This window comes from Hydra vulgaris, chromosome 08, assembly GCF_038396675.1.
Source record: "Hydra vulgaris chromosome 08, alternate assembly HydraT2T_AEP".
Classification (NCBI taxonomy): Eukaryota; Metazoa; Cnidaria; class Hydrozoa; order Anthoathecata; family Hydridae; genus Hydra; species Hydra vulgaris.
In genome coordinates, this window is record NC_088927.1 from 67,205,128 (window position 1) to 67,349,306 (window position 144,179).

The 144,179-nt window shown below is 28.0% G+C and overlaps 4 protein-coding genes, 1 long non-coding RNA gene and 2 other non-coding genes across 7 annotated transcripts in view; 3 read left to right on the plus strand and 4 right to left on the minus strand.

Moving 5' to 3' along the window:
• Positions 1 to 1,254, plus strand: part of LOC100202298 (thymidine kinase, cytosolic) — a 19,636-nt gene extending 18,382 nt beyond the window's left edge. Inside the window, exon 7 of the mRNA XM_065804209.1 lies at positions 884 to 1,254. Within this exon, the coding sequence (XP_065660281.1) occupies positions 884 to 1,078 (195 nt within the window). The 3' untranslated portion in view covers positions 1,079 to 1,254. The remainder of the gene's footprint in view (positions 1 to 883) is intronic.
• A 12,258-nt stretch (positions 1,255 to 13,512) lies between these two features.
• On the minus strand, positions 13,513 to 13,619 carry LOC124818018 (U6 spliceosomal RNA). Its single transcript, XR_010640567.1, has one exon. It is a non-coding gene; the product is annotated as a U6 spliceosomal RNA (small nuclear RNA).
• Positions 13,620 to 18,404: 4,785 nt separating this feature from the next.
• On the plus strand, positions 18,405 to 18,511 carry LOC124818019 (U6 spliceosomal RNA). The gene has a single exon (XR_010640568.1). It is a non-coding gene; the product is annotated as a U6 spliceosomal RNA (small nuclear RNA).
• A 10,072-nt stretch (positions 18,512 to 28,583) lies between these two features.
• Positions 28,584 to 31,429, minus strand: LOC136084079 (uncharacterized). The gene is made up of 2 exons (XR_010640317.1): positions 31,198 to 31,429; positions 28,584 to 28,782 (listed from the first exon to the last, which is right to left on the minus strand). It is a non-coding gene; the product is annotated as an uncharacterized LOC136084079 (long non-coding RNA).
• Positions 31,430 to 42,013: 10,584 nt separating this feature from the next.
• On the minus strand, positions 42,014 to 62,139 carry LOC124817445 (uncharacterized). Its single transcript, XM_065804417.1, has 3 exons — positions 62,011 to 62,139; positions 61,077 to 61,199; positions 42,014 to 42,415 (listed from the first exon to the last, which is right to left on the minus strand). The coding sequence occupies exons 1-3, from the start codon at positions 62,075 to 62,077 to the stop codon at positions 42,030 to 42,032; spliced, it is 576 nt and encodes a 191-aa protein (XP_065660489.1). The 5' UTR covers positions 62,078 to 62,139; the 3' UTR covers positions 42,014 to 42,029.
• A 4,052-nt stretch (positions 62,140 to 66,191) lies between these two features.
• On the minus strand, positions 66,192 to 79,940 carry LOC105848598 (mediator of RNA polymerase II transcription subunit 7). The gene is made up of 7 exons (XM_065804210.1): positions 79,394 to 79,940; positions 74,175 to 74,247; positions 71,969 to 72,063; positions 70,102 to 70,179; positions 69,890 to 69,963; positions 66,739 to 66,826; positions 66,192 to 66,598 (listed from the first exon to the last, which is right to left on the minus strand). The coding sequence occupies exons 1-7, from the start codon at positions 79,553 to 79,555 to the stop codon at positions 66,503 to 66,505; spliced, it is 666 nt and encodes a 221-aa protein (XP_065660282.1). The 5' UTR covers positions 79,556 to 79,940; the 3' UTR covers positions 66,192 to 66,502.
• Positions 79,941 to 89,352: 9,412 nt separating this feature from the next.
• LOC100211225 (26S proteasome non-ATPase regulatory subunit 12) lies at positions 89,353 to 127,406 on the plus strand. Its single transcript, XM_065804211.1, has 11 exons — positions 89,353 to 89,512; positions 105,668 to 105,727; positions 105,877 to 106,005; positions 111,751 to 111,858; positions 111,971 to 112,046; positions 112,160 to 112,338; positions 120,665 to 120,799; positions 121,699 to 121,811; positions 122,360 to 122,537; positions 124,545 to 124,622; positions 127,059 to 127,406. The coding sequence occupies exons 1-11, from the start codon at positions 89,405 to 89,407 to the stop codon at positions 127,269 to 127,271; spliced, it is 1,377 nt and encodes a 458-aa protein (XP_065660283.1). The 5' UTR covers positions 89,353 to 89,404; the 3' UTR covers positions 127,272 to 127,406.
• The last annotated feature ends 16,773 nt before the right edge of the window (positions 127,407 to 144,179 follow it).

The following is a 144,179-nucleotide window of genomic DNA, read 5'->3' on the forward strand; positions in this document are numbered from 1 at the left end:
TAAAAAGTTTTTTGAGTAATTTCAATGATCAAGAACCTCTTTTTATCATTTTTATCAAAATTTTTATCATCATTAAAACTTTTTATTTTAGTTTTAATAACATACAAAGATAATTCTATTTTGATTTATAAAAGAAATTTGAATATGCATTTATTCAAGTATTCTATTATATCTTCTTCACAACAAGTTTGCAATATATGTTCAGCTTCTCCAAAACAAATGAATTCTATTGCATGCGGCTCAATACTAATTTCAACTTCTAATATAAAACTAATAATATTGAACTAGGTCTTTCTCTATTGCATGCTTGAATAAGGTGTTTTGAATGTTTGTTGCACATTTTTTACAGACTTGAAATAAAAAAAAAAGAATACTTAGCTGATAACGTTATCTAAATTGCGTTATTCAAAAAACTGTATTTTGGACAAATTTTAAGTGTTTCTAAATCATTGTCTCATGGTTTGTTGATATTTTATGTTTAAGTATTTTTGTTGATTAAAATTTCTAAATGAATCTGTTTAGTTTTTTTTTATATATATATTTTTTTTTTTTTTTTGATTTTTAAAAAAATCGTTCTAATTTTATGTATTCGTTTTTTGTAGCTTAGCATTGAATATATTTTCGTTATAGAAAAGATATTCGAATATAGTTTCGTTACTGGAAAATGTTATTAAATGTTTCTATAAGCTCTTTCCGATTAGAAATCGTCTAGTCCATTTTCTGCCAGGTTATGAGTCCTACAGTAGTTGTAAAGTTGACAACTACAATCGTTCAAAAGTTTTGTTTGTAAAAATTTTCTTGCAAAAGAATAGTAAAAGTTGGGGTAATTTAATTGGTTCGTTTGCAAGTGGAGACTTTTAGAAATTTAAATTTAAATCTTTAGGTTGAAATTATTGGTGGCGCTGATAAATATATGGCAGCTTGTAGAGGTTGTCACAAAAAACAAATTGATGTCGTTGATTATATAAATCTAAGTAAAGAAGAAAATCGTCAGCCATTAGCAAGTATTGATAATCGTCAATTGACAAGGGGTATTTTTCGAACAAAAGAGTCTGTTGCAATAAATTCTACTATGTAGTTTTTTTTTGTTTGTTTTTTTCTACTTTTTTCTTTGTATATAAACCAAATAATAAAAATTTTAAATTGTTAATTATGCTAAACTATGTAATAAGTAGTTAATATAAATAGAATGTTGTAAATTGTTAGTTAACGATGTAAAATATCGATGACATTATCATAACGACATTACGTAAATTATTGGTGATGTAAATGTTACGATGTTAAATGACTTATCTACTGAAAAATGTATATATCGTATTCAGAGATTAAGTTATTTTAAAATTTTTGTTATTTATCGTCCTAGTATTTTGCAATTTATAATTTGCGTAGCGATGACCTTAAACGATAAAGTTAATAGAAAAATGGGAATAATAACTAATAAAAAAAATTAGGTATTTGGCATTTTCAATATTTTAGATGTATATTTCCTAAAAGAATCATCGCATTTTTTACCATTACAATTGTTGTTTAGCGTTCTGATATTCTAAAGTTAAAAGTAATGAAGTATTTCTGAAATTATTGTCAAATTTTAAGGCTCTAATTTTTTGATGTCAAATTTTTATGACATCAAATTCTTTTTCTTTAATGAAATCAACGTAGGGTAGGTAATGAAATCAACGTAGGGTACGTAAAGAAATCAACGTAGGGTAGGGTAATTCAAAAAATAACATTTACAAAAATATCTGCTGTGTTATGTTTCATAAAACAACACTGGATATAATGACGAGCTAACTTCCAGGCATGGAGAAAATTCCAAACATTTGTATGTTTATCAAATAAAAATTCTATTGAGATAGTATGATTAAAGGCTAGGAACGATAAAGCCCTTCGACTTCATCCCCCCACCCCAAACATGAGGGGCAACAAGTTGGGAAGAGCTTTTTTCGTACTATTCTCAACTAGACATATTCATCGATAAATTTTGAGTTTCATAGTAGACCAGCGTTCAAAACTTGTGACCATAAAAAGTTTAAGCCCCACTCAATTTGAGGGTAACAAATTTTATATGGTCTTAGTTTTTGAACGTTGCGAGATAATTCTTTGAAGCTTTGAATTTATCGATGAATATAAGTCTAGTTGAGAATAGAACAAAATATATTTTATGAACTTGTTGTCCCTCGCATTTGGGGGGGTGATAAAGTCACAGGGATTTTCCGCTCCCTGCCTCCAATTTTTTGCAAAGCCTCATTATTTGATATAAGTGTAAAAATACAAATGTTTGGAGTTGTCCATGTCTGTAAAATAGCTCAAAATTCCTAAATCCGTCACTAACTGGTTATAAAGAATTTGTTTAATTTTCGGTAGCAAGGGGTTGCTACCGAAAAATACCGCGTCCCATTTCTCTCCACTTTCCCCTACAAATAGCTGTCTTGTGCGCAATAATACGCACAATTAAAATATTTTAGTATGCCAATCATTTTAATTATTGTTTCAGAGCCAAGATGACAGATAGTGCAAGTATTCTAGTTATGACAGTATTACAACCATAAATCCATAAGCACAAACTCTTTTTTAAAGATGTGAGTAGTTTCAGTTTTCTTCTATTAAGACGGTTCTATGTTTTGAATTAAGTGTAATATATATTGTAAATGTAAATTGTGTATAAATGTATGTATGTATGTATGTATGTATATATGTATCTATGTATGTATGTATCTATGTATGTATGTGTGTATGTATGTACGGTTCAACAAAACAAATCATTTGGTAAAAATTGATACTATGATAAAAATGCGGATTTCAAAAATGAAAGTATTAAAGTAACCTATCTATATCTAATATAGGATATGGTCTGTACACAATGTTTAGTAAAATTGATATGTCATCGCAAAACATTAGTTATGACATTTCTTTTGATCAGAGCAAAAAAATTACTGATGACAGCACCACATTCGGCCAAGATATAGGATCGTGCGATTATTCTTATGCTAAGCAGCTAGTATTAGGCCGCAGTCTTTTTGGATTACCTTTGTTCAAGCAAAAAGAATCAAACATTAAGAGCTGTGAATCTGAGACTCCACAATTCGATATATTTTCGGAGCAAACATTAACCTGTTTTATATGCTTTTATTTGTTACCGGCACTTTAATTTGTTATTTCATATATTTCATCATTTTATTAGTTCATGGTTCATATTTAAGTTAATAATTTACTAGATAGATTTTTTTTAAAACTAAAATCAAAGATGCAACATGTAAATTTGTAGTTAGAATAGTCAAATAATAAAAAAGGTAATGAGTGATAGCTTGAAGGTTCAAAGCAATCTTCATAAAATATAAAAAAAGGTAATGAGTGACAGCTTGAAGGTTCAAAGCAATCTTCATAAAATATAAAAAAAGGTAATGAGTGACAGCTTGAAGGTTCAAAGCAATCTTCATAAAATTTAAAAATATGTAAAATTTTAAATATGTAAAATGTATAACAGTCATTTTGCTTTATCCGCAATTTCAACTCTCCGGCTTGAATCTCAGCATCCCACCAGCTCAGTAAGCTTCTACCAGCTCAGTAAGCTCTTATAAGCATGAATCACAACCTATTGAAACCCCGCTCAGTAAGCTCCGTTGACATGCTAATAACTGGTAGCTTTAGTTTCCCATATGAAACTGCTCAGATAAATTAAAATGTGCCATTTTTATCATCTTTTTCTTTACCTGATTCATCACCTAAGATACATTCTTAGTCATCTTATAGGCAAGCATTTACCAAACACCTTAGGAATGAATTATTATTGATATTAATAATATTTTAAGAAACTCTAAAATATACCCCCCCTCCAACTAAAAAGTACCTCATCCCCCCACTAAAAAATACCCTTAAATACAAAATAAATACTACTAAAAAATGCACCCCTCCCCACCTACCCCCCTAAATTAAAAAAAAAAAATTGATTGTTAATATAATTTAACTATTAATGGAAGGCTCCAGACTGATAAAAATGAAATAGTGGTATATCTCCTAATAATTAAATAACAACTAGTTCACATAGCTTCTTGTGTTAAATATCTCTGTGGTCAATGGCCTCTTGAGAAATTTCAAGGCCTCCCTTTTAATGTTGTTTTAAAATAATCCAACCATTTACCCATTCTAATGTTCCGAGGACCAGCCTGGTCAACTCTCTTGGAGCGTTCAATTTAGATTATTCTAAGATTAATGTCATTGTGTCGTCAATATTTTGTTCTTCACATTTTTAAAAGAGAAGTTACATATATGTTTCACTCTTGCAGGTAAGAAATTTGTAAGGAAACTTTTGAGAACAAGCTTCGACAGACTTAGTAGCTTTAAACCGTAAAGAATTTTAAAATAGTCATCAGTATTTATTTATAAAATTGCATATCTGACGTTTTCCAATGCTGAAAAGCTGGTTTAAATATTCTATCAATCAGCTGCCCATGACAGCTAGTTGCTTGAAGACTTTACAGGAAACAGTAGTTTTATGGTATTAGTGTATGTCTTCCTCTTTTTTCCTTCATTTGCGTTTATTCTAACAGGACAACCAATGTTAGCCGCAAAACTGAATTTTTTAATTGACAAAGATGACTTAAATTGGCATGTGACATGTTTTTTTACAAGAGAATTATACGTTTATAAACATATAAGGCTCAGGTTATGTTTAAAAATTAGGCGTATGATAAGCATTTTATTGTGTGTTACTTTAAATCATGTTTATTAGCAGAATACTGAAATTTTCGTTGGTGCATGAAAACCATTTAATGAAGTTATTACGTTGCAAAACAAAAATATTTATATATAAGTATAGATTATTTTTTTCTTGACCACAAGACTTACGAGAATGCACACCGTTTTTTAAACTTAAGTAAGCTATTATATAATTATGAGCCTCTTAAAATATTTTTACCCAACCTGTTGCGCAAATTCGATATTCATATAAAATAAAAGCACGCATTACACTAATAATAATGTTATTCACCTTACTATTCATGACTGCTTAAAAAAACAAAATCACTTTTTGACTACTGATTTTGTTTTTTTGGTTATTAAAAGCCTCCGTGGACTTCAGAGAATGGCAAAAAGTTGAGAAATTTCCTCAAAAAGAAAAAATAACTATTTTTGGTACATCCTATTGCTGAGCTCTAATCTAAATTACGCATGTTTTTGAGCACAAATCTATTAATACCGGAATTCTTAAAAGTGTTCATTTGGTGCATAAAAAACATTTGAGGGGTATTGTTTTTTATTAGTGCAAAATAAAAATATTTATGTATCAAATTCAAAGAAAGTTTATTTATTTATTTTTACAAGACTTACGAGAAAGCGCGCATTTTTGTAATCATACTTCCGAGCCTCTAGATACTTTTTGCCTAAATAAGGATCAGTCTAAAAAAATAAAGTGTTTATATCAAAATAATTGTTTAAAATATGAACTCTTAAGATTTGGCAACAATTATTCTAGCAGGACATTAATTGTTTTAAAATGTGTACCAGAAATATAAATAGTTTAGCTAATTTGAAATTTACAAACTTCAGATTTACAGAACTGAGCGGTCATATTTATTTTCAAATTTGTTGAATTTGATTAAAACGGCAGCGTATAAATTTTTTGTTTTAAATATATATTTGATGTTATTATATGTTTACAATATATTGCTTACCTTTAGCGGTCAGCATCATTAGGTGTTTACACCTGATGATGCTGACCGCTAAAGGTCAGCGAAATATTGTAAACATATAATAACATCAAACATACAGTATCGGACAAAACGAGTGCAACCAAATAATGCTAATTTAGTTTCTTTATATAAAAATGCTGCATTTTTTCAATTTAGAGAAATAACTATGTAACTGTTTAGAGACAAAGTTCTTCAAATTTTATTCGTCACAAAGTTCATTATTTGTACACGAAAGTTGATAAATTAATCAGAAGTATTAAAAAAAGTTGATTTCCTTCTGGACAAAACTAGTGCAACTCGACAAAATGTTGACCAAGCTGTATTTCGTTATCAATATTTCGTGGCGAATCCTTTGTTGTCGATCACAGCCTTGCATCTTCGAGACATAGATTCGATCAGGTGATCAATGAAACTTTGTGGAATCGCTGCCCAGGCCTTGTAGATTTGTTCAAACAGTTGATCCTTATTACGAACACCTTCACGATTAATTCTGCGGTTGACGATCTCACACAGGTTCTCGATAGGGTTGAGATCCGGAGATTGAGGCGGCCAATCCATCACCGATAGGTGGTTGTCTTAAAACCACTGCTTGACTACTTTTGCAGTGTGTTTCGGATCGCTGTCTTGCTGAAAAACCCATTTTATTGGCATATTCCATTCAGCATGAGGTAACATAACATCTTTCAGGATATTTTTATACATAAAACGGTCCATTATTCCATCGTTTCGAAAAAGAAAATGAAACAAACCAAAAAAGTTGCACTTGTTTTGTCCGCTGCAAAATGGCACTTGTCAACGAAATTCTGCCTGTGTGCTGTCACCTGTCAGCTGATTGCTCATGTCATGGCATGCTATGACTCCAGACTCCTGAACTGTTTGCTGTGTTAGTATAGTTCGTTTCGTTTTTAAGACATGTAAAATTAGGAACACTTTTTAGCATTGTTTGATGTTGGTTGCAAATGTTTTGTCCAATACTGTATATTTAAAACAAAAAGTTTATACGCTGCCGTTTTAATCAAATTTAACAAATATGAAAATATCGTATAACAAGAATATGATTTTAAAAGATATATATATATATATATATATATATATATATATATATATATATATATATATATATATATATATATATATATATATATACATATATATATATATATATATATATATATATATATATATATATATATATATATATATATATATATATATATATATATATATATATATATATATATATATATTGTTTAGGTTCTCCAAGAAGTTCAAACGGTTTTTTCACGGAGCACCATTGAGTAGCATTTAACCAGAAAGTTCACGCCTTCTTCCTAACCAATGATCCATATATGGCTAGAGCCGGCGTCAAACCTTATAAGCTTTAAAAATAAATTTAAAAATATAACCGTAGCAGTCACTCTGCTGTCTTGCAAGAACAACCTTATTTTGCGGGTTGTGTTTCAAATTTTTTTTCATCTGATCTAAACTTGTTCCTCAGCATGGAACTAGTTGAGCATGCGTCCTAACCTTATCGCGACGTTATTGCTAACCTTATAGCAAATCGCGACGTTATTGCTAACCTTATAGCAAATCGCGACGTTATTGCTAACCTTATAGCAAATCGCGACGTTAGAATTATCTTGTTTTACCTCTTTTGAGTTTTGACATAAAACAATTTAAAAAAATAAAAACTTTAGCAGACGACATCTTTTTATAACTTATTTTATACGGCAAGATAATTCTAGCGTAACGAAATCACAAATAGTGAGTGGAAGTATAAAAATAATTACTGATAGACTGGACAAAATTGAAAATGAACTAAATGTAAACAAAGTAAATATGAAAAATATTGAAATAGACTTAAACGATGTGAAAGAAAGTCTCAACTTTCAAGAAGAAAAAATAAAAGAAGAATTAAAACAGATAAGGAAAAAATATGACCTTGAAATTAAAAATATAAACAAGAAAAATACTGACTTAGAAAACCGCTCTCGTCGAAACAACGTTAGAGTCGATGGTCTGAAAGATTCACCAGGAGAAAGTTGGAGTGATTACGAGAAATCTGTGAAAAAAATATTTACAAACAACCTTAAAATTTCAACTGAAATTATTGTGGAACGAGCACATCGAGTTGGGTCGTACAAAGAAGATAAAACACCAAGAACTATCGTAGTAAAACTTTTAAACTACCAAGATAAAATTAAAATTTTAAGTTCACTTAAAAACCTTAAAGGAAGTGGAATATATATAAATGAAGACTTTGCTAAAGAGACGATGGAAGAGAGGAAAAAACTTTGGCAAGAAGTTAAAAATCTTCGCAACCAAGGTAAATACGCAACAATTAAATTTAATAAGGTTTTTTGTCGTGAATTTAGAAAATAAGAAAATTTTTTGCGTATAATTAAGATAAAGTTTTACGAAAGTTTAAGCGATCGCAACTAAGTTGATTCTTTTAAACAAACAATAGATTAAACAAACAATAGATTACGAAACGCATCACTTTAATGTTTTCAAATCGACTAATAACTTTTTACTTATTAACTCTTACGATCCAGATTTGCATTTTTTTAATGAAAATAATTTTAACTCGCGGTTTTTTGAATTAGGAACTTTTAAAAATGAATTAAAATCATTAAACAGTAACTTTACGGTGATACACATAAATATAAGAAGTATAATTAACAATATTGACAAACTAAAACATTTTCTTACAGAATGTAACTATTTGTTCAGTATGATTTGCTTAACAGAAACTTGGTGTTCCGATGAATCAACCAGAATAAATTCAAACCTAATAATTCCGAACTACAAACTAATATCTTATGAGCGAAAAGCTCAAAAACGAGGAGGTGGAATTATTACATATATTCATAATGATCTGACTACTAAAATTAGAGACGACCTTTCGGTTTCTGATGCCAATGGTGAGGTCTTTACAATTGAAATAATAAACAAAAAATTAAAAAATATACTGGTGCCCACCTGTTACAGACCACCTGAAGGTGATATAAAAGACTTTTCAAATCACCTAAAACAAATATTTCTTAAAAATAACAAAGAGCACAAAATATTATTCTGTATTGGAGATATAAATATAAACTGTCTAAAGTACGAATGAGATGCCGTTGCCAAAACTTTTTTTGACGATATGTTTCAACACTACATCTTTCCTATAATAAACAAACCAACCCGGGTAACATTTAATTCAATCACTGCAATAGACAACATATTGACCAATTCATTATATGATCCTTCATTAAAAGCAGGTTTAATCAAAACGGATATATCCGATTTACTTTTCCTTTTTTCAAGATACAAAAAATAATAACTCTAAAATCAAAGTCTATAAACGAAAAATTAATAATTTAACTATTCAACAGTTTAAAGACTCACTATCGGCAGTAAGGTGGGATAGGATTTACCAAGAATGTAACCTTGGGCATTCGAACTCCGCTTATAATGAATTTATAGAAATATTCTTAAAGCACTATGATAATCACTTTCCAATTATAGAACAAGAATTAAATATAAAATACTTACAATGTCCATGGATTACCAGAGGTATAAAAAAATCTTCAAAAAAAAAAAAAAAACTCTACATCAAATATTTAAAAAATAGAAATGAAAAAAATCTAAATACTTACAAACAATACAAAAATCTATTTGAAAAAATATAAAAAAAGCTCGAAGAAAAATTACTACTCGAACCAAATAAAAAATGCAACTGGTGACATTAAAAAAACATTGAATACTATAAAAGAAATAATTGGAAACAAAAAAGTAAAATCAAATAGTTTACCTGCTCAAATAATCATAGATAATATAGAGTACAGTGACAAAAATACGATTGCTGAAAAAATCAACGAATTTTTTGTTAACATTGGCCCTAATCTTGCCTCAAAAATTAAGTCTCCTAACATCTCATTTAAATCATGCCTAAGTGATACCCAGAGCGAAATAAAATACAAAGATCTAAACTACTAAGAACTTAATGTTGCTCTAAATTCCTTAAAATTAAATAAAACTCCAGGTATCGATGATATCTGTAGTAGAGTAGTGGCAAATGTCTTTACAACGATAAATAAACCAATATTTGAAATTTTTAAGTCTTCGATTAAAACAGGAGTTGTACCAGACAAGCTTAAAGTAGCTAAAGTAGTACCAATATTTAAAACAGGTGAAATATACTTAGTTAATAATTATAGACCAATCTCAGTACTCCCTACCTTTTCTAAGCTTCTCGAAAGAGTAATCTATAACAGATTGTATGAATATTTAATCCAAAATAAAATTCTAAATAAAAAGCAATTCGGTTTCCAAAAACAATATTCAACTGAACGCGCAATTCTAGATCTAGTTAACAATATATGTGATTCTTTTAATAAAAAACAGTTTGTTCTAGGCATCTTTATAGACTGTGGAGTGAACTTTAGTTTTTTTTACAATTCGTTTAGCCTGGGTGTGCAAAAGTTGTCTATTCATTTCAGAAATACTCTGGAAAAATATCAATGGTCTAGGAAATTATCTCGAGGTTCCTCAAGACCTTTAAAATTTTAATGGGTCCCTAATATTATGTAAAAAAATGTTTTTCAAAAGTATGTCATGTTGGGTCTCAAAAGAAGCAAAATTTTATAAAAATTTCAAAAATAACAATTATTTTATTAAAAAATTGTTATTTTATAGTTTATTGCAGAAAAAATTTTAAACCTTTTAAACTAAAAATGAAAAAAGTTTATTTTTTTTAATCATAATTTCAAAAAAATCTTACATAATAATTTTTTTATAAAATAATTGTTATTTTTGAAATTTTTATAAAATTTTGCAAAAAAGTAAAATCAAATAGTTTACCTGCTCAAATAATCATAGATAATATAGAGTACAGTGACAAAAATACGATTGCTGAAAAAATCAACGAATTTTTTGTTAACATTGGCCCTAATCTTGCCTCAAAAATTAAGTCTCCTAACATCTCATTTAAATCATACCTAAGTGATACCCAGAGCAAAATAAAATACAAAGATCTAAACTACCAAGAACTTAATGTTGCTCTAAACTCCTTAAAATTAAATAAAACTCCAGGTATCGATGACCTTACAAATGTCTCGGATAAACTTGATGTCATTATGCTTGTTGATGACACAAACTTATTTTATTCCTCGAACTCAATCAAAGATCTTTATGAATGTATGAACAAAGAGCTTAAAAGATTAAGTATATGGTTGAAACTAAATAAATTATCACTAAATACAGAAAAATCAAAATACATACTGTTTCATTCCAAAAAACAAAAAATTAATATACCAACTATCCTTCCCTCGCTAAAAATAGATAAGGTAAACGTTGAAAGAACAGAAACAACTAAATTTTTTGGGATCCTTATTGACGAAAATTTATCTTGGAAAGCCCATATAAGTACAATAAACACCAAAATTTCAAAAAATATTGGGATACTCTACAAAGTTAAGCCTATGTTGTCCCAACATAATCTTAAATCCTTTTATTTTTCTTACATCCAAAGTTATCTTACGTACGCTAATATTACATGGGCAAGTACACAAATCCAAATTGAGTACTATTTATATAAGTCAAAAACACGCATCAAGATTAGTTTATAATAAAGATAAACTCACCCATGCTGAGCCCTTATTAAAAACCTTGAATGCTCTAAATGTTTACCAAATGAACATCTACCAAAATGTACTATTCATGCTTAAATACAAACTTGGACTAGTCCCATCGTATTTTTTAGATAATTTCTTTCAAGTTAACTCTAATAGATATATAACAAGAGCAACAGGCAACTTCATACTGCCTAAAAGAACAACAAATTTCTCACGGTTTTCTATTTCCTACCGGGGTCCGTACCTATATAACAAAATAATATCAAAAAATATAGAACTTAAAGTATTAAATAATCCTGCCAACTTGAAAAATAAATTAAAACACCTCATACTTAATATCAACAATTATATTGACATGTATTAAACTTAGCAACAAAATTTATACTAAATACTTACGTGTATCACTGACTGTATACTGTTTAACCACTTCTGATTATATATAAATATAAAATAGACTTTATTTAACAACTTAAAGAGGTACTCGATGATAAGTCTTCTCAGACTTCTTCGAGTTTTCCTTTACAACAACATGTTTTTATGATAAGAAACACTATTAGTTTATGTTATACTTAGTTATATTTGTTAAGCCACTTTTTATTATGATACGTGGTAATATTATGTTATATATAATTTTATTTTTTACGTTGCATTATATTATATTATGTAATTGTAACGTAACGATATGAAAATATATTGAAGTTGTATAAAAAAAAAAAAAAAAAATGTCGGCTAGCGAGGACTCTTTTTTATTTGTTTATTTTACGTAAGTGGGTCGGCAAAAAAAATTATTTTGGCTTTAGTCGGCAAAAAGCAGACACGTCGACTCCTCCCCCCTCCCCCATCCCATTAAAATCTCTTCAGGACGGCCATGAGCTAAATAACATCTAAAAATAAAATGGCTGTAAAAGTGTTAATTTTGTCATCACCATTATTATCTTTAGAAGAAAATTTAGACAAAAAAAAATGCAAAAAGCAACAAAATAGTTTCAAAATTGTTGTTATTTCTTGCTTCTTGGTATAATAACATTGGCTAATAAAAAATAAAAATAAAATTTCATTATCAGAACTGGAAAAAGCCGCTAAAAACACGCCTAAGATTTGTAATCTTAGTCATTCCTGATATTTTTTATAAGGATGGCTTTGTAATTGGACTTTATGACTATCATTTTAAACAAAAAGTTCAACTTAAGGAGAATTGTCGTTAGAATTTAAATTTTGGATTCTTCGGAAAATCTTCTTGGCGCTCTTTTTTGCACAATACTGCAAAGCGCAAACTGCCAACCCCTTCCCTCGTTATACAAATAGGATAAGCATGCTGACTTAAAAAAAATAAATCATTCGGCTCTTACTTTTTATAGCATTGCATATACTATTATCAACTACTTAGGTAATTAGTTCAACACCGATCACTGATCAAAGTCATTGGTTAAACAGAATTCAAATACTTATACAAATGCTGTTTAAAGCACAGAAGGACTACAAAACTTAAAGCAGTCTAAAGAAAAAGACAATTAGTTCCTATAAAAAGAATCTATAAGAGGTAGTTAAATTGAAGAGCTAGAACTTGGACTAAAAAAACTTTGTTCATGAGATTTTTATATAACTTTAACTTAAAAAAGCTCTATTTTGATGCATCACACGCGTCCGTATAATTGCTCTGTATAAGTTTTGTTAACTAGTGACATATTCTTGCCGATTGTTAAATGGTTTAAATATTCTTTTAAAAAGTTATTTAAAAAAATGATTGCAGTTCTTCCAGTGTTCTAAATAGAGACGCCCAAAGAAAATGGTTTGAAATAAAGCTTTAGAGATTTTAGAGTTTTTACTTGTGAGACTAAAAAAGGTGAACTTGTACACGACGCAACTCAAACTCGGTTATATTCGTTTTTTTATAAAAGTGCTGCTAAGTCACCCTAATGCATTAAATGACCATCTAGGGAAAGGCGCTGCAGCGTGTACATACATCGACTATCTAATCTAGTGATTGGTGCAGGGAGTATACTTTCATCGACTGAGGTTTTTGGTTCGGACAATCGTTTTCAACTCCTTTTTAAAGACTATTTTGTGTTAAAAAAAGTCTTATATTAAAAGTTGTATATTAAATTAAGTTTTTATTTAATAAAGTTTTATATTAAAAACGAGTCTTACCCCGAGTTCGTAAAAACCCTAAAAACCAGTTAAAATAATTTCCTCCGAAGTTAAATAAAAATTTGGAACGCTTCACGAATTTGCGTGTCATCCTTGCGCAGGGGCCATGCTAATCTTCTCTGTATCGTTCCAATTTTAATATATGTGTTGCCGAAGCAAACACGTTTCTAACTCATTGTCGATTACGTAACAAATCAAAAACTTCATTATCGTGTTATGCTTGTGGGTTTTTAATAAAAAAAAACTATTTTTACTAATTAGGACGTGACGTCACGCAGCATAGCGAATGTTTGTAAACGAATGTTTGTTTACACGGATTTTATTTCGCCATTTGGCATTTTCACAGTATTTTTCAGTTATGACACAACTGCATCAGTTAAAGAAAAATGTTTTGATATTTAATCTCATTGATGTTATTTTCATAATAAAAAAAAAAAATCAATCAAATGATAAAAAGTTCGAAGTAAAAAAATTTACAAATATTACTTATTACATTTGTCAAAAAAAGTTGCTTAAAAAGTTGTAAAAATAAGTTGCGTATAAATGTGGCAAAACGGAGTTTTGCATATTATTATTATTATTTTATTAACCACCCTCTGTAAATTTGTTCACAAGGTAAAAATATCAAAGCTAAATATGAAGTCATTTACATAAAAAAAAAGAAAAAGAAAAAAATAAATGTTAAATATAAAGTGTGATTGTGAAATTATAGTATTAAATAAATTGTTTTCAACCGATTATAGATTATTTTTATTTTCAACTGATTTATGACGTTTTCGTTTTCGATTGATTTATTTTTCGACCTATTTTATAGATTTTCATTTTCAACCGCTTTGAGATAAATTAATTTTCAACTGATTATCTGGTCTGATTATCTTATTAACAATCAGTGATTATCTTATTAATAATCAATAAGTTTTCTAAGCATTCAACGAACCTTATACCTCCCAATTCTGAAGACAGCGCTTCAACCACTGCGCCAAGACTGATCAAATTCGGCTCGTATTCAAATCAGCAACAAAATGTGCAAAATACATACCGGAAAAGCATTGTTGTAAAATTGAAAATGCAGTAGGTTGAATATTCGGTAGGTTGAAAATTCAGTAGGTCAACGATTTAGTAGGTTGGAAAACTAGTAGTACATGTTTTAAATATAAAATGGTGTTTAAATATAAGGAAAGCATAATATATCTGATTATCCTAGTCGACACTCGGTAGACCCTTGTGACAACGATAAGCTAAAAAAATATGTTAACTTTTCTGCTAAATACGCTTGTCCTAAAGCCCTTTCACTACTAGATATTCAAAGAGAAACCAAAGCCGATCCTATTCTACGAATACTTACAGAGTTAGTCGCCACTAATACCTTGTATAAACTAACATATCTGAATTGTCCTCCAGAAATAAGAAAGTTTCAGAAAGAGTTACTTGCTTACCGTAAGATTAGCCAAGAACTTTCACTAAATCAAATATCAGACATTATCCTAAAAGCAAATCGAATTATCATTCCACGATCACTATAGATTACGGTTATACAACTGGCGCATAATAGTCACATGGGACTCGAAAAACCAAAGTACTACTTAGACAGAAAGTTCATTTTCCTGGCCTAGACACTAAAGTAGAACAATATATAAAACAATGTGCATTTTGTCAAGCAATCGGTAAACTAAATCCACCAGCCGAACTATTAATCACATCAACACCATTGGAAGTTTAGGACACACTTAACATAGATTACCTTGGTCCTTTACCTAACGGATTTTAGTTGGTAGTTCTCATAGAACAAACATCAAAATTTCCGATTGTCGATATTATAAATAATACATCCGCTGACCTTCTTATTCATTTTTTACAGAAAACGGTTGCAGTATATGGAATACCGAAAAAAATTATCAGCGATAATGGACCACCTTTTACTTCATTCAAAATAAAGATGTTTTTTAACAAACTGAATATTGAACATAAACGAATCACGCCGCTTCGGCCGCAAGTTAACTCACAAGCCGAATCATTCATGAAACCACTGACGAAAACAATACGAGCAGCACACATTGAACGAAGAGACCGGAAAAACCAGTTATACAACTTCCTGTTCCACTACCACTCCCCATTGCACAACTCGGATACCACCATCTACACTCATGTTCAATCGCCTTACAGGTTTCACAATACCCTCATTTCAGACAAGGGTTGATACAAATATTCATGATCAAGCCAAGAAGAGACAAGAAAATGCTAAGTTATATAGAAAGAAATATAATGATTCTAAATACCACGCAAAAAATCCAAATTTAAATATTGAAGATACAGTACTGATAAACAAAAAAGATATAACAAAACTACGGCACCTTTTGAGTTTAAACCTTACACAATTACGGCAAAGAACGGTACAACGATTACTGCCAAATCTCCCGTTGATAACTCGCAAAAAACTCGGAATGCTTCACACATGAAGAAAATACCAATGGATATACAATTCAATCCGACACCAATAAAATAAGAGGGAGACAAGGAACACTCTCAGAACGAATCAGTTTCATCAGAAAAGGAAATAACAACTACTATGCCGATGCAACAATGCCATTATCAAGAACCGAATCCGAAAACATATTCAAACAGAGAAAAACGTCCTAAAGAATTATAGAGGAAATATTAAAACATTCCCGAACTTGAATAGTAAAACATTTCATTTAAATAAGAAGGGAAGATGTAGGAATGTGCTCCGCATTGGAGATCTAAAGAAAACTATATTTATGTCAATGTAATATTGTAAAAGATTATTATAAAGAAGTAAGCGATAATAAAGGTTGTTTTACTTCATCAAACCGGTCATTTAAAAAAGACATAGCAGAGAAAACCTCTACGCCTATTAGGACTAAAAAGTTTCAGTATGTGTGTTTTGCCGTGTTATCAGTTTTTTTAGTGTTATTATTATTATTAACTTTTTCAAGGCACGGAACTAACCTTGATAAAATTAGCTAATAACTTTTAACTATTTAACTTTTGTGTGGTGTACATACACTACCCGTCCATAACTATTCTTATGGTCATATAAGATAACAAAGTTTTGCTTACTATTGGTAGAAAAAACTGAAAACAAAATCTTCTAATCCACTACTAATTTTATGTTATTTTCCTATTTATTAGGTTCACAAAAGCATTTATATAAAGTCCAATCAGAACTATTTATAACTTGCTTGCCTTTTAATCATCCTTAGCGACAATAACCGCAATACGTATACTTGGCTTTCAACTTAACGACTTCATACAATTTGTTAATTTTATGCCATATTATAACTAATAAGTTTTCACACAACTTATGCATAATTAGGCATTAGTTTTTGACTTACTTTTAATTTATACCTTAAAAAACCGAGAGGAGAGAGATCTTGTGATTGGGTAGGGCAAAACATTTTTTTCAATATTATTGAACTCAGTCAAATAGTTTATACAAAGTTTTGAACAAATTGTTTTGGGTTTATGCTTTAAGTAATTTTCTACTAAAAAAATAAATGAGTTCTCATTAACTCAACTTTGCAAAGATATATCATGATCTTTTAAGTGTCCAAATAAACTACTTTTGTAGTTATTCCCTCTGTTTTTACAATGTCACCTGTAGCATTTCAACCACCCCCTACAGCACCTACAACGTGTAACTAATAGTTACTTTAAATCTGATTGAAAAACAGTCATTAGCGTTGTGCCACAATAATCGGTTTTGAACCAACTCCTTTTCCTTATCTACATTAACGATTCGCCAGACCAATGTTATGAAAAATTTATGTAGTTTTTTACAAATTGCAGCAACTCAATAAAGTTGTGGTTGTTTAGACTGATCGCTTAAAAAGTATAGACTATGTATTTTCCTTAATACGGTGGCCTATAACTCAACCTAATTTTGAAATTTTGATTTTCAACCGACAATTTTTGATTTTATATTTAAACACCATTTTATATTTAAAACATGTACTACTAGTTTTCCAACCTACTAAATCGTTGACCTACTGAATTTTCAACCTACCGAATATTCAACCTACTGCATTTTCAATTTTACAACAATGCTTTTCCGGTATGTATTTTGCACATTTTGTTGCTGATTTGAATACGAGCCGAATTTGATCAGTCTTGGCGCAGTGGTTGAAGCGCTGTCTTCAGAATTGGGAGGTATAAGGTTCGTTGAATGCTTAGAAAACTTATTGATTATTAATAAGATAATCACTGATTGTTAATAAGATAATCAGACCAGATAATCAGTTGAAAATTAATTTATCTCAAAGCGGTTGAAAATGAAAATCTATAAAATAGGTCGAAAAATAAATCAATCGAAAACGAAAACGTCATAAATCAGTTGAAAATAAAAATAATCTATAATCGGTTGAAAACAATTTATTTAATACTATAATTTCACAATCACACTTTATATTTAACATTTATTTTTTTCTTTTTCTTTTTTTTTATGTAAATGACTTCATATTTAGCTTTGATATTTTTACCTTGTGAACAAATTTACAGAGGGTGGTTAATAAAATAATAATAATAATATGCAAAACTCCGTTTTGCCACATTTATACGCAACTTATTTTTACAACTTTTTAAGCAACTTTTTTTGACAAATGTAATAAGTAATATTTGTAAATTTTTTTACTTCGAACTTTTTATCATTTGATTGATTTTTTTTTTTTATTATGAAAATAACATCAATGAGATTAAATATCAAAACATTTTTCTTTAACTGATGCAGTTGTGTCATAACTGAAAAATACTGTGAAAATGCCAAATGGCGAAATAAAATCCGTGTAAACAAACATTCGTTTACAAACATTCGCTATGCTGCGTGACGTCACGTCCTAATTAGTAAAAATAGTTTTTTTTTATTAAAAACCCACAAGCATAACACGATAATGAAGTTTTTGATTTGTTACGTAATCGACAATGAGTTAGAAACGTGTTTGCTTCGGCAACACATATATTAAAATTGGAACGATACAGAGAAGATTAGCATGGCCCCTGCGCAAGGATGACACGCAAATTCGTGAAGCGTTCCAAATTTTTATTTAACTTCGGAGGAAATTATTTTAACTGGTTTTTAGGGTTTTTACGAACTCGGGGTAAGACTCGTTTTTAATATAAAACTTTATTAAATAAAAACTTAATTTAATATACAACTTTTAATATAAGACTTTTTTTAACACAAAATAGTCTTTAAAAAGGAGTTGAAAACGATTGTCCGAACCAAAAACCTCAGTCGATGAAAGTATACTCCCTGCACCAATCACTAGATTAGATAGTCGATGTATGTACACGCTGCAGCGCCTTTCCCTAGATGGTCATTTAATGCATTAGGGTGACTTAGCAGCACTTTTATAAAAAAACGAATATAACCGAGTTTGAGTTGCGCCGTGTACAAGTTCACCTTTTTTAGTCTCACAAGTAAAAACTCTAAAATCTCTAAAGCTTTATTTCAAACCATTTTCTTTGGGCGTCTCTATTTAGAACACTGGAAGAACTGCAATCATTTTTTTAAATAACTTTTTAAAAGAATATTTAAACCATTTAACAATCGGCAAGAATATGTCACTAGTTAACAAAACTTATACAGAGCAATTATACGGACGCGTGTGATGCATCAAAATAGAGCTTTTTTAAGTTAAAGTTATATAAAAATCTCATGAACAAAGTTTTTTCAGTCCAAGTTCTAGCTCTTCAATTTAACTACCTCTTATAGATTCTTTTTATATAGGAACTAATTGTCTTTTTCTTTAGACTGCTTTAAGTTTTGTAGTCCTTCTGTGCTTTAAACAGCATTTGTATAAGTATTTGAATTCTGTTTAACCAATGACTTTGATCAGTGATCGGTGTTGAACTAATTACCTAAGTAGTTGATAATAGTATATGCAATGCTATAAAAAGTAAGAGCCGAATGATTTATTTTTTTTAAGTCAGCATGCTTATCCTATTTGTATAACGAGGGAAGGGGTTGGCAGTTTGCGCTTTGCAGTATTGTGCAAAAAAGAGCGCCAAGAAGATTTTCCGAAGAATCCAAAATTTAAATTCTAACGACAATTCTCCTTAAGTTGAACTTTTTGTTTAAAATGATAGTCATAAAGTCCAATTACAAAGCCATCCTTATAAAAAATATCAGGAATGACTTTGTAATCTTAGGCGTGTTTTTAGCGGCTTTTTCCAGTTCTGATAATGAAATTTTATTTTTATTTTTTATTAGCCAATGTTATTATACCAAGAAGCAAGAAATAACAACAATTTTGAAACTATTTTGTTGCTTTTTGCATTTTTTTTGTCTAAATTTTCTTCTAAAGATAATAATGGTGATGACAAAATTAACACTTTTACAGCCATTTTATTTTTAGATGTTATTTAGCTCATGGCCGTCCTGAAGAGATTTTAATGGGATGGGGGAGGGGGGAGGAGTCGACGTGTCTGCTTTTTGTCGACTAAAGCCAAAATAATTTTTTTTGCCGACCCACTTACGTAAAATAAACAAATAAAAAAGAGTCCTCGCTAGCCGACATTTTTTTTTTTTTTTTTTATACAACTTCAATATATTTTCATATCGTTACGTTACAATTACATAATATAATGCAACGTAAAAAATAAAATTATATATAACATAATATTACCACGTATCATAATAAAAAGTGGCTTAACAAATATAACTAAGTATAACATAAACTAATAGTGTTTCTTATCATAAAAACATGTTGTTGTAAAGGAAAACTCGAAGAAGTCTGAGAAGACTTATCATCGAGTACCTCTTTAAGTTGTTAAATAAAGTCTATTTTATATTTATATATAATCAGAAGTGGTTAAACAGTATACAGTCAGTGATACACGTAAATATTTAGTATAAATTTTGTTGCTAAGTTTAATACATGTCAATATAATTGTTGATATTAAGTATGAGGTGTTTTAATTTATTTTTCAAGTTGGCAGGATTATTTAATACTTTAAGTTCTATATTTTTTGATATTATTTTGTTATATAGGTACGGACCCCGGTAGGAAATAGAAAACCGTGAGAAATTTGTTGTTCTTTTAGGCAGTATGAAGTTGCCTGTTGCTCTTGTTATATATCTATTAGAGTTAACTTGAAAGAAATTATCTAAAAAATACGATGGGACTAGTCCAAGTTTGTATTTAAGCATGAATAGTACATTTTGGTAGATGTTCATTTGGTAAACATTTACCGACTGTCAACTGCAGATCCAGTTTTACCGACTCTATTGTCCCATTTGCCGACTAAAAAAATTCGTAGGGGGGGCTAGACAACCTCTACACCCTACCCCCCTACCTTGGGACGGCCCTGATTTCGTTACGCTAGAATTATCTTGCCGTATAAAATTAGTTTTAAAAATATGTCGTCTGCTAAAGTTTTTATTTTTTAAATTGTTTTATGTCAAAACTCAAAAGAGGTAAGACAAGATAATTCTAACGTCGCGATTTGCTATAAGGTTAGGACGCATGCTCAACCCAATCCATGCTGAGAAACAAGTTTAGATCAGGTAAAAAAAAATTTGATACACAACCCGCAAAATAAGGTTGTTCTTGCAAGACAGCAGAGTGACTGCTACGGTTATATTTTTAAATTTATTTTTAAAGCTTATAAGGTTCGACGCCGGCTCAAGCCATATATGCATCATTGGTTAGGTAGAAGACGTGAACTTTCTGGTTAAATGCTACTTAATGGTGCTCCGTGACAAACCGTTTGAACTTCTTGGTGCACCTAAACAATATATATATATATATATATATATATATATATATATATATATATATATATATATATATATATATATATATATATATATATATATATATATATATATATATGTATATATATATGTATATATATATGTATATATATATATATATATATATATATATATATATATATATATATTTATTTATTTATATATATGTATATGTATATATATATTATATATATATATATATATATATATATATATATATATATATATATATATATATATATATACAAAAATATAAACAGCAAAAACAGCGAAAGTTCCTGTACAAGTCGATAAACAGATTACAGAGAAAACAAAATTATACTAAAAACACAGTATATATTAAAAGAAAACACCATACAGATAATTTTTGTTAAATTATTTTATTTTGCGGACACTTTTTCCGCACCCTGAATATATATATATATATATATATATATATATATATATATATATATATATATATATATATATATATATATATATATATATATATATATATATATATGTATATATATATATATATATATATATATATATATATATATATATATATATATATATATATATATATATATATATATATATATATATATATATATATCTTTAAACAACTTTAATAAGTATTCTACACAATAGAGTGCTAAATGTTCTTAAAAGATCAGAGCAATTATATATAAGTAGAAAATCACTTAACAAAAGCTTTGAAAAAAAAAAAAAAAAAATTTTGTTAAGTGATTTTCTATTTATACATATATATATATATATATATATATATATATATATATATATATATATATATATATATATATATATATATATATATATATAGATATATATATGTGTATATATATATATATATATACATATATATATATATATATACATATATATATATATATATATATATACATATATATATATATATATATATATATATATATATATATATATATATATATATATATATATATATATATATATATATATATATATATATATATATATATATATATATATATATATATATATATATATATATATATACTTTATTTAATTGAATGAATAAAAGCAACTAAATAGTGGGACTTAAAGTTTTATGCCCGAAGGCAATCAACAGCCGTAAATACAAACAAAAAACGTCAAAAAACCGTTTAAAAAACTTAAAAATAAATATCGTAGAACGGTGTTGCGTTAAATAAGTAGCCCGTTAAATAAGTAGACAAACAGTTCTGCGCATGCTTTTTCGCATGCGCAGATATGCTGTTAAGTGTCCGTTAGGTAAGTTACATTTATCGTTAAGTAACCTCGTTCCGTTAGGTAAAGATTTAAGATTACTTGGATTTCATTTTTGGCCATACTTAACAATTTAATTTATTTAAAATTTATTATAAAATGTCAGCTCATAGTTATTCTGTTGAAGATGTAAAGCTTTATCTTTCTGAAAGAGCAATAAATTGCTCTAAATCACAGCGTAAATCATTTTTAAAATATGCAAAAAAATTCAAACTATGGCATAGTTTGAATTTTTTTGCATATTTTACGCTGTTACATAGTACAACTTACCTGTACCTGTTACAACCTGTACCTGTACAACTTACCTGTACCTGTTACATAGTACAACTTACCTGTTACATAGTACAACTTACTTTGCATATTTGACGCTGTTACATAGTACAACTTACCATTTGAAGTATATAATAAGTTAGTGATTATTCAATAAAAATAATTAATGTTTATTAAAAATAACTATTTCTTATTCAACAATTTATTATATAACGATTACATACCGCATAGTCTATGCGGTATGTAATCGTTATATAATAAATTGTTGAATAAGAAATAGTTATTTTTAATAAACATTAATTATTTTTATTGAATAATCACTAACTTATTATATACTTCAAATGGTAAGTTGTACTATGTAACAGCGTCAAAAAACCTGCAAGTACTTTTTAATGACTATGAAAAAACGTTAGCCTTTAAAGATGTCCATGATTCTAATCATGGGGCTCATGTTGGCCTTAACAACACAAGAGCAAAATTAAAAGGTTCTTTCTACTGGCTAGGTAATATTAATGTGTTTTTATAATAGTACTTTTTTAATTTCTATAAGGTTTTTAAGTTCTTTTAAGTGTTGTGCATTTCTTGAACTAAAATGCTGGGCAAATTAAATTTTTTTGTGAGTTATTGGTTAATATCATCATAATAATATATAGTAGCACAACTCTAGTGTTTTAATTTAGTTATATTTTGGTTCATGTCAAACTTTTGTTTTTGTTGAATAATAAGGAATGGTTAATGACATTACCAAATGGGTTAAAGAATGTGACAAGTGTCATAGAATGGAGAAAATAAGAACTGTCGCTCCTGAATTAAAACCTATCAAGGTTAATGGACTGTGGGATTTTTTAGGCATAAGTCTAATTGGACCTCTTCAATATGCAAAGCATGAAAAGAAATATATTTTACCAACAAGTGATTTTTGGAACAAATATATTGAAGTTTTTGCTGTTCCTAAAAAATTAGTATTTTATGTTTCTAAGTGCCTTACTACTTTGTTCTATCGGTCCTCCGAAGAAAACTTTTTCAGACCAAGGCAGGGAGTTTGTAAATAGTTTTTATTCTCCTGAATTCAAATCAAACACGTGATTACCTTACCTGCCTTCCACCCACAAACCAACGGACGAGATTATTAACCTAATAAGACAATTAAGAAATCTCTCTTTAAATTATCTTATGATACCCAGAGCAATTGGGATGAGTTGTTAGAAGCTGTTTTATTTGGTCTGCGCACATGTGTGCAAAAGTCAACTAAATTTACACCATTTTTTTAAATGTTTGGCAGAGAAGCAAACTTGTTCTCCACTTTATCACTGAATAATATTGATTCTGGTACTAATGACAATAACATATTTGAAAATAATGCATTGGATGAGCAAATTCAAGAAAAATTGGGTTCATATAATAAAGTTATTACAGAAGTAAATAACAATATTTGTCGTGCTCAAACAAAAATGAAAAAGTATTATGCCTCAAAACAACTTAAAGGATGGAAATCATTTACATTTTTAGTTAGAAATTACAGAAAAATTGGTCGTAAAGGAAGTCGGATGGAACATGATTGGTTGGGACCTGGAATTATTTCAGAGTTAAAACAAACTGGTGCTACTTTAACTTTCAATGGTAAAGTTTGGAAAAAAACTGTTTCTTTATCTAACATGAAGCCTTATATAGTTGATAAGCAAGTATTGTCAGCAGAATTGCTTTTAAAAGAACATGATTATTGTTTGAAAATGACAAACCAATCATATAAAAAAGAAGATTTAAAAAAAAGGAGTTCTAAAAAGAGGCACATTTCAGAATTGAAATGTTATGACAAAGATAAAAATTATAAATTTATTAAAATGGAAATCTCTACATCATCTCTATCTGACGATAAAAGCATTTTAAAACATAGAAGATTGATTTATCCTGCAATTTCGCTAGATAACAATTTTTATTCAACATTATCAGCACAGTCGATCAAACAATGCATAGATATTTTAAATAATCCATTAGGTTGGCTAGATGATACTTTAATTGATATTGCACAAAGTTTTCTTTCGCATCAGTTTCCTAAAGTAGGTGGGTTTCAAAGTTCTTGTATTTTTAATTCAAATAACTTTGGTGGTTTTGTTTCTGGAAAGTTTGTTCAGATATTTAATGTGAGAAATTCACATTGGGTATTAATAAGTAATGTAACATCTGATAATGGTTCAAATTCTGTTCAATATTATGATTCCCTTTTTACTGATTTTAATAAAAATACTGTTCCATTACTAGTACACAGAGTCGCACGATCAATATTGATAAATGAGGGTATTGAATTCATAAATTTAGAAGTCATGAGATGCCAGAATCAAGACAACGGAAATGATTGTGGGCTTCATGCTATTGCTAATGCTACAGCTTTATGTCATGGAATTGATCCAAGTGTAATTCTTTGGGAAAGAAAAAGTATGAGATCTCATTTTTTGAAGTGTGTTGATAATAGGAAACTGGAGATGTTTCCTTCCATTTTATCTAATGGTACAAAAACCTGCTCAATATCATTTCAATGTGATGATCTCTGCCCTTGTGCATTGAAATAGTGTTTCTGTTTTGTGTCTTCACATCAAGAAAATGTTTAAATTATGAGCTAGTACAATATATTTAAATGTTTATTTACAATATGTAATGACAGCATGTGATGAAACATCAAGTTTTCAGTTATTTTTTATGTTTAAAGAACTTATTTCAGAAACCCTGTATAAAAATAATTAAAAAAAAAATGTTAATAAAAAATTATTGGTTTTAAATTTTTTTGTGGATCATTAATTTCTAAAGTTTGTGGTTTGTGAGGATATTTACTGTATCAAAATATTTTAATTCAATCTAAAAAATCAGTTTCCTTTACTATAAAAAAAAGGCTAATATTTTAAGTCTAGTATTAGTTGAGTCAGTACTTTGGCTTGTTATTAATTTAGTTTTAGATTAGACTTTACTATTGTTAGACTAGAGTTTGTTCAATTTTATATTAGAGTTATATGTAGAGTTTTTAAACTGAATATATTAAAGAAATTTTGTATATTTGCAATTTGTTTTTTCATTCTAAAGTAACTATACTTAATTAAAGAATAGTTACTTTAAATATTTAATCAAAAACCTTTTACTTCTAAATCAGAAATTACCTGATTTCTGACTTTAAAGTAAAAGGTTTTTAATTATTTTTATTTAGGTTTGTAATATTAATTTGTGTAATATTTAGACACTTGAGGTTGTTGAATCCATTTCAGGTTACAAGTGTATTTTTAACTAACTTAGTATTATCTTTTTATTATTATTCTTTATCTTAAATACAAAGATTTTTAAATAAATGTTTTAATAAAATATTTGCATATTTAATTTACAAGTTTCAAAAACTGTAATAAATGCATACTATATTATTATTTTCTAGTAAATAATTGTACTTTTTTTTAGGAATGACAAGCTAAACTCCTTAGTTAAAAGCGGTAAAAGAGTACAATTTAGGTAATCTCAATCTCTGATGTTTGACTGCAAAGACAAGTAACTTCCAATCTAGGAGAGGTAAACGTAAATGAACAGATTTAAAAACAAAGTAAATGTAAATTCATTTTTACCTAATAAATTTTTATAATTTTATTATGTTATCGTATTAGTTTATGAATCTTTTTTCCGCATAAATTTGTCTTGAATGTTATCCCATATGTTTTTTTTATTAGAATTAAGCGTTATGGAAGTTTATTAAAGGTTTCAGAAAATTATTGGATTTTATTCGTCTGCTAATTTTTCCAATTATTAATGAACTTATTATTCAAGATAAAATACTGCGATGAAGGTAACTATTTTATTGAGCATTTTCTACCAGCTAAGAAAATGTTATTGATTTTTTGCTCTTGGTCTTGAAAATTTTGGCCTTGGCCTTGATTGTTTTGGCCTAGGCCTTCAAAAAAGTACATAAAATTAAAGAATTAAAGGTTTTTATCCTTTATTTTTATGTATTTTTGTTTTCGGCTTTCATAAATATCTACAAGTATGTTTTCTTATTGACTTCGTAGAATTTTGCGCATAACTTTGGTTTATTTTTACAACATGTGGTTTATTGTCACAGCAATTGTTAACTACAGTTTTGTTAATATTTGACCTTAACGTTAGGCAAAAATTCAAATCTTTGGTCTTGAAAATGTTTGCGTAGGCCTTGGCCTTGAGACTCTTATCCTTGACCTTGTAACTTTTGGCCTTGGTCTTGGCCTTGCAACTTTTGGCATTGTTAACAACTCTGCTACCAAGCACTTTTTCTAAAGTATTGCAAAATAAACACGCTTCGCAAAAAGCATCCCAAAGAAGGTTATGTCATTAGAATAACACCCATCAGCAATAATCCTAACCCTAGTATCATTTTTTTTTAAGGAAAAAAAAACTTATGCATATAAAACAACGTTACCAATGTTTAAACAAAAAAACTGTTATTTTAAAATAAAAGCCATTTTTTAGTTTTTTGTGTGAAAAATTAATCGTTTTTTAAAATCAGTTTTTAGTAACTAAAGTTAATGCTATATATAAACCGTAAATTGGTTTCACAATAACATTGTAACACTTACCTCGACAACGTTTTTGTTTCAGTTTGACATAAAGTTTGGCTAAACGAACTATGCCTTGATTGCTCAATTAGTCTACTTTTTTAACGAGCTACTTATTTAATGCCTATTGGCGTTAAATAAGTATCCGTATACTAACGCATGCGCAAATATTACATTTTGTCTACTTATTTAACGGGCTACTTATTTAACGCAACAATGGTGTCACGTTAAATAAGTAGATCGTTAAATAAGTAGACAAAATGATATTCTGCGCATGCGTTAGTTTACGGATACTTATTTAACGTATTAAGTCACGTTAAATAAGTAGATCGTTAAATAAGTAGACAAACTGAACAATCGAGGCATTTTGCTAACCCAGACTAACAAATTTAAAAAAAAACATACGTTAACCGAACTAAAAGCATTTTCTTTGCCATGCGAATTGTTATTACTTAAGGGCATTTTTATAGTGATAATTTACTACTTTTAATAATATTTAACTCACGACGTATATTCTAGTCGCAATTTATATCTTTATAGTATAGTATGACAAGAAACACATTTTTAAGAAAAAGCTTTTTGATAGGCCATTCACCCGTATTAATGATATCAAATAAAATACTCATCTCACAAGAAAGTTTATTGTATTCCTAAATAATTTAACTGTGCATTTTAGCAAAATGTTTTACGTTAAATTATTTATCCTTAACCCTTAAACTTAATGATTGTAAAATTTGTAATTGTTACTTGATTCTACGCAGATAAATAGTAAGGACAGCATTCTGATATTATCCCAGAAAAAAGAAAAGAAGAGAATTTATTAGTTCGTGTCTAGCCTTTTTTTGTGTGTTAATTTACCTCCTCAAAGCCGAAAAAGACACTACAGTCAAGGAGGCTGCTTTAGTTGTTTTTACAACCCTCTCTCAAGTCTATAACTTCGAAACACAAACCATGACGATCAAGATCGCTACGCGGAGAAACAAGTTGAGCGCGGTACTGCCAGGGACGCGGTAGCGATCGAACTCAGAACTTTTTAATTATGAGGCGAGCGCTCTACCACTACACCACTACTGTACTACCGTTGAATAACAATCTAGACGGGTATTATTCGACGATTTTAGCGATTTTAATGTATGCATAGCGCAATAATAATAAAATGTGACCTAAACTTAGTTTACTATTTCTTACAATGAGAATGTTTTAAATACAAACGATATTAAAGAAACGACACACTTCATGCTACACTAAAACTTTATTTGGAAAATAAAATCAACATAATAATATCCTTACACATCAATGAGAAAAATAATATCCTTACACAATATAAATAGCAAAATAAAACAACATGGTTTTTAAGTCCTTTTGAAAAAATTTAACTTGGTTGAAACTTGGGCATTTTCGGAAGAAATTCGATTTTTCTACATGGAATTACAAGCCTACATAGAATAGAAATATAGTATAATATAAATAGTATCATGAAATCACAACGAATAAATAAAATAATTATAAAAATGCCTTTGTGCCAGAAGAGTACTTAATAAATGCATTGAATAATGTATGTCAATAAATTGATTTACAAAATGAACTCTAATTGAAGGATTTGAATTTTTAAATCAAATATATGTTAAAAATGTTAAAACAGCCATATCTTTGATGGGCGGACATAAGAGTATAACTGCAAAAGTGTAACTTTTCAGGAGAGCAAAAAAACATTATTATGAACCCAATTATTTTGCTACAGGAGTCATATTTTGAGAAATGGGTTATTACTTTTATTCTGTTTGAACCGAATGGTGTAACTATACTGTTAAAACCATTGATGCCGGCATACACAAGTCACATTTTCTCATATAAATCGTTAAATGGTCAAAAATGCAGTTATACTCTTATGTCCGCCCATCAAAGATATATCAACATGCCAGAATAGTCTATACTTTCACAATATTCTATAAAAAATTGATCAAATATCTCATTATAATTAAAAATTACATAGCCATATTTTTAAATACTACTTTTAGTGTAGTTGTAATAGTAGCTATAATCAACTGCAACAAAATGTATGTAAATAAAGAACTGACTTTAATAACTGTACCTATTGACTATATCTTATATCGATAACCCTAGTTGAATAACTGATGACAGTAAGAAAAAAACAACTACAAAGTGAGCAAAACAAATCATCATGCCAATAACAAAATAAAGAACAAACAATAGTTGACCTAAATTAGCCAATTGTATAACTTTAGACATCTATAAGACACTTACAAAAATAAAATAAGTAATGAATTTTTTAAATATTAACTAGAACATAAGGTACATAAACAAATCAACAATAAAAAACAAAAAAAAACATATTTATGTATATTGATTGAATTTAAATATTCAAATATGTCATAAAACAAAAACAGTAGAAATAACAGGATATATTCACAACATTGATAGTACTAAAGACACACTGTTTATGACAGTATAACACAGTAATAAAAGGAAACATCTCTAATTTACCATTCTCAATACATTTCAGGTAATGCTACCGCATGTCATTATCTTTTTACATAACTAAACTTAGGTTGATACTGCTACACAAAACCATTGCATTTCTTTCTAAGAAAAAATCACAATCATTTTCATGTGCAACTCTATGCACTAACAATGGCGCATCACCTTTACTTAAACTATTAAAAAGTGAATCATAAAACTAAACACACTACTAATGTAAAACAACATCAGGACACATTACTTAGAAACACCCAATATGATTTTCTAACATTAATCGTTTGCATACAACTGTAACTTTCTGAAAAACCACATGAATTAAAACAACTAAAAATGCAAAAAATCCAGATTTTTTAAACTTGGAAACCCAAACATTTTAGAAAACTGATATAAAAACAAACTTTGTGCTATATCAATCAAGGTATCATCAAGCCAGCAAGGTGAGTCTCTTAAAATATCTAAGGCCTTGTCTTTAGACTGTATTGACAAACTTTAAAGAAAACTTTAGAAAAATTTTGAACTTCGACAGCCCCTTTTTACAACGATACTATCATTAACAAATAGCTTTTTTCAAACCTTTACCGCTACCAGTTTAAACTCTGAACCTTTTTCTCATTGATTGGTTTAAGGAAAATAAGCAGACTTTATCAAATAATCTAAAATTTTAGAGTTTTTTGAAGAGTACCAAAAATCTATAAAATAAAGTAGTTGCACAAATTGTTAATTTTTCAATATATTTACTTCAATTATCAGTAATTGTAATAATATATTTTTTTCAAGTTTTATTAAGGCAAGAGGTCCAATAAGGTCTAAGGGAAGTTTGTGTACCTATAGCCAGATTTTTTTAGTGCCCAAATTCAAGTCCCCAGACTTGTCTAAAGAAGGCAAAACTGATACGATCACATCTCTATACTAATTACTTTGTATTAGTATAAGTATATTGACTTATACTAATAAAATTCCATCAAGTAAAAGGGTTTGAAAATTAGTGGCCCTAGGTACAACAAGCTTTTTTTAAACTGTACCTAGGGTCACTTTCTGAAAATTAGATTTAAATCCATAATAAATTTACAGTTAATTTGGTCTTAGATTGTTTTCAATAAGTATTTCTAGTAATACTTAATTGCAACTTTTAAATACATAACAAAATTGACTAATAGTTCTGAGCAAAATCGACAAATAAGTCAATGCATAAAATGGAAGTCCCAAAACAACAGTGAGTTTTGAGATGCTGAGACATAGTATAAAATTAACTTCAGAAACATAAAATAATATAAAATATACAATAATAATTAACTCTTAATCATAAATTATATAAAAGTTTAACTTAAATAGTGGGTTATATATACACATACCACAAAGTTGACACTTTTTTATTATAATAATTTATTATTCCATCAGGGACTGCTAAACATCTTCAACAAAGTAATTATAGACTCGCATTTTAATTATATAATTTTAAAAAATTTTAAAACATGATTATTTTTGTTTTTTGAGTTTATACCTAACGGAAACAAGGCTACTTATTTAACGATAGATTTAACCTACCTAACGGAAGCTTTGCGCTGTATCTGCGCAGGCGTTACGCTTGCGCAGAGCTGACTGTCTACTTATTTAACGATCTACTTATTTAACGCGACAACGGATTCAGACGTGATAGACAAATCTGAGTAAAAACAAAACAAGAAGCCGTTATAGTTTACTCTTGTGTCAAATAAAGAGAGCAAGAATTTCTTTGAATGTCGACACTGGGATACTATTTCATTCTTTTTGTTTAGTAAATTTGTTCCACTATGTGATAAAGTTACATATTTTTCATAGAGACAGAGGTGGCATATTTTTGTTGTAAGATTATAGGGTCTGCAACGTTTAATTATTCTCCACGTTAAGATAGGCTTTATGTTTTGATCTTTCAAGCTCCATACTTCCTTTGAAACTTCAGTGTCGTTTCTGTATTTAACTGAAGCAAAGTATTTTAGATGATTAGCGTATCTTAATTTAAATGATGTGTGACTAATACCAAAATATACTTTTTTGTTACCTTCATTATTAATTGTAGCTTGGTAAACAATATTGTTGAACAAACACTGCTCGTTTAATGGACAAATTGATTTATTTACACAGTTGCATTGCTTGTATATATATATATATATATATATATATATATATATATATATATATATATATATATATATATATATATATATATATATATATATATATATATATACATATACATATATATATATATATACATATATATATATATATATATATACATATATATATATATATATATATATATATATATATATATATATATATATATATATATATATATATATATATATATATATATATATATATATATATATATATATATATATATATATATATATATATATATATATATATATACTCAAACCTCTTTTTGTGCGGTAGATAGGGACGGCATAAAAGAAAACGCATTAAAAAAAATCACATTAAACTTCAGGAGTACCTTATTTATTTATTTATTTAACTTTTATTTCGCTGATTGAACAATATTACAATTTTTCATATAAAATAAATAACATCGTAAACATAAAAAACCTTTATAAAAAACGTTTTTAATCTTTTTAATTTATAATATATATATATATATATATATATATATATATATATATATATATATATATATATATATATATATATATATATATATACTGTTATAATTAGTCAGGGACTCAAAGAAGGTAAGGATGATGCGTTTATCATCACAACCTTTTCATAGAGCCCCTTTAGTCACCATTGAAATAAAAATAAAAAAACACTTTAATTTTTAAATAAAAATATAAAAATTAATAAAAATTAAAACACATAAGAAGAAAAAATAAAAAATAAATAAAAAGAAAAAATACAAAAAAATCTGAAAACAAATACTGTAAACTATAATATATATGTCAGAAATTAAGGAGGTGCATTTTAGTTTGTTGTTTAAACGAAATGCTTTTTAGGTCTTTAATATTTTTATTTTGAAAACGATTCTATATTAATGGACCTCGGTTTGTAATTAGAAATTTGACTGCTGTGATTTAATTTTTCCTAGTTAGTCGTTCCTGGTATATGAACGCGATTATATTTTTCAGAAAATGATATAAGAAAGTTATCTGAAAAAACGCTTGGTAGAAGATTGTTTTTATATTTATACATAAAAATTAATATCTGTAATGTGTTAAGTTTCTCAATATCTAGAACCATCATGCTTTTCATCACTGGGGCCGGGTTTACTAACCTATTTAAATAATTAATTGCTTTGCATGCATGGTTTTGCAGACTTTGCAATTTTAGCAATTTGGTTTTATGGGTGCTGGCCCATACAATAACGAAAAGTTATATAGTATTTTTTAAGTTTTTAGTATTAGTTTAGTTATTTATATTTTATGGGTATATACTATGAACTTACCATATAAATTTGTTACTTAATTTGGTATTATCTTGTCACCATAATTGAATTTAAAATACGAATATGGCACCACGTTTAGTCGGTGAGATATTTTCCAATTTGATATGTGATTCAAATACGTTTGAAGATAACTATCTGAAAGACTTAGATGAAATGTGCTCTCACTCGAAGGATTTAATTGTTCAAAGTTTGAAAACAGTTTCAGATAGCTTGATTCGAAATCTTCGCGAACGCCTATTTACTGAAATCTTGGATATATTTGGCACAGAACAATTCTGTGATATAAATATAACGTTAGACTCCGAAAACCCAGCTGAAAAGAATCTTCGCAAAAGATATAAAACATCACTATGTTTGGAGGATATTTATTTATTTTCGATCACAATATGCGAAAAGCAACTTCATAAAGATATAGTTAAGGCCGTAATCTCGACCAAAAATGTTGAAAATATTAGTGAAAAGTTTTTAATTTCGTCAGTTAAAGAATTAATTACTATGACAAACTCGATTCTAAAAGAAAACAAAGAAATAAAATTGGAGCTAAGTCTGATGCGAGAAAAATTAACTCATCAAAGTAAACTTATTAAAAACCTTAAAGTATCAAACGAAAATACCCAAAACGTAAAATATGATTATTATGCACAATGTGAAGATAAACATTTTAACTACGACACGCAAAATGAAAATAAAAATTCTGAAGTCACCGCAAATTTTACGAAAGATAGCTTTCAGCAATCTTGCGGCAAACCAACAATCAAGTCTATTGTTTCAAATTCGATTAATTGTGATTCCTTATATCCAAATAATATTGAAATTAAAAATACACAAAAACAACATTTTTCAAAAACATTTGCCAACGTTGTGGCTCAAACGCAATCAACCGCAAGAACTTCAGAGAAAATTTCTGACGTAATAAATGACAAAAAACTGAAAATGAGTATTGAACGAAATAAAGATGACAACTTTATTTTAATTGGTAAGAATAATAAACCCGTGCGGCCTGTTGCACGCCGCCAAAATTTATCTTTTGAAAATAAGTACCGTAAGGTCGAGCCTATCTTTGGAACTAAAATTACAGATCATAAAGGGATTGCAGGCGAAAAAATTGTACGTAAATTTGATGTCTTTGTGGGAGGCATATGCAATCAAGTTACTGAAGAAGATCTTAAAAATTATATGATAAGTGAAATATACATTACGCCATTGTTAGTTGCCGTAAACAAAATAAACGAGTATAATAGATCGTTTCGAGTTACAATAAACAGTTTGGAAAAAATAAAGATATTCAACCCTGAGGTATGGCACAATAATATAATTGTAAAACCTTTTAGGACAAAACGCTTTTTCAAAAACAGTGAACAAAATCTGGTATCCAATGGGAGCCAGGATAAAAATTTTAATTGAAAATGGATCCAAGCAGCATAAGAGGAAAAAACAAGCCTTCAACAACTTTCGATATATGTACTTTTAACTGTCAGGGACTTAAGTCAAACATTGAATTTACAAAGTCACTTATACATTCTTATGATATAACGTTTTTATGTGAACATTGGATATCTAAACTTGAATACTCCATAATAAGAGATTTATTTAATAAAACACACTCCATTTATTTCCATCAGTCTAATAAACATGTAAAATGTCGACCATTTGGCGGAAATGCGTTCTTTATACGAAAAAATCAATTCCAAAATATTAGAGTACTTACGAGGATGACCATATTTTAGCAATAAATTTCGAAAAAAATGAACTTAATATTATAGTTATTGGAACATACCTCTCCTCATCGCGGAACAGCCTCTCATCATTGGAAGAATACAAAAGTCAACTAGATATCGTCAAAGGTTTAATTAATAGTTACGAAGGTAACGGTAATATAATTATAGCCGGTGATTTCCAATCTTTTCCACACCAAATATATGACTTATTTGAAAGATCGAATTCCAAAAGAAACAGTTATTCTGTCCACTTATCTGAATTTTTAAAAACAAATCAATTAGAACTAGTAGATGTAACTAAAGGTTCTGGCCCTAATTATACATATCGATACCAGACGCTACCAAATTCGTCATATATTGATCACGTCGCCATACCAAAATATACAAATTTCCTAAGTCTAAAATGCATTGTTCATCCTGAGTGCTCAAATAACTTAAGCGATCATTTACCACTTTCAATATCAGTTGAAGTTGAAGGTAAGCACACTAAATACAATACCACAATAGAAGAAGATACTAATATTCCTAGCTACGCTTGGAACGATTCTAACTTTATAAATTCATATAATGATCATTTAACCAATTGCTATAACTATCTTAATTTTACTGATAATTATGAATACGACCTTATTCAAATCTATAGAATAATTGCTGGCAGCGCTCAAATAGCTTTTAAGGAAACTTTAAAAAGTAAAAAGCAATGTTTGTATTCAAAATCTTGGTGGACACCTGAATTAAGTCGTTCTAAAACTATTCTTTCAATTCATTTCAACAAACGGAGGGATTCTGGTTTTTTAAAAGATTTAAACTCCGTAACTTTCAATCGTTACTTAATGGCTCGTAAAAGCTTTCGCAAAGCCGTCAAGTTGGCTCAAAATAATAAAATTTGTGCACAGTATACTAAAATTGAAAAGTTAAAAAATATTAGACCAAAAAACTTTTGGAATGCTTTTAGATGTTTAAACAAAGACATAAATTCTAGATTATTTACCATAAATAATAAAAAAGACAAAGAAACCATTACTTCAGAATTTGCAAACCACTTCGAAAAAGTACTGAATACTTCAAAAATAACACATCGTAATGGAAATCATCGGAGAATTCCCCCGTGTACAAAACATGATGATGTTATAATAACTGAAGAAAATATAATTAGGGCTATTTCGAACCTAAAATTTAAAAAATCTCCTGACTCTTTCGGTATCTCAGCAGAACATTTAAAATACGCAAATTGTGGTACTTTAACAAAATGGCTCATCAAATTTTTTAATTATTCCATTAATTATGGATGGACACCATTATCAATGTCGACGTCTATTATTGTACCCCTTGTTAAATCGTATAAAAAATCTTTAGATAGCCCGAACAATTATCGCGGTAATAGCATTATACCAATTTTTACAAAGGTTCTAGAATACCTAATCCTTATTATATGTCCGGATATTAGAGATACTCACCCCCTACAATTTGGATTCAATGCTAACTGTTCAACGCTACATGCTGAATTTCAATTAAACATTACAATAGCAACAATTCACCTGTATACCTATGCTCTTTAGATGTAGAAAAAGCTTTTGATAGCTGCAACTGGAATATCCTATTTGATAAATTATATTTCGATAAAAAATTACCACTCTGTATAGTTAACACTATCTCTTCTAATATTTACACTGAAAGTCTTCTTGAAACTATTACAAATCAAGGTATTGTTGGTACATCGATATATGGTAACTTCACTGTGGTGGTGGCATATGCGGATGATATCATACTTTTAAGCTCTACCCTCTCTGGTCTCAAAAAGCTGATAAAAACATGCAATATTAACAGTAATTTAAATTGTATTAAAATAAATGCCGAAAAAACTGAATGCTTGATTTCAGGTAAAGCACAAATACAAACCAATACGATAACGATATCTAGTAATAAAATAAATCTTCAGAATAAACTTAGACATCTGGGATTCACATGGAATACTAAACATTCAACTTTTGCTTCACTCAATAATACAAATGTTGATGAAAAAATTTCAAACTTTAGAGCTGTTGTTCAAACTCTTATTCAATCTGGAATCCGGTTTGCCCACCCAAGTTCTATTTCTTATATATATAAATTATTGGCAGTCCCTACCTTAACTTATGGTATGGAGATATGTGAAAATAATTCTGATTTGATGAAAAAGCTAGATGTAATTGGAAGGAGTGCACTAAAATTGCTTTTAAATGTTTCAAAACACAGTAAGAACTATACAAATTCGCTAAAATCCAGGAAATTTCAAAAAGTATTCAACAAAATAAATTAAACTTGTTTCTTCGTCTTCTTAATAATAAAACAACTTCAGACATTATCTTTTCACAACTGAAACACCCCTTATTTAAACATTCGTTTGTTGGCGATATTCAGGGCCTATGCCGTTTTCGGATGCTAAATTTTCAAAACTTAATTCAAAATAAAAAGAAGATAAAAATAGCACTTTCTAAAAGTGAAATTCCTTCCGAAGTTGAACAAACTTTGAAACATGCAATAGAGTGCTGGAATGCGAAAGAGCAAAGAGGAATTTTTAAACAAATTCTGGAAGAAAAGATTCTTAAGTGAAAATCACGAGAAATAACTTTCTTATTTTTCTTTTTTACCTTGTAAATTACATTGGGTGTTAAATAAATGAAATAATAATAATAATAATATTTGCGTACAAAAGCTGACTATGTATAAGACTAAAGTAAAGCATATTACGTGATTTACTATCGAGAAAAGGTCTTGACTTATACAAAACACCTATTACAGAGGACACCTTTGTTTCAAGAAGACCAGTATGGTTTCTCCAAGACAAATTTTCATCAAAAAGTACTCCCAAAAATTTTGTGCATTTGTCACGTTTAATTTGATTTTTATTAATAAATAGTTTAGGCAGCTTTAACGGAAGATTAATTGATTGTTTTTTTTTTATGAAATAGAGTAAAGCTAGTTTTTTTACAATTTAGGGATAATTTATTTGCTATGAACCAGAGGTTGAAATTTTCGAGTTCAATTTTCATAGTTTCAAACAAAGTCTTTGCATCAGGATGATTAAAAAATAAATTTGTATCGTCAGCATACATAATAGTAGATATTTTTTGGGAAGCTTTATGCATATCGTTAATATATATTAAAAATAATAATGGACCTAAGATTGAACCCTGAGGAATTCCACACGTAATATCAAGGGCTCCTGACTTTTCTAGTAGTACAAATTGCTTTCTGTTATACAAGTAGCTCTTAATCCACTTAAATGTTGAGCCTATTATGCTGTAATATTTTAGCTTGGAAAGTAAAATACTGTGATCAACTGTATCAAAGGCCTTGGAAAGATCAATAAAAACTCCTAATACCAGTTCATCACAATCAAACGACTTATATATTTTGTCAGCAAGTTTAATACCTATAAAAAATAGTTTTCGAAACAATATTAAAAGCATTTTTTTTATTCGGTTAGAAACGGACCGCATAAAAAAACTCTTGGCATTGCTTCACAAAAATTCAATCTCTTATATAAAAAATATTTAAAAGTTAACGTTTGTAACGCAAATTGCGGTTGCATGTTCATAGAATCCATTACTTCAGAATTTGCAAACCACTTCGAAAAAGTACTGAATACTTCAAAAATAACACATCGTAATGGAAATCATCGGAGAATTCCCCCGTGTACAAAACATGATGATGTTATAATAACTGAAGAAAATATAATTAGGGCTATTTCGAACCTAAAATTAAAAAATCTCCTGACTCTTTCGGTATCTCAGCAGAACATTTGAAATACGCAAACTGTGATATTTTACCAAAATGGCTCATCAAATTTTTTAATTATTCCATTAATTATGGATGGACACCATTATCAATGTCGACGTCTATTATTGTACCCCTTGTTAAATCGTATAAAAAATCTTTAGATAGCCCGAACAATTATCGCGGTATTAGCATTATACCAATTTTTACAAAGGTTCTAGAATACCTAATCCTTATTATATGTCCGGATATTAGAGATACTCAACCCCTACAATTTGGATTCAATGCTAACTGTTCAACGCTACATGCTGAATTTCTAATTAGCGAAACAATTAAACATTACAATAGCAACAATTCACCTGTATACCTATGCTCTTTAGATGTAGAAAAAGCTTTTGATAGCTGCAACTGGAATATCCTATTTGATAAATTATATTTCGATAAAAAATTACCACTCTGTATAGTTAACACTATCTCTTCGTTATATAACAATAGTAGTGCAACAGTCTCATATCAAGGTTGTAAATCAAACTCCTTTCTTCTAAAGCAAGGAGTAAGACAAGGATCGATTCTTTCACCTCACCTATATAATATTTACACTGAAAGTCTTCTTGAAACTATTACAAATCAAGGTATTGTTGGTACATCGATATATGGTAACTTCACTGTGGTGGTGGCATATGCGGATGATATCATACTTTTAAGCTCTACCCTCTCTGGTCTCAAAAAGCTGATAAAAACATGCAATATTAACAGTAATTTAAATTGTATTAAAATAAATGCCGAAAAAACTGAATGCTTGATTTCAGGTAAAGCACAAATACAAACCAATACGATAACGATATCTAGTAATAAAATAAATCTTCAGAATAAACTTAGACATCTGGGATTCACATGGAATACTAAACATTCAACTTTTGCTTCACTCAATAATACAAATGTTGATGAAAAAATTTCAAACTTTAGAGCTGTTGTTCAAACTCTTATTCAATCTGGAATCCGGTTTGCCCACCCAAGTTCTATTTCTTATATATATAAATTATTGGCAGTCCCTACCTTAACTTATGGTATGGAGATATGTGAAAATAATTCTGATTTGATGAAAAAGCTAGATGTAATTGGAAGGAGTGCACTAAAATCGCTTTTAAATGTTTCAAAACACAGTAAGAACTATACAAATTCGCTAAAATCCAGGAAATTTCAAAAAGTATTCAACAAAATAAATTAAACTTGTTTCTTCGTCTTCTTAATAATAAAACAACTTCAGACATTATCTTTTCACAACTGAAACACCCCTTATTTAAACATTCGTTTGTTGGCGATATTCAGGGCCTATGCCGTTTTCGGATGCTAAATTTTCAAAACTTAATTCAAAATAAAAAGAAGATAAAAATAGCACTTTCTAAAAGTGAAATTCCTTCCGAAGTTGAACAAACTTTGAAACATGCAATAGAGTGCTGGAATGCGAAAGAGCAAAGAGGAATTTTTAAACAAATTCTGGAAGAAAAAACTCTTAAGTGAAAATCACGAGAAATAACTTTCTTATTTTTCTTTTTTACCTTGTAAATTACATTGGGTGTTAAATAAATGAAATAATAATAATAACAGTCACTATATAATGACGTATTTACATACATATTACACATTTTAATCGTTGAGATTGAAATTATTGCGCGTTAAAAAATTAATTTATATGAGATTTCACAAAAAAAGTGGCATAAAACAAAACGCACAAATAAAGTATCGCATAAAAAAGGACGGCATAAAAAGAGTTTGGAGTGTATATATATATATATATATATATATATATATATATATATATATATATATATATATATATATATATATATATATATATATATATATATATATATATATATATATATATATATATATATATATATATATTCCAAATGTTTATTAATCTTTAAAGTACACCTTTTTGTATATTTCAGAATAAGCTTTAAAGTATTTTATTAAACAACTATTATTTGTTTTAGTTTAATGTGACTTAAGTTCTCAGTTCTCTATTTGTTTTATTTATATCATTTAATGTGTATTTTAAGTTCTCAGCCTATAGTAACAGTTATTAGTTTCTTCTACAATTTTTTCTATTTATTTCACTACTTATGCCACTCCTCTAAAAATTTTTTAACAGAGTAAAGCGTTTAAACATCAATTTTGTGGAGCAGGTCTGTTTTAATATTTAATCTTAAAATATTTGCGTCAACGCAACAGCTTTGCCCCTTTATGATATTGTAACAGCTTTGGTTGAGCTTACCGGTTTTTACATCCATTTAAAACAAACATGACATCCATTTAAAACAACCATGACATTCATTTAAAACATCGTACCAATCAATTAAAACAATCGTGATTTTAAATTAAAACATTAAACGCATGCGCAATCTCAACATTCTATATTATTCAAAAAAAAAAGGTTTTCTTTTAATATATATATATATATATTTTTTTTTTATTCAATTTTTGAAAACTATTTAAAATTTTGTTTTAAATTTTTATTTTTCAATGTTTGTAAATGTTTATTTTTCAATTTTTCTGACTTAAGACACGTTTTTTTGAAGCGTGTCTTAGGTCAGATGACATACCTCGACAGTAATTGAAAAATAAAGATTTTATTTTAAATAAAAAAAAATTTTCAAAAATTGAATAAAAAAAATAAAAATATATATTAAAATAAACCTTTTTTTTTGAATAATATAGAATGTTGAGATTGCGCATGCGTTAAATGTTTTAATAGAAAATCACGATTGTTTTAATTGATTGGCACGATGTTTTAAATAAATGTCACGGTTGTTTTAAATGGATTTAAAAACCGGTAGTGATCAACCTGTTTAGTGGAAATTTGTCAATAATAGTTCTTAATTTAAATAAGGAGTAAACTGTCACCCTTTTTTTACCATTCAATTTTACCAAAATTTGTATACCAGGGCTGATTATAGCAGTGACTGATTGGGCTACATTTCTATGCCCTTAGAAAAAATGGGGCTCTCCAATCCGTAACCTTTTTTTGTTTTTTTTCAAGGGACCAGATAACTTTTTTTTCTTCCTATGTTGACTATTTTAACTACCGACTTACAATGTTGAATCTTTGATGGTTGTGAACTTTAAAAAAAAAAAGTAATAATAATACTAAAGAAATTTTTTCATTTTAAAAAAAAATTTAAAAAGAAATAACAAAATATATTTATTAAATAATAAAGTGATTGTATATTAAAGTGATTATAACAAATATAAGATAGGTTTATGTTTGCTCGGAAAATATATCTAATTGTGGGATGGGAATCTCAGCTTGGTTCTCAATATTTGATTCTTTTTGCTTGAACGAAGAGAATCCAAAAAGACTGCGGCTTAATACTAGCTGCTTAGCATAAGAATAATCGCCTGACCCTATATCTTGGTCGCATATGGTAATGTCGTCGGTAAATTTTTCGCTTTGATCAAAAGGAATGTCGTAACTAATATTTTGCGATGACATATTATTTTCACTAAACATTGTGTATAGACCATATCCTAGATTAGATATAGATAGGTTTTCTTCTATACTGCCATTTTTGAAATCCGTACTTTTATCAAAGTATCGACTTTTACCAAATGATGCGTTTTGTTGAATTGTGAATTTTTTTTTATCTAAAAAAATTTTATTTCATTATAATAAAGCAATTTTTTAAAAAGTGCACATACATGCATGCATACATAGATACATACATAGATACATACATACATACATACATACATACATACATACATACATACATACATACATACATACATACATACATACATACATACATACATACATACATACATACATACATACATACATACATACATACATACATACATACATACATACATACATACATACATACATACATACATACATACATACATACATACATACATACATACATACATACATACATACATACATACATACATACATACATACATACATACATACATACATACATACATACATACATACATACATACATACATACATACATACATACATACATACATACATACATACATACATACATACATACATACATACATACATACATACATACATACATACATACATACATACATACATACATACATACATACATACATACATACATACATACATACATACATACATACATACATACATACATACATACATACATACATACATACATCATACATATTGGACAAAATATTTGCAACCAACATCGAACAATGCTAAAAAGTGCTCCTAATTTTACATGTCTTAAAAACGAAACGAACTATACTACCACAGCAAACAGTTCAGGAGTCTGAAGTTATAGCATGCCATGACATGAGCAATCAGCTGACAGGTGACAGCACACAGGCAGAATTTCGTTGACAAGTGCCATTTTGCAGCAGACAAAACAAGTGCAACTTTTTTGGTTTGTTTCATTTTCTTAAGTCTGGTCCGTGTCAACGTCACGGAAGTTTTTTAATAATTAAAGGAAGTATCCAGAACATTCCAGAAGTTTCCAGAAGCATGAAAAAGCTTCCAGAAGTTTCCAGAAGAAGCATCTGGAAGCATCCAGTAGCATCCAGAAATATCCAGAAACATTCAGAAGCATCCAGACGCATCCAAAAGCTTCCAGAAGCATCGAAAAGAAGCATCTAGAATCTTCCAGAACAGGTTCATTTTAATATATAAGAGACATGTAAATCGACATGTAATTCAGTCAGTATATGGAAGTCAATCAGTCAGTATTATCAAGACAGTTTATCGAAGTGAGTTTTATCAAAGTGTTTTATCGAAGAACATCAATACAAGAAGTGAAATACAACAAGTTTTTCATTACATCAATACAGTCCACATCCAACCAAGACGTTGTGTTCCACAGAGCATTATTGTATCGTCACAAGGTAAATGCAACACGGTATGCCTTGAGAAGGGTGATTATTTATTTTTATTATTTTTATGACTTCAAGTGCAAAAATGGCTCCCAATAGTCTTATATTGGAACTAAGAAAGAAAAATATTGGCGATTACGTAAGTGGAATGTCACAAAAAAGTATTTGTGATAAAGATCGCGTGAAAAAATGGACCGTATCAAGACTATGTTCCAAATATCGTTCTACGGGGAAGTTGGCAGCAGATAACAAAGGTGGAAGACCGCGTTCCACCACTTCTAGAGAGGATTCTATGATCGTCAGATCCGTCAAGAAGGATCCCTGGATATCATCAGTCGATATACAAAAGCAATTAGAGCTGCCTTTATTGGACCGAACAATCAGACGATGTGCTGTTGAAGCCGGATTGTTTTCTCGACGCGCTGCAAAGGAACCGCCAATTTTACTAAAAAACCAGAAGAAAAGACTCCTGTTAGCTACATCTCATATTGACTGGAACGTGCAGAAATGGCGAACTGTCCTGTTCAGTGATGAATCGAAGTTCAACATCATTGGGAGCGATGGCATTTGCCGTGTACGTCGACCGGCCGGAAAACGCCTCGATTTACGTTACTGCCATAAGACCGTGAAGCATGGTGGAGGCAATGTAATGGTCTGGGGGTGTTTTTCTGCTAACGTTCTAGGTCCAATACATCGAAACGATGGAATAATGGACCGTTTCATGTATAAAAATATCCTGAAAGATGTTATGTTACCTCATGCTGAATGGAATATGCCAATAAAATGGGTTTTTCAGCAAGACAACGATCCGAAACACACTGCAAAAGTAGTCAAGCAGTGGTTTCAAGACAACCACCTATCGGTGATGGATTGGCCGCCTCAATCTCCGGATCTCAACCCTATCGAGAACCTGTGGGAGATCGTCAACCGCAGAATTAATCGTGAAGGTGTTCGTAATAAGGATCAACTGTTTGAACAAATCCAAAAGGCCTGGGCAGCGATTCCACAAAGTTTCATTGATGACCTGATCGAATCTATGCCTCGAAGATGCAAGGCTGTGATCGACAACAAAGGATTCGCCACGAAATATTGATAGCGAAATACAGCTTGGTCAACATTTTGTCGAGTTGCACTAGTTTTGTCCAGAAGGAAATCAACTTTTTTTAATACTTTCCCAGTGGGCACAGGACGTAAAAAAGACATCTTTTAAACGTCTTTTGAACGTTTTGGACGTATTTTGAACATTCAAAAGACGTCTTATTTAGGTCCTGTGCCCACTGGGTTTGATTAATTTATTCATTTTCGTGTACAAATAATGAACATTGTGATGAATAAAACTTGAAGAACTTTGTCTCTAAACAGTTACATAGTTATTTCTCTAAATTGAAAAAATGCAGCCCTATAGTATAAAGAAAGTAAATTAGAATTATTTGGTTGCACTCGTTTTGTCCGATACTGTACATACATACATACATACATACATACATACATACATACATACATACATACATACATACATACATACATACATACATACATACATACATACATACATACATACATACATACATACATACATACATACATACATACATACATACATACATACATACATACATACATACATACATACATACATACATACATACATACATACATACATACATACATACATACATACATACATACATACATACATACATACATGCATGCATACATACATAAATACATACATACATACATACATACATACATACATACATACATACATACATACATACATACATACATACATACATACATACATACATACATACATACATACATACATACATACATACATACATACATACATACATACATACATACATACATACATACATACATACATTCATACATACATACATACATACATGCTTACATACAAACGAATATTTAAACTAATGTTCGTCCAACGGTTACAAATATTAAGGTTTTTTTTTCTTTTCGCGCAAGTTTTTTCGAGGCATACTTTATACTTGGATAGATTTAATCGTAATTGATTTAAATTTTATACGAAGAAATTTTAGCGATTCATTAGTCAGTTCAGATATATTTAATTCAAGTCCCACTTACAAAGTTGTCAATTAGCGTATTTCATACAACCCTAGTTCACCGTTTCCGTTATTAACCGTTAGCTGTTTACCAGAAATAGCAGTTTTAGTTTTGAAAAACGATTCTTGACAGGTGAAAAAAGTTATAAAAAGAAACGTTTTAAATGGAATTGCAACAAATTTCACTTCCAAGAGCTTTTCGCTCTTTTTTTTTTTTTAAAAAAAGAAAAAAATTATTTTGCGAACAAAAATTTGAAGTATCATTTGAAGTATCAAATCAATTTGAAGTATCAAAAATTTGAAGTATCAAATCGTTTCTTTTTTATTAAAATAATATACGATCTATGTACATACAATTAATAATTAATAATAGTCTTATTAAGAGAAAGATTCTCGAAAACAATATCAGAAAAATATTTGCAAATTGTTAATTTAATAAATAATTACGAGCAAAAGAATAAACATTTTCAAACTATTTTATTATCGTTCCTATTTACTTGATTAATAAATATATTCGTTAAACAAATATTATTTGTTAAACGAATATTAGTATATGAATACGAGTAAATCTTTTTTAACTGATAACGTATTAAACTTGTCAGATTTTATATGGTGGCCTATAACTCAACCTAATTTTGTTAATAACTTAACCTAATTTTGTTTCAACCTAGTTTTGAAATTGTGTAAATCATAGATTAAGACGTTTTTGATTTTCAACCGGCAATTTTGATTTTTACATTTGCACCTAATTAAAACTTTAATTACTAATTTTCCAACCAACTAAATTGTTGACCTACCGCATATTTGACCTACTGAATTTTCAACCTACTGAATATTCACCCTACTGCATTTTCAATTTTATAAATACGCTTTTCCGGTAAATATTTTGCACATTTTGTTGTTGATTTGAATACAAGCCAAATTTGATCAGTCTTGGCGCAGTGGTTGTAGCGCTGTCCTCAGAATTAGGAGCTATAAGGTTCGTTGAATGCTTAGAAAACTTATTGATTGTTAATTTAAAAAAAAATTCGTAGTTTAAAAAAAGCAACGTTAAAAACACAGACCAGATCAGTTAAAAATTAATTAATCTCAAACCAGTTGAAAATGAAAAATCTATAAAATAGGTCGAAAAATAAATCTGTCAAAAACAAAAACGTCATAAATGGGTTGAAAATAAAAAAAGACTATAATCGGTTGAAAACAATTTAGGCCTCAGTAGGTTATCTGAAAATTAGTTCCGCTTTTTGTTGATGATCTTTTGATGAACAACTTGGTCGGTCGAGATTTTTGTAGGTTTACCTATCTGATACGTCTTATATTACTTAGGGTTCGTCCATAAATTTCGTCATGCTTTATGGGTAGGTGGAGGCAATTTTGAGACAATTTGTTACAAGAGGAGTAGAGGGATTCTCCAATTTTGGTGGCGCAACATTTTTTCTTATTTTTATTTTAAATCTAGAGAAGACTTTCTTTTAATTAAAAGTGTATCTGACTAAAGCCAACCCTCAGTTAATGTATTTACATGTTGATTGTAAAATCAACTGCGCTTAAAAACTTAGACGATGTATACACTCCGTTAGCGTAGTAGTTAAAGCCTGTTAACGAACTGTTACAGCTGTATGCGCAACGCGTTACGCCTACGGCTGTAACAGTCTAAAGTGCACGTTCTGCGCTTTAATTTTGTATGGTCCAACTTTATTTTGTTGGTGCACAAAAGTGTGCAGCAACAAAAAAAAGTTTTGTACACTAAAAATAAAAATTTTGACACCGAAAGACGAACATCGATTTACTATTGATACAACATACGATTTACACTTGATTTACCAGTCTGAAACGGAATCCACTCGGTCACGCTAACATTGTTAGTCGCGAGAAAACTACATTTAATATATTTACAAAATAATATTTTTGCATGTACATATCGGAAGAATAAATGTTTAAAATTGGGATCATGTTTAGGATATAGCGATGTTAATTTATTTAGTTTTACACGAAATTATTAAGGTGAAAAAAAAAACATTAAACTGAAAAGTACTAATTAATTAATTCAAAGAAGCTAAGAAAATTATAGGTATTACTATATTTAAAACCGTTTAAAAGAAAATTTTTAGGGGGGAAGGGAGTTACAAAACTGTTGCGTAATATGAGGGGGTGGGGGTAAATAAAATGTTACGAAGTGTTAGGAGGGAGGGTGGGGGATTTTAGCAACTTAAAAATTTTTTTTGAATGTGTATTACAAATGTTGTTTAATTTTTATTAAACAAATTTATAGGAAAATTTTAAAAATGGAAAGAATGTAATATCGAGCATATATTAAAATCTGTGCTCTCTTCGGAAATTCAGCACCAACCATAACCTATAAATTAGTATTAGCTTATTGCAACCAAGGACCAAAATATAGTTTAGTTGCCAAGTGTGCTGCTCTTTTGCAAGATGAATCATGGTTTTATTTTAGACAAATTGGAAACAAGTCGACTAATGCTTGTTGGGTCGATAAAGGGAAAAATTCAAGAACTATAGTAAGATACAATAAATTTAACTTAAAAAAGATGTTCTTCATATTCTTCAAAGAAACAAGTTTTTTCAACTGGTTTATCTATAAAGGGAGACACCGTTACTAGTCAATACTATGTACAAAACTATTTGAAACCTGTTATACGCGAAATTAATAAGATAAGACCTTTAACTAGAGATCAATTTTTTAAATTTCTCTATAATATCGCTCAACACCAAGTTACTCAAACTGTGACAAATATCTTGACCAAGGGTAAGGCTAGGTATATCCTACTAAAAGAAAATAAGTAAGTTAATAGAGTCCATGCTAAAAACCATACTTCCATGATGCATTTGTTAAAGAAACATCACTTTTATGCACCTTTTACATAATCAGGCTTCATCTTTAGGAGTATTGCGATAAGCAGAAAATCGTGCTTGGTGTTACACCGGTATTCAATAAAATTATAAGAAGGCGTTCGAGGATATGTTTATATTTATTTATACGATACATTTTTTGTAATAATTTTAAAAAAATACAAATAATTACAAATCATATTTAACCTACTATTTTATTGTCTGAATTTCTCATTTCAGATTAATGCAGTTTTTTGTATTGAACTTTGTGATCAGAGATGGATTTAAACCCTGTCAAGTACTCGAAGACGGTGTAAAAAGATAAATATAAATAATAGAGTTATGAAGTTTACTACCCGCATAATATTAGACTGCCAATTTATATATTTTTGTTAAAAAATTTATTTTCAAAAAACTTTACTGTGACAACTATGATTTGCAGAGGTTGCGAAATTTATTTTGCAATACTTGAAAATGTAAATTACCCTTAGGATATGAGAAAATTGGATAAGTTAATCGGTTCTTTTTATTAAAAGGACGAGTACAACTTGTTGAAAAATAAATTATCTAGCAGAGCTGACAACAAAGGGGGAGGAGGCCAGGGGCACTAGCCTCCACCTTTTTTGCTCAAGGCCTTTTTTTTTCTTTTAAAGAATTTTCTGAATATAAATTTTTTTTTCATAGAAATCGACGATTGTACCCCTTCCTCCCCCACTTCGAAATCCGTGTTGTCAGCCCTGTCCAGTGTAAACTACACTTTGAAGCATCTGCAACAATTAGCATTTGATTGGTTGCAAATGTGTCACGATTTATTATTTGCAAATGTGTCACGATTTATAAAAAGTGTTTTCAACATATTATACTTTTGTTAAATCATTATTGATAGAGTAAAATATAAAGTAGACGATATTTTGTCTGTTTTTTTTTTCCCGTAAACGTTGGGATGCCATGCCCATGGTATGCTCTCAGCCGAATCACCAAAAAATCGGCTACAGAATATCCGGTGACACATTTATTTTTTAGAACTCCGACCTCCTTCATTGAAGTGAATGTTAATTAAGCTGTGGGCGCTTTTGTTCTATTTGTGACTAGGCCGTGTCACAGCACGAATTGTTTGTTACATACTGTTACATCAAATTATTTTAACTACATTTATGTATAAAAGTACATTCTCTTCAAACCATTCATAGAGATTACAATCATACTTAATACTCTTCAAACCATTCAAAAAGGTTACAAAAATAACCTGCTCAGGTAATATCTTGCATTTCTGAGGTAATCTCAGAAGTTTTTATCGATTAATATATCAAAAAAAGCTCCAAACTTATTAAAATGATATCTTTACTAAAATCTGAACTTAAACCATGGTTTAACTTTAATGACAATGTCAATAATATGGTGCTTCTTTATTGATGCACGTTCCAAAACTAATATCAAGCGATTAATTAAAACACAACAAGCAAAACAAAAAAATATTAAAAATACTAGGAGAAAGGTTGTGATGTGTGACACATCTCAGTTTTTCTGATTCTGATTTTTTGCATCTCTACCAAAAACATGCATCCACCCTTGATTGTTTATTATTTATTATTTTTCTGTTTATTATTTATTTATTTGCACTTAAATTTTACTTTTGTTGAGATTTAATAGTAAAATATATAGTTTAAATCTAACTTGTTATATATACAAACACTTAAACAGCAAAAGAAAAATAGGTATAAAAAATTGGTTGTTGTTGCTAATTGGAGGCTGTCCATTAATTGTAAATAAAATAGATGGAAGGGTTTCAAGCAAAGTTGACGTCAACAATGTTGAATTTTAAATAAATTAAACTACTTTTAAAAAGGGAAAAAAGAGATGTCTTTCTTCCATTTTAATTTTATTTGAAGAAGTAGGGGTAATCAAATCTCTGGAAGTTTGACAAGTTGTTAACAAGAGGAGGGGAAAGTAAAAATTGCCATAAAATTGTTGACATAATAATGGAAAACCCCATTAGCTTACTGCAATTTTTTTTCTGTAATTTTAACTTTAATTTTTATAACTTAAACTAAAATTGACAACTATTATTAGGGAATTTTCCGGAAATTTTGGAAATTTTCAAAAAAAGAAAAGTTATTTTATAATTAATGGGTAAAATTTTATATCTTATTTAGGCAGTTGTAATGGACAACTTTATGATAAAATATTGTGAAGCAAATTATGAACATTTTAGAAAACTCCCTTTGAAAAACACTTTTTTTGGTATTTTGTTGAGTTTTTTTATTATAACTATAAGTAGCAACTTTGATAGTTTTCAAAATTTTCTAAAACTGTTTTATCCTGTTATTTGCTTAGAATATTGATGCTCATTTCCGTAGCAAACTTTGCTTAACGCTAAACATAATATGTCCCTCCACTCCTAAAAGGGATGGGGCGTTGTTTAAATATATATTAGATTGGCCTACAAGTTACTTAAAACTATAAAATTATATATAAAAAGACTTCATTGAATATTTACAATGTTTTACAAATTTTTCTTGGTTTAAAGACGTTATTGATTAATGATAGCAAAAAGTAAAGAAATTTTTCTTGCTAAATTTTAACTAATTAAAAATATAATTATTTTAAAAATAAAGAGCTAATGATTTCGAGGTCATAAATTTAACCGTTATGTTTAAGTAAGTGCTTTTAATAAAAAGAACCGACTGGTTTCTAAGAAATAAAAAAAAGTCCTTAAAAACTAAAATTCACCCGACTGAATTGTGTCAAATATCCAGCTAGCCGACAAAATTTGTCAAAAAACCGACTATAACTTGAAAATCGCCTTCTTTCTGGGGGTGGAACACCCTTTTTTTCCTACACACCTTCCCCTAAAATCGCCTTTGTATGCAACCTTTACAAATAAAAAATCTTTGTTTTTTTTAAAACACTCTACAAAAATAAAAATAATACACAATAAAACTTGTTAATCTAAAAAAGATTTTAATCTTTGTGAACATTTTCATCGTACTTTAGGGAAGTAAAAGCTAGAAACATGTAATACACAAGGTCAAAAGACAAGCTAATTAGGAAAACATCTGCTTTTTGTTAATTCTCAAAAAGTAATGTATTTAAATATAACAACTTGGTTGAAACTTTTTTCCAGTGAGCAAATCCAGGTTTTGTATTTTTTTTTAAATCAAGACCTGATTATAATAAGTACTTGAATATCAAATTCGTTTAAATAGTGTATAAATCATAATAAATTTTACTATAATATATTTAAAAAAATTATTTAATATATTAAACCTAATCTTTCGAAAAATATTATAAGAAATATATATATATTCATATGTATATAATTTAGTATAAATGGTTTAAATAAACTTTAAATAAATCATTTTTTGTAAAATCTTCATTTTACAAAAAACGGGAAACCTGGATTTGCTCACTGGAAAAAAGTTTATTGCTTTTTTGCTATTGTGTAAATTATCCTTCTCCGGCAAGTTGCCATATAGAGGCCTCATACCTGCAAATGCAAAAACAAGTTTAGCTCACTAAAGAGCATCAAAAACCACTCACAGACCAAGAGTAAGTGATTATAAGAAAAACGAAGAATCATAGATCAAAAGTCAGAAATCGAGTTAGAAAGATAGCATAGAGAATGCGGACAGATATTGCACTAGATCTTAAAATACGCTATCTTTTTTCGATATTTATTTATATATATTTATTAAACACCCACTATACAAGTATACAAGGTAAATTAGAGTTTTGTACATGATAATTATAAAAATCCTTGAATTATTATTATTATTATTTTATTATTATCATCTAGGAATATTTTTTTCAAGAATATCCTTGAAGATTGTTCTTTGTTCTTTTGAGTTCCAGCATTCAACTGCACATTTTAGAGTTTGAAGATCCGTTTCAGGAACTAAATTTTTTAAGCCAATAATTTTTATTTTTTTTTTACTTTGAATTATTTTCTCCAGATTTAGTTCATGTTTATTACACAAACCCTTGATACTATCTAAAAAAGGTTGTGGGGCTGTTTTGTTTTCCGGCTGCGACTTAATAATATCAAATGTAATTTTATTGTTCATCAGGCGAATAAATAAGTTGAGCTTGTTTTGTTGTATAGTTATTGATATATCTTCAATAAAGAATAAGGGATGAATATAATTTTTGCTATGTTTTGAAACGTTGAGGAGTGACTTGAGTGCGTTTCTTCCAACTATATCAAGCTTTTGCATTAATACCTTTTTATGTTCACAAAGCTCAAGACCATATGTCAGTGTTGGGACAGCCAAAGTTTTATATAGCTGGACAATGGAGTTTGGGTGAGCAAAACGAATTCCTGATTGAATTAAAGTTTGGATTACTGCCCGGAAATTAGATATTCGGTGATCAATGTTTAAACTATTAAGTGAGGCAAAAGGTGAACTTTTTGTATCCCATGTAAAACCTAGGTGATTAAGTTTATCATGAAGTTTTATTTTTTTGTTGTTGAGAGTTATTGTGCAGTTTTTAATTTGCTTTTTTCCGGTGAGCAAGAACTCGGTTTTGTCAGCATTCAATTTTATACAGTTTTTGTGTGTGTACATATTACAGGTATTAAGAAGCTTTTGTAGGCCAGAAAGGGTGGAGCTAAGGAGTATAATGTCATCAGCATATGCTACAACACCCGTATAGTTTCCATTGATTGATGTACCTACGGTGCTTTCATTTTGTAAGGTATCTAGTAGGTTTTCGGTGTAAATGTTATACAAATAAGGCGAGAGAATAGATCCCTGTCTCACTCCTTGCGTTAGATAGAATGGATATGATTTGCAACCTAGATAAGAAACAGAAGCACTACTTTCATAGTATAATGATGATATGGTATTAACAATATATAGAGGGAGTTTTTTATCATTGTAGAGTCGCTCAAACAGAATGTCCCAGTTACAGCTGTCAAACGCTTTTTCAGCATCGAGGGAACAGAGATAGACGGGTGAGTTGTTGTTGTTGTAGTGTTTAATCGTTTCACTAATAACAAATTCGGCGTGTAGGGTTGAGCTGTTTTTAGTGAAACCGAATTGAAGAGGATGAGTTTCTTTTATTTCTGGACAGATTAGTAGGATAAGATATTCCATTAGTTTCGTAAAGATTGGAATGATGCTAATGCCGCGGTAATTATTTGGATCAGTTAGCGATTTTTTATATGATTTAGCGAGTGGTATTATGAGTGATGTAGACATCGATTTTGGGGTCTGCCCATGATTAATAGAAAAATTAAAGAATTTTCTGAGCCATTCTGTTAGTGCTTCACAGCTCGCATTCTTTAAATGTTCAGCTGAGATTCCAAAAGCGTCTTTAGATTTGTTTAATTTAAGGCGAGAAACAACCGTTTTTATATTTTCATCTGATATTATTACCTCGTCGAATTTTGTACAAGGTGGAATTTCAAAATTTGAAGAGGTATATGTGATTGCTTTAGTGTTTAATCGATTTTCAAAACTGTTGGCAAATTCTTTCCTGATTGAGTCTTTATCTTTTTTATTATTTATGGTGAACAATTTCGAGTTTGCTTCGTTTTTTATATTTTTGAAAGTATTCCAGAAATTTTTTGGATTTGTATTTTTTAACTTTTCGATTTTTATGTATTTTTTGTACAGGTTTTTGTTTTGAGCATTTTTGATAGCATTGCGGAAATTTTTTCGAGCCATCCGGTATCGAATAAAAATTTGGGAGTTTAAATCTTTTAGGAAACCATTTTCCCGCCATTTTTTAAAATAAAATGAAAGAATATCTTTACTGCGGCTTAACTCGGGTGTCCACCAAGATTTTGAATGCAAAGACGGTTTTTTCCCGAATAAATATTGACTAAGTGCTTCAGATGCAGATTTTGTAATAACAGTATATACCTTGATAAGTTCTTCGTCGTAATTTTCATTCGTAAAATTGTGACGATTAAAATTAATATTTAAGCAATTGTTATATAGTTGTAAAAAATCATTGTTATTCCAGGCATAATTTGGAATGCTATAATTTTCTGATTTTTTGTGATTGTTTTCTTGAGAAGATTGTCCGATAATTCCAATTTCAATCGATACTGGTAAATGATCACTCATATTTTGAGATAAAAAAGGAATTACGAAACAATTTGAGTACAGAAGAGACGTATACCTTGAGAGAGCTATGTGATCTATGTAAGATGCGTTTGGTAATGTATTATGGCGATACGTTATCTTAGGTCCAGAGCCTTTGGTTACGTCCACTAATTCAAGTTCATTCGACTTAATAAAATCTGATAAAACCACGGAGTAGTTATTTTTCGTATAGCTAGCTCTCTTTAAAAAATCATATATTTCGTGAGGAAAAGATTGAAAGTCCCCAAGAACAATAAATTCAGCAACACCCTCGTAGTTGTTAATAATACCAGAAATTATATCCAACTGACTCTTGTATTCCTCCAGCGATGTTTGATTATTGCGCGACGATGAGAGATAAATGCCAATAATTATAATATTAGTCTGATTTTTTTTAAGATTTATTGCGAAGATGTGATCATCTTCATAAAGAATAATAATGTTTTGAAACAAATGTTTCCGAATAAAAAACGCGTTTCCGCCAAACGGCCGACCCTGCTCATGTTTGTTAGCCTGGTGGAAAAATGAAGAATGGGTATTTTTATAGATATTTTTTATTATAAAATGTTCTAGTTTCGATAACCAGTGTTCACATATAAAAGTTATGTCATGAGAGAGAATCAACGATTTAGTATACTCAATGTTGGACTTTAGACCGTGGCAGTTAAAAGTACATAAATTAAATGTTGTTGTTGGAAGTTTTTCTTCCTTTAAAATATTCCCTAAATCCATTTTGATCTATGAGAATCTTCCTGGTTTCCGTTAGTTTCCAGATTTTGAAATATTTTAGTATATAAACGTTTTTTTCGGTATGGTTTAACTATTATATTGTTATCCCATAAAGCAGGGTTAAATATTATATTTTTTTCTGTGTTGTTTACGGAAACTTTGTACGATCTGTTGTATTCATTTTCTTTATTCAATATAACAGATAAGGGGGTGATTCCTATTTCTGTTTCTAAATAGTTTTTAAAAAGTTCTTCATTGATTTGATTGCTTACCCCTCCGACAAAAACGTCAAATTTACGAATTATTCTTTCACCTGCAATTGTTTTATTTTCAGAAATTTTTGTTCCAAAAACTGGCTCTGAAGTTCTATGTTTTTTTACTAATGGACAATTTTGTGTTTTGTGATTAGATTTACTATTTCGGCACACTAAAGTAAAATTATTTTCGTCATTGTTGGTATTTGATGCGCGTAGTTTGTTATCGATTTTGGTTTTTTCGCTTATATTTGTGGTCAGTATTCCATCGATTTGTGGTCGATTTGTGATTGAGTGAGTTTGAGCAACTACATTTGCGAATGTTTTTAATAGTCGCGGTTTGTACTCAGCATTTTTAAGAGGCTTATCATGCGTTTTTTGAGTTAGATTTTTTTTTAGCACCTGTGTTCGTTATTTTATTTTCACATTGCGAATAACCATCAATCTTTAATTTCGATATTTGACACGGCTGTAAGAGACTTATATCCAATTCCGAATGTCTGTTTTCTATCTTAAGGTTTTCAATAATTTTAGTTTGGAAAATTATTTTTTCTTTCAACAGTATGAGTTCTTCTTTAATTTCTTTATTTTCCTTTTGAATTTCTTTTGAAATATGTAACAACTCTTTTACTGATTTACTTAAAAATCTATCACTAGACAGAGTGTCCACATTCTTTGTTGAGATAATTACCTTAACGATTTCTTTGTGAAATTGCTTTTCACATAATGTTATTGAGAGTATATAAATATCTTCTAAACATAAACTTGTTTTATATCGTTTACGAAGATTCTTTTCAACAGGATTTGTAAGGTCTAGCGTTATGTTTACCTCACTAAATTCATCTGCACAAAATGTCTCAATAATTTCGGCAAATAATCGCTCTCGAAGGTTTCGAATTGAGTTTTCTGAGATTGGGCTCATATTTGAGATAACTAAGTCTTTTGGGTGAGAACAAATTTCCTCAATATTTTTCAAAAAATTTTCTTCAAAAGTATAAATATCACACTTTAAATAGTTAAACATCTCCTCGATTGATCGTGGTGCCATATTGGTTTTATAGACAATTCTTTTTCAAGTAGCGTTTTATTGATAAAAAACCATATTATAAAAAAACTTTATATTATTTTATTATCGGGTTTTTTTTTTTTTTTTTTTTTTTCTGTAAAAACACGTCTTGCTTTCTTGCGTATGTTTTTGATTGAATATTGTTAATTTTAACTTTATAGAAATTTTTAGATTTTCTAGTTATAGCTTTCTTATATTATTTCTTATACAAATGATTTTTCACAATACGATACAAATTAGATATTTATTAGATTTAGCTTTTTTTAATAACCGAGCACGAGCCTAATACCTGATAAAATTGATTTTAAAAGTATAAAAGATGTTTATTTTTTGCTTGTGGGTCCTTATTTTATATTTTTTGTTAAAATATTTAAAGAATACCCAAATATTACAATGTAAATGATAAAATGCATATTTCTGAAACAATGAAATTAGTTTTATAAAACTATATCATAACTAAGTTTACTGCAATAAAAAATTTTCGGAAATTTTCAAACGTAGCTATTTAAAATTTTATAAATATACAAATATATATATAAATATATATATATATATTTATATATATATATATATATATAATGCTTAACGTCCTCCGACTCTATCGTCCACATATTCTTTATCTAAATTCAAATGTCTTTATTTTAATCCAACGTCTTTAGAAAATAAGTGGGATGAATTCCAAGCTAGAATTGCATCATTGGATAACCCACACATAATTGTAATCACAGAAACGTGGTTCACTTCTACATCTTTAACATATCTAGACAATTACACTGCGTACCTTCAAAACAGGACATTTCGTGGAGGAAACAAAAACGTGTTGTTTTTGGCAATTTCTTCTCTGAATGGATGGTTGTCCTGAGTGGTGTTCCTCAAGGATCGGTCATAGGACCTCTACTATTTTTGCTATTCATAAATGATATGCGAGAACTAGTTAAAAATACTTGCAAACTTTTGGCCGATGATAGCTGATTGGTTGCATGTCAGTTATGGGTTTGGCGTTTGTTCAGGAGGACATTGATATTTTAGGTGATTGGTCAAGACTTTGGCGCATAGAATTCACTATAAATAAATGCAAAGTTTTAAAAAAAATTTCACGATAGTTCCTCGGAATTTGATATCCTCCTGAAAATGTTAGACGCCATTGGTAGTTGCATTCTTTTTGAAGTTGTATCTAATGAAAGAACATTGGGTATTCTAGTTGATAATAAACTCAAATGGTAAAAAAACTCTGTAGTTAGGATAATTAAAAGAACTTTTAAAAAATGGAATCCAAGTATGTTCATCAAGCTTTATACAGCGTATGTGCGGCCGATATTAACGTACAAAAGGACATTAACAAGATAGAATCAGTTCAACGTAGGGCAACTAAACTTGTTCCGCAATTGCGCAACATGAACTACAAATCACATCTGGTAAATTTTGGTCTCAGCTCATTAGCTGAACGTAGAATAAGAGGTGATCTAATTCAATTTTTTAAAATTTATAAAAACTTCAACAAAGTCAACTGGCATCAAGAATGTAGACGAGCGACTTCTTTTACATGTGATGGTCCTGCAGGTAGTCTTTGCAGCGCAAAGCATAAAATTAAACAAGAAGTTACCAAAACAGTCAAAGACACAATTTCTTCAAAAAACAAGTGGTGCCAACATGAAATGCTTTGCTTGCTTCAATAGTTGCCGCTAATTTAGTCAACAAGTTTAAAAACAATTATGGACTCGTTCTCTTCCGAGTTGGTCTACTATAGCCGGTTGTCGTGAGACAATTGGCTCATAGAAGTTAAACTTCTATTGTAGAATATTGCTATAACAATAATAATGATAATAGTAATAATAATAATAATAATAATCTATATATATCCTTTTTTTCTTTTTTCTTTTTACAACGAATATTATTATATATTTCAAAAAAGTAGAATTTATTTGTATCCAGTTTATATATATGTATTTTATACACTACGAGCAGTTGCACAAAATTATAAGATTTAAAATCAAGTTTACAGCAAAAAATAAAAGTTAACAAAGAACCTTCTTCCAATAACTTATATTTTAATGAACAACATAAATATATTTTTAACAAGGCACAAGAAGATGAACTTTCAACATACCTTCGTCAAACATTTAATATGCATTATAGACTTAATGTTAGAGTAACAACGCAACTTGCATATCAATATGCAATTAAAGATGACATTAAAATACCAGAAAACTGAAAAAAGAGTAAAACAGCTGGAACTGATTTGTTTTATTTATTCTTAAATCGTACAAAGTTATCTATTCGTATACAAGAAGCTGCCAACCTCAGTCGAACAACTAGTTTTAATCGCACAAATGTTAAAACTTTCTTCGAAAACCTTGACAAAAGCGTTATAAGTTTTCTGCTGATTGCATTTACAATATTGATGAAACCGGTCATACAACTGTTCAAAAGCCAGCAAAAGTGATTGCTGGTAAAGAATTAAAACAAGGAGGATATGGAACCACTGCTGAAAGGGGAATTCTAGTTACAATGGTGGGTTGTATAAAAGCCCTTGGAAATTCTATTTCACCATTTCTGATATTTCATTGCTTCCACTTTTGTTGACCAATGCTTAAAGGTGCATCAACAGGTACCAAAGTTGATGCTAATCGTAGTGGATGAATAATTACAGAAATTTTTTTGAAATTGTTTGGTCATTTTGTTGAGTATGGACATCCAACCACTAAAGTTATATATTGATTGAATTGATAGATAAAACTAAGGAAAGTAATTTAGTGCTCTAGATATTGTCACCCCATTGCAGCCACAAACTCCAACCACTTAATAGGTCAGTATTTGAGCCATTAAAAAAATTTTACATTTCAACGTGAGAATCATGATTAAAGGTACATCCAAATACTCCTATGACAGTATATGACATTTCTGAATATTTAGGAATAGCTTATTCAAGAGCCTTTGTAAAATAAAAAATGAAGATAAAGATAAAAAAAAGCAAAAAAGTTACCCCTGAGACATCAACGTAGTTTTGACTCAATTTAAACATCAAGCGACTTTTTAGAATATCTTATTTTGCTTAAACATAATTATATTTTGTGTATTGGTATGTTTATAAGGAGTAGAATATACAGAAGAAAATAATGCTTAAAATTATTTTTTTTTGTTTCTAACTTGTTCCATTTCGCTCCAACCGTTGTTCCATTTCACCCCAATATGGGGTGGCATGGGACAAACAGTATCACATTAAAAAACTAATGGCTTGAACTTAATTTACTGCTTAAGTAATGAGTTTTGCAATAATTTCAAGACAATCCAGTAGACTATAAATTTAACCCAATTTGTATTGTTTTTGTGGAAAATATAAAAGCACACAAACAAAAATTTTTGTCCCATCTCTCCCCAGTCTCCCCTATAATCACAAATACTACGCAGATAGTTTTTAAGTTTACAGAACCAAAAAAATTGGAATTTCATTTGTAATGAAATTTTATAAAACATCTAAACGGTAAGAAACATAAGAGTAATTTAAAATAAGGTAAGAATAAGGTAAGAATAAGGTAACGGTAAGAAACATAAGGGTAATTTAAAATAAAATATTTATGTTTTTTTCAATGCAATTGTTTTTTAAAATAAAATGTCAAAGAGAGAAGTTTACGTTTTACGTTACGCTTTACCTTTTGGAAAAAAAAAAAATTTTCATCAAATGGTTCAAATAAAATCAAGCAGCATTGTTTACACGTGGTAAAACGCATAAAAGTGCGGTTTTTCATTTTATTGTTTTTTTTGATAATTGGCTTAGCAACATTAGTTACAAAATAATTTTTTCAAGTTAATTAAAATAATGTAATAACTAAGTACTATTAATTACTAATTATGATTATTTTAAGTATTAATTAAGATTTGTTTTCAGTAAACCACAAGAAAGAGTTGGGATTGCACAAGTTTTTCCTACTTTTTTTTTAAATTTTCTTCAATCGAAGTAATATAAAAATCAAAAATCTCAACAGGATTTTATCTCAATCAGCAATAAAATCTCGCTCAATCATAAAGTTTCTTTTAAAATTTTAAATATTTTAATCAGCAATAAAATTTCAATTATAAAGTTTATTTCATAGTTATAAAGTTTAATTAGGATGACAACGAATTTCTCGTTGGCATAATTAAAGCTTTTAAATTACATAAAATTGATTGAGAATTGTTTTAAAAAGAAATAGGTAATAGATATTACGAGATAAAGTAAATTGAAAATATAATAAAGTTAATGAAAATTAATTACAAAATAAATTACAGTTTATTATAAAATATTCTACAGAATTTTAATTTAAAAATTAAAAATAAAATGTTTACCTTTTTGATTCATCGCGTAACATAAATAAATTATTAGTACAAAAACAAATAAAACAAATGCACTGCCAACAGCGATAACCATGCAGGTTCTATTGCATTTCGACTCTATTAGTTCATCTTTATCTGAACAAAGTTAAATTAAACAAAAATTAAACTTTTTTTCAAGTATAAACTCAAAAATTACACTTTAAAAATTTGCAGGTTTTGAAAATCTACTTTAAATTTGGTATATGATCTCTCAAAGACAACTAGCTGAAGAAGAATATTTTATAATATATAGCTTAATAAATTAATTAATAAAAAAGAATAAAAAGAATAAATAGTTGTACAAAGTTAAAGTTAAAAAAATAACATTCAAATGACAACAAACTTATAAATACTAAAATTGAATCTTTTCATTAACTAACAAGAACTATTTTTGTTTTGGTTTTAAAGGTTTGTTTCTGTAACCCTTGTAAAGGGCTGAACAACCTCGGTTGTTGTTTCCTAACTAAGCTTATTTTGGACCATACCTAAAAAATACATAACTAAAAATTTTTTTTGTCAAAAACTACTCATGTTATTTCCTAATCTTGGATTATCTTAGGTTCTTTCTCCCTAAATAGTTTTGCTTTCACAAGAAAATAAATAAAATCGAAGATATAAAAATAAAATTTTTATGAAAGTATTTTTTTCTTTTCATTTTCATTCAATCTTTTTTGAATTTTTCCGTAAATTTTGAATTTTTATTTTTTATTTTATTCATTTCATTAAATTATCAAAATTTTTTTTAGATAAATGTAGCTAAATTTTTATACAATATGTATTGTATTTGTATTGCATTCAGTGGCATAAGAAATATAATGAGATGTTTACTTCGTTTCGATGTTTAAAAAACATGTTACAAAAATATAAATTTTTTCATAATAAAAATGTTCATGGTGTAAAAAATAACCTTTTAATGATGTTGTGTAAACTGTTGAAGCGGCTGCAGTGAGAAGAACTAAATGTCTGAGATGCATTTAAAAGCTGCAAAAATTTCTTTACAATAACTTTTATAGCAAACGTGTTTCAATGACTAAAATAATGCATTATATTTAACATTCAAAATTAAAACGGTTCTTTTTGTTAATACAGCGGTTTATTAATTACTTTTTATGAGGTGTTTTAGATGTCATTTTAACATTTTTTTTTTGTGATGCTCCAGGAACTTAAATGATACTTAAGTATCATTTTAAGTATCATTGAATCATATTTTGAATTCAAAATACAATTCAATTTAATAAACCGTCAGTATCGAGATCACTACAAAATTATAACATTTCAAACCAATCTGAAGTTAAATTTCAAATCTGAAGTTAATTAATTATCTCTGTAAATATGTCTCCGACATAACATCAATTATCTCCGAGAACATTAATTATCTCCGAGCCAAAAATCACGCGTAGTAGTTTAACTTTTTCAATATCTTTTTCCTATTCGAGCATTGGCTAACGTTTCTTTTACAGGGTATCCACTCTGCTGGAAAAAGGTATACGGCTGTTTTTAAAAAATATGATGAAAAAACTGGAAAATGTTTTTTTTTTTGTGCATCATTAAATCAATGATACACAAAAAATAAATTTTCCAGTTTCTTTAGTATGTTTTTCAAAAACAGTCCTTTCTAGTTCTTTCAGTTTTTCCAGCAGAGTGGACCCCCTGTTTTACATGATATGACAGCTCCGATACTAATTATTCTTTCACTTGGCTTAAAAAAAAATCTAGAAGAATTTGGATATATTTGTGAGAAATGCTTTTCCAATTCGTAAAAAATGTGCTGCTTTGCGTAATACATGAAGATAAACACATTTTCGCAAATTTTATCTTCATTGGGTTTTATCTTAGATAAAACCCAATGAAGATAAAGTTCATGCATGTTTACCTCTGAATCGTTAGAAAAATATTTGTGTCAAATTAATACTATTACCTCCATCATTAACACATATGAACACGAAGGAGGATGTATAATTGCAGGCAACATTCAGTAATTTCCTTAAAATTTAAATGATAAAAAAGTGCGGAATAATCAAACATAAAGCAGCTTTTCTAAAAATTTAACTTTCTACTTTCTCATACTTTCTTATCGATCGCTACAAATTTAACTTTCTACTTTCTCATACTTTCTTATCGATCGCTACAAATTTAACTTTCTACTTTCTCATACTTTCTTATCAATCGTTACAAATATTAATTAAATACAATATATTAATAATTAATTAACATCTTATTAAATTAAATTAAAATAATAAAAATAATTAAAATATTAAAATTAATTAAAATATTAAAACAATGTTATACTATTCCATATAAATAATTAAAATTTATTTATATTTATTTATATAATTAAATTTATTTATATAATTAAAAAAAGATAATTAAAATATTAAAACAATGTTATACTATTCCAAAACATTACAACTTTGTTAACCTAATTAACAGATTTTCTCAAAATTCAAAGATTGCATATTTTTTGTTCATTGCTTTTTTTATTAAGGAAGCAATGATGAAAAAGAAGCAAAGATGAAGAAGCTCAAACAAAATGCAAAAAAAATGCTGATTTTTTAGCGATGGAAGAATGTGAAAACATTCTTTTATTGCTAAAAAGAAGACTGCATTTACTCTAAACACCATGGCAACTTGAATTGTGCAAATTATTTTTTTAATTAACAATTTAATGAATGATAAAAATACCCTAAAAGATCAAGAACTAAAAAAAATTGAATAGATCTTAAATAAATTGCAGGAATGCACAGCATTTAATAAATACAAGTTTGCTTGAGCATATTTCGGTAAAACTGTAAATGTACCTAAAATATTATAAAATTTGCTGAAACTATAGGAGACCTTAAAAAGCTAATTCTCAAAAATTTTTGAACAATTTCCAAAAATTAAAATCTAATTCAAACACTCGTATTTTTGCTAATAATAAAATACTTTGCAATTATCTTCGACAATAGAAAATAATTGGAAGGTTTTATATAATTTCAGATATTATACAAATTATCTTGCAACCGTGTCCAGTAATATCAATACCAAATAGCTACTTTCATCAATTTAGTTTAAAGAAAATAAAAGAAATGGCAAAACTTTACCATAATAATAAATCACAAGTTTGTATCTGTAGTTTAGATGAGGCGTTCTGAGGCGTTCGATGACAGTGTTTGGAATATTTTATTCAAAAGGCCTTATTACAATAAAAATTTGCCGATACCAATCCTTATATTGCTCTATTATTGCTAATATACTATTTATTTAACATGACTCAAATCATTTCTAGGCGTCTCAGGGCTTACAACAAGAGTTCTTTCTATCATCACATTTATAAAAAGTATCCACTGAAAGCATCCTGAGTCGAATTTTTCAAATTTTTTGCAAAGTTGGTATTACAGTAAATGCTTATAGAGACGATTTAGTCATAAAATGTCCTATATATGCTGGGCTACAGGAGTTGGATAATATTCAAAGAAAAAAAAACAACCAATAACCTCTTTATCAGTTTACACACTGAAAAAAACAAATATATTATCTTTGGTCAAAGTTCCGTTACAATTTTTTTTTAAATTTAAGGTATTTCTCTTTACCTCAAAAATAGTCTAAACACGGATTCTTATGAGATAATCAAGAAAATATAGCAACACTCCAAAAAGCAAATGTAAATGAAAGAATTATTCTATTTCAATTGCCGCTTTGTACTTTAGCTAAAGTTTGGAAAAAGAAAAAAACTGCGATTTGCTCTTGCCGAAGTCAAGTCACTATATAATTTGCTATCTTTTAAGTCATCTGTTAATCATTATTTTGCTTCATAAACCTCATCATTTTCTCTTCCAGTAACTTTTAACTCTGATAGTAGTTCCTTGCAGTCTTGTTAACTAAAAAAAAAGTTCTTCTGCTCAATCTTAAAGAGTGAAATTAGAAAAAGTTTATGCTTAAAGCATGATCTAGACTTTGTTTGTAAATTAAATTTTTAAAGTTGAAAACTTAAATGATCTAGTTGATGTTGCTTGTTTTAGAGTTATTTTTTCTTATTTTTTCATATTTATAGAGCATTAGTAGTCCTATATCTAAATAAGTAACAACATAAAAAAAAGAATTTTATTGACTAATTTTTTACTGCACTATTTTTTTTTAATGTTGTAAAAAAATGCTTGAACTACATGAACACTTTACTTTCTTCCCTTTCCATGTTTGCTTTTATTTAATTATTTATTTGCTAATTAGAAAATACTTTAAGTACTAATTTTATTACTAATTTTTAATTATTTCTATAAAGTTTAAATCTATATATGTTCCATGCATTGTTTCCATTATATGACTATAATTTTTCTTTTATATATATATATCAAGGCGGTGAGGCGTGCACTTTTTTAAACCTTGACTATAGTCAAGGTTTAAAAAACCTTGTAAAAAGCGCACGCCTCACCTCGATAAAGAATCAGTTGAAATTAATGACTTGTAAATTTATCAACCAAATATTAAAATGAGGACTTGTAAACTATACATGGTCACAACTTTCAAACAATAAAAGATTACAGGATAAAAATTAAATCTGTTATTTAATTTATATTTGGTATAAGATAGTGACAAAAAAAAAAAAATTCATTCACTCATTGCCCTCACATTTGGGGTGTGAGTGGAGTTAACTTTTTGGGTTATTTTGTTAAAAGACTTCAATCGCCGCAATTTTCTTTTGTGAAAAACATTCTCATTTAACTTCTGCATAAAGATTCTTAAAATTGAAACTCGCACAACGCCTGAAAAAAAATTCAACAAGATCCCCCTCATCCCCCTCGCTACGTTCATGAGCAAAAAGAAAAATATCGTATTTCACTATTTTATTCATTTCCACATAAATTAATTCATTATTCCACATAAATTAATTCTTTTAATCCACATAAATTAGTTTGTTGGCCACTTATTTTAAAGGAATATTCCCGCTGTGTGCTGTAGAAGACTTAATCAATAATAAAAAGCTATTCAAACATTTTGAACATGGAAATCGTGTCTTATTTACTAATAATATCAGTGTGGAAAACAAAACACTTTGCATTTAACAAATAAAATAAGCAAAAATAATAACAATAACAAATAAAAAGCAAATTGAAAAATGAAAGTATTTAATGCATTAATCTTTTACAGTATTATAAAAGAAAAAATTTCTCTAACGCATTGTTTGGCGGATTTTTAAGCAACCTCTTCACTAAATGAAATCTTCTACGAAATATTTTAATAAATATTATGACGAACGAATTGTTTATAAGTAAATTTTCCGGATAAATTAAATTTCAATTATCTAGCACGTCAAAATAAACCAACAATCTAGCTTCTAAAATGTCAGTATAAATCATCTATCTAGACCCCTTTAAAAATTACCAATCTTGTTTCTAGAATTTAAAAGTCCTTTCAATGAACTACGAAATATCATCAAGTAAGTCGCACATCAACTTTTCTCGTAATGAATGCAAATCTTTTAACTTTTCTTCTGCAGATAGAGTAGGATCACTATCCTGAAAAAAATCAACAATCAAAGCTAAGAAAAAAATACGACTAGTATATTATAAAAAAGACAAAGAAAAAAATACGACTAGTATGTTATAAAACTGACAAAGAAAAAAATACGACTAGCATGTTATAAGACAGGAATTACCTCAATTGACTGCAATTCATTCTTAATAACAGGCTGTTGAAGTAAATTACCAGCAGCAGCCAACAATGAACGTGCTTTTTCTATGTTTCTTAATGTAATAAAAAATATAAACAAAAACTTGTATGCAACATAATTGTATATACATACATACATACACGCATACACATACATAAATAAGTGTGTATTATATATTTCTTAACTAAAGCTCATTCATACAATATGTAAGGCACTCTCTTCAGGTTTTCTTACTACCACTATCACTTTCTACTGAAGCTGCTACCTCTCTACACACTGATACCTAAATTACTTTAATCTTTTCTAAAAAACGTTGTTCAATACAATATTTTATTCAAATCTGTCTAAGATTATGCCTTGCTAGAGTCACACCACACATCCATCTGATCATCTTCTCATTCGGCATATACTAATCCATATAAATACTAAAGTTTATATAAGAATGATAGGATATTGTATGCCAGCATCTAAGAATATATGTTTATATCCATAATATGTATGCATAAAGTGCATCTTAGAAGCTTTTATTCCTTCTTGAATAAAAGTTTGGAAGTTTTTTTTACTTCTCTTCATTTTTAAGTTAACCTCATTCTACTCCACATTTTTCACCATCTTAAGCAAAAAAGTCCTGTCTGATGTTAAGCTCTGTTATTCTCAGTTTACTAAATCTTGTAACTTATCTCAAATGTTAGGTTCTAGAGATTTTTGGTTAGTCTTCAACAGTGTCATTAACTAAAGTAGGTCTAACATTTAATCTCTAATTCATGGGTCTGATCTTTTTACCTCTCACCAGAATAAAGCAGAGTTATTTGCAAAGAAATCTTACTCTAATTAACTCTTGAACATAATGGTCATACTCTTACTGACAGTGAAACAGATTAACTTATAGTTAAACATTGAAATCACTCTGGTTTCCAATGCTAAAGTTAATTCTCAATTAAAAACTTCTACAGTTTGTGTTCCAGAATAGATTTCCATCATAGCCTTAAAAAAGTGTTCTCCAGAACTCTCTTTAATTTTTGCTAAACTTTTAAAAAGTGCTAAATAAGTGGTTACAATTTTTTAACTCTAAATAACACTTTGACCTCTCTAACTATCACTTTGATAACACTTTGACCTCTCTAACTATCACTTTGATAACACTTTGACCTCTCTAACTATCACTTTGATAACACTTTGACCTCTCTAACTATCACTTTGATAACACTTTGACCTCTCTAACTATCACTTTGATAACACTTTGACCTCTCTAACTATCACTTTGATAACACTTTGACCTCTCTAACTATCACTTTGATAACACTTTGACCTCTCTAACTATCACTTTGATAACACTTTGACCTCTCTAACTATCACTTTGATAACACTTTGACCTCTCCAATTATCCTACTGTTAGTCTTCACTCTGTTATTAGTTTTTTTATATAAAGATTTTGAGGTTATTAAATTATTTCTTTTTAACTGCAGTAGTAAAGTTATTTTTGAAGGCCTACCCTCTTCTTTATTTTAAGTAACTTTAAGGGTACCACAAGGTTCTATCATTGTTCCTGTATTGTTTCTTATCAACAATAACGATCTTCATGAAATCTAAAGTGACTCTATTTGTTGACAACTCAACTTTATACTTGTGTCTTGACAAAAAATCTTTCCTTTTTAATTGCTTAGAACAAGCAGCCGATTTTAAATCTGATTTCTCTTCTGTAACAACCTAAGGCTTGCAGTACTTATAGATTTCAATTCTAGACTTAGAATCAATAATTTTTGTTACACAACAAAACTCATTTACTGCAAAAAAATATTGCAATATTGTTGGCATTCTTATATTGACGAATAACAAGACAAAGTCTAAAAGCACATTGTAAATGTAACTAGACCTGCTTTATCTGTCAAGCTTGAACCACTTTCCAATTGTTGTAAAATTGCGTTTCTTTCTTTTTTTAGCTGGTGCCAAATGCAAAATGTGTTACTATTACTTATATTTTAAAAGCCAGGTTTTGGATTGTCTTCATTAATTTTCATGATTTTTAAATTTTCTTCTTGGTTTATTCAGAAGGTTGTTTACTAAATTTATCTTACAATTTTTTTAATCCATTTTTTTATATTGAAACGATTGCTAATTTGTAAAAGGGCTAAATAAATGCAAAATAAATGAGCAAAAACAATAATGTTCAACAGTTTTTTAATTCACCATTTATCTTTTGGGAGTTGTTAGCTATATAAATATTTTGATGAGAATGTGTTATATTTAACAGTAATTAAAGATTTGAAAACTCTAATAGGTGTTAGAATATGGCAAACTCTTATTTATTTTAAAAGTTATTTACTTACTGTTGTATTAAAGGGATCTTAAAGTGCTGAGACAAGTTGTGTTCATATTCGCCGTCTCTATGTTAGCCAGTCTCTCAAAGTCTTTAAAATATACGCTGCAATCTACAGACTTTATAATTTATTCAAGCGTGTTTAATTCCAAAGAGCTTTAGTAAATGATGTCATTGTAGAATTTTTGAATAAATATTATTTGTTTTTGTTTTATTTGATTTTTAAAATAAGCGTTTAGTATCAACCATATGATTTTCCTATAAATTTTATAGGCAGCTTAACAAAAGAATGTTTTTTTATAGAGTGCGAGAACCAAATAAAATGAGGATTTTTATATTAAAATATAATAAATATAACAAATAATAAATATTCACTTAAATATAATAAATATTCAAAAAAGACGTTGATCACCTTATTATACATTTTAAATCTTTTTTTTAATGTAAAAAATGTGAACTTTTTCTTATTCAAGAAAATTAAAAAAAAAAAACACAAACTGATTCTCTTTTGAATAAAAATAAAATTAAAAAGAACTTACTCTTTTTTTTTTTACTACCATTCTTTTTTTAAATCTTGTTAAATGGTATTAAAAACAATATTGTAACAATTTTTTTTTTCATAATTTATACTTTTGTCACTTAAATTGCTTGCCACTGTAAATGTTTGTCAAAACGAATACCTCAAGTTGTCATCAATCAGGGAACGTTTATATAAAAATTTTATCAATTATTTGATTCTTTGAACTCCACCAAGCTTGTATTAAGAAAACAAATAAACTTGCTTGCTACCTAATAAATGTAAAACAAAAACAGATTTACCTTCGTAATCGGTCAGCAGTTTCTAAAGTCTGCTGCTTTTGCCTATGTAACAAAACACGAAGTGTTTCACGAGCCTGAAAAACATCAATTGTTTACAAAACAACACTTAAAGACAAAAAATTAAATACCAGAGATATAGTAAATGAAACAAAATGCATATAAAAATAGCATGAAATTATTGATGAGGTGGTGAAATAATAAATGCAACAAACTTGATGAGGACGAAATTCATTGATGAGATGATGAAGATTGATAAACAAGACTTTAATTTCTTCAATTTTTTTTTGTCGCTAAAAAACAAAAACAAAAAACATATAGAATTATCATAACAATATGCAGAAAAATGATAATAAAAAAAAATCTAAATATAATATATAATAATAAATATAATTTATAAATATAAATATTATTCTCGTATATTAAAAGATAATTTTAAATTATTTTCAATATTTTTTTTTAAATACATATTTTTTAATGTTCAAGAGTGCCTTAATTTGTATTTTTGCCTGATTATTACAGAATCTGGCAAAATACAACTACAAATTTTTAATAGTGACCTCCTTTATTAAGAGCATAATCATGTATGACTATGCTCTCAATAGATAATAATATGAACATATTATTATCTATTGAGAGCATAGTCATAATCAATATGTTTCTTGACTAGAGTCCACTAAGTACCAACTAGACTAACTCTTGACTAGAGTCTGCACCACTAAGTAACTCAATAATAGTATATGTATAACTGTTAAAATAGCAATAGACAAATTGTATTTAAATAGATAAATGTCAAAACTATTGTTATTTAAATCAATACTTAGTATATTTACCAAAAGATGTTTAAAGAATCAGTTCACTCATGCAAAGCCTCTATTATTTAGAATAAACATTCTTAATAGAGACTTTCTGTAGATATAAGCCAAAAGTACTAAGTTTTAATAGTGACCTCTTTTAGAATTGATAATTTTTTAAATAAATAATTACTATTCATACAAGAAGCTTTATTCCAAAATGTTTTCAAAAAATTTTGAAATAAAAAAAAATGTTTATAAACTTGAAAATAGTACTAAGTACATATTTTCCAATGATTTCACCTGATTATTGGCTCGTTAAGAACTATTTCAGCCTAACTAAAGTTCGATCCCCACCACGTCCCTAATAGTACCGCACTCAACTTGTTTCTCCGCGCAGCGGTCTAGTTTGTCAAGGTTCGTGTTTTGGAGTTATAGAGTTGAGAGAGGGTTATAACCACTATTAAGTAGCCTCCTCGTCTGTAGTGGCCTTCTCGGCCTTGAGGAGGTGAATAACAAAAAAACAAAAAACAAAAAAACTATCATGCTTTAAAGGTTTGCAAAAATTGATTTTTTGTCAATTTTTGATAACAAAAAAAATTTTTTTTTAAGGATAAATCTTCATCAGTACTAAAAATACAAATATATTTATGATAAATTAAGAGGTTAGTCTCAAAATCTAATATGAAAAAAGAGTTCTAGTTGATTAACTCAATTTGTGTGACATCAAATTGCTAAAGTAAAATGGGTCACATGGGTCTACAGTAAAATTTATTTTCAAAAATGGGTATTGACCTTTTATTTACTGTATTTATAAATAACACCTATGGAGTATTGCAAAAAACTAACAGATTTATTTTTTGTTCAAAAGATGTCATAAAAAATTTTTGAAATTTTTTAACTACAACTTTTAAACATCTAAAACTCAACTTTTAAACTAAAACTCAACTATTATTAATTCTTAAGATACACAAATATTTTTCTACTAAAAGTTTTGTTTATTGTTGTAAATATTAAGTTATTTATTATAAAGTAAAATTCAGTAGAACGAGAAAAATTTATTTATAAACTAGAGTAAAATTTTAATTAATCTAGTAATTAAAACTCGAATTCTAATAAGTCTACAGAAATTCGATCAAGTTGATAGTTTGAAAAAACTTGGTGCATTATTTAAAAAAAAGGGCCAGCCTTATTAGTTTGAAGGGCCAGCCTTATAAGTTTGAACAATAATCCTATAAAACCTATGTATAAACAAACCACAAAAAATTGATAATTAAATAAAACTGACTTCTGGTGATGCTGGAGCATAAATCATTATGTCAACAAGTTCAAGATAGTTCACCAGTATGGAGTGGTTAAGCTTTTTCATTTCCACAATATGATCTATTAAAGATTTGTTGAAAAAGTTAAAAAATGTATTTTAAGCAATATTGTTTATTATTGTATATACTTTTAATATTTTATATTTTTTTATACTAAACATTGAAATGATATCCTTAAGTAGACTTAAAATAAAGACAAAGAAAAAGTAAAAAATGACAAAAAATATAGTTTTAATTTTATCAATCAAATGTTCTAAAACATAGTAAAAAAATAAAAAGTTGGTTGATATGAATGAAAATGTGACTTTATGTAGTAATAGAAATAGATTATGTAACTTATGTAGTAATGGAATTTAAAAAAAGAAGCTGGTTTTAAGGAGGAAATTCTTAATTGAAATGAGATTTACATAATGAGAGAGGTTACATAAATAAAGGTATTGTTACAAATACTCATATTACATACATGTAAATGTATATCGTATACATATAAATATATACTATGTAATATATATTATATAAATATATATTATATATTATAATATATATTATATACAAATAAATACATATTATATAATATATATTCATATGTATATAATATATTCAAATATATTACATATTAAAATTTATATTACTACACATAAATACATACTATATAATATATAATTATATATAATATATAAATACATACTATATAATATATAATATAAATTTATATGTATATAAAACGCGCTACATATTATAATTTATATCACATTATATAATATATAATTTATATTTATATGTATATAATACATTTAAATATATGTTACCAGCTCTCAGAATTAGCCAAAAAATTGCAAACCTTGTTTCTATGTTTTATGGTAACCCTTTTGTGTCAAATTTTTCTTTGCCAACCTAATCTCAACCTCTAACAGTTTAAGGTTGGTAATTTATTGCCTACCTCATTTTTCCTAATTCCGAGGGCTGTATTATGTAATATACTATACACATATAAGTATAAATTATATATGGTCATAATAGCACAAATTTTGTAATAAGTCTAATAAATACAACAATTTTTTTCAGTCTCAACAACATGTTTCGATTATACAATAATCGTTTTCAAGTATAAAACTGTTAAATATAAAAACTATTTAATATATAGCGAAAACAAACACTAATTTTATTTGTTAGTCAAACAAAAGAAAACATAAAAGGTGTGAAAACCTACGCCATAGAATAATGGAAAATGTAGATAATTAGTGTAACACATATGTCATAGAGTAATAGAAAACGTTGATTAGAGCTGGAGTGATAGCTTGTAATTAAAAACCTGTTTATTAAGATCAGTTTTTCCCACATAATGTGTAACGCTTCTTTAATTTTTAAGTGATGTGAAGTTTGGGCATAGTCTTATACTGAAAAAGAGTCTTTATTTGTTACATTAAAGCAACTAATTCTTGAATAAATATGTTGATTTATATGAGAAGTTTTTTGTAAACTTAAAAATGGTCCTCAATTCTTTTACTCAAATGCGGTTTTACCCGACTAAACTAATTGGTTGCATTTTAAAAACCTAACCTACTAAGAACTACCTTGAACCTAACCTACCTAAACAGACTATATAAAAAAGAAAATAAAGAAATTGTTGGTTACTCAAAAACAAATTACTTTAAAATACTGTATATTGGTATAATATCAAAACAATTTCAAAACAAAATAAATGATTTATGCCAAAATCATTGTAATACTCTTAATATTAAATTGGCATTCTCATCCTTTAAAATTAATATTTAAACAAAAGATAAAACTTTGTTTTAAATTTGTGTGTAAGAGCTGTTTTATACTTGAAAATGATTATTGTATAATTGAAACATGTTGTTGAAACTGAAAAAAATGGTTATATTTATAAGACTTATTATAAATTATATAATATATATTATATAAATATATATTATATACTATATAAATATAAAATATACATTTGAATATATATTATATACATATAAATATATATTATATACATTTAAATATACACTATAATATATATTATGCACATATAAATATTTATTATATACATTTGAATATATATTATATAATATATATTAAACACATATAAATATACATTATATAATATAAATTATATAGATATAAATATATACATAAAATATAATACAAAATTAAAATCAAAACCAAAATCTTCTTCTTTTGAATAAAGACGCATTATTCCTTGAGATTCAAGAGGCTGTATTATCTGATCATCTGTCTAAAAAATTCAAACTAAAAAATTGTAGCTATCAAATGAAAATTAAGATAAATATTATTCTTTTTAAACATTTAAATAAAAGTTGAATATATTTATATTTATTACACTTGTTATACATTTATTGTTTTGAAGTATTTTAAACAACACTATGGTTAAGGTCATGATAATCAACTTGTTTCTTTGTGCAGCGGCCTTGTTCGTCAAAGTTTGTGTTTTGGAGTTATAGAGTTGAGAGAGGGTTGTAACTACAATTTTAGTAGTCTCCTCGACTGTAGCAACCTTATCAGCCTTGGGGAGGTGAAATAACATTGAATAAAAAAAAAAAGGATAGCATTACTTAATAAATAATGTGCAAATAAGTTATGGGTAAATAAACTTTACTCCCTCTGTTCCAAATACTGTTTGAATTTGCATTCAACATAAAGAATTATTTAAAATAAATTAAGTTGTTAATTTTTTTGAATAAAATTTAGACGTTTTTCTATGATGTATTATAAAAATAATAAGTACATTTTAGAAAAATGACTAAATTTTATATAAAAAATAAAAGACTAACAATATAATTTAATTACAATGGTTCTTAATGCTGAATACAAATCGGAACAGTATAATGTAACAGAGGGAGTATAATAAATACTTGATCAATTATGTTATACATGAAAAGATGTTTCTAAATATTTATATATATATGCCAAACATAAGCTGCAATGAATAGGGAAAACAATATATTGTTTTTAAATATAGAAAATGTTCCTAATTTTTTATTAAATAATTTTTTATTAAAAATTTAAATATAGAATATGTTCTTAACTTTTTTTTTGATTCCACCCAAACAAACAAAAAAACACGCATCATTCTATATTTAATGATCTTTCTTAAAACATAATAATTTTCATCTGCAGGTGTATAAATTAAACACAGTCATCCATCTAAAACATTGATTTTATTAAATTTTTACACTGTAAAAACAAAAAATAATTTTTTATTAATTACCTATTAATAGTTTCTAATGCTAAAATTGTTGAAAGCCAACTGTTTAAGCAAAAAACTATAACAGTAACAAAAAAACACACTGTCATAACATTACACCAGTATAGAAGAAACTTAACACCTATTAAATTGTAATGGTGTCCACTAGAATAGAAGAACCTTATCACCTATTAAAATTGGTGTACACCAGTATAAATGAATGGTGTACACAAGTGTAAAAGAAACTCATCAACTATTAAATTAAACTGGTGTACATTAAATGAACATTCTCAGCATTAAATTAAATAACCATTTTCAAAGTAACAAAAAATGTTACATAAAAAAAAAATATGTAGATGAAATCAATCAATGTTTAGTTTCTTATTTTAAATTTAACTTTAATGTAATTTAGTAGTTAATTTTACATTGAGATTTTGGAAAGCAGTTAAATGATACTTTCGTAAAATAATTTATAGTCATAAGACTGATTTAAAGAGATTTAAACGTCAAAGAAGAATTAAATGGAAATCTAAAACAACAGATGAAACTTTAAAAATCTGCCTTTACTATGAAAATATATTTTGTGTAAATTTTGAAAAGAAGCAGAAAAGTGTTGTAATTTAATGGATAAGCATAAAAAAAAAGAAGCAATAAATAGACCTAAGGTAAATAATTGGGGACAAACAATCATTTTCATAGGTAACCACTAACAACAAATTGTAGTATTCATTTCAGGTGGCCATGTAATAACGGCAGATATGAACAGTGCAGGACTTACTTATTGGATGACTAGGCCAGGGGGTAGGCCCCACAATTTTGGGGGCTTTAAAATAGGTTCATTTTTTAAGGTTTTTAGAGACTAAATTTTAAAAATATTGGAAAATGGTTTTAACTTGTTTAATTGCTGTGACTTGCAGTTTAGTTAGAAAAAAATTAGCAAAAAATTTCGTTTTTAACGAGTTTTGAGAACAGAACAATGGAAACTTTCTTAAACTTTATGAATTGATTGCAAAATTTGATCAGAACACATTAAAAATTATGGTTACATTAATTCAGGAAAAACTTTTTATTTATCTAAAATAGTATTACTTGAATTCATGACATAAAACTCCTTAGATCACAAGTATTAACAAAAATATTTGTGGTCTGAGGAGTAAAAAATTTAGCTGTTCACTCTAGTGTTGGTCAAAAAAAAAATGCTGTCAAATATACCAGAATATCAAATTCAAAAAACGCATAATAGAAATACTTGCAGACCAAAACACTAAGGAGCTGTTTATATGATTTGGGCTGGTCCGGTCAACCAGGCTGACTAAAATTTTTTTTTTTGAATTTGAATTAGGCTTTTTTATTTTTTTTCAATTGGTTGTTTTAAAAACAATCAGTAATGTTTTTAGTTAGATAAAAGAATTAGCGTGATTTATTTTATCAGCTACATTGATAGGCCGGCTGTTCACTTGCTTGTGTTTATATGGAAAAAAAATGTTTAACCTGAGTGGGATCCCACTGAAATTAGGCGAGTTCTCAATTATCCAGGCTAGGCCATTTCACATCTAAAAAAGATAAATTTTTATAGGTAAATATTAAACATGCCAAGATATCATTTAAGTGAGCCAGCCTAGTTAACTGGACTAGCCTGCCTCATATTAATAGCCCCTAAGAAAAGAAAAGCATCTTCTCTAACAACATAAAATTAGTCAAGAATATAAAGTTCTGTCTTGAAAAAAGTCTTATTTTTTCAATCGCTTAGAACAGGCATCCAATCTTGAATCTGATCTTTCTTTGTAACAACTCGGAGCTTTTCTGATCTCTCTTTGTAACAACTTGGAACTGAGAGGGCCACTATAGTGAAAAAACAGGCTTGGCCAGGAAGGCGTGCAATTTCAAGTCATAATATGACCACACAAACACTATTTGATTTTAAAAACTTGACCACGGTTGTTTAATAAATGCGCACATTTAAAAATTAAAAAAAAGATTCTTTTCTCAGTAACGTAAACATAAGAAAAAATCTTATTATTAAAGAGACTTTTTGCTGTTTAAATAAATTTTATAAGTCGTCGCTTATAAAAAAATTTTTTAAATAAGTTTTGCTTTTTATATTTTACTTACATAGTTAAATAACATAAATAAAAATTTATACAACTTTCAATGATATTTTTATTAAAATCATTAGCTAAAAGTGTTTTGCTTATATAAAAACGTTAGTAAAGATAAACGTGTCGAAGTTATTTATTTTCAACATTTTTTCAGCGCATTTGTTAAAAACCATGGTTAAATCGTCAAAATAAAATATTACTTGTGTGGTCATATAAAGACTTGAAACCGCATACCTTCCTGGCCAAGCCTGGTGGAGGAGGCTGCTTTATAATGATTACAACCCTCTCTCAACTCTGAAATACAAACCTTGACGAACAAGGCTGCTGCACAGAGAAACAAGTTGATAGCGGTACTACCAGGAATGGGGTGGGAATCTAACTCAGAACTTCTTACTTATGAAGCCAGTGTCTACCACTACACCACTACAGTATTACCACTTGCATTAGCTTGCAAATTTTAACCCCAAAGAAACTTGCAAAGAACTACCACAATATTGTCAACATTTCTATGTTAATAAAATGCAAACCCTCTCACTGAGATTACTGAACTCTCATGAAAATTATATACAAAACTCATTGCAAAGTTAGCATCTGCTAAAGTTGCTCTTTATTGTGCTCACCATTATCTTACTTCTAATTCCATTCTCTACCTCTACGAATCTCTTATTTGTCCATGTTTAGAATGTTATTGTCATATTTGAGCTGCTTTTTTTAATGATGGTCTTTCTCTCCTAGACAAGGCATAAAAATGCATAGTAAATGTTGGATCTGCCTAATCTGCCAAGCTTGAGCCATTCTCCCATCGCCCTAAGGTCATATCTTCTACAAATACTATCATGGTTGCTGCTCAAACAAGCTATCATCTCTAGTTCCATCAATCAAAAGTCATTCTTGCTTGACTCATCATTTAGCAAAGTCTCATTCTTTTACTGGTTTATTTTTTTTATACCAGGTTTATTTTTTACAAAATAAATCTGTTTCAAATTTTTAAAGAAAAAGAACAAATATTAATGTAAATTAATAACTTTTAAAGAACAATATTATTTTAAATAAAACAAACATTAATACAAATTAAAGTTATCTAAAAATTAAAGTAACTCTAAATAAAAAGTATAAAACAAATAAAGTCACAATTAAGGGAGGTAAGATGGGCTGTCATGCTTTAGAAATTTCTTGGAGTTAGAGGTTGAAATTTTCATGGAACTCTTATCTTATTAAGTTCTTTTAATTGTACCAAATCAAAGATATATGATGGCGTTGTTTTAATTTTCTGGATCACTTAACATGAAATTACCCACTGACAAAAAAATTTGTCTAGTTAATGAGATTATTTTTATGACAATAAACTGCTTATTACTGCTTAATATGAAAAAAATATTATTGCAACATATTTAACTTATTTTCAATCAGATATTGCAGTCATCAAATATTATTGCAACATATTTAACTTATTTTCAATCAGATATTGCAGTCATCAAATATTATTGCAACATATTTAACTTATTTTCAATCAGATATTACAGTCATCAAATATTTCTTGCATTTCTTTTAGAAAATATTTACACAATTAACAAACTTATAGTACATTGATAAGTTTTAAACTGTGTTATACACTATTTATTTAGGAACATGTTGTTAGATTTTTGAACTTTATTTCAACATTTGAAAATAAATGTTCTTTGAACATATAGCTTCTCTAATAAATATAATCAAATTTAATTTAGTTTTTAAGAAGATTCTGTTAGAAATATTAAAATTGATATAATCATCTTCTAACAAACCTTTAGGTAATTTATTGTTCCTCATAAGATAATAATAATAAATAGTAATACTAGTAATATACAAATATGAAATTAAGATGTTTATCTTTTTTACATAAAAATGCTTTAGTTTCATTATAATTAAAAAGGTTATAGTTAGCAATTTAGATTGGTAATATTAGTACGCAAATAAATGTGTTAAATATGCAAAATAATACATTGATCCATATTAAAACATGAGACTATCAATTAAACAAAAAAGGATTCTTATAATGAACACTTACAAAACAATGTAATAAAATATAGCATGTTAATTACCTTAAATATATGCCCATACATGGAATATTCTCCAACAACAACTTTTGGAGGTTTAGGCGCCAAATCATTTTTTACATTTTCATTAGTGTAATGTTGGTAGAAATGCAATGGAGGTAATGGAAAAGATAGCTGTGCATCTTCACCAGGAACTACATTTGCCATTGCTTGTAAACTTTTTGAACAGTTTATATAAAAGAAACACTAAGACTCTTGGTGTTTACTCTTGCATTTTTAGCATAAATTAGTTTAAAAACTAAATTTAAAAAATAAAATAGTATAATAGATAAAAAATGCACTGATTTATTCTGCTCAGTTAGAAAATTTTTTTACGTATAGGCGCATTTTTTAGGTATAGGTGCAGCTAAGAGCAATATATTTTTGTTTGAATAAGTGCATTGATTGCTGTAATAGATTATTAATACCATGTGAATTATGTCATTTCCCTTTAAAAACACTCAAATTTTGGATGGGTTTAGAAGTTATAGCATTGCAAGTTTCCAAAGAGGTTCCAAATGACATTGAAGTAAAATTGAATTAGTTTAGATCTAACAATAAAATTATGTTGTATAATATATCTAATATATCTACTAAGAGCACATTTAGTTATGATTCCCCCAAAATACACTAGTAATAATATTTAATACAACTTTTATTTACAATTTTTAAATGTTATTTTTAATAAATTTTAAATGTTATTAACAATAAATAAAAAAAAAGGAAGTGTTGTTTGAAGTTATTAAGAAAGTACATCATGTGAAATTTAATGTAAATACAGAAAAAGAATACAATATTCTAAGGATTAAATGCAGAATGGCAATTATAAAATCCAAGAACTGTATATGTAGTATTTTATGTTTCAAAAGCAGGAAAACAAGTTGTATAAACTTGCAAAGTGAAGTAATATTTTAAATACCAAATACATTAAAGAGTTGTTATTATATTTTAAGAAGATGCGAGGAGGAGAGTTATAAATTTAAACGATGTTAATAACACTTACGTATAAAAATTTCTATTGCTTACAATGAGCAGTTAAAAAAATAAAATTAAGATTGAAGATTTTATTAGTTTTTTATTTGTAGTGAATCACTAATGAAAATAATATTTACCTATATTTTTATTATTATAGCTAATTTTTTTAAAGATATTCCTGTGGTAACAGCATAGATGGAGCACAGATATAAAATTATATATCACTAGTAGTGATAGTTTACACAGATATAAAATTATATATCACTAGTAGTGATAGTTTACACAGATATAAAATTATATATCACTACTAGTGATATATAATTTTATATCTGTGCTATAAGATATAAAATTATATACCACTAGTAGTGATGTAATTTTGTATCTGTGCTCCATCTATCGCATTCAACCACTTTGTTTTAAGTACTTTATCTTTAGGGAAGACTTAAGTTTTTATTTTTTTATTTTATTTTGTTAGTGCAACCAACTGCACAACAACTTTTAGGATTTAAAATAAAATAACTCAACAAACCGCAACTGATTTTTTAGTTTGTTTTCACCCAATTCAAGATGGTCAATTTTAAAACAATACTTTTAATACGGAGTGACGTTACGCCGACTGGATGGGTAAAGGACTTTTTTTAGAAATTGACAATTGTGTCCCCCTCCCCCCACTTGGAAACCCGTGTCGTCGGCCATGCTTTATGATTAATATTATAAAGATACTTATAAGTACCTGTATAATAATATTAAAAATTTCTGTAACAATAAAGTATATAAATTTATTTGGCAGAAATATCAGTCTTCTGCATTGCAACAATCTTTTTTTCCAGTAAACCTTAATTCATCTTTTGACAAAGCTGCATTTAAACAAGAAGAAAACAAACAAACTCCTTTGAGTAAACAGCATATCCAACAGAAGTTGATGGCAGTTCATTTTTATGTAATTATGTAATAACATTTAAACTTTTAAACTTAGCTTTGAAACGCCAGTATGCGGAGTGGTTCTCCACTCTTCAGATTTGTACTCAATATTGAGTGAATTATTAGTCTAATGATCTCAGAATAGAATATGAGGTCATTTTTCATACCAAAGAGTTTTCTTGTGGAAGTCATGGTATATGAAATATTTATTGTCTCTTGCAGCAGATTCCACAATCAAGAGACCAGAATTTCTGATTTACTTTTTGACAAATTCAGGTCTCTGATCAAGTCACTTAATTCATTCTGTGTAATCCAGTATCATTCTACTGAAGTTCTACTCAGAAATAAAATTAGAACCTTGTGATGTTGAGTGTTGAGAGAATTAAACTCTAACATGATCTGATTTTTCATCTGCAGATTCCAGAGGTGCCTACTAGACAAACTTTAAATGTTATATTGAGATAGTTTACAATCTTCTTCTCAAAAACTTGGGCTATAGGGACAGCACAATACAAAAATAGCTATCTGTGACATGATTTTTTAATTTCTCCATATCATAGGAACATCAAAATACATGCAATATATGTGGTACATCTTGTTTTACCACACACATAGCAAAAGTTATCAATGCGATTTACACATTTTTAAGGCATTTTTATTTTTTACATTATTCTAATTCACTTGAAACAAGGCTGCAAGCAACCACTATTAAATTTAAAGTTATTAGAAAACAAGAATAAAGTTATGGAGCAAGGAAACAGTTGATAGAAGACTTGAAAAGTTGTAGGTTGTATGAGTCAGGAAAACATGAAGATGAGAGAGAGTTCTAAAGGGTTGAAGTGCAGGAAAAAGAACTAGGAAAATAAAAAATTTTAGAGCATGCAGGGACAGATACAATAAACTAATGAGACTTTGCTGAAATGAAAAGTCAAGCGAAAATGAATTTTAGTTCATGGAACTAGAGATAATAGCTCCTTTGAGCAGCAACCATGATTGGCCAGTATTTTGAGTAAAGAAAAAGAGATTTTTACTTTACGACAATTGGAAAGAGGCTTAAGCTTTGCAGGTAGAGCGGATCCTACATATTATTTCATTTTTATGTAATTATGTAATAACATTTAAACTTTTAAGCAAAAAAAAAGATACCTTACCCCCTCCCCCATAAAAATTTCTTCGGGACAACCCTGCTCTAATTGATTCTAACCCAAACCCTTACCCTGACCCTAACCATGTAGATTTATTTGCCCCAATCCTTATTTGTCATTCGATGTATTTACATTTAGTTGCCCCAATCCCTATTTGTCAGTCAATGTATGTACATTTAATTGCGCTAATCCCTATTTGTCAGTCGATGTATGTGCATCTAAAAAACTGTCTTAAAAATTTTTTATTTAAAAGATATATATATATATATACTCATAAACAGGGATGGCGCCAGCATTTTTTGGTCTTCGAGATATCTAATTTCTAGACATGGAGCAAAATCCAAACATTTATATGTTTATACTTATGTCAAATAAGGATGCTTTGCAAAAAATTGCGATGATTGGAGCCTGGGAAAAAAAAGCCCTAAAGTTTTATAACCCTCCTCCTGCCCCAAACGTGAGAGCTACAAGTTGATGAAATGTTTTTTGAAATATTTTCAACTAGACTTATATTCATCGAGAAATTTTAAGTTTGGAAGTTTAATGTCTGGAAGTTAGGTATCTCGAAGACCAAAAAATACTGCCGCCACCATTAAAAACTAATATAAATTTGTATCCACTCTTATCTTTTGAAAACAATATATACGCATTTAGATAAGAATTGATACTTTGATTTCAATTTAAGATAAGAAAAGCTTATTTGACAACAGTTTTTTCAACAAACCAATATATATTCAAAATTTGTTACTTAAAATCTCATTACCTTTTATAAAATTGTTCAATATTAATAATTTTTTACCTACTGCGTTTAGTCTCATTCTAATGATATATAACAACCTAGTAATTATACTATTTTAAAATTTATGTTGCATAAAATATTACTTCATTATGTGATTTGTTGAAAATAACATTTAATGTATGTAATTAGTACATAAAAATTGTATTACTAGTGTATCTTTGCGGAATCAACATCATAATTAAATATATGCGATCTTAAAGTGTGTCGGAATAGTGTCGCAAAATTTTTCTTGTCGCAAATTTGATTGTCGAAAATGTGAAAAAGGAATAATGTCGCAAATGAAATTAATGAATAGTATCAAAAATGAAAAAAGGAATAATGTCGCAAAGGAGTTCAATGAATAGTGTCGAAAACGAAAAAAAGGAATAGTATCGCAAATAGTAAAGCCGGAATAGTGTCGAAAACGAATAATAGGAGTAGAGTCGCAAATGAATTTAATGAAAGTAGAAAAAGGAATAATGTTCTAAAGGATTTTAATGAACAGTAACAAAAATAAAAAAATAACAATAACTATCAATGTGTGTTTAGATAGCATGTCTGATGTCACACTGAAATGGCCTGCTGCCGGGGGCTTCAGTACATACACCAACCATCTTATAGCCTGCTGCGCAAAGGAGTGCCACTACATTGACTGAGGGTTTAGGGTTTATAAAACTATTTGCGACACTATTCCGTTTTTATTATTTGCGACACTATTCCATTTTTTACGTTTTCGACACTATTTATTCAATTAATTTGCGACACTATTCCTTTTTTTTGAGACATTAGGCCTTTTTAATATATTCGACACTATTCTGAAGTTCATTTTTCAATACTATTCCTGTCACCCATTAAAATATACATCCAATTTAGTAAATATGCATCAAATTTAGTAAATAGCAAGAAACACAGTGATTTTCTGATGCGGTGATTTTAACGTCTTTTTAAATCTGAGTGAATTCTAAAAAATGTTGATATTATTAGCATTAGCAGTGAGTGAGGGGGGAGGGGTAGATTTAAAGACATTAAATACGCGTGCTGATGTCTTTAACACACATACACACACACACGCACACACATACATACACACATACACACACCCACACACCATTTGTATGCATTTGTACGTTTTTGTGTAAACCCCCGTCCCCTATACCTGCAAACGTACTTTGTGGAAGATCTTTTAGTAAAAAAAAAACTTGCTTAATAAGAATTTTGAATAGAAAAAAGAATAGAAATGACGCTATAACTCATAATGAGGTGAAATTTGAAATTACGTAGAATTTCAGTCTATAACAGCCAAAAAAATTAACAACGATCAAAACAATATACAGAATATGAGATTTGAAGTTTAAAATTTGAAATGTTTATTAATGTGGTTCTTAAATTGATTTACGTTTGTTAGTAGTAGTAGTAGTAGTAGTAGTAGTAGTAGTAGTAGTAGTAGTAGTAGTAGTAGTAGTAGTAGTAGTAGTAGTAGTAGTAGTAGTAGTAGTAGTAGTAGTAGTAGTAGTAGTAGTAGTAGTAGTAGTAGTAGTAGTAGTAGTAGTAGTAGTAGTAGAGACAGTATCTATATTGTTAATAATTTTATACGCCTGAATCAAATCTCCCCTAATGCGACGGGTTTCTAGGAAAGTTAAGTTCAGTATACTCAGACGATCTTTGTATGACATATGACGGTACGAAGGTATTAAACGGGTAGCTCTTCTTTTTACTTTCTCAATTTTATCAATATCTATTCTCGACGATGGACTGCTGGCTGCTACCGCGAATTCGAGATGAGGTCGTACAAAGGCTGTGTATAGAACTTTAAGTAGTTGCGGAGTCATATGACTGAAAGTACGAATCGTACTTTCAGTCATATGACTCCGCAAGGTATTAAACGGGTACGAAGGTATTAAACGGGTAGCTCTTCTTTTTACTTTCTCAATTTTATGAATATCTATTCTCGAAATTTTACATTTATCGATATTGAGTTTCATTTCCCAGGTTTTATACCATTCAGCTATGTTGTAGATATCAGTTTGAAGTTTTTGTGAAGCTAATGGGTGGTTTAAACGGGCCAGCAGTTTTGTGTGATCAGCATACATTTTACACGGATGGTTAACGATATCGGATACATCGTTCACGAAAATGATAAAAAGTATTAGACCTAAGACGGATCCTTTAGGGACCCCACTAAACACCTATAGCCACAAGGGTACATAATCACCCATAACAATTCGTTGAAACCGCAAATGCAAAAACAATTTTTATTCAATTCAGGAGATTTCCAGTAAAACCATATGCCTCGAGTTTGCAAATTAGTCTCTCGTGGGAAACCATATCGAACGCTTTACTGAAATCTTTAAATGCTACGTCCAATAATACCTTGTCAGATAATGCTTTTGACATCACGTCAACCAACTTCAACAAATTAGTCACACACGCTTTTTTTTTTGACGAAATCATGTTAATTTTTTGAAATAAGGCTATGTTCGACTAAGTGATTGACCATAGTGTCACGTAATATTTTCTCCATCACTTTACATACAATTGATGTTAAGGATATAGATCGGGAATTGCCTGGGTTGAGTCTACTTTCTTTTTTAAACAGTGGTGTTAATTAGCCTTTTTCCATATTTCAGGACAACACCAACTATCTAGCGACTTCTGAAAAATTGTGTTTAATGGTATTGAGAAGCTGTCAGAACAGTCTCTTCAGTACATATATGCTCACACCATCCACACCAACGGTTTTATCAGCTGATAAATCTCTTAGCTTGTTTTTAACCAGATTTTATTGTATTTACGAGTATTTGCAGATGGTTCGTTTTATATTGTTCAGTTTGTTTTATATTGTTGACTCAGTGGTTTCTAGTGTTAATACATTCTAGTCATTTACAACTCTATTAGTGCAAAAATTGTTTCTAATTTTGTTAAACTTGCAGTAATTGTGTGTTTTTATTGACTCTTTATGTATTTTTAATTTATGACCTCGACCATTAGTACTAAATTTCAATTAGGTAATAAAAATTTATTTTGTCAATTCGTCTTATTAATTTGAACATTTGCATTAAATCACCCTGCCTTCTCCTATTTTCTAATGAAGGTAATTAGTTAACTAAACAGGATATTATTGTCGATCCATTTTGAACTTTTTAAATCTATCAACTTCTCCTTTCCAATGGGGGTTTAAAATAACTGCTCCACACTCGAGATGGGAACAAACTAATGACTTGTATAATAAGCTAATAATACTTTTATCTGTATATTCAAATGCATGTTTGATTCTTCCAATGTATTCATTTGCTTTATCAATTGCATAGCATATACGGTGACTCCAATCCATAAAAATACCAAGATCAATTTTCGACTTTAATTTTCTCGAGTATAACTTCATTAATTAATTTTCTCTAATACAACTTCATAACAATTTGGTATTTGTATTTAGGGTTATTATTTACAAAATGCATTAATTTACATTTTTGCAAGTTAAATTTTATCTGCCAGTATTCTGTCGATTCTTTTAAAAAATAAAGATCGTTTTGTAAACTAATGTTATTTAATTCTAATTTAATGACTGCTTAAAGTTTAGTATCGTCAGCGAATGGTTCGCCTTCATTTTTGATTCTAATTAATAAATTATTTATAAAAATCACAAAGAACAGTGGACCTAAAACTGAGCCTTGAGGGACTTCACTATTTTTTTTTCCCATTCTGACACAATTTCTCCAAATACTTCTCTTTGTAATAATTTTTACACCACAATAATAATTTGTTTCTAATCCGTTGCCAATCGAGCTTTACTAATAACATTAACAAAAAAACAAAACCAAATGCTTTTGTAAAATTTAATAACAATTCATCTAGATTGTATCTATCTGCAAGTGCCTTTGTGGCACTAATCTAGATGAATTAAAATCAATTGATTCAAGTTGTGCAATTTTTTTAATTAACGAAGCCAACATGTTGTTATAGTATCAAATTGTGCATTACTATATAGTTCATTATCTCATCACATATAATACGCTCCATTAATTTACATACAACTGAAGTTAGTGAAATTGGACGATAATTAGATTGTTCTAGTTTACTTTAGTGATGTACAGGATACCCAAAAACTCAGCTGTTTTTCCGGGTACCCAGAATCGGCCATTTTGTTGCAGTACCCGGCACCGGGTATCTTAAAAATAACTTTTGATAAAAATAAACTTTAAGTGCTGTAAATATTTGTTTAGTTGCACTTTAAATTGTATCAAAATATTGCAAAGGATTGCTTTTAGTTTAAATTTAAACCAATAAACTTCTTGATTTAAGTCTAAGAGCGTTATGGAGTCGATAAAAAGTCTTGTTTATTCAATAAAAACGTGTCTCGCTTAAAATATTTTTTATATATAATTTTAAAAAGTATTTAAATAGTATTTAAATAGATTAAAAGTATTTGAATAGCTTTTTTTTATTGTGCTAGAGAATTATTTTACAAGTGAATTTTTAGTAAACTTTAAATGAAAGAGTTTGATACTTTAATCTAACTTTGAATTGAGTTGCGTTATTCGTTTTTAAATACAGTTTTCGTTCACTTATCTAACCTAACAGAGTTCACGTTTACAATAGTTTAAAGTAAGGGGTCGTCCATAAATTACGCCACGCTCTATGAAGAAGGGGATAGTAGTGGTTTGTGACAAGGGGGGGGGGGGATAGAAGTGGTTTGTGACAACTCATACAAAAGTTGCGTCTAAAGTGTTACGATTTTGTGACGAGGAGGGGGAAGGGGAGGTCAAAAACGGTCGAAAATTGCGTGGCGAAATTTAAGGATAACCCCTAAACAATCGTTTAAAATAAACGTATAAGAGACCGGATGAATAAAAATGACCAATTGCTTTTACTCCGAATTTTTGGAGTAAGACGTCTGTTTTTATAAGACAACTAAAGAATACTTGAAGAATTACTTTATTATGTAGCATGTGATAGCACACTAGTGATTATAGAATACAAAAGCTGCGTTGTGAAACTTTCTTCTGTTATAATAAGGCATTGTGCTAATTATAGACTGGAATTATCAGTATGCTTTATTATTAGGGGGATTATAGGTATCAATAGATTCAAATCATTTCTTAATTAGAAAAGTTTTGTGTTATGCTTCCCTGAAATAGCAGAGAACCACATTTATGTACCGATTTATTTAAAATTTAGCTCCTGAAATTGATCAAACTTTAAACACTCGATAAGTGTCATCCAGTTTCCGTTCAGTTTTTGAAAAAAATTATAAGTTATGAAATTATTTTTCAAACAAGCATAAGGAGCACTGTGTTGCTTATGGCTTAATTGCTCTAAATCTTATAACTTTGTTCATCACAAGGATTGCGTCTCAAACCTTTTAGAAACTCGGGACATCATGACGGGAGCAATTCATCGCTGCCACGCAGTAGATGTCATATACACAGACTTTACGAAGACGTTTGACAAAGTGCCTCATAAACGCCTTCTTCACAAGTTTACGGTATTCAAAGCGCGCTTGTAGACCGAATCTCAACTTGGTTATGCGACCAAAGTCAATGAATGGTCATCAACGGTATCACATCTGAATGGCAAGCAGTTACTAGTGGCGTGCCTCAAGGTTCGATCTTGAGCCAATTGCTTTTCGTAATCTTCATTAATGATCTGCCAGACAGCATCACTAATCATATGAAACTGTATGCTGACGACAGTAAAATTATCGGCATAATTGAAAATCTGTTTTTGTTTTCGTCATCATAGAGGAGACTGGTGTAGTGCCTCTTTATCAAAGTATAAACAGATTTATTGTATTTTTTTTTTTTTTTGATCACTGAATAAAAGAAAAAAAAATGCTTTTATATTCGGAACACATGTTTTGATGGGTTAAAACCGTCAAGAAATGTATTCCAAGCGTAAAAACAATAATATCCGGAATACTTTATTATTTTTAAAAATAGTCTTTTCACGGTGTAAAGATCTCCTGTTTGTTTTAAAAGTGAACATCGGAAAAGTGCTTTCTGATTTTGATAATATATATTCAGATAGATAGATAAATAGATTGATAGATATAGTATATTATTTAATATTTTTTTAAAATGTATTTTAAAGTAAAGTTCTAAAAGTTTATATCCATAAAAAATGTTTGTTCTAACTCTTATTAATATTGTTTCAAATATTAGTAAATATATAATTAAGTTTTTTGAACCAATTTCAATAAAGATGGCTGCTGAAACAGTTACAGACATGAAAGGGAACATTGTAAAAATGGATATGAGTTATAGTGACACTTGTGATAAACAAATCCCTGAGTGTATGGAGTTAGCTAAGGTATATCTTATTGATACAGATTGTTTATTATTTTTTAATGGGTTTTTGCTTTATAAAGTTTATTGCATATTTTTGCAACTTTTTATTTTGGAATTTTAATGTGTAATTTTAACAATTTAGCTAATTTTTTATATATTTTTAATAAAAAATATGTAAAAATAAAATAAAATAATTTTTAAATTGCTGTAAATTTGAATGATACATAGAACTTGAACAGTATGAATTTGGTATGATGTTTAAATAACTCATGAATCTGTCAAAGATCTTAACTTGGGCAACTATTTTTCTTAAAATATGTCAATATTTTTATAGTATACGTCAATGCATCATCAAGTTTAACATTTGTATTGAGGTACATGACATAATATTTTTTAACTGGTCAATCGTTTGATTACTATATATCATTGGAAAGTACTGTGTTTTATAGGTAAAAAATTTTACCGAAATCAAATCATTCTGCAAAAAGTTATTGAGTGTTAAGTATCAAGTTTCGATTACAAATACTTCTTATAAAAACTGTGACCAAACTTTAGTTTTTCTTAGGTTAAAATGTCATAACTTGGTAAATTCTTTTTAAAATTTATACAATTAAGTATCTAAAAGTGGCCTTAAAAAGTGAATAAAGATTTAAAAGGATGCATCAAGAGCAATAGAGGAGTATCTACAGCATTCTCTGATATATTAAAAGGTTGAAAAATTGAAAATAAAATCAGATTATTATGTGACTAAAATTAATTCAGATTTTTTATTCAGTAAACTTTCTTGATCTAAACGAGTAATAATTTCAAATTTTTCTTGTAAACATAGTATACATTTTTTGGAAATGTTATTATAGGCAGGCACAGTTTTTAGAATAGACCAGTTTAATTTAAAATTAACATTTTTTTTCTTTCAGTAGCCAAATATATTTTGATAGTATAGTCTCTTTTGAGTATTTTTTACGTTTAAAAGATTGTTTGGCATAAGGTTTTTTCCATATGCCCTCAGTTAAGCCAATATATTGTTTATCAGGGTTGCTTTGCGAGGAAACAATTCATTTATAAATAATATTTTTTGATAAGCATTTGCCATTTATAGGGCAATCAATTTTTTGCTTGCAGTTACAATTTTCAGTATTTTTTACCTTTGGGAAATTAACTTTTATTAATTGATGCAAAATTATGGCTTTTTATAATTCTTTCAATATTTTTTGTACAGCTATAGCTTACCTTAATAGTGTTTCTGTTAAAAATTTTGTGCAATTTATTAGAGGGAGGGAAATATATGTCAACTAATTTTAAAACGCTTTTCCAATATTTTTTGCAATTTTTGTTTCAAATTTTAGCTCGAAATTTTTAAATCCGCTTTTTTTAAGAGCATCTTCATACACGCGTTTGGAAGAGTTAAAAATATTTTCATTAGAAGAGCTTTGATTTAGTCTATTGTTAATTGAACTTGAAACTTGTTTTAAGATTTAAGGGGGATTTAAATTTATATTAATATACAATAATTCACGTTTTGGGTTTTTTATAAGGCCTAAAAGAATTTTCTGAGAGGTTACATGTGACATCAAGAAAATTCACAATTTTTAAATGTTAATTTCAATTTGGAAGCTGATGTTTTTGAAAATTTGTATAATACTTTTTCTGATTTTGTCAAGTTGAGACTAAAAGAATGAATAAAAAATCTGAATTAATTTCTAAATACATTCATGAAAATAAGTTTCTTTTAAAAAATTATAAAAACAAATGACCAGTCTAAAATTATCCTAATTCTAAAGAATTCTTTTCATGATTTTTTAATTATCTAATGTAGTTGATGTAACTTCCTGGTTGCAAAACACTACAATTATTACACAATCAATTATAACAATTCTCAACTTCCTGTGAAATAATTTTTCAATAATTTGAAATTTTTGATGTTTAGGCATTCTTCCTGATGAGCCTACTGATGGAGAAACAAGCTGTTGAAGAAAACTAAAAATTAGATAAGTGTTTTTACTAATTTATTGCTCTGTTCTTTAAGAACATTGAGCACTCTAATTGTAGAATACACTGACATAATTTTTGTTGTTGTTGTTGTTATTCACCTCCTCAAGGCCGAGAAGGCCACTACAGATGAGGAGGCTACTTAATAGTGGTTATAACCCTCTCTCAACTCTATAACTCCGAAACACGAACCTTGACGAACAAGGCCGCTGCGCGGAGAAACAAGTTGAGCGCGGTACTACCAGGGGCGTGGTGGGGATCGAACTCGGAACCTCTCGCTTATGAAGTGAGTGCTTTACCACTACACCACTACCACATTAAATTATACCATCGAACTCGGAACTTCTCGCTTATGAAGTGAGTGCTTTACTACTACACCACTACCACATTAATATATATATATATATATATATATATATATATATACATATATATATATATATATATATATATATATATATATATATATGTATATATATATATGTATATATATATATATATAGGTATAGATATATATATATGTATATATATATATATATTAGGGCTGTCCAAAAAAATTTTTTTTTTCAGATTTGATTGCATAGTTGTTTATTTTGTGCCATTTGACATAGTAATTAACTGTGCAAAAATCTTTCCAATCAGATAATGTTTAGGGGGTGCTCAATGACCATAAATTTTTACGAAAAATGTGAAAAACATGGAAAAAGTAACAAAGTTCCACAAATTTCTAAAACCCGGTTAATTAGATTTTTCAGATTTGATCAGTTTTAATTATCTCTAAATATTAAATTCTGAATACAAATTACAATCCACATCCAGACTGGTTTATTAGCAGAGAAATTAATGAAATAAAATACTGCAATACGACTAAAGTTCTGCGGTTTTTGTTATATCAGAATTTTTCCAAAATAAAACACTAGGATTTTTGACTCTTTGTCATTGATTAAAATGCGAATTATAAACAAAAAAACATATGAGCAATTAACATTTAATTATCGTAATGTTATAGTTCGTGCAATGTTAATGCACGAACTATAACATTACGAGGACTATAACTCTTCAGAGTACACTTTCTGGCATCTGGCACTCGCTTTCTGTGATCCTCAACCACCTGAATTAACCTCTGCATTTCAGATTCATTCCTTGTAATCGATTCATTAAACATCGACATTAAAGCCACAGATCGTTCGGCAGCATCATTTACTACTTTCAATGAATATACTAAATTTTTTCCTTCTTGGTATTCTGGGGAATCATTCCAGGTAGCTGGATCGTTGTTGAACAGAAAATCAATATCAACCTTTATTGACCACAACGCACTTGCTGAAACTGATGTCACCAGCATGTCCAGAGATTTCTTCTCTAGACTTTCAATGTTCTTTAATTTGATCAACCTTTCAGACCAGTTCTCACCGTAAAATTTCATGTTGGAAATCATTTTTCGCTTCTCTTCCGTTTGAAGTTTGTTTGAAAACAAAGCTATTGGGACCAATTCTGGTGAAAGGTACCACAAATGGTTTTGAAAGTTCTTGACTGCTGCTTCGGAAATCGTTTTATTCACAACTGCAAACTGCTTAAGTTGCTGAAACAGAAACAAGTCATTAACTGGAGCATCGCTGGCATTTGTGCATGATATCCAAGATTTTACATAAACCAGACTAGCAAATAAGCAAAATTCACAGAGATTTTTTTCCTCTTTTGTGGTCAACTTGAACTCTTCACGAAATAAATAAATCTTAAAACAATAAATAACCTTGGCCATCCAGCGAGCCATGTGATAAGCACCAGGGATCTTGAAATGATAATTTTTCTCTTCTTGATTAGGCAGTTTTCCAAGTATTAACAGACAGAGATCCATGATTTCTTTGTAGTCATCCCTTGGCATTTTAACATGCAGGTTTTCTTTGAGGAATGCAATCACTTCATTTTGTAGTTCTTGCACCAGGGGTATTTTCATTCGAATGTCATCCAGAGGTTTAAAATTTCCTTGATTAACTTTGGGCCAATATTGCTGAAATCTCTGGAAAAGAGGTATGTTGGGACCAGATGATGGTCCAAATAGTGATCCAAACACTCCTGCTACTATGATCTCATGAACATGGTGTCTGCAAGCGAAATATAACAAATTTCTACCTATATGTTTCTCTAGAACTACACATGCACCATTTTTGGAGCCAGTGTTTGAGGCTGTAGTATCAAAACTCATTCCAATAACATCACCAATTATGTCCCAGAAATTAAGCAGATGAATAACTGCTTTTGCTTGGGCTTCTCCAGTTCCAGCTGATAGTTTTGCTATTCCAAGTATTTTGTCAACATTGTGACCTGTCACACCTACAGATAGCCGGTCAACATTTGCTTTAGGGGCTGCAGAATTTGTACGATCTATCATCAGTTTGCCATCCCAGTGGATGATTAATGGTGGTTTGTCCAAATCGCAGAATTCAGTTCGAACAGTGGCTTCAATATTTGATCGATGATAGGTTCGTTTTCTACGGACTGTAGAACGTGACAATGATCCATCATCGAGGTTCTGTCCACCAGCCCTTGCAATTGCTGCTGCTAGTATAGTAAATTTTGTGTCAGATAGATTAATTCTGTCTAATGTTGATGAAACATCAGGCGAGTCAAGAATTGTATCTAAGATACATTGTCGTTTTGGAGTACTTGCTAAACTTGATTCAGCTGACCCTGAAGAACTTGCTTTACTGACTTGTTGTCTGTAATAAACAGGGATTTCTATCTCAAAATCTCTATCAACCATTTTGTCATTATCAACAGCATCGTTATCGTTGTCATCACTATAACTTTCGTCATGTAAAGGTTCAATAACAGGAACTATTGCACTCGCACCAGATTGTCTTTGCTCTTCTTTTAGCTTTCGTTCTCTCTCTGCTTGTTTCCTTGCTTCATTTCTTTCTTCTAATTTTGAAAGTTCTTTGTCCTCTCCAAACATCACCATTTTTCTCTGACATCTCTGATCCAATAAAAATTCTTTATCTTCTTCAATTCTGATCATGGTTTCAGCATCCTTGTGGGCAATGTCAAAAAGTAGGCCAATGGTGTCTGTAAATGATTTCTCTCTCGATTTCTGAGAATCTGACAATCTGGATTTTTTTTTTTTTATTAATTTAAATTCCTGGACTAAAGTTTTCAACTTTAAGACTACATTCGGATGAAATGGTGTCGGAATACGGGCTTTATTCCAAATAATAATCAGTTCATCAACAGTTGTTTTAAGACTTTCAGGCACTGACTTTTTGGTTGAATTAAAATGATAAAAAAATGTTTTTAAAACATCAGATGTTAAGGGAAGAACTTTATCTGGAAGATTTGGCTCTGGTTGTCCAATTAAAAAGATTTTGGTTTGAAGTCGTGTAGAGATAGCAACACGAGATGATGCTGCCATTTCAATGATAACTGAAATATTATGAGAAAATCAAAACTCAATACCATATTATACAAACTTATCATTCAGTTGTTGGTTTATGCAGCTGCAGCAATATATTATAATAATTATTACTAAAGAAATTAAATAAATATTTTCAAATTAGAAATTATTATCTGCACTTAATAACAAACAATACACTACCAGACTACCATGCTAGTTTTCTGTAATAGGTTACTAAGGTTAGGTACTATCAAAATATTAATACATTTGTTGTCAAACTGAAATTCCAAATAAAAATAATATTTATACTTGTAAACCTTTTTATTCTGTTTGAACAAATTCTAAATTGAGTTAAATAATAGTATTAAAATTATGAATACAAATTTTAACAAAATGATATAAACACAGTTGTTTTAAACACTAGCAGACATTTTTTAGTCTGGTGCCCTGATGACAGTTAATCTGCTGCACTTTAATTAATCTATATAGCACGCAATCAGACAATATTTCAGTGGAAAAAATCTAACTAACCAGGTTCTAGAAATTTTTGGAACTTTGGAACTTTTTACACGTTTTTGACGTTTTTCGTAAAACTTTATGGTCATTGAGCACCCCCTAAACATTATCTGATTGGAAAGATTTTTTCCATAGTCAATTACTATGTCAAATGGCACAAAATAAACAACTATGCATTCAAATCCGAGAAAATCTTTTTTTTCCTGTGTTCACATGAACAGCCCTAATATATATATATATATATATATATATATATATATATATATATATATATATATATATATATATATATATATATATATATATATATATATATATATATATATATATATGTATATAAAGATTACATTGAAAAAAGTTTAGCACAATGACTTCCTTATCATTTGGTAATAAAGTTGCATTTAAAAGCATCTTTTACTAAAAAATTTATTAATACCAAAACATAATTGCTTTTTTTTAAAGAGATCCCTAAGTGCTGAAGCAAGTTGTATTCATATTATAGACAGGGTTGATAGGTTTAAACCAAATGGTTGAAACCAATCAAAAAAATATCAATTTAAACCAAACTAATTTTTTTTAAACAACTTTAAATTTTTAAAAGGAAAGTAAACCAGGGTTGTGTTTACAAATAGAATTATATCTATCATGTAAATACTTTCATGTAAATGTGAATGCACATATTTGAATAATAAAGATGTTAAAATCATAAAGATGCTTCTTAAAATTATTTTCTTATTTATATTAAATTTACAGTATGCTATTTATTTGGCCTATTTGATTTTTAAATGTGGCAAAAGATATATATATGTTTATATAGTATTTAATATGTATATAGATATATGCTAGGAGTGTTTATATATATATATATGTATGTATATATATATGTATATATATTCTTCCTTCATCTTGCTTTCCTGATTTATATAATTTGCTATCTTTTAAGTCATCCGTCAATCGTTATGTATACATATATAAAAAGCGCGAATTAACATAAGTGCGCCGAAAGAATTTGCAAACATTGGCATAAGTGCAAATTGGCATAAGTGGCGAATTGGCAAGTTCGCACTTATGCCAATTCGCACTTATGCCAGTTCGCACTTATGCCAATTCGCACTTATGCCAATGTTTGCAAATTCTTTCGGCGCACTTATGCCAATTTCGCGCTTGTGCCAGTTCTCACTTATGCCAGTTTTTGCAATTGATTCGCACATATGCCAGTTCGCACTTATGCCAATGTTTGCAAATTCTTTCAGCGCACTTATGCCAGTTCGCGCTTGTGCCAGTTCGCACTTATGCCAGTCTTTGCAACTGCTTCGCACTTATTCAGATTCGCAGTTATGAAATTCGCACTTATTCAGCCTCCTCATTTTATTAAATGTTCAAGTTGCAAATACTTCCTTATTTATAAATATTTATTGAGAATGATTTAAACTATTTTAAACATTTAGTAACTATATTTAAGTAATTTTAATTTTAGTAGTTATTAAATGTTCATAATAGAAACAATTTTTGATCAATATTTACAAATAGGGTAGTATTTGCAAAATTAAAATCGTAGTAATTACACCTATTAAATGCTAATGTCTTCTATTTGAATAATTATTGTCTATATATAATAATAATTATATATATCTATATATAATATAATAAAATAACTATATATATCTATATATAATATAATAAAATAACTATATATATCTATATATATAATATAATATATGTATATATTCAAATAGTTATTGTTTATATATAACCTAATATATTATTTATATATTCAAATAATTATTTTCTATATATAATATAATATATCATCTAAACAATAACTATTTGAATCAAAATATAAGCATTTAATATGCATGATTACTATTTAATTTTCATTTTGATTCAAATATTAGCTGTTCCCGGCCTTGTTTTTAAATTAAAACAGCTAAACACAATAGCCCATCATGATTATGAGGTCATAAAATTATCTTTATTTTTTTATTTTATTTATGGATATTAACTTTTTTAAACTACCTCAATAAAATAAATTACCGCAAAACAAGTTTAATTTACTAATTAATAAAAAAAAAATTTAGAAGTGTTATTACATTTTTTATTGTCATTTAACAAATCTGTAACACATAAATTTAGATGCACAGTAAAAAGTTTTGTGACAGGCAATGCAGCTAATATGATATCAATACAAGTATTGACATCTAAAGGATATATAATTATAACTTAAGGATGTGCTGCTCATATGCATAAATTTCTTAGCAAATGATCTTAACATTGTAAATGTTAACAAGCATATTACACAGATAATAAAATATATATGAAATAATTATCAAGATGGAGCAAATTATAGAGGCGGAGGAACAAAACTACTTAAACATGCTGGAATTCTGTATGCGATTCACTTGAAAAATATGTTAATAACTGGAGCATCGTTTTGACTATGTTTGAAAAAATAACATAGACCATGGGATTAAAGACTTTAATCCCATGGTCAATAGAAAAGAAAGTGACGTATAGATAAAGCGAAATGCTGAATATTTGTTGGAAATATTAAAACTAGTTGGAGTTGCTCTAGATAAGTTGCAAGGAAATCAAAAAATTTCAACACTGCCAATAAGTGGCAGTGTTTAAATTTTTAAAGAACTGATAAACATCTTATCATTTTTATCAATTAAAAAAAAAAAAAAAATTGGAAACTATATATCTTCAGACTGTCAGTGATGATCATTTCCTTGCAAAATGCTAGATCCTAGATATTTTAGATCTAATCTTTATGAAAAGGAAAATGAAGCTGCAATGAACTTTGCAGATAAAGAATTTAAGAACTTGTTACCAATAATATTCAAGTTTAAAGCCAAATCTGCTCCATTTTATAAAAGCTATATATAATCTGTTTTAAAATATGTATCACCAATAGAATGATGGAAATCTCTAAAATCTTTGAATTTTGATAATGTTGCATTATCATGGATATTGAAGTTTTGTTAAATGCACCACCTTCTAAAGCAGAATTAAAAGAATTTTTTGACTTTTGGGCTTTTTCAAAACTTTTTTGGTTTTTTTGGTTTAAACTTTTCCTAAACAAATTATTGAATGAGATATCAACAAAAAAACTTCTTGATTTTTAATGCTATTTTGTTTCTTGCAAAGGAAAGTTTCGGCTCATTGAATATCTTAATTTTTTAAATCAAGTCTGATTAATGCGCTTATATTTGACGTCAATAAAAAGTTTCTTTCAAATCAAGTTTAAATTGCAGGGGTTTCTCCTTTGACAGTTAAAAATATAAAATTCAAGTTTTTAATATCAATTTTATATATATATCTGAAAAATATATATTAGATCATTTTAAAAATGGTTTCTTGAATTAGAAGTATAAATTATTATAAACATAAGTTAAAAATATATATAAGATCATTTTTAAAACGGTTTCCTCAATTTATTAAAAAAATACAGATTTATAAATATTTCAAAATTTAACCATGTTGTATTATATTGTACTTAGTGTTGTATATAAAAAAAGTTGAATACTTATTTTCTAAGAAAAATATTCATCTTGTGTATTTTAAAGTTTGCTTCGCTTAATTACTATTTTTATTATACTTGTTTATTTAACTCAAACAATTAAAGAAACGTTAAACCGGAAGTATAACAGCAAAACAACAAATGCTTTTGTTAATATCTTATTCAATAATTTATTTTTGAAAGTTTTATTAACTTTTGACTTATTTTCTTATGGTTATCTATGAACACAACTTGTCTAGCCACTTGGTGATCCCTTTAACAGTATTTTTTTATGATTTATTTTGTAAAATTAATTAATATTGGTAGCATTATTTTGCCTCTAATAACGATTTATTCTATTAGGATCAAAATCCAAGAAAAAAATATTGAATATACTAGGCTACTATTATTTATGTTTGATATATGAAATTCTGAAATAAATTTAATCAAATAATTTTGGTTTCTTTTTTTTTCCATGCAAAAAGTTTGAGTTAACCAAAGGAATTTGTTGTAAGTGGATAAAAAAATGGTTTGACTTAACAAAGTTTGAGTTATCCAAGATTCGAATTAACCAGACAATTGAAGTAGTTTCATTTAATGAAACTACGAAAATTCTCTGGTTAACTCAAATTTAATCCTTTGAAATCCTCTAACTGATGTTAGGGGATTCAAAGGATTAAATAAAACAGTGAGATAACAAAAGTTCAAGTTAACTGGTGCTCGACTTACTGGGAATTAACTGCATATATATTATATATACATATATATATATATATATATATATATATATATATATATATATATATATATATATATATATATATATATAAACCAGCTGACCAGCTTGCTGTAGCAAATGCAACTATAAGTGAGTTAAATGAAAGAGAAAGAAGAAAAAAGAACGTAATTATCTATGGAATACCTGAATCCGAAAAGGAATTTTTAACAGATAAAAAAGCAGATGATAGCAAAAAAATCAAAGAGATATTTAATGTAATTGGCAAAAGCAGTGTTTCACCATTTATGCAAGAAGACTATAATCTAAAGATATAACTAAACCAGGTCCAATAATAGTTGAACTAAGTGATGTTTCGTTAAGAAATCCACTTCTTCTAGCAGCAAAAAATTTGAGAGAGAAAGAAGGTTACTAATCAATTTACATAAGTCCAGATTTAACTGAAGCACAAAGAAGTCTTGATTACGATTTAAGAAAGAAGAGAAACGAAGCAAACAGTACACTTGCTGAAGACTTGCCCTTTCGATATGACATTCGTGGAATTCAGATCGTTAAAAATTAAATCTCAACAATACTAACTCAACAAAATCTTTTCAGCCATTATTTATAGACGGACTAAATGCTTTAAAATGTATGTATTTAAATACAACCTCTTTAGAAAAAAATTTTGATGAATTTACGGTATTAGTAGGTACTTACCGTCCACAAATCATAGCTGTTAGTGAAACATGGTTCAAAAGCATCTCGGTTGTAATTCTAAATGGCTATAATCTATATAGAAGAGACAGAAATGATGGGCGCAGAGGTGGTGGTGTGTGTCTATACATTACTGAAACTATTAAATCATTAGAGCTAAACGATGCTGTTTTTAACTTAAGTAAAATTGAACAAATCTGGGCTACAGTGTACCTTAAAAACAATAAATATTTAGTTGGTTGTATCTACAGACCCAACGATTTTGTTGACATGAGCGACTTGGATTTGGTTTTTAAAAAGACTAAAGACTATATTGATATAAAAGGATACAAAGACTTACTTATTACAGGAGACTTTAATTTCCCGTCAATTGTATGGTCAAATGGATACATTACAAACATTAAAAATGAAAATGGTATCGAGCATAACTTTAGTGAAACTATTACCAGAACCTATCTGTATCAACATGTAAATGTTCCAACATTTCAAATGTCAAATAATTCTGCCACTAACACTCTTGATCTAATCTTCACAACTCAGTCGGGAAGCATCTGCGCTATTGACCCAAGATCTGTCCTTGGTAACATAAATAAAGGTCATTTGGTCATCTTTTTTGATTTTATTATTAAAAGTATGGTTAATAACTTATCGCACAGTTACTTAAAATTTAATTACAAAAAGGCTAACACCAATAAAATTTCTGACTTTATTACAAATATTGATTGGGTAATGATGTTTGAAACTTTATCTGTTCAGGAAATGTATGACAATCTAATTCACTTTTCAAATGTATCATGTAATCAATTCATTCCAGTGCTTGACGTATCTCGAATAAAAAAGCAAATTGCTCCATGGATCAAAAATGATCTTAAAACTCTAATTAAAAAAAAGCAAAATCTTAGATACCTGAATTGTGCTTGTAAATGGAGAGATCTTACTCTGTCTAAAGAGTACAAACTGACTTGCAAGTGAGTGAAAAAATAAATTAAAATAGCTCATCTTGCATATGAAAATGTTTTAGTTAAAAGATCCAAAACAAAGCTTCTGTATAAATACCTGAACAGCCAACAACTAATCAAAGAATCAATCAGAGCATTAAAAACAACTAATGGTGATCTAACTCAAGAACCTAGAGAGATAGCTAATCTACTCAATAAATGTTTCCAAGATGTTTTCGTAATTGAAGAAGAAGGGGAACTTCCACATTTCACAGTTGAATTTAACGAGAATCATTCAAAGTTTGTTGATCTAGAACCAAATGATATCAGCTACGAAATGATATTAGATAAACTTAAAAATCTTAATCAAAATAAAGCATGTGGTCCTGATAATATGCATCCATTTCTTCTAAAAAACTGTGCAGAAGCATTTGCTATTCCTCTAACATTAATTATTAGGGCATCTTTAACTAATAGTCAGCTTCCAGTTCAATTTAAATCAGCAAATGTAACACCTCTATTCAAAAAAGGTGATAAGACTCTTCCCAGCAACTATCGTCCAGTTTCATTGACTTCTATTCCATGTAAAATTATGGAAAGTATAATTAGAGCTAAAATGGAAGAGTACCTGTATAAAAATAATCTACTAGCAAAAGCGCAACATGGTTTCGTTAGACACAAATCATGTACCACCAACCTTTTAGAAAGCATAGACTACATTTCATCAAGCTTAAATGTTGGTATTCCAGTTGATGTAATTTTGTTAGATTTTGCTAAAGCCTTTGACACCGTTCCACACAAAAGACTGTTAACCAAACTAAAAGCATACGGCTTTGATGGTCTGATACTTAAATGGATCAAAGCCTTTTTAGAAAACAGAAGACAAAGAGTTGTTCAAGGTGAAATCATTTCTGACTTTATTACATATAAAATATTAATATACGTATATACAAGTATGCATATTTTTAGTGGTGTACCGCAAGGGTCTGTAATTGCAGCACTTTTATATGCTTTATACATTAACGGCCTTCCAAAAAAATTGCATAATGTAACCAAACTATATGCCGATGATACAAAAGTGCTTTCTCAGTTATCTTCAGAACAATGCGCTACTAATCTTCAAAATGATCTAGATATTGTCTACAAATGGTCTCAAACTTGGCTTCTTTTATTTAACATACCAAAATGTGTAGTTATGCATTATGGTTATAATAACAAAAAATATTTATATAATTTAAACAGTATTCAACTGAAAGAGTCAGATACAGAAAGAGATCTTGGAGTGCTTTTTAATGCAAATTTAAAATGGAAAAATCAAGTGATGAATGCTTCTAACAAAGCAAATCAAATGCTTGGTCGTATCAAAAAGTCATTTGCCTGTTTAGATTATAAATTACTTCGTTTGCTTTATGTTACTTTTATTCGCCCATTACTAGAGTTTGCAGTTCCGGTATGGTCTTCATATTATAAATCTGATTGTGACTATATCGAAAAAATCCAGCACAAAGCTACTAAACTAGTATCATCAATCAGAAATCTTTCCTATACAAAAAGACTTGAAAAATTAAACCTAACTACTCTAGTGGAAAGGAGACAAAGAGGAGATCTAATACAAATGTATAAAATTATGAATAATATTGATATATTAGAAAAATGCAATCGTTTTCCAATAGTTAATAATCATACGAGAGGTCACTGCTTTAAATATTTCAAGGAAATGACAAAACATAAGCACAGAGAAAACTTCTTTTTTAATCGAGTAGCGAATGTATGGAACTCTCTGCCAGAAGAAGTTGTTAAATCGCCTTCAGTCAACAGCTTTAAAGCAGCAATTGATTGCTGGATGAGCAGCAATCGATCAATTCGGCTGTCAAAGTGTGCCTGATAACACACTCACTGGCTCTGCCAGTTACAGCGTTTCCTACTAACTAACTAACTATATATATATATACACACACACATATATATATATATATATATATATATATATATATATATATATATATATATATATATATATATATATATACATATATATATATATATATATATATATATATATATATATTATATATGTATATTATATATATATACACATATATATACATATATATATATATATATATATATATATATATATATATATATATATATATATATATATATACATATATATATATATATATATATATATATATATATATATATATATATATATATATATACATATATATACATATATATACATATATATACATATATATACATATATATACATATATATATATATATATATATATATATATATATATATATATATATATATATATATATATATATATATCAGGGCTCAAATTAAGCGTATCGGGATCGGCAATCACAATTGCATTTCACACCTTTGCAATTAGTTTTTTCTTTAAAAAATTTTTTGCGATTTTTTATTTTGTTTATTTTTCTTCTCTTTTTTAATTTAGCATTTTTTTGACCATCCTTAAATATTTGATAAATCTTTTTAGTCTATTTAAAAAAAGCATATAAGTATATTTATTGAATGTTATAGTTATAACGCTTCTCTCGCAAATAAAGTGTTCTCACGGAAGAAGCAAGAACAAGGAAATAAATTTGATTTTATTCTTTATGTTAGTTAGCGAATAAAGCATATAAATGAAAATTAGTGGCGAATTGACGTTGGCGTCTAAGCCATCTACATAACATTAATGACTATTTGAGTTAATTATTTATATTTTTATTTCAAAAATCAATAAATTACTTGGGCGAGGTATATTATATATATACTTTTAAATTTGTCTTCTGAAAAAAGAAAAAAATTCCTCCAAACAATGTTATATAGACCGGTATACCCAAAAAATTTCTGCATATGTTGCTGTATTAAAAAAATTTTGCAATTAAAATATGAAATTTAAAAAAAAAATTGGAAAAGTTTAAAAGAATTTTAATGCTCAATATTTATAAATTTAATTGCAGCAGCGTCCGTAATAACCAGTGGCATAATGAAGATCACTCCTGAAAGTTAAATGTATATCTAACTACAGTAACAATATTTGATTTAGAATATAGTGCAAGTGAGAATGGAAGTTTTATTTAAATCGTAACCATTCTGAATATAGTTTATTAATTTTTGTTTCTTGAAAATAGTTTTCAAAGTAGAAACATTCTATTGCAAACATTAAACCAAAAATTAATTATAAAAAATTCAAATTAAAAAAATAAATTATTTTCCTTCTGCTCAAAAAAAATGAATTAAGCATATACTTAAACTTAAGGAAATATTCATTAAACCAAATTTTTTTCTTTTTTTTTATTAAGCAACTTTTCTCAATTTATTAAACCAAATTTTTTTCTTTCACTTTTTATTGCAAAATAATTTGAATGAAAAAATTGAATAAAAACATCAACTTGCAAATCGTTTGAATGAAAAAGTTAATTATACTTAAATTTTTAATAGTATGCTAGGTCAAGAAACAATAAATTATAAATAATGTGGTATCAAATGTGATTTTTCTTTGTTTGGTTTGTTAAGATTATAGACTCGTATGGTCTATAGACATGTTCTTGCGCAAATATGAAGTTTAAAGTCTTATGGCAATATTGTTTTAATATAGTAGTATTATAATTAGAACAATTCTTTTTTAAAAAACAAACAATTTTTTTTCACAATTAGATTTTTTTGCATTAATTTGAGCCCTGTATATATAGCCTATACCCCTCAGAATTAAGGTCAGTCTAACTGCCTAAATTTTTTGCAAATTTCGTTTATTATATCAATTAAATTTAAGGCGGCATTTTAAAATAAAAAAGAATATTTTATTTAAATTCTAAATAAAAATAAAAATGAATGTTTTATTTAAATAATAAGTAAATTAGTTAAAAAATAAAAATGGAAAAAAGAACGTTTTTATTTAAGTTCTGAAAAAATTAAAGTAAAAACAGAAAAATAAATGTTTTAGAATATAGAATTTAAATTCTAAACAAAATACTTATTATAAAAATGGGAAAACAAACAATTTTTGAAAAGTCCTAACAAAATAATTAAAAGTAAATGTAAAAAATAAATAAAATACATTAACCGTTAGCGTGTTTGTTGAACCCTGTTTCAAAGTTTTATGCCGATCTTAAACCGTTTTAGGTCTTCAAAAAATTGCAGATCTAAAACAGTCTTTCTATCTAGCCTCACTAAATGGTGAATTTTTACACACACACACACATACACACACATACACATACACGGACGCACACATATACACATATATATTTATTCAAAATCCATACCTTTCCAGAGTTTAATCCTATGTTAATAATTTACCGAATATGGTTTATATTTTATTCGTTTTTATTTTATTTGTGTTCATCTTAAAAAGATAACAACAATTTTTTCCATTTTTAAATTTTAGTCTGGTAGTTTGCTTGAAGCTTTAGAGTCATTGATGGCTTTAGAAAAACTCACCAGAACGGTTAGCTTTTTTTGTCTTAAATTTTTGGGAAAAACATAATAAATAAAGTGTTTTGTATTTATTTTACTGTAGTATTTTGTTATACATTTTTATAAGTTATTACATTTTTTATTATTAATTATTGTTTTTTCTGTACTATTTTTTTAAAGGCAGCTGATATGTTTTCAACAAGTCGAATTCTAGTGGCTATACTTCAAATTTGCTTCTTTAATAATAATTTTGAACTTTTAAATGAGCAAATCATCAATCTTACAAAAAAAAGAGGACAACTAAAACAAGTAATTTTTTTAAACTAATAGAAATGTATATTGAATTTAAAATTGTTATAGTAAGAATAAGATATGAACAATAATAATTTTTCGAAATTCTTAAAGATTCAAATATAGGCAAAATAAAAATATATTTTCATTTTAAACTAAACATCCTATGCAGAATAATTTCCATTTTAATTGCTAAAGCAGAATGGTTTATACAGTCCAAAATATTAAATTTTTTCTAAACTTCAGTAACTGTGGTTGGTTCTTTTTCAAGTTTATCAAAAATGAATTGAAAAGTGAACTTTACATAATATTTCTTAAAGATGGAAATAATTCCCTGATCTAATGGTTGAATAAGGCTTTATATGCAGAATAATTTTATATGCAGAATAATTTTCATCTTAATTGCTAGAATAAATAGAAAGACTATGAAGCATAAAATTTTATACCTTTGTTATACCATATAACTTATATATCTATTATATCCAATATATCTATTATCTCCAATATATCTATTATCTCCAATATATCTATTATCTCTAATATATCTATTATCTCCAATATATCTATTATCTCCAATATATCTATTATCTCTAATATATCTATTATCTCCAATATATCTATATTCACTATTATCTCTATAGTCTACAGAAAAGTAAAGTAGTTATTCTAGTTACTTTAATCAATTTCTTATTTTATACAAAAAGATTACTATAAAACAACTCTTCACCATTATTGAAAAAACTTTTTGTGTAAAATTTTCTCTGAACTTAAGACTAATCTCAAATTTTAAAACTATTTGCAGATATCTGAAAATAAAAATAATAAAAATTTAAGTTACTATTTTTTGTTTTAACATTAAAAATATTTTTACTTAACATATTATCACTACTTATTTCTATTGGTTCAGGGTTTTAGCCAGGGTGTTAGCCAGCCTTGTGACACCATGTTGTATGCACTATTCCCAGCTGCTTATGAAATTAAATTTTCCCATTTTAAAATAACAGGAACAAAAAATTAAGCAAATGTAAAAAAAAATGAGTTAAATTTACACAATGCACAATATTAAAAAATGAACATGAACAGTAAAATATCTTTAGCTTTGTTCATTAAATAGAATGTTTAAAAAAGATGTTCAGGCTGAGTTTTTTTGATTAAAACATAATAATAAATTGTAAAAATATTTTATTCACATTTTTAAATTGAATTTTGTGAAAATAAGAAAAGAAAATAACTATAAACAATTTATTTACTATTTTATGAAGAAAAACAAAAATTATAAAGAATTTATAGATTTCATAAAGAAATTCTACAATGGCTTCATGTACTAAAACTCTTTGGAATTAATCACGCTTGAATAAGTTATAAAGTCAGTAGATTATAATTATAGTTTTATCTTTTTATTTTATTTTATTATGCATACATATTTTTTTCATATGTTACTATATTATTTTATTATAAAACAGTCTTTTTCATTGCTGTTTTACTTAAATAAAAAAGTCAAAAATCTTCACAAAGAATTATGAAGCATTTTCAGACAAGTAATATATTCTCAAGGTACTTAAAATAAATTAATGATTTTATATATATTCATATATATAAAATATTGTAGTTTATTAAAAATATATATATAAAACTTAAATTGCTTGTTTAGATAAGCACCCTGACGTCACAATGAAATAGCCTGCTGCCAGGGGTATCAGTACATACATCGACTGATAAATAGCCTGACTCACAGCGGAGTGCTGCTACATCGACTGAAGGTTTGCGATGGGGCAGCAATCTTTTCTTTCATTCTTCTTTTTTTTCTTCCTTTTCTAAAAAAACTAATTGCTATAAAGATAAGCAAAACTAGTGAGCAAATGCTAATCTAAATACACTATAGAAGATATATATATTTTAAAAAAAAAAATCGATCTTGAGGAATAATTTTTTAATAAAATACAATATTAATTTTTATATTTTGCTTTTAATTCTGAAACCTTTTTACTTCTCCATAAAACTTGTTAACATATTATTTTGAATAATCCATATCAAATGAAAGTTTTTTAACAAAAATGATATTTCCATCTATTAAGTGTTTTTAACTGTAATTAATTGTTTACCTAACTGTAACTTTCTTTCAGTAAGTTTTACTTTTTTTCTACCAGATTCTGATTTTTTATATTTCCTGTCTCTATTTTATGAATATGATAATTTTTTACTTTCTATTTAATTTTATTACTCAAAACAAAAACAAATTACATTGTTTACAAACATTGTTTTGGCATTCAATGATCTTAAGCTTTTGATATCTTAATAACAATTCAAGCAAAATTATATTGTTTAAATTGCTTAATCAGCATAACTTTCTTTTTTTATACTGTCAACCAAAGATTGTTATGTTCTCAAAGTTTTTTTTTTGTTTTTTTCTTCTTCCAATAGTCAAAAATATTTAGTTGCAAATTTAATAGTTTTATCTTTCTGTTTTTGAAGGCTTTACATTTTTTATTATTAAGTTTGCCTAGCAATTCTTGCCAATCAAATTTGATCATAGTATTTGATGTTTTAGCTAAATAGCTAAATGGAAATAAGATAGAAAAATCTAAATAAAAATAATGAAAAATAAACTAAATAAATCGGAAAGTAGATTAAAATGGTAGAACAATTACCACATTAGTTTGTTTATGGGTCACAAGGTGTGGTTCACAAATTTAATTATATTTAACACCAATGCACGCATTTGAATGCAAAAAGTTGTAATTTTTTTATAAAATGTTTATTATACTGGATATGCACTCAGAGGTGATTATACAGAAATGTGAAAACAAAATCCACCCCTTAAAACTAAAATTCACCCTTACCCCCCTTCCTTTAAATTATAGGCAGACATTGATATTAAAAAAAGTTTAGTCCTTTAGTAAGTTAGATGAAAAGTATAAAAAAACAATTTCTCAGTTTTTACTTTTTTCTGCCTTAATCGATTTTGTTTGGTACTATTAGTCATACAAGTGAATTTACATTCAGTGAAAACTGGGTTGTTGGAAGATTATCCTGTTGAATCTTTATACCTTCAATTATCTATAACAGAAAATGCTAAAAAAAACAAACAAGCATTCTAACTAAATAACTGTCTGCTTCACTCAACAATTATTGAGTGAAGGAGACAGTTATTTAGTAAATGATACGTGAAATTGCCTTACACAAGAAAATATTAAAATCTGAAAAACAAAATTTTTTTTGTGTGTGTGTAACTCATTTTTTAATCTAGAATTCTTATTTATAACATTAAAGAACTAATAGCACAATGCGGATTAAAAGATGCACAATTCCATTTACCTGTTCCATCTGGAAATGCTAAATGTTACCTGAGTATATCTAAGTACATTAACAATGTATAACTTTGTCAAGTTTCTGTTACTTAAAGGGATCTCAAACCTCTGAGACATGTTGTGTTCATATTAAAGAGATTAGTAAAAAAAATGTTTAGCCTAAATTTTTTTGATTAAAATAAAAGAATAAATGAAAACTAAGTCAAACTAACTTTTTTATTTTAGTCAAAGCTCACCTTCTCTGTGTTATTGTAGGCCTAAAAGTCTGCAAAATATACGCCACAATCTACAGACTTGATAATTTATTCAAGCGTGTTTAATTCCGAAGAGTTTTAGTACATGACGTCATTGACTTTTTAGTTTGTTTAGATAATCGATCTCTTACGGAAACAAACAAAAAATATGAACACAACATGGAGGTTTGGGATCCCTTAAAGTCATTTTGTGAGAAAAAGAATTTATTTAGATAAGTTTCCTGACTTAACATATCTTGAACAGCTAGTTATTGATTATCAATTTTATTGGACTGTTTCCATTAGCCACTACCTTGTCTGTCAAATAATTGTTTAAATTGTTGAAGATTTTTTCTTCAATAATTTTAAATAGTTAATTATATAAAATGATAATCAAAGTTAATAGATTTTTTGTTGTCATGAATACTTGATATGTATCCATAGCAACAAAACATTGTTTACCTAACTTTAAATGTGAAATGGAAACTGATGTCTTTTTTAAACTTTGGAAATTTTGTAAATATCAACATTTAGTAATGCTAAATTTCCCTAAGGAAAGTACAGAGATTTACAGAAAAATTCACCTTGGTGTGGCTGTATGTCTATGTACTACACAATGGAGAGCTCATTAAAGAGCCTGCTTGGTAAATATAAAAGTTATAGGCTTTTTTATGCAAATCTCAATTTAAAAACAATATTTTCTTTTAATTAAAAAACTTTCTTTCTTCAATTAAAAAACAATATTTTCAAACAATTCTCATATTTAATTTTGTAAATACACTGAAAAAACAGGAAAAAAAACTTTTGAAATTTTTTTTGATGCAGCTATTAATGAATCATTCAGAAAGTATTTTAAATTAGAAAATTAAAAATATATGAAGTCTTCTGCTAGTAACATTTTCCTATCTCTATCTGGATCAAATCTTTTACACATCAAATGAAGAACATATTTATTTGGATTTTAAACTTTTAATTTATTTTAATTTTTAATTTATTTGGATTTTTAATTTTTATTTGAAATTAAATAGTATTTATTAGTTTTTGATCCTCGCAAAATAGGCACTTAAAAGTTTTATTAGGAAGTTAAAAAAAACAGACTTGACATCTAAAGGTAAACTGTCGATGTAGAACTGTCGACTGTAGAAATACTTTATGTGCTAGTCTTGGTATTTTTTCAATATGTGCATGGAATATTTTTTTTATCTCTTTGAAGTACTTAAATTTATTTTAAGCAAATTTTTAAATAAAATTAGTGTACTTTTTATTATTTAAAACATATACTTATATATTTAGAAACATTTAGCATTTTGCATTAGCTTTGATTCTTGGCATTACCAATAACTTTTCATAAGAGTATAATATAAAAAAAAGTTTTTAAATCATTTTTGTGGAAAATTCTAGAACAGGCTGAAACTTTTAAAATTGGTGGTAAATTGTGCAATCTATGCTTAATGGAAAAATATACAATTTCATCACCATTAAATTTATTAAACAAGGGTAATCAACTTGCGTCTAAATGTCGTAATGAAAACAAGTATATGAAAAATATTATCTACTATAGTGTATATAGATCAGCATTTGCTCACTAGTTTAGCTTATCTTTATAGCATACAGCTTTCTCAGAAAATGGAGAAAAAACAAACAATAAATAAAGAAAATATTTTTGCCCCCCCCCCCCCCAAACCCTCAGTCAATGTAGCTATTTTAGTGTAACTTCACAGTGCTTATCTAAACACGCATTTAATTGTGTGTATGTATATATATATATGTATATATATATATATATATATATATATATATATATATATATATATATATATATATATATATATATATATATATATATATATATATATATATATGCGTGTGTGTGTGTGTGTGTGCGTGTATATGTATATATATATATATATATATATACATATATATATATACATACATATACATATATATATATATATATATATATATATATATATATATATACATATATATATATACATACATATACATATATATATATATATATATATATATATATATATATATATATATATATATATATATATATATATATATATATATATATATATATATATATATATAATGAATTAAGTTAAATTATTAGTTTCATGTTATTTTTGTTATGTTTTAATTATTATCTTATTTTTAATTTGCTGTATTTAAAGTTACGGTCACTATATATCTATAATTTATTTTTAAAGTCTGTTACAAAAATGGTTCAAGAAGCATGTACATATGTTGATCAAATAGACTCCAAAGTTGAGCGTATAAAATTAATTGATACTATAAGAACAGTGACTGCTGGCAAGGTAAAAAAAAAAATTTTTATAAATTTTTTTTAAAAAAGATCTTAGTTTTTATTAGTTTTTTTATATTTTTTTTTACCTAATTTTTATTTATTTTTTAATATTCTTTTATTAGATATATTTAGAACTTGAGAGAGCACGAGTTACTCGAAAATTATCTGAGTTAAAAGAGGCTGAAGGCAATATATTAGGTTAATGTTTAATTTTCATTTTTATTTCAGTTTCATTATTTTTATTAGTTTTAATTTCTTTATTTTAACTGCTAAATGCTTCTGTTTTATTTTTATTTTTTTTCCTACTGTAGAAGCTGCCAGCATTCTTCAAGAGTTACAAGTTGAAACTTATGGTTCAATGGAGCGTCAAGAAAAAGTTGAATTTATTTTGGAACAAATGCGGCTGTGTTTAGCAAAAAAAGATTTTATTCGTACTCAAATTATTTGTAAAAAGATAAATACAAAATTCTTTGATGATAATAAAGAGCAGGTTAAAAATTAATTATTTGTAATCATTTTTTATGTTAGTATATATTTTTCTCACTCAATATTTTATATAAGGTAAAAATTATGACATAAAGCATAAAGGGACAGATACAGTAAAAGGGTGCAACTTTGCTTAATGACAAGTCAAGTAAGGAGTTTGGGTTAATGGAACTAGAGATGATAGCTCGTTTGAGCAGTGATCATGATAGTATTTGTAGAAAAGAGAAAGATATGTAATCTTATGGTGATGGGAGAGCTCAGCAGATAAAGTATATCCAACTATGTTGCAGATATTTATCATATCAAGTATTTGGTTGGATATGAAAAATGTCAAATCTGGTACACTTCAACTATATATATGTATATGTGTATATATATATATATATATATATATATATATATATATATATATATATATATATATATATATATATATATATATATATATGTATAAATATATATAAATATATATATATATATATATATATATATATATATATATATATATATATATATATATATACATATATATGGGGGCAATTCCACGGCTGAAAATGAAAAAGTAGTCAAGTTTTATTATCTTTTTTGCCAACTTTTAACAAATCAATATTGATGTAGACGCATAAAAGTTAATTTAAAATATATCTTTAGCACTAAAATTTATTTATTTAAGTCATTTATATGCTTCCGAAAGTTATGGTTTTTCTCATTGTCGCATGATAAAAAAAGTATCATTGTAAAATATTATTTTAACCATGAATTTATTTGCATAATCAGAATTAATTTAGGGTGAAAATGGAGCTAACATGTTCAAATTGTTGTTGGTCAAATTATACTTTATAACATATATATTCTATAAAGTATAATTTGTAAATATATTAATTAATACTTTATAAAATATATATTTCAAGAAAATAACGAAAGAACTTTTGCAATTTTCATGTAACATAAGTTAACAAAAACATGATAAAGTTTTGTTTTCCAAAAATTAGTTTAAAAACTTGAATTTTTTAATAATATGTGCGAAAGAATATTAAATGTTACGTTTTTACATTTAAAGTTTTGAATATCAATGCTTAGTTAAAGCACATTTTCATTTTAAATTCGTGTAATGTAAGTTAAAACTACATGCGTTTACTAAAGTTCTGGCTCTTTTTCGTTAACAAAATGAATTACGTCAATAAATAATTCTTATTTCTTTTTGTTGGTTTGACAAGGTTCTAAATGAAACTTTTTATATTTGGAGAATTTAGAAAAAAATCTTTTATTTTTTTTAATGTTAATTAAAATTATTTATATTATTGTTTTTTTATTTGTTTATGTATTCTTATCTTGGTTTAAATAAATAAAAATAACTATTTTTGTGTAGACATTAAAATAAATAAAAAAAGAAGATTTATTTGCTATTCTCCTAATGTAAAAAAAATCAGTTAGAACCTTTTTTATTTTTGATTTAAAACAAATGGTTTGTAAATGCAATTAAGTGGGGTCATACATAAAGCACGCCACTCCAATTTTGTCAATTCTTAAGCACCCTTCTCTCCTGTCACAAACAATCTCATATACCTGAACCCCTCTCCCTCCTAAACTGTGATAGCAATTTTTGCATCAAAAATATTTTAAAAGGTTTAAATGTAAATACTTTGCAGCATTTTAAAAATTCAACCTAATGAAAATAAGGTAATTTGCATAAGAAGTAAGAAGTGTAAGTAAAAACTTTGACAAACCATAGATTTTCTTATTTAAATGACTCAAATAAGTATTAATAAAGTTGTAACACTAAAATAATTTTTTAAAGTTGCTCTTGGACTTGCAGAAAAACTGTTGTCGATTTGAAAACTTTCATAAATGTTATAAAAAATCACTGTGTGAGTGCCACCAGTTTTTAAAATTTCCTCTGTTAATTATTTTCAATGAATGCGTTAGTACGTTTGCAATTCTTTTGTTACGTAGTTTTAACTCTTAATAATAGATATAAAAATTCCATGATAATAATCGCTCAGTAATGTAAGTGATGTAATGTAAGTTAAATATATAGTATCAAAAAAACCAGTTTATTTTCCTTAGGCGGCCACCTCTTATAAATTTTTATATATTTTCTAAATTGGTATAGAATTCTCAACATCTTGTGAAAGTTTTTAATACAAACCGCTTTACTGATTTGCAGAAATCTGGCTTAAAAGTTGAAGCAATTTTTTTACCTTTTTTTCTGTGTAATGAAAGTTATATCGCATTTTCTATAATAAGTTCACCCTCTTTCGGCCAGATTCAAAACTTTTTAGCTTTTTTATTCTTTAGACTAACAGCTTTCATACAAAATAGCTCAAAGTTTAATTTACAGTTTAAATAGGCAAATATCTGATAAAGTTGTTGCACGTGTAATGTAAGTTAAAAATGGAATTGCCCATGTAATGTAAGTTAAAAATGAAATTTCCCATGTAATGTAAGTTAAAAATGGAATTGCCCATGTGTGTGTATATATATATATATATATATATATATATATATATATATATATATATATATATATATATATATATATATATAATATATATATATATATATATATATATATATATATATATATATATATATTATTATTATTATTATTATAACAGATCCAACTACTGTATCAAATATATTAAACAACTTTTTTGTTACTATCCAAAACAAACTTCAAAACAAAAACATACCTTCAACATCCAAATTTACTGACTATTTCAACTCTCCAAATTCTAATACGTTCTTTATTGATCCTGTCACAGAGAATGAAATCTCTGGTCTTATTAAAACCACTCTTAAAACTGAAAAAAGCTTTGGTTCTAATAGCCTTCCTACATTCCTTCTTAAACTTATTCCAGACATAATTTCTAAACCTCTCAGTATTATTATAAATAACTCATTTCAAAACGGTTTATTCCCAGATGCTTTCAAAGTTGCTAAAGTCATTCCAATATTTAAGAAAGGAACTATAATGGATATTTCTAACTACCGACCTATCTCTCTTCTTTCAAACCTAAGCAAACTCTTCGAAAAAGCTATGCATAAGAGGCTCTATGCATTTTTGAATAAATTTAAATGCCTTTACAAACACCAGTATGGGTTTCGTGCTAATCATTCCACGACTCACTCACTTATTAAAATTACTGAGTCAATTAGAAAAGCTCTCGATAATAAAAACTTTGCATGCGGTGTCTTTGTAGATCTACAAAAAGCTTTTGATACAGTAGATCCTTCTATCCTACTCAAGAAATTAGAATATTATGGAATCAGAGGAATACCTCTTAAATGGTTTACCTCCTATCTTCACAACAGATCTCAGTTTGTCTCAATCGGAGACTCAAAATCTACTCAAATAAAATGTTCCAATGGTGTTCCTCAAGGCTCAGTATTAGGACCACTACTTTTTCTTCTTTATATTAATGACCTCAATAACTCAATTAAGTATGCAACTCCTTACCACTTTGCTGATGATACTAACTTGCTCATTATCAACAAATCTTTAAAAAAAATTAACAAATACATTAATCATGATCTTGCCAATTTAATTCAGTGGCTTCGCTCAAATAAGCTTTCCCTCAACTGTAACAAAACTGAACTGGTCATATTCAAATCTAAAAAAACAAAAATCAATAAAAATTTGAACTTTAGATTAAGTGGATAGAAAATCATTCCTGTAAACTCAATCAAATATCTTGGAATTATAATTGATTCCAATCTATCGTTTGTATCCCACCTCAAAGACTTAGCCTTAAAATTGAGCAGATCAAATGGAATGCTGGCTAAAGGTCGCCATTATGTCAATCTGAAAGCATTATTAAACATATATCATGCCATTTTTGGCTCGCATATATGCTTGTCAAATATGGGGACAATCTCAACAGCAAGAAGTTTTAAGGATATCTCATCTTCAAAACAAAGCTTTTTAAATAATACATTTTCAGAATTACAAATCCAATCCTAATGTGCTTTATCTTACTTCTAAGATCCTTAAACTATGTGACCTTGTTCAATTCTTGAATTGCTAGTTTGTCTGGAACCACCAACACAAAAACCTACCTCTTACCTTCAACAATTTCTTCCCAAAAAATGCAAATAACCGATACTATCTTCGATCAACTGATAATCTCAATCTTGCAGTCTTAAATCATCTTTCTGTTACTTATGGATATAAGTCCATAAAAAACCAAAGTATAAAATCTTGGAATAACCTTCCCTATGACCTAAAAGCTCTTCATTCAATTTATGTTTTTAAGAGTAACCTATTCCATTCCTTCCTAATCAAATACAGTTTATAAATCCAAAGATATATGTATCTATGTATAAGTGTTTGTGATAAGCGCATGTGAATATGTGTGAGTGTATATGTATGTATGTGTATATGTATACATGGATGTGTATGTGTGTATGTGTATGTTTGTATATATTTATATGTGTATATATATGTGTGCGTGTGTATGTTAGTATATATATGTATATATATGTTTGTGTGTATGTATGTGTATATATATATATGTGTGTGTATATATATGTATGTGTGTATATATATATGTGTGTGTGTTTGTGTGTGTGTATATATGTATATAAATATATATATATATATATGTGTGTGTGTGTGTGTGTGTGTGTGTGTGTGTGTATATGTATATATATATATATATATATATATATATATATATATATATATATATATATATATATATATATATATATATATATATATATATATGAGTGTGTGTGTGTGTGTGTGTTTATATATGTGTCTATATATGTCTGTATGTAACATAATGTGTGTATGAACATAATTTTATATTCTGATATTTTCATAATTACTGTCGTGTAAAGTTTTTATATAACCAACGTTATTAATATATTTGATTATCTATTTGAGTTTATAAATCACAGTATAGTATAAATCACATTAATAAAATATGATAATAACACATCGCTCAATAAGTCCGTAGGATAGCTAATAAAACAACAACATTTTGACATAATTTGATTTTATTCATCAACATAGTCTGCTTTTAAGGCGATACAGTCATTCCAGCGCTTCTCTAACTTTTCGATACCATGTTTGTAGAACGATTTATCTTTTCCTTCAAAATATGCTTCAGTTTCGGCGATGACCTCCTCATTCGATCCAAATCTCTTTCCCTGCAGCATCCTTTTGAGATCTGAGAACAGCCAATAATCGCTGGGGGCCAAATCAGGCGAGTATGGTGGATGGGGCAACAATTCGAAGTGTAATTCATTCATTTTTACCATTGTTTTCATTGACTTGTGACACGGTGCATTGTCTTGATGAAAGAGAATTTCTTTCTTCTTCATGTGCGGTCGCTTTTCGTCAATTACAGCCTTCAATCGTTCCAATAATGCCATGTAATATTCGCTGTTGATCGTTTTACCTTTCTCAAGATAATCAATGAACAATATACCATGGCTATCCCAAAATATGGAGGCCATAACCTCGCCAGCAGAAGTTTGAGCCTTTGGGCGCTTTGGGCGGCTTTCACCTGCTGGTGTCCACTCAGCCAACTGTCGATTTGACTCAGGAGTGAAATGGTGGATCCATGTTTCATCCATTGTGACGTAGCGACGCAAAAAATCCTTTTTATCTCGGTGAAATAGTGCCAGACATGCTTCAGAATCATCGATTCGTTGTTGTTTTTGGTCCGGTGTTAGCAAACGCGGCACCCATTTTGAACAAAGCTTTCTCATACCCAAATGTTCGTGTAATATTGTAAACACACTGCCTTCTGATATCTTTATGGCCTCGGCAATCTCCTTCAATTTCAATTTGCGGTCGGATAAGATGATTTTATGGATTTTTTTGATGTTTTCCTCAGTAACTGCCGAATTTGGGCGACCGGAGCATTCAGCATCATCGGTGTTTGTACGACCATGTTTAAAGTCAGCAAACCACTTTTCAACCATTTGCCTCGATGGAGAGGAGTCCGAATAACACTTATCAAGCCATTGTTTGGTCTGCACCGTGTTTTTTCCCATCAAAAAGCAATGCTTAATGAGCACACGAAATTCTGATTTTCCCATTTTTTTCAATTCACAAAAGTTGATTCAATCGTTCACACACTAACTTGGTAAATAATGGTCCGATTGTCATGAAACTTTGACAGATATCGTTTGAAGGTTGGTACTTTCTAAAAACAATACGGATTCGGTATTTGTGTTGCCATCTATATGTCATCCTACGGACTTATTGAGCGATGTGTTAATATAAATTACATTAATAAAAGGTGTATGTGTGTGACTAATACTAAATTACTATTATTCTTTTTATGATTATTGTAATTATTTTTATTGTTGTCATTTTATTTTTATTATTATCATTATACTCTTATCATTGTATTGTTATTATTGTTACTACTACCACTCTTATTATTATCATTATTAGTATTTTACTCCTTTAACTTTTAATGTTTGCTTTGTTACAGCTGTGGACGATTATTACTATTAGCATTAACAATATATTTAGTAGCTTTTATTTACAAGGTTTTTACTAAAGATTAGTACATGTACTATTTGTAAACTTCCCTGAATGTAACAACTATTTCAGAATATATATGAATTGAATTATATATATATATATATATATATATATATATATATATATATATATATATATATATATATATATATATATATATATATATATATATATATATATATAGATAGATAGATAGATAGATAGATAGATAGATAGATAGATAGATAGATAGATAGATAGATAGATAGAGAGAGAGAGAGAGAGAGAGAGAGAGAAATAGATCCAGGTATTTTATGGGCCTAACTAATGTAACACAAATGAATTGATTATGGATAGGTGATTATTGGTAGGAGTTTAAGTGTTCAGGCCTTTCTCTAAGCAGTTAATGTGAATTCTGGAGGATACAAGATTTTTATGATTTGATAAAATAACATCTTTAATTCAATTAAGTCCTACTAAAACATTTTTTATATATATTTATATTATAAATATATATAAAATATTGTTAATTGCACTTAAAAATAAAATGTAATTCAAAAATTAATTTGAAAGTCTTAAACAATTTTTTTATATATAACCTAACTTTCTGTTAAAAACTTTTTAGAACTCTGATGACAGTTGTACTTAAACAGGTTTTTAAAAATATTAAGAGAATAAACAGATAATTCAGACTAGAAGTTTTGTTGTTTTTGAATATTTTACAGATCATAATTTTTTCTGTTTGTAATTACTAAACTAAAAAGTAATAATAGTATTGAAAAAAAAAAGTGTAATTATTATGTTGAGAAGTGTTTGAGTAGGGTCTGGTGGTTGATATTACCAGACCTTACTTCTGCTCTTGATTATAAATTTTTAAAAGTATTTATTGCAACAATCTAGATCTTCCTATATTTATGAACGGTATTGTACTTGATGAGTCTTCTACCCTTTGTCTTCTAATATTAACTCTTACTTTTGATCTTTCTTGGAAACCATATATCTAATTTCATCTTTTCTCTTCCAGTAACAGTACCGCGCTCAACTTGTTTCTCCGCGCAGCGGCCTTGTTCGTCAAGGTTCGTGTTTCCGAGTTATAGAGTTGGGAGAGGGTTATAAACCATTATTAAGTAGCCTCCTCATCTGTAGTGGCCTTCTCGGCCTTGAGGAGGTAAATAACGAAAAAAAAACAAAAAACTTTCCAATTCTAATAGTGGTTGCTTGCAGCCTTGTTGGAAGTGAAAATGTTTGTTTTAAAAAAATTTCAAAAAAGTCCTTTTGCTCAACCTTAAAGAGTAAAATAAGAAAAGGTTTATGCTTAAGGCATGAACTGGAATTTGTTTGTAAATCAAATTTTTAAAGTTGAAGACTAAAATGATCCAGTTGATTTTGCTTATTTATAGAGCATTAGTAAATGAATAACATCTAAATAAGTTACAACATAAAAAAAAAGAATTTTATTGAGTAATTTTTTACTGCACTATTTTTTTTTTAATGTTTGTAAAAAAATGGTAGAACTACATGAACATTTTCTGCTTATCCCTTTACCTGTTTGCTTTTTTTAACCCTTTTATGCTCTACATCTTTTTTTTTTTTTTTTTTTTTTTACTATTTACACTACGCCCTTTTATTATTATTTAAATCTAACACCCTTTTACATTACGCCCTTTTATTATTATTTACACCTAACACCCTTTTTTATTATTTACACCTCACATCTTTTTGTTTTTATTGTTAATTAATAGTAATTAAATACAAAATTTTGTTTCCTAATAATTAATTAATTAATATTTTTTATTATAAATATAATTTTAAATTTTATTTTATAGTTTTGAATTTATTTTAGGTTCTTAAATTAAAGTATTACCAGTTAATGATTGAACTTTGTCATAATGATTCTCAATATTTATCTATATGTAAACATTACCATGCTGTTTATAATACACCATGTATTCTAGAAGATTCTCTTAAAAAAAAAGAGGTAAGAAGTGCTTTGTTTGTTTTTTTAATTTTTAAATAGAGTTATCTTTAACTTCTTTGAATTTTAATGGTGATCTAGATAGTATCATTTGCTTAGCAACTCTGTTATTTATAATTTCTGGTTTGTTATTGACTGCACCCTTCAAATTGTGAATTTACTATTCTATTCAATGAGTTTTCGTTTTGATTGCTTAATAGATTTAATTTGTTAATTACGTTTTATTTGTTATTGGGCTTTTAATGTGATAGTTCAATCATATTTCAAAATTTGTGTGATCTTAAAGTAAAAAGAGTTCAGTGGATGTAAACTTTTTTTTAGATTTATTTTTTCTAAAACAGTAAAGCTGAAGGAAAATGTGTGTGTTTCTGTTGAAAAGTAAAATTTAAAGATGAGCAAGTAGTTTTAGCGCTTAGTCTTGGATTTCTTTTAATTTCATCAGTGCAAACCTTATTTTGTTTGTTTGTTCTGTCAATGAGTTCTAGTTTGCCAACACCACTTCAAGCAAAAGAATTCCAAGCAATGAATATCAAGATAGAATCCTATTCTTACGTTTGAAATTTTGTATAAATTGATGACCCAATAAAAACCTGTTGTTTTAAATAATTGCTTAATGCTAAAAATAAATATATATTTATTATTAACTGTTTTTTTATTTATTTATTTTTTGCAATTTTACTGACCCATACAACTGAAAAGGTAAAAAGAATTAAGGAATTTTCTGACTTTTGGTTCTCGTTCTTTGGATAATTTTTTTCTAAGTATAAAATGAATTTCTTGGAACAAAAATGTTATTTAGTATTTATACTATTTTAAAAAATAATACTGAGTAAAAAATTTAAATTTAAAAGTTTTTCTAAAAAATAAAAAAATCATTGGGGTCGATTTTAAATTTTTTATAGGCATTACGTAATGTGGTTCTATATGTTCTGTTGTCTCCATTTGACAATGAACAAGCTGATTTTTTAGCAAGGTTATCTGAAGATACAAACCTTGAAGCAATTCCTTTATACAAGTGAGTTGTGTTTTTATTAGTTATGATAATTATGTAGTTAATAAATCCTTTGCACTAGTGAGTGGTATTTTTCTTTTTTGATATTATGATAATTATGTAGTTATAACTCCTTTGTACAATTTTTTTTTAATTGCAATAGTTTGGTAGTTGTTTATAAATTTCTTTTTAATCAATGTTGAATATTGGGAGAACTTTCAGTTTAATTTTTTTGTTTTTAGCTGTTCTTTTATATTTAAAGTTTGATTTACATATATATATATATATATATATATATATATATATATATATATATATATATATATATATATATATATATATATATATATATATATATATATATATATATATATATATATATATATATATATATATATATATATATATGTAAATCAAACTTTAAATATAAAAAAACAGCTAAAATTTGTTGCTTTTTGTTTAAATGGTGTTTTTTATAAATTATTATCTTGCAACATTCTACCAATAAAAATTGTTTCTAATCTGTATAATACATACATATTGTTGTTCTGTAGAAGCAAGAATATTTTTAGGCAAATGTTAAAAAATTTTACTACAAAAGAACTTATACAGTGGAGTAAATTTCAACAACTCTATGAGCATGACCTATGTGTTGGAACATTAGAAAATCCTGTTACTGGTGTTTTTGATAGAAATACAGATAGCGGTAATAACAGATGGAATGAATTAAAAAAAAGAGTTGTAGAACATGTAAGCCTTTTTTTTTGAAAAGCAAATACAATTGAAACAAACAGTGGATAATCAACATAAATAATGCTAGTAATAATAAAATTTAAAATGCATTCGGTCTGTATTTTTTGATTTTGATTACATTTATTATTAAAAATGAAGGTATAACTTCAGCAATTTTTTTTTCCAAATAATTATGAGATTGATAGTTTTGTATTTGTTTTGAAAAAAACATAATTATTATAAAAAGCAATAAGTATCTAAAACTTAAAACGCATTTTCAACAACATTAAAAGAAATCATGCAAATAAAAAAATTTTTTTTAAGGTTTTCTGAAATATATATAATTTAATAGAATATTAGAACTATTATGTTTATTATAGTTTTCATTTTTTACTGTGCGTTTAACAAGTATTTAGTAATAACTTATTAAATACTTAAAATTATTATTTTTAAATGTTTTAATAAAGAAATGTCAAAACAACTTTTATTTTATTTTTAGTTCCCTTTTATTTGAGTTTCTTCAAGTTTATACCTTTTTTTTTTTTTAAGTAAATAATTTAACAAACTTAACCTGAGTGATTTTCTTTATGACAGTCCTTGGGCAGTTGTCTTTTCTCTCTCCGCTGATAAATGTGCCACCTACATAACCTCCTGGATCCAGGAAGGTATGGAAGCCTTTATTCCTTTTTGTCGATTATAAGTCAAGCCTCATTCTACTCCATAGTTTTCACCTTGTGCAGCTGCTACATCTAATTGTAATCATTTTTTTCATCTTTTTTTAAAAAAGAACTCTCTTATAAACAAATGCTAAAAGTTACTAAAAGATTTTATTGTGCATTAGACAGAGGTGGTAAGGTAATGGCTATTGCTCTTGACATATCTAATGATTTTGATAAAGTTTGGCATGCTGGTCTTTTCCATAAGCTTGCTTTCATATATCAAGGACATTTTTTTTAAATTATCAAATCATTTCTTTTTAATTGCAATATTAAAGTCATTCTCTAAAGCCAACACTCTTCATGTCCAGTAACTTCAGAGGTACCTCAAGGTTCCTTGATCTTGTATTGTTTCTTATCTACATTTACAATCTTCCTGACAATCTTGTATCTAAAATGACTCTATTTGCTGACAACTCAACTTTATACTCCTGTCTTGTCACAAAGCCTTCTCTTTTCGATCACTAAGAACAGGCAGTTGATTTTGAATCTGACTCACTTCTGTAATAGATTGGGGCTTGCAGTGGCCTGTGAGTTTTACCTCCAACAAAACTCATTTATATACTGCAAATAACTATTGCAATACAGTCGACATTCTTATATTAATGAATAGCAACCCTCTCACTGGATTATCATTCACTACTGATCTCTCATGGAAACGATATATTCAATCGATTGCAAAGTTAGCATCTGCTAAGGTTGCTTCTCGGTGTCATGCTCACCATTATCTTATTCCATTCTTTACCTCTTCAAATCTCCTATTCGTTCCTGTATGTAATACTGTTGTCATATTTGGGCTGGTTCTTCTAATGATGCTCTTTCTCTTCTAGGCAAGGTTCAAAAACGCATTCAAAAATTTTTTCCATGCACTTCAATCCTAACTTTTGAAATCTTCTGGCTTTCCTGATTCATACAACCTAATTCCTTGTCTTCTGTCAATTGTTTCCTTGCTCAATAACTCTATTCTTTGTTTTCCTGTAACTCCTAAAATAAATATGGTGGCTTACAGCCTTTTTGGGATTTAATTTAATTTTTCTTTTATGATTCCCACAATCAAAATTGATTTACAATTAATTTTTAAAAGTCTTTATATTTTTGATATTTATATTAATTGAATTTTATTTTCAGTTTTGATATTTATTTACATATTGAAATAAACATAATAATATACTTAACATAGCAAGCTTTTTGGACCTGCCATTATATGAGCCTAATTCTATGGGTACATAGCAGGTTCACTATCTTAAAATTATGTATGATGTTGATGGTATGAGTTAATGTTGATATTATAATAATAATATTTCTTTAGAATATTCGTGTTATGGAAAAATACTATTCAAGAATTACAATGTTAAGAATGTCAGAATTGCTTGATCTTACTATTAAAGTAATTTTTTTTTTAAATATTTTATGAGTAAATTTTATTTTTATAATAAATATATAAAGAATAAATGAATCAAACCACATTTCTAAGATTAAAACCACAATCTTGTTTACAATAAATATGATAATAAAAAATAGATATAACGTGAATGGTTATGAAAATAAATTTTGCTGTTGTTAGAGTTTTTACTAATTTAAGAAGTTTTTTTATTTCAATTAGTAATTTAAAATTTTTCTATTTTAATTAGTGCAGTTGAATCTCTGTATCTCAAATTCTTAGGGTACCGGCAAAAAAGTTCAAGATATCGGGAGTTATCGAAAGTCAACTGTAATCTAAAATATTTTCACATAAATGTAAAAATATTTTAATTCAATATGTGAAATTATGAAAAAATGTGTGAAAATAGTAATATATGATATATAGTGATATAATAGTTTGATAAAAAATAAGAAAATAAATCTGATAAAAATAACAAGATTTATTATAAATAAACTTAAATTAACTTCAAACTAGGGTCTATCGAAATTAACCATGTTTGTAACCAGCTGAGCATTATGAAGACCCAACATGAGTTTCAAACATATTTTGCATGGATGCTTAACTCCGAGTTAAAGGGCCACACAAAGCGTGATTATAAGTCACGTAAATAAACGTAAAATATAAATAATATGAATAAAATATAAGCTAGTTTAAATAAAACGTAGTCTAATTTGATAGGTCTTCTGCCATCGGTTTTTATTACCTTCAATATTGATTTATGATTATATTTTATCATGAATTTCGGTTGATGGTTATATTTAATTATAATGATAATTATGAATTATAATATATATAATATAATAAGTCTAATAAATAATAAAATAAATTATAATAGATAGGTTATATTAATAGTTATAAATTATTATATATATATATATATATATATATATATATATATATATATATATATATATATATATATATATATATATATATATATATATATATATATATGTTATAATGATATAATTATGTTATAATGATTATATTTCATACATTTGATTATTTCTTTACGATTATATTTCATCAAGTTCTATATTGAATTCACTCAAAGCGTTTCACCATTATGCCCAAGGACATTCAGTTGGCGAGAAAAATAAGGGAGAAATGCATGCATATTAGCATAAATGCCTATATGCATGCTGGGAAATACTGCCAATATGCATGCTGGGTCTTCAATAACAAAATTAAGATTAAAATTATATATAATCAAAATATAAAGTTATATATTAGGGTTATAGATAATACAAATCAAGATATTTTTCTATTTCTATTTAAACAAAAAAAATTATTTACCTGTTTGTTTAAATATTAACTTGTTTTAAATATTGTTTTGACTTTTAAAATGTTTATACTAAACAGATGCTAAATATACAGTCTGAATAAGTAGATCACTATATTTTGAAATAATGAGCGAAGCAAGTTTCGTTACCTAAGAATTTATAAAGATCACATGCTGTTAAATAACTATTGCTGTCTTTTGTATTCCAATCGACACTGCAGTTGTCTACTGACAACTGAGGAAAATACGAATTTTTATAACATTTACATGTTTGAAATTTACACTAACGACATAGACATTGAAAAAGCAGTGGTAGACTGGTATTTCTAGATGTGTATGCATCAATATCTATATCACTGACGACTGACTTACAAATGAAAGATGTACTGCCTTTCTAAATTGAGAAACAGATGGCTGGTTTTCTTAATTTTTTTTTATATTCTCTATAAAATCTCCTTATCCTTTTACATTTGCTACTGCTGCGATACAAAACGTATGGTAAAAACCACGTAATGTGGTATTAATGATTAACTTCATGCGCTGAGGTTTGATTGGTTTTAATAATTAAACTCTTCTGTATGTGCACAAGACAGTTGATTTTCTTTTTTCCTTTGACAATATTATGTTCAGTTTGTTTTTAAGATTCAAACATTGATTTTAACTCTTATTGCTTTGATATTAACATGACATTTAAAATCATTGCAGAGTGCCAAAAGTATCTTAATAAAATTTTTATTAAATTAGCATTGGTATTATATGATTTCTAATTTTATTAAACTTGTTTTATCTTGTAGTTTAATTCAGAATCTTTAAACCATTAATTTTATTTCTAATATTTCGTTTCCAATAAACTTTGAAAATAGCTACATGGGTTGGTTGCTTTTTCCTCATGCTACCCTAAAAATAAAGAATTTATTATATAAACAATTAAATGCTTTCTCTTTTGAGTTATAAATTAATGAAATTTTATGTTTTAATGTTGATACAATACTAAATATGAAAAAAATTACTAATTTGATCAAAAAAATATTTTAAGGTTCTATTCCCGATTACCCAAATGATAATTTTTTTTTTGTTTTTTTTATTGATGTTGTTGATGCTATTTACTTTATTTTTAGGAGTCTGAGAGGTTTATATCAGATTTAGTAACATCAAAGACAATTTTTGCTAAAATTGATCGCCCTGCCGGAATCGTTGTGTTTAAACCTCCGAAAGATGCTGCGGATACGTTAAACGAATGGTCACGAGACATTTCTGGATTAATGGACCTGCTTAACAAAACGACACATTTGATTACAAAAGAACAAATGGTTCATCAACTTCTTAATTAGTGAACTTAGTTGCATTTTATAAAATTTTAACATTTGCTTATTTAAACATTGTGCTGCTAATTTTTGTTAGCAAGAGTTGTTTTTCCGTTTGTGTTTTAGCTATCCATATTATATATCGTTTGAAATTAGTGAAAATCTTTCTATTCTTTGTTGGAAACTACAACACGCATATATATATATATATACATATATATATATATATATATATATATATATATATATATATATATATATATATATATATATATATATATATATATATATATATATATATATATATATATATATATATATATATGTATATATATATATATATATATATGTATATATATATATATATATATATGTATGTATATATATATATATATATATATATATATATATATATATATATATATATATATATATATATATATATATATGTATATGTATATATTAATAAGAAAACATCAAACAATACGAATTCTCTTAATACAAATAATAATTTATTTTGAGAAATTCTCACTGGGTTATGGACACCAGCATCATCAACTCGAAAAATATTACAAAATTTTTTGAACGTTAAAAACAGTTTAATAAAAAAAAAATTTTAACTGACGTCAGCAGTTGAATGGCTTCTTTTTTCGTTACGCAAGAATATAAAAAACATCAGTCCAAAATTTAGTTTTGACAAATCGCCCATTATCAAGATTTATTCTGCCATTCGATGGGAAACATTGGTGCTTCTCGTACTTTACGGTCGAATTTTTTTTATTTCACTTTAAGAGTTTTAGTTTTCTCCCAATTTATTTTTTCAGAGCAAAACTTGCTATGTGTTGCAATTGCTGACTGATAATGTTTGTTGTCATTTAGACTTTTTTGGTGTTGTAATTTTTTGGTGGGCAATTTGTCAAAACTAAATTTTGGACTCCATTTTTTATATTCTTGCGTAACGAAAAAAGAAGCCATTCAACTGCTGACGTCAGTTAAAAAAAAATTTTATTAAACTGTTTTTAACATTTAAACAATTTTGTAATATTTTACGAGCTGATGATGCTGGTGTCCATAACCCAGTGAAAATTTCTCAAAATAAATTATTATTTGTATTAAGAGAATTCGTATTGTTTGATGTTTTCTTATTAATATAGCATACACTCTTATACACGATGTCTACACTCAAATCATATATATATATATATATATATATATATATATATATATATATATATATATATATATATATATATATATATATAATAAACTTTTTCTATAACTTTTTAAGTTTAATGTTTATACAGCAATCATCAGCAATAAAATACGAAATTAAATGCAAAATAATTGCTAATGCGGTGTTGTAAGTTCTTAATGTCGCTAAAAAGACTAACATGGTAGCAAAGAAAAGAAAAAAAATTAGCTAATCACCGGTGTCAAAAAAAGATAAGTAGAATTTTTTCTTATGCCTGTATTTTTAAATCAACTCGTTTCTTTTATTTAGCAGATTTTGTGCTTTACACGTTAATGCAGTGCACTCCCGATATCTTGAACCCTCACTAATACTTTCTCATAAAAATCACTCGATAACTCACACCGTTGTTAGCTCTAACATTCGCTTAGTCGAACCATTTTATCTGCTCCGGTGATTAATATTCTTCCGATAACTCAAACTTTAGAAGAAAAATTAAAACAAAATCTTAGAAAAATTTTTTTTTTTCTTTAAGTTATAATTTTAATTTTTTATCCTTAAGCGCCAATTTTCCGATTAAAATTTGAAGAAATTTATTTAAACCGCTATGAAAGCCTTGCATTGCTATGTAAACGATTTTAACAATTTTGATATTAGAATAGTTCATAGTATAAGTTATGTAAACGCGCGTTGGAATATTATAATAAAAGTCGTGTATTGTGCTAACATTTTACATTGGGTACTATCGCTGTAAAGAGAAAATTTAACTCTAAATCAATCGAAGAAAAGAATGCTGCTTTAGTGAAAATTGGAGAAGGATCGTGAAAAAGTCTCAGGCTGCTATGAAATATGGCGTTCCAAAAAATGCGCTGTCAACATGGCTCAAAATTTTCGAACCAATGAAGACGCAAGGGAACAAATCAAAATGTATGTCAATTAAAGAAGAAACATTATCAAATTTTGATAATCTTTAAGTCTTCTTTGAGTTTCCGCGTTCTTTATTTTTATTTAATTTCTATCATTATTTTAACATAATCTTTAATTGTAAACTTTTTAACTTTATATATTTGTATAAAAATTTTCATGTAATAAAGACATTTAAAACATTAAAAAAAAAAAAATCTCGTTTTTTAATGGTTTTTAAATGTAAGGAGTAAAAACGTAGCAGTATAAGGATCAAACCTAAAAAAAAAGCGAGAGAGCTTGCTGAAAAGATTAATATCAAAATATTTCGAGCGTCTGATTTTCCAACGATCAAGCGTGTGATCGTTGGAAAAACAGATATAATGTTACTTTCAAGACGGTATGTGGAGTAATACCATCGCTGACGGTAATTTGGAGATGTTTTTGATTAACACATTGAAGCCAATGTTTTGTGTATTTGCTGTTTGTTTATGCAAGTATTTTTTTTGTAATTGATTTGTGATAGAATGACTTTTAGAAATTTCTTAAAAAATTCTCCTTGTGATCTTTTAGAGTGAAAAAATACTGGGAAGTCAATTCTTTTAAAAACATGATTAACCCAAAGTTTTTACTTACAATATTTAGTTTATCTAAATATTGTAAGTAAAAACTTTGAAATTCTGCCTGTGTGCTGTCAGCTGATTGCTCATGTCATGGCATGCTATGACTCCAGACTCCTGAACTGTTTGCTGTGGTAGTATAGTTCGTTTCGTTTTCAGGACATGTAAAATTAGGAACACTTTTTAGCATTTTTCGAGGTTGGTTGCAAATGTGTTTTCCAATACTGTATATGTATATATTCACATTAAAAAGTTTTGTTCAGAAATTTCAGGAAAAACTCTTAAAACATAAAAGTTAAAGGTAATTTACGTCGTATTAGTTTTTACGTTGCTAATTTTTTTATAGTTTCTTATAGAATGATACAAACTCTCTTTAAAAAAAGAATCAGGTTCGCGAAGGAAATCTAAGGTAAAAAGTCCTAGCACTATAAAAATCAGTTTAAACTCGTTACAATTGCATTTTTAAAATGCATTTCTTACAACGTGTATAAATACATATTTCAAATATTTTCATAATTTAAGATAAAGTTATTTATTATCTTTGTATATATAGAAAATTAAATTGAAAGGTTTTGTATTTAGGGAGAAAATCAAAATTTAAAAATGATAACATTATTGATAAAAAAAGCTGTTTTCGGTCACTTTCAAACATAAATTAACGTTTGAATCTTTTATTTCAGTACTTATTTTTTATACCGTTAAAATTATAAGAAGCTGTAGAAAATAGTTAGCTAATAACATTATTTAATTTGCGCTGCTCAAAAAACTGAATTTTGGCCAAATTTTAAGTGTTTCTAAATCACTGTGAAGTGGGAGAAAATCAATCAAAAAAAATCGCCGTGATACTTTCCAAAAAATTGCGGTGATTGGAGCCTGGGAACAAAAATACCCAAAAACGTTATCCCCTTACCCCAACAAGAGAGGCAATGAGTTAATGAATGAATTTGTTAAGTGTATTATACTAAATTTGACTACGTTTGAATGTTTTAAATTTCATGGAATAATGTTTTCAGATTTTGAAAGTTATGACTAATAAATTATCAATGCTCCCCAAAGTGAGAGGTGTTGTAAATTTTGCATGGTCATAACTTTTTAAATCTGAATGATCATTCCGTGAAAGGTAAGACCTGCTAATTTAGTTAAATTTAGTATGAAATTGTAACAAAAATTAAATCATTAACTCATTACCCTCATATTTAGGGTAAGGGGGATAACTTTTTGTGGTATTTTTATTCCAAGCTCTAATCACGAGAATTTTTTGCAAAACGTTATCATTTGACATAACCATAAACAAACTTAAGTTTAGAGTTTGCACAACGTCTGAAAGTGTCAAATCTGCAAAACCAAAAAATCAAAATTTCCCCTTAAAACAGCCCGTCGTTTAGAGTGGTCAAGACCTTATTTTGATGTCAGAAATAGATTCCCCTTGACCCCAAAAACATATGATTAAATGTATAATATGGTTATATTTAGACGTTTTCTATTTTTTCTAATTTTTGTTATATTCTGGCCCAATGTGCATTCTACTTGAAAACTTTTTTTCAAAAAGTTCTTTTCAAGATTCATAACGTACAGGACTTGTAGTAAACGTTAAACGACCGAAAACAGTTACAAAAAATTTTTTTTGCTACGATTATGACAGTTCATCTTAACAACCTCAATACGAGAAATACTGCACATTTGATTTTAAAATATAAAGTTTCTTTTGAAAATTAAATATCTGTGTTATTTTATTTGCGCCACTCAAAAAACTGTATTTTGGCCAAATTTTAAGGGTTTCTAAATCACTGTGCACTTGCTTGGTTTACGAGATTTTCGGAAACGGACGTAACGAAAACATTTTATTTTATTTTTACGCGCCAAGTAAACAAATTTTCTCCAAACAAAAATTCAAAATGGTTTCTGAATAATCTTTTTACCGATAAAGTAACCTACTTTCAAACTTGTGGATAGACTCGATCTATGATGCATCTTATGATCTAAAAATTCACACATCGGTTCATAATGTGTATGTCTAGGACTCCAGTTTACAACATATACCTTCTGATAACTCATGTCGTAAATATATATGTATTTCATTATAAAACAGTGATTTTTATTTCTATTTTGCTTAAAGCTACTATTTAATTGTGATTTAGACATATAGTTGTAAACTTAAATTCGAGATCCAAATGAAATTTATCTTTATAAGTAATAACATTGATAGTTAAGGAAACCGTCATTTAGTCTATCCAGTTGATTTTTTCTAGTTTTTGTACTAGTTTTTTAAATAAATTGAATTACAATATCTACAGGACCGGCTCAAGAGTATATGGCGCCTGTGGCCATTTTTCAGTTGGCGCAGCCAATTTTCTTGCAGTTTCTAACATCTTTTGAAGTTGTTCATCAGTTCTAAAATCTTTCACATACTCCAAAGTGTTAGAAATTAATAAAACAGCCTGAGGAATATTTAAAAAGACTTCTTGAAGAGATTTGCTTGTTATCTCAATCTGACATCATACCAAATTTAAAGTCAATTTTGGATTGACTGGACTCAGATTTGTTTTTGGTTGCTGTTACTGAAGATACACCCAGCCGGCACAACTCCGTAAAAAGTTACTAGTGGTTTCCGTTGCGTGTTTAAAACCCCCGAAAACACTTAGAATAACACGTGTCAAGAATAGGGTTTTGTCCGTAAAATTTACTTACTACCATTTACCAAAAAACCTATTTAGATATTAAGTTTTTACTAATGGTTTCACAGTTACAAAAATGGAGTATTATATTATTTAAAGTTTCCGTAACGAATGTGAAACCATTACTAAAACCATGCGATTTTTCAAGTCATTTTTTACATATATATTCATTGTTTACATATATATATATATATATATATATATATATATATATATATATATATATATATATATATATATATATATATATATATATATATATATATATATATATATATATATATATATATATATATATATATGTATGTGTTTGTGTATGTACACGTGTATGTGTACGTGTTTGTGTATGTACATATGCATATATGTATATACATATGTATATATGTATATACATATATATATATATATATATATATATATATATATATATATATATATATATATATATATATATATATATATATATATATATATATATATATATATATATTATATATATATGTACTCATACTTATTTATTGTATTTAAACCAGAATATGTTTCTTTTAATAAGCAAAAATACATTGGAATGGATTTTAGTCATTTTTCTACAATTGTAAAGAAGCCAATGAGAGAAGATTTAGTTGCTGTTGAGACTAGAAGCAATTTCTGGAAAAGGGTAATATTTTTTAGTTTTTAATAAAAAAAGTTTTAAAATAAAAATGATATTTATTGTGAATTCCCTTCTTGTGAATTTTATGTTGTTGGAGCTGAACCTGCATCACATAATCATGATACTGACAATAAAATTTTTGATAGAAAACTTCAGAATTTCGATAATGATGACAATGTTTTTCTTAACAAATGTTAGGGAATAGTAACAAAGTAGATCTATTTAGGTACTTTCTGCACGAGTGAAATGTGTGCACTGGGATTACAAAAAAAATTTCAATTGTTGATTTATATACACAATCCCAACTTTTTTAGATTTATACAAGTTTTTTTTTTTGTTTTTTTACATTTTATTTTTGCTATCTATATAAGATTTATTTTTTATTTATTTGTTATGTAAATTATATAAATGTATGTATTTTAAACCAGGGTATATGAAATTCAACAAGCAAAGTAACAATGGATATGGATTAAATTCAACCATTAAAGATATCAACATTTTAAAATAAACATCCAATCAGAAAAGATGCACTGGTTTAAATGCTGATGAAAACAGTTCCAATGAATCTCTACTTTCTGATTCAGTAAAAAGTGAATATTTTTTTATCTTTGATTTCAATATTTTACTTAGTGATTTATGTTTTTTAATGGTGAGGTTTATTTACAAAATAAAGTCTCCAATTTAGAGTGAGGACTATAAAAAAAACACAATTTTACAGGAGGAGTGAATGGATAGTGATGGAGGTGATAGATAAGTAAAGAATAAATTTAACCATTAAAAAAGCGATTCATCAAAATCATATAACAATAAAGGAGGTCGACCAAAAAATCATACAAACGAAACAATTCCAATGGATAATGCAACATTACAGCGCAAAATGTGGATATGTCTGTTAGTCTATTACAACAGCTTCTAGATAAAGATTCCAATGTTATATTTGAACAGGTTACCTCAATGGACGAGTTAGTCAAATTTGAAATCCAACTTGAAGACAATGTAGTTAAAGATGCAATGGGAACTGTTAGCAAGGATACAAAAGCGCATCGCTATGAAGACAATGTAGTTAAAGATGCAATGGGAACTGTTAGCAAGGATACAAAAGCGCATCGCTATGCTGTTTATATTCGATCATGACGGAGGAAGTGTAATCAAAAGTCAACGTATTGTATAGTAACCATGTGCCAAACAAGATTTATACTGACCGTTTGTCATTAAGACGTACCTTTAATTTTTTTGAGCTCATGCTGCCAAGAGGCAATATATACGTTGTCTTTTAATTGCAGTTATCTAGGTGGCATATATATTTTGTTATTTGAAGGAAGAAATTTAGAAATTGTAATGAAATTTAGTATTTAGAAATTGTAATGAAATTTAGTATTTCGTTATAAATAAAATGTAGTAAGTAAAATATAATGAAATTAACATGTTTTAGTCAAAGTCAATCAAAGCTTAAAAAGTTTATCTAAGTTGATTGATAAAATATCATAAATCATTGATAAATAGTTAATAAAAACTAGTTTGAATGACTTTAGTATAAACTCGCAGCGGGAGTTTATACTAAGGTCAATCTTACGAGATTTAATCTTTTTTAGCTAGTATTTTTACGTATTTTTAGCTAGGACTATGTTGTACCAGTTTAAAAACTAATTTCCATATTAAAATTTAATTTATACGTGTTTGAAGATATATATAACCTAATAAAGTAATTAAATTAGATACCTATTTAAAAACTCATAAAACACGTGTTTAAAACTTCTTGCAACACGTATTTAAAACCTTATAAAACACGTGTCAAACTCCAGTATAGCTACCCGTGAAATCCACGTGTTTTTGGTTTACGCCTGGATCGTAACAAACACGTGTCTAAACGGGTTTTAATTCCAAGATTAAAACTAGATGTGCCGGCTGGGCAGATAATTGGATATTCCAGAAGCTTTCTAAAGCTTGTTTTATCTCTCTCAGTTGATGTCTTAATGGTTCTAATGCATCAATTATACTTGCCCATCTGGTTTCACAAAGTCCTTTCAAAGTTAAACCTTTGACAAATTGACGTAAAACGTTCCATGGCTGAGTTGAAGATGAGAAAAATACAAACAAATGTTGCACAATGTCAAAGAATGTTACTGCGTCTAAACAGCTTTCAACAGCATCATTGACAACTAAATTCAGTGAATGAGATGAGCAAGAAACATAAAAGGTTCGTGAATTGAGATGAAGGATCTTGGCTTGAACTCCGTTTTGTTTGCCTCGCATGTTCGATCCATTATCATATCCTTATCCTCTTAAATCTTGCATAGAAATTCCATGAGATTCCATGAGAATCCAAAGTTTCTAACATTTTTTCAGTCATTCCAGCGCCTGTAGTATCAATAATGTCAACAAAACTTAAAAAATTCTCTCTTATATCAACGTAGCTTTCCTTTTCATCTGGAGTGGGCAGTATTGACACAAAACGTAGAATTATTGTCATCTGTTCAGTATGGGAAATATCTGGAGTACAGTCAACAACAATTGAGCAGTATTTGCTTGCCTTCAAATCAACTACTATTTTTTCTTTGACTGCTTTAAATAAAATTTCAATAATTTCATATTGAATAATTTTACCCAATTAATGACTGTACATTTCTTTGCTTTTTATTCTCCTGATATGCTATTTCATCACAGGATCAAACTTGGCAAGCAGTTCCACTATTTTCAAAAAGCAACCATTATTGTCATCATAAAGTTTATCTGAAGTCCCTCGCAAAGCTACATTTTGGGACCCATGAAATTTTATAATGGAAAAAAAGTTGCTTTAAGGCATGCCGCCAGTGTTTTGTAGTTTCGTTCATTTGCCTCTGCTGAACTGCATTAATTGTAGATGATCCTTTGAACCTTTTAATAAGATCATGCTGGGTCATATAACAATTCAAACGATCAAAACTTGTCTCGTCAGCATTCAATCTTTTATTTAAGTTTTTCCATTTTGATACGCCTTTACCAGAAACCTCAGTAATCTTTTTAGAAAAGAGCTTGCAACAGAAACAAAAGACAACGTCTTTTGTTTTAGAATAAACTAGCCACTGACGTTTATACTTTTCCCTATTTGGTAGCTTCCGAAAATAATGACTCATTTTAAATCTTCGTTTTCTTCCTTCTTGACTAGTGAAAGGAAAGTCAAAATCCATTATTTGAATTGGACCAATTTTGACCAGTAGATCTGTCAATGACACAGTATTTTTAGGTCAGCTTCCAACATCCAAGTAATTATCGGAGGTTTCTGGTTCAACTGCGCATGTTGTAGACTCAATGACGGCGTCCATTTGATTGCTTGCTTCAGAATGGTTTCAATTGAGATCATTTTGGCTAGTTGATGGCTCACACTGTAATCAAATTTTTAAATATTACTCAAATTTTTAATGATATTCTAGTCAAATTTAATATATGATGAATTGTTAAATGTTTGATTGTCTTACCTGAGTGTTTTCAATACTTTTGGAATTAATAGATGACACTAACACAACTTCTTAGCAAGTTTTTAAATGCTTCTCCAAACTTCCCTTATACTTTGATAGGGAAACTTTATTTTCTTTTTTTCTTTTTAGGTTTAGAGCTCCTGATAATTTTTTATTTCCAAACATTATGGTTATTTTTATATCCTCTTTTGAAACATTTTTTGTTCACTTAAATTTGTAAAGAGTAAAAAATGTAACATGCATTGAATTGAGTTAGCTTTATAAGCAAAAACTTGTTCAATGTGGATTATACCAGTAGTACTGTATAAACTGGTTTTTTAGAGTTCCCACAATTATGGAAAATTTTCTTTTAAAATTTTTTTATAAAATTGAAATCTTAATATAAAAACTATTTTATTTTTAGTTTATATTTATTTTTAATTTTTTTTGTTTTTGAATTTTCTATTTTTTTGGCGCCCTCTTTGAAGCGGCGCCTCTGGCCAAGTGGTGCTTGGCCACGCTGTTGAGCCGGCCCTGAATATCTATATAACTTTTAAAGCCCTAATTTAATCCTAAAGATGGTAATTTTTGCAAATTTTCTTAAAAATTAAAAAATTGCGGACGTTTTGGACCAAGTTTCGTATTTCTAAGTTTTTAAAGCAAAAAAAATTGCCTTGTATTATCATTTGACATTAGCGTAAACATACTTAAACTTGGAGTTTGCGCGACGTCTAAAAGTGTTAAATCTGTAACAGCAAAAAAAATACAATTAGAGCCATTTGAATTATATTGTTTTTAAGGGTCAAATTAGATTTAATAAGCATTCCATATAAAAAAACTAAAGGTGTTTTGAATTGTGAAATCATATAAACAAAACAAGTTCATACAAGTTACAAGCTTTCTACAAGTAAAAGTTTAATTTATTCGGGAAGGATTTAATTTATTCAGGAAGGGTTAGGGGTTTGGGTTAGGGTTAGCCAAAAATGTCAGCATTACAATGTTGACATTTTTGCGTGCAAATATTATTCACGCACTTTTGCGGAACTAAGTCTGTGTTTGAGCAATACTATATTAACAATTACGTACTTTATTTAATATAATTCTAATTAACTTTGAATCATTATTTTTGAAATTTTTAAATTGATCAAATTCTAATATTTCAATATTTCAAAAGTGAAAAAATTATCGAAATCGAACAATTCCATAAAAAGTCATGATGTTTTAAGTTTTTATGATATTTTTATTTCTATCGTTATTCAGTTATCAATAACTATTATTAACAAATTTAATGAGATTGCGCGCAATAAAAACACTTCGTGGTAAAAAATAAGATTAAAATGCATACTCTCGTGTTCTTAACCCAAGGAAGGGAGGGGAGAATAATAGGAGGAGTCAAAATCTTTGTTCTTAAATTAGACTTAGGTTCTATATATGCTGGTGTGATTTGTGTCGCCACAATATTGAATCAATTCTATTAGTTATTTTGTATTACTGTTAAAGATCAATACCCATGTGGGGAGTTTTTTTGTCAAATTAAGCAGTGCTAAACGTTCCTCGTTTTGAAAAAGCGCACTTTTTTAAAACTCTAGGATGGATTCTATCAGGACCTGTTGCTTTTGAAGGATCAAGTTTCTGCAATCTGTTTTTGACTATTTCATAAGTGATGAAATCAACTCCATTGCCGCAAGTTGCTTAAGATTGGTTTAAAAAATGAGGTAGCGGTTCTTGCGGATCTACTTTAAATACTGTACATATGTTATATATGCTAAATATTTTATCAGTCATTGCTGTCTTCAAGTGAATGGATTTTATCATGAACTTTGTTTTTGCGTTGAGTCTTTCTGGGTTATGTTTAAACGAACCAGTTAGTGTATCTTTGATTTTTTTTCGGCTGGTCTTGTTTTGTACTTGGTATGTAGAGTGAGGTAGCTTCATTATATTTGTTAATTAAAATTTTGGTATTTTTCGGCTTCCGATATGCTATTAAACAATGTCTCCCAGTCATAAATTCTAATAAAATTTGAGATAGAAAAGTAAATTGCCTTGGTTTTCACTAACCAAGAAATTTTTGATGGTTCATTGTTTGTTATTGCTACCGCATTTTAACCTACAGTAGTTAAGTGAGCTTGTACTTCTGGGATAGACCAAAAAGGTTTAGCTTGTGTTAAGAAAATTAATCTGTCTGGCTTTTTGGTTATAATTAAGCCCAAGTCCGAAATATGGATTTGTTGAAGAAACTGATTAAAGTTTTATTAACTAAAACTACTTAGTCAATTCTTATATAAATGTTTACAACTTGATATCAAAAGATAGACGTGAAAAAAAGTAAAGCTAGTGTTAAAAATAAAAATTTTGTTTTACTACTTTATAGAATACACGTTGCACTCATCAACTTGGGGGAAGAGGAGTCTTTTCCCCTCCAACATAAAAAACATAAAATATTTTATTTAAAATGAGATTTTGAAAAGATTTTTTAATGTTTAAAATTTAAAATAATAGATTTCAATATAAAAACACATTACAAGATGCATCAGAGTATCCATTTTTTTTAGAGGAAAGGGTGGTTAAACACCCTCCTATCAAAAAAAGTTAAAGGTTTTAAAGAAAAAAATGTTTTAAAATAATGTTTAATTTAATTTATGTTTTGACCTTTAGTCATTAAGTTGTTACTCCATTAATAAGACTTTATAAAAATTATTGCTAATGATAGACCCAGAGCCCCCTTTCAAAAAAAGTGCAAGTTCCGCTACTTGCAGTTTCACCATTTCATGGCAAATCAGTCAGTACACATAACCCTTTACTATTGAATCAACAAACATTTAATTAAAGATTATTTTTGTCTTTTTCAATATGACACTTATCTTAAACTTAATGCATTAAAAATCATTTCAAAGTGTATAGAGCTTATGCGTTCAATCTTTTTTCTAAGAAAATGAATTTCGTCTTAATGCTTTATATAAATTATTTTCAAAAAATTGAAAACATTTTTTCATGTAAGATTCTGTATACCGAATTATCTTATCAAACTTCCAGTAAGCATTTTAACTTGAAAAAGTTATAGAAAGCATAGGCTGATCTAGAATGACTAGATACCAAGAATGAATTGTACCTTTTTAAGTTTAATTTGCTGTATTTTTTTTTGAAGTCCTACCACTCGCAGTGCTTTGTTAAAATCACGTAAGTAATAGTACTAAATATTGGTATTGTGGTTTGTCTTCCTCCGACTAATTGCCTTATAACTATATGGCAATTTGTCGGCCTCTATAGAAAAAAGTGGCCTCTATAGAGGCCACATTTCATGGCCTGCAAAGACAAGTTCATCTCATAACAAAGCATCATAACAGCTTCACAGACCAACATTAGGTAATTTTAAGAAGAACGAAGGATCATAAATTGAAATTCAGAAGAAGCCAATTTAAAAAGATAGCATAGCGAAAGCGGACTGCAAATACCAGTAGACTGCAAGTACCACATAGCGAAAGCGGACTGCAAGTACCACAGGCTGAGAGTTACTAGAAAACAAAGTATTAAGTTAAAGAGCAAAAAAACGACTTAAATAAAAGTAAATTGTATAAAAAAGAAAAGATTTACTCCTTGTTTTGAAATATCTATTTAAAAAAAAATCCTTTAGAAAAAAAGTGGGGGGTTTGGGTGGGGGCTCTTGCTTCCAAGCCCCTCCCCCTGGTGTCGTTGATCATGGTCAACACTGGAGAATATAGTTGTGTTATTAGCAAGATAATTAACAATATAGATGAGAGATACTGCATTACGAAGGATGGAATAGTAGCATATTAATAATAGGAAAACATTTACTCGATTGATAAAACATCGGCAATCAGCTGGAACTTTTTCATACAATTGCTAAGTAAGTTGCCAATAAGAAATGTTACAAAGCAACTAATACTTTGAACCCTTCTAAAAATTATTTTATCAAACTACAATGCAGACTTAATAAAGTAACAACTTTACCTAAAAAAACAGTAATGTAACAACATACTAAAAGCAAACCCCTACCTTGTTTTTAATAATAAAAGAAGCAAATAACTGTTTGCTTTTAATGGAAATAGAAGCGATTAACTAATAAAAATTTGTTTTTAGTATACAGTTGTACAATATACTATTGTTTTTTATGTGATGTTGTTAATTATATCGTATTATGTTTGAAAAAGTAAAGTAATTATTATTATTGCCGGTAACGATTTAAAAAAATGGGTAAATTAGGTACCAAAATTGCGCGCAAAAATAGAGGGAGTGTGCCAGCAAACTCTTCAATAAAGTTTAGAAAGCACGTAAAAAATGTGTAATCATAAGATGATGAAGTGTATGGAAAAATAATGAGCAGATAAAATACAAATTCAATGTTTTATAAAATACAACAAAATTTTCAACATTAACAAACTCATTTCTAACATTGGTTAGTATAATCGAAGACTACACATTTAAAAAGTGTAACTATTCTAGCTTTCAAAAATATCTAAGTTAATATAAATTTCACAGAAATAACAGAAAAAAACATTTTATTACCTCGCTGGCGAAAAGCAAACTTTAAAAATCGCAGGTTGCATCATCACGGGCTTGTTTATTGACCGTTGCTTCACATCTGTTAAGCAACGGTCATTAAACAAGTCCGTGATTCAGGCAAACACAGTTAATATAAATATAATCCACAAATAATATAAAACTAGTGCAGACATGGCTTCTATTGCAGCATTATTCAGGAAAGCTTGGGTAGAAGATCCAACAGTTTGTGTTGCTATTGTTTTAGGAGTTTCCAGTAATTTTTATTTTAACTAAAATCATTTTTTTTTCAATCACTTTTAAAAGTTATATGAAGCATTTTTAAAATTATATGGGTATTGCACTGTTGGTTTAATAAAATTTATAAAAATTCAAACAAAACTGCAACTGAGTTACTCCAAGTAATTTTCTTTAACAGTGAAATTGAAGAGTCTTTTTATAATGGAACCAAATAAAGATAGGTATACCCTTGGGTCTTATTTCAAAGCTTTACTTCAAAAACAACTGAATTAAACCACTTGGCTTTTTGTTTCTTTTGATAAATCTCTTTATAAAAAAACTCAGAGTTGTCAAATTTCAAAAACTTATCTGATATTCGAATATGTGATTTCAATACCAGCAAAGTTTTTCAGATGGATGGACCAGTGTCAATAAAAAGTTAAAAAAAAAAATTCAAAATAGATTTAAAAAGCACATAGTATTAAAACTTATTGACATAGGCTGATTTTAAAATAGAAGTTAAATCAAGTGATTGAGAAGTGTTCAAGTGATTAAAAAATGTGTAATATATATTCAAATGCTGCTTTATTTCACTTCGTAGTTTTCCTGGTAAAAGAAGTGTAGAAGAAGTGACTCTGCATGACTTATATCTCTGTAAGTCTGCTTACTTTTTTAACAACAACATTCTTGATGCAAAAAAAAACACAGTAAGGATAATCAGTATTTTACTATCTATTGTATAAATTATTTTTCACCAGGACCCTCTATAAGACAAAATGCATTTGGAAAATCTTATAAGTTTGTTGCAAATGCTTTAAAGTCTGCAAGCTAAAGAGATTTGCTTGAAGCTCAGTAAAAGTTTACTGTAGATATATCATTGTCAAAACTTAAAAGTACAGTTGTCAAAACTTAAAAATACAGTTGTTTAGAAGAATATTAAAGAGTTCAAAGTTCAATATGTAAATGCTTTGATTTCAGCTATTGAAAAGTTATTTAAAAAAAAGCTATTGAAAAGTTTATTAAAAGTTCTGTTGAAAAATGTCGACAGATTTTTCAATGGATTAAGACGTTTTTATTAGTTATGATTCAACTAACATACACCTGAATTATTTGTACCTCAAAGACTTCAACATAATGAAGTATCCTGAGTTTTTTTATCTGTCAAGATGCAAAAGAAGAGACATCAAAGACAAGAAATATCAAAAAACCTTTATTTTGTTTTGAATTAAAGATCTTAAGTAAGTCAAACAGGAGTCAAATGAATACTTTGAGATTACCTATATACCTAACCTATTTGAAATCTCAAAGATCTCAAAAAGGTCATACAAAAACTTGAATGATCTTAAAAAAAAATTTTTGTCTTTTATGTGGAACAAGCCAAAAAAATTTTTTTTGTCAGTAAAGGAAAAGCAAGGATAAAATGAAAGATGTTGCAAAGTTGGAGACAACTTTGCTATTGGAGGAAAAGAGAAAAAATATTATGCTTTTGACAGTTTTTTGACGATGATCTTAATGCAAAGACAGCTTTTAGGTTTAAAAGTTTCAAATTTTTTTGCTTAATAAAATTTACATCTATATTCAAGCTTTGTGTGATAATCATGTGGTATTTAGGGCCGACAACACGGGTTTTGAAGTGGGGTGGCACCATCATTAATTTCTAAAAAAATTCTAAAGTCCTCAAAAAAAAAGTGGAGGGTATGTGCCCCTTTCCCCACTGTAGCCTCCCCCTTCTCTCCCACAGGTTATGTCATCCATGTGGTGGTTGTAGACTAGTGGTAGAATTCTTGGCTTAAGTTTGCCCTAGGCTTCTGTGCTCAACCTGTTTTACTATGCAACAGTTAACAAGGTTTGTGCTTCAAAGTTTAGTATTGAGAGTTTAAATCTTCTTTTTTTTTAAATCGAATTAAAAAAAAAAAAGTGGAATCTAAAGCCTTAGGAAGGTGAATTTATTAACAAGTTAAAAAAAAAATAGACAAAGGATGAAGCTGCATCACGTCTCACATAACAATCTAAGCATTTATAACTTGATTATTTTTTAACCTAGTTTATGGAACTGATACATTTTATATATATATATATATATATATATATATATAGATATATATATATATATATATATATATATAAATGATTGGCTAACAATAACTAAGTTGTATTGGTGATACTCTCGAGTCCTTAATCAAGGGGTTGGGTGAAAATTTTTGTCCAGATTTAATAAGCGGGGGGATGGGGGGAGGGAGGCAAAGGGGCTTTTATAAAAGGTGGGGTAGGGGGTTAGGAATTTTTTTATGCTATAATATAAGTATTTTTTGTAAAAAATTTCAGTTTATAAATCTAAACTAATATTATATACAAAACACTCATAAAACTATTAAATCTAGTGTGACTTGCAGTCAAATGCGCATTTTTTAACAGCTGTTTTATAATTTCAATATGATGTTGATATAAGTTTTATACTTTAAAAGCTCATTTTCGATAAATCGAGGTTTACTTGGTCAGTGATTTTTAAAGCCTGTTTACACTGAAAAACTTTGTTTTTATCAGTTACTGAAATAATTATTTTCAAATTTTTAAGGCTGATTTTCACTGATTTTTTTTTCAATAACAAGTAAAAATTAATAAAGAAGAGGGTCTTAAAAGCTTGGGATGAGTGGGAAAATTTTTCAAAAATTAATAAATGTTCTGTCCCCCCCCCCCCTCCTTTTATAGGGGCTCGAGAGTACAG

What these genes read in the sequence shown, in the direction of transcription:
- LOC124817445 (XM_065804417.1), bottom strand. Translation starts at nt 62,077, where the DNA reads ATGCATCTCAGACATTTAGTTCTTCTCACTGCAGCCGCTTCAACAGTT. An exon ending in TTACACAACATCATTAAAAG is followed by an intron (nt 61,200 to 62,010) that starts GTTATTTTTTAC and finishes AACTTTGTTCAG; the next exon opens with ATAAAGATGAACTAATAGAG. An exon ending in TTACGCGATGAATCAAAAAG is followed by an intron (nt 42,416 to 61,076) that starts GTAAACATTTTA and finishes AAATTTTTTTAG; the next exon opens with ATAAAAAAAAATTCACAATT.
- LOC105848598 (XM_065804210.1), bottom strand. Translation starts at nt 79,555, where the DNA reads ATGGCAAATGTAGTTCCTGGTGAAGATGCACAGCTATCTTTTCCATTA. An exon ending in ATGCTCCAGCATCACCAGAA is followed by an intron (nt 70,180 to 71,968) that starts GTCAGTTTTATT and finishes TTTGTTTTTTAG; the next exon opens with CGACAAAAAAAAATTGAAGA. An exon ending in ATGAATTGCAGTCAATTGAG is followed by an intron (nt 66,599 to 66,738) that starts GTAATTCCTGTC and finishes GATTTTTTTCAG; the next exon opens with GATAGTGATCCTACTCTATC.
- LOC100211225 (XM_065804211.1), top strand. Translation starts at nt 89,405, where the DNA reads ATGGCTGCTGAAACAGTTACAGACATGAAAGGGAACATTGTAAAAATG. An exon ending in ATTCTCTTAAAAAAAAAGAG is followed by an intron (nt 120,800 to 121,698) that starts GTAAGAAGTGCT and finishes AATTTTTTATAG; the next exon opens with GCATTACGTAATGTGGTTCT. An exon ending in AAAAAAGAGTTGTAGAACAT is followed by an intron (nt 122,538 to 124,544) that starts GTAAGCCTTTTT and finishes ATATTTCTTTAG; the next exon opens with AATATTCGTGTTATGGAAAA.